The sequence below is a fragment of the Phalangium opilio genome, unplaced genomic scaffold (genome assembly GCF_054372755.1).
Source record: "Phalangium opilio isolate 3A_F unplaced genomic scaffold, DU_Popi_V2 ptg000225l_1, whole genome shotgun sequence".
In the NCBI taxonomy this organism is placed as follows: Eukaryota; Metazoa; Arthropoda; class Arachnida; order Opiliones; family Phalangiidae; genus Phalangium; species Phalangium opilio.
The window spans coordinates 1444909-1577085 of NW_028324219.1; the positions used below are offsets into that span (position 1 = coordinate 1444909).

Consider the following 132177-nt stretch of genomic DNA (forward strand, 5'->3'; position numbering starts at 1 on the left):
AAGTGTACATAAGAATTCTGGCGCGAGTTACAGTTTCTATGATATAAGCTGATACTCCATATGGTTTTCGTCGAGGCTGACGAGGAAGGCATATACCATTTAGCTCCAAAAATCGAGGAATTTTAAAATTGTCAGTTTCTTTGGCCCAGGTTTCCACAAGAAATATCATATCCGATTCCACTATCTTGAGATGCGAGGTTACATCTTGTAAATGACAATTTAAAGACTATACGTTATGTACATAAATAGAAATTTTTTGATCCAAAATAGGTACTGCATCAACGGGCAATCTTTTCGAAGTCGCTCCATCTCTAAGGCAACAGAGTCTTTACTTTTAACCACTGGGTTAGGCGCCGTGAACTTTCCCACGATGAATAAACCGTTTGAAGTTTTGGCTCTACTACAAGCGACGTATAACTGAGGCCTTTTCATCTTTCGCTTTTGATTAAGATGAACAACTACTTCGGAATAGGTGTCTCCTTGGCTCTTGTGTACAGTAATAACTTCGGCCATTACTAGAGGATACTGCTTTCTTGAAACGTAGATGTTTTTTGTCCTGAACGTCTAGTGAAACTTCTGACAACCTTCTCAACAGGCGTCCATAATTCATTAATATTATTGTCTATTATTAATCCTTGAGACTGGGCTCTAGTCTCTTTTCCAATCTTGTTATCGTTAAATTCAATCCAAACTCGAACGGGGACTTGTTCACCTTTTTGATTTTGACCATACTGTATTTTTCTTAACCTTCCAGTTGCACCATTTACTAGACCATCGGCGGTGTTCAAATTATTGGTGATCATGTACCTAATTCCAACCATTTGGGTTAATTCTCTTGGTAAACCGCTGGTTTCTTGGGGTTTCAAGGTTTATACGGCTTCAAGAATTCTTGTTTTGATTTCATTGCTAGCGTCACCCGTAGCCGAGTCAAATGCCACAGAGCATATCTTTTCAGCATTCCGTGAATATAACTTTGATTCATTGAACGCATTAGCTTCATCATTTGTTGCAAACAACTGAAGGGCTTCCAGAGGTAGAGGCCTTGAAATAGATATTTCCAGGCTTCGAAACAAGTCAACGTCGGCGGGTGTCATCTCTTCCATGGACATTCGATTTAAAGCCATAGCGAATATTTTGTCATCTTTCTGTCTCATAATTTCATCAAGCTCATACAACTTAAATTCTTCCCACAGTGGACTACCAATTAGGGGTTGTTCTTCTCTTTTAAGGGCATAAATGTGTAGTTATCCCCAACAGGATGTAACTGGTTGAAGTCTCCCACGAGAACAACTGAAATACCACCAAAATAATTTGGAGATCCAAAGATTTGTTGGGTTCTTACATTAATATAATTGAAGATTTTGGCTCTACACATAGATATTTCATCTATTATCAGAAGTTTCAGACCTAAAAGTGAACATCTTTTTCGGTTCAAAGTGTCGTTGTCCAAAGGTTTCATCTTGCAAGAAAACTGATTTGTTGGCAAATTAAAGGCAGAGTGAAGAGTGACACCATCAATATTAAAAGCTGCTTTCCCAGTGAATGCCGTTCATAGAACAGATAATCGTGATGGATCGGCACCGGGTTTATTCTTTTCATGCCTGGATACGGCTTCAAAAATGGCTTGAATCAAGAGACTTTTCCCAACACCAGCACCGCCTGTTATCAGAATCCTCAGAGGTTCTTCTTGAGATTTTTTGAAATGATTAAGTACGTAGTAGAAAATTTCTCGCTGCTTTAAATTTAGTTTTCGAAGCATGCTGTAATATTCTTCATTATTGACAAGAGTAATTGTTGGAGTGAAGTCGGCAGCGCTAGACTGTTGAATATCAGAAGTTACGTCACAAACGGCTTCTTGAAGAGAGTTGATAAAAAATTGCGGGTCATCCAATGTGAAACTTCTATCACGCTCGTTTTGATGTTCAATCTTAGGTTGAATATTTTGAACGTCATTTGAGTGTTGGTTTTCTCTTACTTCTTGAATCATTTGGTCCAGATCCAAGTCATCAACTTCACTTACAAATTCCCTTCTAGCTTCAGATATTTCCTGCTAATGGGCTTCGTAAATTTCTTCTACGTTAGCTTCTAGCAATTCGGTTTCGTCACAACGCCAAGGTAAAAATAACATAATTTCCACTCGACAGTAGTTTTTGAGATCTTTCATCATACTGTACTTTTTGAATCTGATTACTTTAGCCTGCATCCTTATCCTGACGTATCCTGAAGAATCTTTCAACTCAAAAGACGTTTCCACTGAAGTCGTTTCAATTTCCTGATCTTCATATTCGTTCAAATTTTGGGTTCTTCTATTGCGTTTGGATCGAGAAAACTCATACCATAAGGAGAAAGCAGCTAAACTGAGATTTTCCAATTCATCAGGTCTAACAATGTAGTGCTCGATGATTCCATCGGAAAAAACGTTAGTACTATCATCAGGCAATAATTCCAATTCAGATGGTCTTCTCAAAATGTGTACCCTTTCTTCAAGTGGTGAAGTGTTTATGAAAATATGACTGCTCCGGCAAATTGGAATGGAAAGTAGTATGTGACAGCATTCTTGGGCGCTAATTTCTTCACAATGAATAAACTTATTAGCAATAACTTTTAATCTCTCTTTTATGCCACTGCCTTTATTTTTCGCTTCCTTGATTGCCTCCCTCAAGAGCTGTGACATCCCCTTTTGGGCTTTGCCGATTGTTGAAAATAGTTAAAAAATAACAACGCCGAAGATAGTTTTTTTTATTATATAGAAAAAAAAAGCTTCACACTTATATTTTTTTAATGTCTGTATAAATAGCTTTTACTATGTTCAAACTTGTTCAGTCTGTTATCTTGTTTCGATCAATTATGTTAATTTAAATTCAATAAATTTTGTTAGTTGTCTTTCTACGCGACAGTTTCTTTTTTCCCTTGCTACACACCCATAACCCCAACAGGTTATGGGCGCAGCACGCTACCACTGCGCAATGTGTCGTTAGATAAGCCGTGTCGTCTAGTAAACGTGTCAACACACTGTAAACAAGTTGGGAAAACCAAAATATTACCTCTCCGAGTCAAGACGACTATTTACAAACTTATTTACCCAGATATGGAAATGTTTCTTATGTTAAAATTTATGAAATATTAAACCAGTATACAAAGCATAGCAAATATACTGTAAATCAGACGACATTTTACATCCAATAATGATATACTTGTACACATTAAAATCATCCGATGGGGGAAAAACGGGAAATGAAGAGATAAAACTTTGGAGGGATATTACCTTTACGTGCTTGTAAAGGCCCAATTTTCTACTCCTCAACTGTATGCCCTCTATGTTCAAAGCCATATTCACAACAGCGTTGCATATAAACACTATCCTCTCGTTTCACCTCAACGATTTTCTTAGTTTGTCAACATGACTGTTAACGTTACATAACACCAAAGCTTATTTGTGGCTACACACACTGAAAGTAAATGCGTACCATAAAAAGCATGAAAACACGAAGCTATTATCCGATTACGATCAGACCTTTCACTGGTCTGGGCTGCGTTCAGCAGAGCTCACCAAAAAAGACAGCGGATTTTGGAAATGTTTACCGGTGAGCTCTGTCGTCATAGCTTTTCTCCGGTCATGGGCGTTTTATAAATGACGCAAGGTACCAAGGCTTAACAAAAATTGTATGATAACATATTTATAGAGATAGATAACAACTTTTATAATTAAAATTAGAAACTATCATATCTCTTAAAACTCTCGCGTGATCAACCGGTTTCACGCCAATTAAATAGATATAGTCCCATAGAGCTATTTGTATTAATTCCTCCATGGTTTTTTCGCCAAGCTGAGAACTATGCGTTTTACGTCACGTTATCCAAAGAGCGGACTATTTTCTTTGAAGACCGCGCTAGCTCAGCGCTAAGCACCGTGACGTCAAAATTCAAAAACAAAATCCCGTTATGTAGGACACTGCTAACAGCGCTGGGCTCTGCTGAACGCGGCCCAGATTTCCACCATGATTATATAATCTAAGCCTAATTATTTAAAAGTGTATTTAACTTTCGGCCCACTCTGAACCGTTAATGTCTCTGCATTACAGAAACGAAAACCAAACCCAAGCGTTTACTTTTTGGTTCACTAGGCCTATTGACAAATCAAAGTTCATATGATCGAAATGGTAGCGTTCTTCTTGTTATCAATAACGAAAGGATTATGCTATAAACAGATGTAGTATAGCTTAAGTAATATATAAACATCCATTTCAAATAATAATATAAAAAAATATTCTTGGGATATCAAAATGAAATAGAGCTTTAAAGCTACAAAAGTACTAAATGCATCATAATTACGAAAATTATTTCCACATATTCACTTTATATTAAGGATAAAGGTAAAATTATGGTTCTGTAGGATTCCTTTACACATCAAAACAAAACGAACTTCTAACGCAGCGCACTACTGTAACAACGGACGGACACACACAGACAACAAGTTGGGAAAACCAAAATATTACCTCTCCGAGTCAAGACGACTACTTACAAACTTATTTACCCAGATATGAAAATGTTTCTTAAGTTAAAATTTATGAAATATTAAAGCAGTATACAAAGCATAGCAAATTTACTGTAAATCAGACGACATTTTACATCCAAAAATGATATACTTGTACACATTAAAATCATCCGATGGGGGAAAAACGGGTCATCGGCGTTTTATAAATGACGCTAGCCTAATAAAGCGTGCAAGGTACCAAGGCTTAACAAAAATTGTAGGGTAACATATTTATAGAGATAGATAACAACTTTTATAATTAAAATTAGAAACTAACATATCTATTAAAATTCTCGCGTGATCAACTGGTTTCACGCCAATTAAATAGCTATAGTCCCATAGAGCTATTTGTATTAATTCCTCCATAGTTTTTTCGCCAAGCTGAGAACTACGCGTTTTACGTCACGTTATCCAAAAAGCCGACTATTTTCTTTGAAGACCGCGCTAGCTCAGCGCTAAGCACCGTAACGTCAAAATTCAAAAACAAAATCCCTGGGCCGTGTTCAGCAACGCTGGGCTCTGCTGAACGCGGCCCAGATTTCCACCATGATAATAAAATTTAAGCCTAATTATTTAAAAGTGTATTTAACTTTCGGCTCAATCTGAACCGTTAATGTCTCTGCATACAGAAACGAAAACCAAACCCAAACGTTTACTTTTTGGTTCACTAGGCCTATTGACAAATAAGAGGTCATTTGACCAACATAGCAGCATTGTGCTTGTATTCACTGTGATTTTAGAAAGGATTATGCTATAAACAGATGTAGTATAGCTTAAGTAATATATAAACATCCATTTTAAATAATAATATTAAAAATAATCTTTGGAATATCAAAATGAAATAGAGCTTTAAAGCTACAAAAGTACTAAATGCATCATAATTACGAAAAATATTTCCACATATTCACTTTATATTAAGGATAAAGGGAATATTATGGTTTCTTTACACATCAAAACAAAACGAACTTCTAACGCAGCGCACTACTGTAACAACGGACGGACACATACAGACAAAAACATAGACTGCTTTTAACTCTTTCCGTATTAATTTTGAATTGAGAAACAAGATTATCTTAAATATTAAAATAAATATAATTAATATTTAATATTTTCTTCGTTAGTTATTCGCCTTATTGAACGTTACATCGTTTTGAAAAAGAACAATTAAACATTCTTGAGAGACTTGACTAATATTGGCGTTTGAAATGAAGCATACGCCGGTTGCTTCGCCTTCATCAAATAGGTAGTATATAAGGGTGTCGAATCGCAGCTATGGATAAGAACAGCGCAATTGCGTGAACCTTTGGTGGAAGCCCCACCATTGGGAGGCCGGACGTTTCTCGTAACCCTGGCCGATCGCCGCGTATGTCTTAACCTTAAGGAGTAGAAGCGAGGTGTACAGACTGGTGTCCATGTGGGATGGACAAAAACAAAGACCAGAAGATGGTGGTGTTAGAAGCCAGGTGTACAGACTGGTCTCCATGTGGGATGGACAAAACAAAGACCAGAAGATGGTGGTGTTAGAAGCCAGGTGTACAGACTGGTGTCCATGTGGGATGGACAAAAACAAAGACCAGAAGATGGTGGTGTTAGATGCCAGGTGTACAAACTGGTGTCCATGTGGGATGGACAAAAACAAAGACCGGAAAATGATGGTGATAGAAGCCAGTAAGTGCAGACTGGTGTCTACGTGGAATGGACAAAGACCACAAAATGGTGGTGTTTGAAGCCAATAAGTACAGATTGGTATTCATGTAGAATAGACAATTGACTAGTCAGATGAAGTAATAGTGGCCAGTTGATTTGTGGATAGATTCAAGTTTTGAAATTTCCGGGAACTGTGAATACGGTCCGGAAATAGCGAACACATTTGCTTCAATTCGGAAACTGCGAACACGGTCCCCTGGGGTGTAAGTCAATAACAACAGACAGACAGACAGACAGACAGACAGACACACACACAGACACGTCGAAATTAGAACCTCTCCGTGACATACGTCACTCGGAGAGGTAAAAACATAGACTGCTTTTTAACTCTTTCCGTATTAATTTTGAATTGAGAAACAAGATTATCTTAAATATTAAAATGAATATAATTAATATTTAATATTTTCTTCGTTAGTTATTCGCCTTATTGAACGTTACATCGTTTTAAAAAAGAACAATTAAACATTCTTGAGAGACTTGACTAATATTGGCGTTTGAAATGAAGCATACGCCGGTTGCTTCGCCTTACACAAATAGGTAGTATATAAGGGTGTCGAACTACAGTTAAAAGCAAGAACAACCGCAATTGCGAAAACCTATCGTGGACAACCCACCTTAGGGAGGCTAGACGTTTCTCGTAACCCTAGCTGATCGCCGCGAATGTCTTAAACCAAACGATGACGACGGAGTAGAAGCCAGGTGTGCAGACTGGTGTCCATGTGGGATGGACAAAAACAAAGACCAGAAGATGGTGGTGTAGAAGCCAGGTGTACAGACTGGTGTCCATGTGGTATGGACAAAAACAAAGACCAGAAGATGGTGGTGATAGAAGCCAGTGTGTACAAACTGGTGTCCAAGTGGGATGGACGAAGACCAGAAGATGGTGGTGATTAGAAGCCAGTATGTACAGACTGGTGTCCAAGTGGAATGGACGAAGACCAGAAGATGGTGGTGATTAGAAGCCAGTATGTACAGTTTGGTGTCCGTGTGGGATGGACAAAGACCAGAAGATGGTGGTGTGAGAACTCAAGTAGAGGAGCCATTTCCGTGACTGTGAATGCAGTTCGGAAATGGCGAACACGTTTGCTCCGATTTGGAAATTGCGAACGCGGTCACGTGGGTGTAACAACAGACACACACACAAACACACAAACACACACACAAACAGACACACACGATCGTTACAGAACCTCTCCGTGACATACGTCACTCGGAGAGGTAAAAATGAGCGTGCTTTTGGCATGGTAGCGACCGTTCAATTTTGAATAAACCTCTATTGACGCATTTAGATTTAACCAGAGATATTCAATTTTGAACGAGGAGTGTTTTACGCGTTCAAAACTAACCATAAGCATTCGTTTTTGAACAAACTACCGTCATATTGATTAGAACTTATCTATAGCATTCATTTTTGAAAACTTATGTATTACCATTCAAAAATTAATCTTTATCCCTTTCAATTTTGAATAACCACCTTGCGCTAATGAAGCGTTCAGTTATGGTAGTTATGGCGTTCTATATTTTATATAAGTATTAAAAGAAGAGCGTTTTAGACGTTCATATAACAAATTTTTGCGCATTCAGACGAGGATGTGTATGGCGTTCCAACGAGATTGTTTTTGACGCTCAAACGAGAGCGTTATGGGCGTTCAAACGAGTGTGATATAGGCGTTCAAACGAGTGTGATATAGGCGTTCAAACGAGTGTGATATAGGCGTTCAAACGAGTGTGATATAGGCGTTCAAACGAGAGCGTTATGGGCGTTCACACGAGAGTGTTTTTGGGGTTTAAACGAGTGTTTTTGGCTAGAAAACAACACTATAAGAAAAACAGCGTTCAATGGGTATTCAAAAGTAGGATTGTTCACGAGCTCGAGCCAGCTCGGGCTCGTGACGAGCGAGCCGAGTTCGAGCCGAGCCGAGCCGCCACTTTGGCGGCTCGTATAATTAACATAACATAAACATGAGATGGCATTTATAGTCGTTCTCAAGTTTGACGTTGGTAGTAGCAATTTTTTAAAAATGTATACATTAATCGAGCCAGCTTGGCTCGGCTAGATCATTTTCGAGCCGAGCCGAGCTAGAGCCGAGCCAAGACCCAGCTCGACTCGAGTCGAGCCGAGCCGCCGGTTTTTGACTCAAGCCGAGCCGAGCTTTTAAAAAGCTAGGTTTGCACCTTTGGAAAAAGTCCTTTGCGCAGGAACAGACGAACCTTGTATTGCCAAATAGTGTCTTGCCATTTTGCCAACATTTGGGTATTTCTGCTCATTAATCTGAAAACAAAGTGCAATTACAAAGTTTAGTGTCACATATAAAAGCTGTGCAGTACCGACGTAACGTCTTCCGTGATACTCGTAATCCTTGTCTATATATTCCTGGACATTACGTCCCAGACGTACCGTACCTAATATTTGTTCACCGGGAATTAGGGCGCTTAATATATATATGGTCTCTTATGTTTTGTCCCATCGCTTATACACTCATTAGATCATTCGCCCATGAATGAATAGTTTGAAGGCAGGAAACTAAACCTAATCTAACGTGGAATTGAACAAAAGAGATAAACAGGACTAGAAGGCTGACAGTAGGGCCTGGCCGAGCTTGACGGTTAGACACGCTGAAGGTTTTTCATGTTAACTAAGTTTCGCAACCGCTAATGTAAATAGACTGTAAATACGCCACTATATACCCATTCTCTATGGATGTGTTACAAATAACGCCCAGAGATAAAACAACAAGAGATCTATATAATATTTGTTGTTGTAACAGAAACTTACCTTCCACCATTCTAAGACGTCTGTGTTCGGCGGGGCCAATTCATCCTTCAAATATAAAAGAATTTCTGATCCCTTGGCCTGTTTTCTGGGACGCTTGGGATATAAGCCAAGCATTTGGTTTGTTAGCTCTGCACTGCAACTTCCGGATGAATAGGTTGGATAAGCCGAATGATTCGTGTTAATCTCATAATATTTATTAAAGACGTCTAGAGCGGCGGATTTGATGTTCTTTACTGTTGTTTTGTCATAATTTTCCTTGAAAAAATCCAATTTCAGAGTTGGATCCACAACTAATAAAACATAATTTCTATTAGTTATAGTGACGTATTTAGTTATGCCTGCAATTCAGCTTTGATATTAAATAGATATGCCGAGTCGACGAATAGGCTTTATCCGATGAAGTGCAATAGTATGCATTACAGTCGTTACTACGTTGTGGCTCTGATATAATTACTTGGCGAATTGAGATGTTAAACAAACACATAAATCTTGCCTATAGCCATCCACTGGGCTTCTACATTCGACTCTTCCGCGTATGCTTCCAGTTTGTTTCTGGCAAGGCAACATGCTTCTTTAAGAGGACCCTTGGCTGTGTCGATGACGATCTTAAGTTTATTCTGTAACCAGTGATATACAGGCATAACAATGGAAACGGTTGGATATTTAGACACCGAGACGCGTCGATTCGCTAATTCGAAATCCTTAAATATAGAATCGGATTATTCGCTCACACCGTAATAATGAATATACGTACAGGGTATTTTTGAAAGCTATGGACGAAATATAAAGCGCCCCATCGGGTTGTTACGAGTCCTTGGAAGTGGTATACTTAAAACAATGCAAATGATCTACATTGTGAAACAAGTTTTGTGACTCTGACCAAACAGTTTTCAAATTTATTCGTAAGTTCATAATCGAGAGATAGGAGAAAGTGTATTTTTGACAAGAAGGAAAAACTCAATCACCTGATCAGAAGGGTGCAACCACTAAGATCTCATGACAAGCTTAAACTGGTACAGTTCAAGTACTTCTGGCAAAAGGCGGACATAAACTTTATTTCCAATGGATACGCTTACATGTTGAACATAATCTTTACTAAACGAAACAAAATGTATCATAATTTAAGACCTTAACAGTTGTACACGTCTAAACAGATTTATGCGCTTTTGCTGGTTAAACAAATCCTTTTTCTCTTATATTTCGGTTTTAAGTTTATGCATAAAATTGAAATAAGTTCGGTCAAAGGCACAACGCTACTTGCAAACTTTCTTGGGCTCATAACAACTCGCGTATAACGTTTAGCTACAAGTTTGCTGGGCCATTTTTTACTCACTGTGACCCAAAAAACCGCGCCCCTTTCAGAAACATCCGGTAAATGTAAATATGGATAAACGGCTTGCTTTCAGGATATTCAAGAACTCTTTAATTAATTCCCATTCTGCGTCGGTTAAATTATATTTTTGCAAGTCCTTTTCACTCCTCATAAGTGATTGTATTGACTATAGTTAAAAGACATGCCCGTCCCCAATGTTCATGATAGAACACAAACGTACAATAGCATTCTCTTACCTGCTTCAATATCAGCGCTCTGCTAAGCATGTCATAAGTGGAGTTCCAGCGATGTTTGACGTCTAAGACCAGATTTAGGTCATCTACCCCAAACGTTTTGTTTAGCTGGTGCAGTTTTTCCTCCTTCAGAACAGATAAACGAATTTGTACAACAATCGATCTAATCTGAAAGAACCGTAATGTGACGCATAATTATAGTGTTAAATACTCCATAGATGTCAGTAAATAGGTTGGGTAATGTGTCATTGAATGATTGGCCAAGGTAAATATTTTCGAAGTCGTCAGTGTTACGTTCAACTATCATGCGAAGTTCGCCCACCCACAATTTTTATGAAACACACACATGGGAACACTTACTACTATGCAAGTGTCACCTACTGCCTACCCCTTAACAGTCATCCTCAATAATTAATGTTGTACCTTGGCCACAGCTTTTCCTATAGACACGTCTTCTGGTGAATTAACGAAACCGTCTTCGTCGCTACCATATTCCTCCTCTGTTTGGTATTTAGGATTTGATTTAAGCTGGTCTAGAATTACTTTAACCCCCAAATTTAAGACATGCGCAAAGCAACGAATCCGACATTGCGTAGTGTAACGATAACCAAGAACAGCACATCTTTCTTCGAGTTCTCTTGAAAAGGTATCGTTGTTGGACGCATTATCCTTAGTTAGGGCAAATACCTGAAATACGCAGTGTTTGTGCCTGCTCCACGGAATATTATTAAGCAGAAGTAAATTAGTGACTATTAAAATGCAACTAGTTAAATTGTAGGCCTATGAGTTTAGTGTGTTTCATTGCCATGCAGGTCCGTTGGTCTAGGGGTATGATACTCGCTTTGGGTGCGAGAGGTCCCGGGATCAAATCCCGGACGCCCCGATATTTTGCAGAAGTAATTTAGTGAATATTTAATTGCAACTAATTTCAGGGTAGGTCTTGGAGTTGAGCTTGTTTCAGCTGAATTCATGGTCCGTTTGTCTAGGGGTATGATACTCGCTTCGGGTGCGAGTGGTCCCGGGTTCGAATCCCGGACGGAGCCGAGTTTTGCAGAAGTAATTTAGTGACTATTAAAATGCAACTAGTTAAATTGTAGGCCTATGAGTTTAGCACGTTTCAGTGTCATGCAGGTCCGTTGGCCTAGGGGTATGTTACTCGCTTCGGGTGCGAGCGGTCCCGGTTCAATGCCCGGACGGACCCTAATTTTTGCAGAAGTAATTTAGTGAATAATTAAATGCAACTAATTACAGGGTAGACCTATGAGTTCAGCTTGTTTTAGGTACATATATGGACCGTTGGTTTAGGGCTATGATACTCGCTTAGGGTGCGAGGGGACCCGGGATCAAATCCCGGACGGACCCGATATTTTGCGGAAGTAATTTAGTGAAAAATTAATTGCAACTAATTACAGGGTAGACCAATGAGTTCAGCTTGTTTCAGAAACATATATGGATCGTTGGTTTAGGGCTATGATACTCTCTTACGGTGCGAGGGGTCCCGGGTTCAAATCCCGGACGGAGCCGAGTTTTGCAGAAGTAATTTAGTGACTATTAAAATGCAACTAGATAAATTGTAAGCTTATGAGTTTAGCATGTTTCAGTGTCATGCAGGTCCCTTGGTTTAGGGCTATGATACTCGCTTAGGGTGCGAGGGGTCCCGGAATCAAATCCCGGACGGACCCGATATTTTGCAGAAGTAATTTAGTGAATATTTAATTGCAACTAATTACAGGGTAGGTCTTGGAGTTGAGCTTGTTTCAGTTACATACATGGTCCATTGGTCTAGGGGTATCACACTCGCAAGTGATCCCGGGTTCAAATCCCGGACGGACCCGAGTTTTTGCAGAAGAAATTGACTATTTAAACACAAATGGTAAAATTGTAGGCCTATGAGTTTAGCAGGATTCAGTGTCATGCAGGTCCGTTGGTCTAGGGGTATGATACAAGCTTCGGTAGCGAGTGGTCCCGTGTTCAAATCCCGGACGGACCCGAGTTATGCAGAAGTAATTTATTGAATATTTAAATGCAACTAATCACAGGGTAGACCAATGAGTTCAGCTTGTTTCAGATACATATATGGATCGTTGGTTTAGGGCTATGATACTCGCTTACGGTGCGAGGGGTCCCGGGTTCAAATCCCGGACGGAGCCGAGTTTTGCAGAAGTAATTTAGTGACTATTAAAATGCAACTAGATAAATTGTAGGCTTATGAGTTTAGCATGTTACAGTGTCATGCAGGTCCCTTGGTTTAGGGCTATGATACTCGCTTAGGGTGCGACGGGGCTCGGGATCAAATCCCGGACGGACCCGATATTTTGCAAAAGTAATTTAGTGAATATTTAATTGCAACTAATTACAGGGTAGGTCTTGGAGTTGAGCTTGTTTCAGCTGAATTCATGGTCCGTTGGTCTAGGGGTGTGATACTCGCTTCGGGTGCGAGTGGTCCCGGGTTTAAATCCCGGCCGGACCCGAATTTTTGAAGAAGTAATTTAGTTGATATTTAAATGCAACTAATTACAGGGTAGACCAATGAGTTCAGTTTGTTTCAGATACATATATGGATCGTTGGTTTAGGGGTATGATACTCGCTTTGGGTGCGAGAGGTCTCGGGTTCAAATCCCGGACGCCCCGATATTTTGCAGAAGTAATTTAGTGAATATTTAATTGCAACTAATTTCAGGGTAGGTCTTGGAGTTGAGCTTGTTTCAGCTGAATTCATGGTCCGTTTGTCTAGGGGTATGATACTCGCTTCGGGTGCGAGTGGTCCCGGGTTCGAATCCCGGACGGAGCCGAGCTTTGCAGAAGTAATTTAGTGACTATTAAAATGCAACTAGTTAAATTGTAGGCCTATGAGTTTAGCACGTTTCAGTGTCATGCAGGTCCGTTGGCCTAGGGGTATGTTACTCGCTTCGGGTGCGAGCGGTCCCGGTTCAATGCCCGGACGGACCCTAATTTTTGCAGAAGTAATTTAGTGAATAATTAAATGCAACTAATTACAGGGTAGACCTATGAGTTCAGCTTGTTTTAGGTACATATATGGACCGTTGGTTTAGGGCTATGATACTCGCTTAGGGTGCGAGGGGACCCGGGATCAAATCCCGGACGGACCCGATATTTTGCGGAAGTAATTTAGTGAAAAATTAATTGCAACTAATTACAGGGTAGACCAATGAGTTCAGCTTGTTTCAGAAACATATATGGATCGTTGCTTTAGGGCTATGATACTCTCTTACGGTGCGAGGGGTCCCGGGTTCAAATCCCGGACGGAGCCGAGTTTTGCAGAAGTAATTTAGTGACTATTAAAATGCAACTAGATAAATTGTAAGCTTATGAGTTTAGCATGTTTCAGTGTCATGCAGGTCCCTTGGTTTAGGGCTATGATACTCGCTTAGGGTGCGAGGGGTCCCGGAATCAAATCCCGGACGGACCCGATATTTTGCAGAAGTAATTTAGTGAATATTTAATTGCAACTAATTACAGGGTAGGTCTTGGAGTTGAGCTTGTTTCAGTTACATACATGGTCCATTGGTCTAGGGGTATCACACTCGCAAGTGATCCCGGGTTCAAATCCTGGACGGACCCGAGTTTTTGCAGAAGAAATTGACTATTTAAACACAAATGGTAAAATTGTAGGCCTATGAGTTTAGCAGGATTCAGTGTCATGCAGGTCCGTTGGTCTAGGGGTATGATACAAGCTTCGGTAGCGAGTGGTCCCGTGTTCAAATCCCGGACGGACCCGAGTTATGCAGAAGTAATTTATTGAATATTTAAATGCAACTAATCACAGGGTAGACCAATGAGTTCAGCTTGTTTCAGATACATATATGGATCGTTGGTTTAGGGCTATGATACTCGCTTACGGTGCGAGGGGTCCCGGGTTCAAATCCCGGACGGAGCCGAGTTTTGCAGAAGTAATTTAGTGACTATTAAAATGCAACTAGATAAATTGTAGGCTTATGAGTTTAGCATGTTACAGTGTCATGCAGGTCCCTTGGTTTAGGGCTATGATACTCGCTTAGGGTGCGACGGGGCTCGGGATCAAATCCCGGACGGACCCGATATTTTGCAAAAGTAATTTAGTGAATATTTAATTGCAACTAATTACAGGGTAGGTCTTGGAGTTGAGCTTGTTTCAGCTGAATTCATGGTCCGTTGGTCTAGGGGTGTGATACTCGCTTCGGGTGCGAGTGGTCCCGGGTTTAAATCCCGGCCGGACCCGAATTTTTGAAGAAGTAATTTAGTTGATATTTAAATGCAACTAATTACAGGGTAGACCAATGAGTTCAGTTTGTTTCAGATACATATATGGATCGTTGGTTTAGGGGTATGATACTCGCTTACGGTGCGAGGGGTCTCGGGTTCAAATCCCGGACGGATCCGAGTTTTGCAGAAGTAATTTAGTGACTATTAAAATGCAACTAGATAAATTGTAGGCCTATGAGTTTAGCATGTTTCAGTGTCATGCAGGTCCCTTGGTTTAGGGCTATGATACTCGCTTCGGGTGCGAGTGGTCCCTGGTTCAAATCCCGGAACGACCCGAATTTTTGCAGAAGTAATTTAGTGAATATTGAAATGCAACTATTGACAGGGTAGTCTTACGAGTTGAGCTTGTTTCAGTTACATACATGGTCCATTGGTCTAGGGGTATCACACTCGCAAGTGATCCCGGGTTCAAATCCCGGACGGACCCGAGTTTTTGCAGAAGAAATTGACTATTTAAACACAAATGGTAAAATTGTGGCCTATAAGTTTAGCAGGATTCAGTGTCATGCAGGTCCGTTGGTTTAGGGCTATGATACTCGCTTAGGGTGCGAGGGGTCCCGGAATCAAATCCCGGACTTACCCGATATTTTGCAGAAGTAATTTAGTGAATATTTAATTGCAACTAATTACAGGGTAGGTCTTGGAGTTGAGCTTGTTTCAGTTACATACATGGTCCATTGGTCTAGGGGTATCACACTCGCAAGTGATCCCGGGTTCAAATCCCGGACGGACCCGAGTTTTTGCAGAAGAAATTGACTATTTAAACACAAATGGTAAAATTGTAGGCCTATGAGTTTAGCAGGATTCAGTGTCATGCAGGTCCGTTGGTCTAGGGGTATGATACAAGCTTCGGTAGCGAGTGGTCCCGTGTTCAAATCCCGGACGGACCCGAGTTATGCAGAAGTAATTTATTGAATATTTAAATGCAACTAATCACAGGGTAGACCAATGAGTTCAGCTTGTTTCAGATACATATATGGATCGTTGGTTTAGGGCTATGATACTCGCTTACGGTGCGAGGGGTCCCGGGTTCAAATCCCGGACGGAGCCGAGTTTTGCAGAAGTAATTTAGTGACTATTAAAATGCAACTAGATAAATTGTAGGCTTATGAGTTTAGCATGTTACAGTGTCATGCAGGTCCCTTGGTTTAGGGCTATGATACTCGCTTAGGGTGCGACGGGGCCCGGGATCAAATCCCGGACGGACCCGATATTTTGCAAAAGTAATTTAGTGAATATTTAATTGCAACTAATTACAGGGTAGGTCTTGGAGTTGAGCTTGTTTCAGCTGAATTCATGGTCCGTTGGTCTAGGGGTGTGATACTCGCTTCGGGTGCGAGTGGTCCCGGGTTTAAATCCCGGCCGGACCCGAATTTTTGAAGAAGTAATTTAGTTGATATTTAAATGCAACTAATTACAGGGTAGACCAATGAGTTCAGCTTGTTTCAGATACATATATGGATCGTTGGTTTAGGGGTATGATACTCGCTTAGGTTGCGAGGGGTCCCGGTTTCAAATCACGGACGGATCCGAATTTTTACCTCTCCGTGTGACGTAGTCCAGGAGAGGTTCTGTAACGGCCGTGTCTGTGTGTGTGTCTGTGTGTGTGTGTGTCTGTGTGTGTGTGTGTCTGTGTGTGTGTGTGTCTGTGTGTGTGTGTGTCTGTGTGTCTGTGTGTCTGTCCGTTGTTACACCCACGTGACCGCGTTCGCAGTTTGCGTATCGGAGCAAACGTGTTCCCAATTTCCGGACCGCATTGACAGGTCACAGAAATTTAGAAAATTGTATTTCTCTCCGTTGGCTACTCTATATTTGAGTTCTCACACCACCATGTTTGGTCTTCGTCCATCCCACATGGACACCAGTCTGTACATACTGGCTTCTAATCACCACCATCTTCTGGTCTTCGTCCATTACACTTGGACACCAGTCTGTACATATTGGCTTCTAATCACCACCATCTTCTGGTCTTCGTCCATTCCACTTGGACACCAGTCTGTACATACTGGCTTCTAATCACCAATATCTTCTGGTCTTTGTCCATCCCACTTGGACACCAGTCTGTACATACTGGCTCCTAAACACCACCATCCACTGGTCTTCCGTCTACTCCACATAGACACCAATCTGTATCATTGGCTTCCAACACCACCATCCACTGGTCTTCCGTCTATTCCACATAGACACCAATCTGTATCATTGGCTTCTACTCCATTATCATCGTTTGGTTTTAGGATATACGCGGCGATCAGCTAGGGTTACGAGAAACGTCTAGCCTCCCTAAGGTGGGATCGCCACCAAAGGTTTTCGCAATTGCGCTTTTTCCTTACTATTATAATGGAAACGAATCGTATATATACCCCAAAATTTGAAGAAAGTGGGCAAGAGGGGTACCCTTCACTTTAAACGTCAATATTAGCAAAGTTGAGATGATAATAGGTATAACTTTATTTTAAACGATTTAACTATTATTAATGTTAATTATTGAAGATTAAAATAATTAAAAATAATTATATTTATTTAAATATTAAAGATAAACCTCTCGTGCAAAGAGAGAGATTATCATCGCCTCCTATATCTGATAAGGCCCGTGCATGCGATATATTTCATTCATTGCCTCCTATCTATCAAGGCCCGTGCATTGCGATATATTTTTCAAAACAACAACCAAAATGGGAAGCTCCTCTCAGAAACATAATAATTTCTTTTCTCTGTATGTGAAATGAAAATATGGATAATATTGCGCTCCTTCTTTAATGGTATCAATCCTTGCCTGTCTATTAATATTTTACGTGGTAGTAATACGTTTTTAGCGAAGTCTAGAGAGGATAAACATAAGCGAGATTGTTTCGGAAAAAAATACTGCTTCCACTAATGGGTTTATACTCCTTGTTACTCTTGTTGTCTGTGTGTGTCCGTCCATTGTTACACTAGTGCGTCGCGTTAGCAGCTAGCCTTGTGTTGATGTGTTAAGAAATCATACAGAACCTTAATATTCCCTTTTTCCATAATATAAAGTGAATATGTGGAAGTATTTTTCGTAATTATGATGCATTTAGTACTTTTGTAGCTTTAAAGCTCTGTTTCATTTTGATATTCCAAAGATTTTTTTTAATATTGTTATTTGAAATGGCTGTTTATATATTGCTTAAGCTATACTACATCTGTATATAGAATAATCCTTGGTTTAGTGGTTTCATGAAGAAAACTAAGACTTAGACTCCGGCGCGTATAACAAGTATTATCCGCAATAGGCTTAGTGAAACAAAGAGTAAATAATTGAGGCCTGAGGTGAAGTAAACTCTTGGCTTTGATTTTCGTGTCTGGAATGAACAGACATCAACGGTTCAGAGTGAGCCGAAAGTTAAATACACTCTCAAATAATAATTATAAGGTGAGTAAAAGGGCTAATGGTAAACGGGTAGTAACTACAGACTTATTATTCTCTTTATGGTGCGCATTGACTATTAGTGCGTCTAGCTACAATTTAGCTTTGGTGTTATTTAACGTTAACATTCATGTTGGCAAACTAAGAATATTGTTGAGGTGAGACGAGACAATAATGTTTACACTGCAAACCAGTTGTGAATGTAGCTTTCAGAATATAGGGTAAACAGCTGAAGCGTAGACTTCATTTCCTGTTCTTTTCCCCATTGACTGATTTCCATGTGTCCAAGATTTCTCCTTATTGAATGTAAAATGTCGTCTGCTTTACTGAACATTCGCTATGTTTGGAATACTGCTTCAATATTTCGTAAATTTTTACTTCAAAAAAGTGAAATAATTCCATATCTAGGTAAATACGTTTGTAGTAGTAGACCTCTTCACACGGAGAGGTAATATTTTGGTTTTCCCAACTTGTTTGCAGAAGTAATTTAGTGAATATTTAAATGCAACTATTGACAGGGTAGTCTTACGAGTTGAGCTTGTTTAGGTTACATACATGGTCCGTTGGTCTAGGGGTATCATACTCGTCTTGGGTGCGATTGGTCCCGTGTTCAAATCCCGGACGGAGCCGAGTTTTTGCAGAAAAAATTGACTATTTAAACATAAATGGTAAAATTGTAGGCCTATGAGTTTAGCATGTTTCAGTGTCATACAGGTCCGTTGGTCTAGGGGTATGATACTCGCTTTGGGTGCAAGTGGTCCAGGGTTCAAATCCCGGACGGACCCGAGTTTTGCAGAAGTAATTTGGTGACTATTAAAATGCAAATAATTATAGGGTAGGCCTATGAGTTGAGCTTGTTTCAGGAACATATTTGGTCCGTTGGCCTAGGGGTATGTTACTCGCTTCGGGTGCGAGCGGTCCCGGTCCAAATCCCGGACGGACCCTAATTTTTGCAGAAGTAATTTAGTGAATAATTAATTGCAACTAATTACAGGGTAGACCTATGAGTTCAGGTTGTTTCATGTACATATATGGATCGTTGGTTTAGGGGTATGATACTCGCTTAGGGTGCGAGGGGTCCCGGGTTCAAATCCAAGACGGAGCCGAGTTTTGCAGAAGTAAATTAGTGACTATTAAAATGCAACTAGTTAAATTGTAGGCCTATGAGTTTAAAATGTTTCATTGTCATGCAGGTCCGTTGGTCTAGGGGTATGATACTCGCTTCGGGTGCGAGAGGTCCCGGGATCAAATCCAGGATGGACCCGAATTTTTGCAGAAGTAATTTAGTGAATATTTAAATGCAACTAATTACAGGGTAGACCTATGAGTTCATCTTGTTTTAGGTACATATATGGACCGTTGGTCTAGGGGTATATTACTCGTTTTGGGTGCGATTGGTCCCGTGTTCAAATCCCGGACGGAGCCGAGCTTTTGCAGAAGAAATTGACTATTTAAACATAAATGGTAAAATTTTTAGGCCTACGAGTTTAGCATGTTTCAGTGTCATACAGGTCCGTTGGTCTAGGGGTATGTTACTCGCTTCGGGTGCGAGTGGTCCCGGGTTCAAATCCCGGATGGCCCCGTATTTTTGCAGAAGTAATTTAGTGAATATTTAAATGCAACTAATTACAGGGTAGACCTATGAGTTCATCTTGTTTTAGGTACATATATGGACCGTTGGTTTAGGGCTATGATACTCGCTTAGGTTGCGAGGGGTCCCGGGATCAAATCCCGGACGGACCCGATATTTTGCGGAAGTAATTTTGTGAATATTTCATTGCAACTAATTACAGGGTAGGTCTTGGAGTTGAGCTTGTTTCAGCTGAATTCATGGTCCGTTGGTCTAGGGGTATGATACTCGCTTCGGGTGCGAGTGGTCCCGGGTTCAAATCCCGGACGGACCCGATATTTTGCAGAAGTAATTTCGTGAATATTTAATTGCAACTAATTACAGGGTAGTCTTACGAGTTGAGCTTGTTTCACTTACATACATGGTCTGTTGGTCTAGGGGTATCATACTCGCTTTGGGTGCGAGTGGTCCCGGGTTCAAATCCCGGACGGACCCGAGTTTTTGCAGAAGAAATTGACTATTTAAACACAAATGGTAAAATTGTAGGCATATGAGTTTATTATGTTTCAGTGTCATGCAGGTCCGTTGGTCTAGGGGTATGATACTCGCTTCGGGTGCGAGTGGTCCCGGGTTCTAATTCCGGACGGACCCGAATTTTCGCCGAAGTTATTTAGAGAATATTTAAATGCAACTAATAACAGGGTAGGCCTTGGAGTGGAGCTTGTTTCAGCAACATACATGGTCCGTTGGCCTAGGGGTATGTTACTCGCTTCGGGTGCGAGTGGTCCCGGGTTCAAATCCCGGATGGAGCCGTATTTTTGCAGAAGTAATTTAGTGAATATTTAAATGCAAATAATTACAGGGTAGACCTATGAGTTCATCTTGTTATAGGTACATATACGGACCGTTGGTTTAGGGCTATGATACTCGCTTAGGGTGCGAGGGGTCACGGGATCAAATCCCGGACGGACCCGATATTTTGCGGAAGTAATTTTGTGAATATTTCATTGCAACTAATTACAGGGTAGACCAATGAGTTCAGGTTGTTTCATGTACATATATGGATCGTTGGTTTAGGGCTATGATACTCGCTTAGGGTGCGAGGGGTCCCGGGTTCAAATCCCGGACGGAGCCGAGTTTTGCAGAAGTAAATTAGTGACTATTAAAATGCAACTAGTTAAATTATAGGCCTATGAGTTTAGCATGTTTCAGTGTCATGCAGGTCCGTTGGTCTAGGGGTATGATACTCGCTTCGGGTGCGAGGGGTCCCGGGATCAAATCCCGGACGCCCCCATATTTTGCAGAAGTAATTTAGTGAATATTTAATTGCAACTAATTACAGGGTAGGTCTTGGAGTTGAGCTTGTTTCAGCTGAATTCATGGTCCGTTGGTCTAGGGGTATGATAGTCGCTTCGGGTGCGAGTGGTCCCGGGTTCAAATCCCGGACGGACCCGAATTTTCGCAGAATTTATTTAGAGAACATTTAAATGCAACTAATTACAGGGTAGGCCTATGAGTTGAGCTTGTTTCAGCAACATACATGGTCCGTTGGTCTAGGGGTATGATACTAGCTTCGGGTGCGAGTGGTCCCGGGTTCAAATCCCGGACGGAGCCGGGTTTTGCAGAAGTAATTTAGTGACTATTATATTGCAACTAGTTAAATTGTAGGCCTATGAGTTTAGCATGTTTCAGTGTCACGCAGGTCCGTTGGTCTAGGGGTATCATAGTCGCTTTGGGTGCAAGTGATCCCGGGTTCAAATCCCGGACGGACCCGAGTTTTTGCAGAAGAAATTGACTATTTAAACACAAATGGTAAAATTGTAGGCCTATGAGTTTAGCATGATTCAGTGTCATGCAGGTCCGTTGGTCTAGGGGTATGATACTAGCTTCGGGTGCGAGTGGTCCCGGGTTCAAATCCCGGACGGACCCGAGTTATGCAGAAGTAATTTGGTGAATATTTAAATGCAACTAATCACAGGGTAGACCAATGAGTTCAGCTTGTTTCAGGTACATATATGGGTCGTTGGTTTAAGGCTATGATACTCGATTAGGGTGCGAGGAGTCCCGGGATCAAATCCCGGACGGACCCGATATTTTGCAGAAGAAATTTAGTGAATATTTAATTGCAACTAATTACAGGGTAGGTCTTGGAGTTGAGCTTGTTTCAGCTGAGTTCATGGTACGTTGGTCTAGGGGTATGATACTCGCTTCGGGTGCGAGTGGTCTCGGGTTCAAATCCCGGCCGGACCCGAATTTTTGAAGAAGTAATTTAGTGAATATTTAAATGCAACTAATTACAGGGTAGACCTATGAGTTCATCTTGTTTTAGGTACGTATATGGACCGTTGGTTTAGGGCTATGATACTCGCTTAGGGTGCGAGGGGTCCCGGGGTCAAATCCCGGACGGACCCGATATTTTGCGGAGGTAATTTTGTGAATATTTCATTGCAACTAATTACAGGGTAGACCAATGAGTTCAGGTTGTTTCATGTACATATATGGATCGTTGGTTTAGGGCTATGATACTCGCTTAGGGTGCGAGGGGTCCCGGGTTCAAATCCCGGACGGAGCCAAGTTTTGCAGAAGTAAATTAGTGACTATTAAAATGCAACTAGTTAAATTATAGGCCTATGAGTTTAGCATGTTTCAGTGTCATGCAGGTCCGTTGGTCTAGGGGTATGATACTCGCTTCGGGTGCGAGGGGTCCCGGGATCAAATCCCGGACGCCCCCATATTTTGCAGAAGTAATTTAGTGAATATTTAATTGCAACTAATTACAGGGTAGGTCTTGGAGTTGAGCTTGTTTCAGCTGAATTCATGGTCCGTTGGTCTAGGGGTATGATACTCGCTTCGGGTGCGAGTGGTCCCGGGTTCAAATCCCGGACGGACCCGATATTTTGCAGAAGTAATTTCGTGAATATTTAATTGCAACTAATTACAGGGAAGTCTTACGAGTTGAGCTTGTTTCACTTACATACATGGTCTGTTGGTCTAGGGGTATCATACTCGCTTTGGGTGCGAGTGGTCCCGGGTTCAAATCCCGGACGGACCCGAGTTTTTGCAGAAGAAATTGACTATTTAAACACAAATGGTAAAATTGTAGGCATATGAGTTTATTATGTTTCAGTGTCATGCAGGTCCGTTGGTCTAGGGGTATGATACTCGCTTCGGGTGCGAGTGGTCCCGGGTTCAAATCCCGGACGGACCCGAATTTTCGCAGAATTTATTTAGAGAATATTTAAATGCAACTAATTACAGGGTAGGCCTTGGAGTGGAGCTTGTTTCAGCTGCGTATATAGTCCGTTAGTCTAGGGGTGTGATGCTCGCTTCGGGTGCGAGTGGTCGCGTGTTAAAATCCCGGATGGGCCCGACTTTATGCAGAAGAAATTTAGTGAATATTTAAATGCAAATAATTATAGGGTAGGCCTATGAGTTGAGCTTGTTTCAGCAACATACATGGTCCGTTGGTCTAGGGGTATGATACTAGCTTCGGGTGCGAGTGGTCCCGGGTTCAAATCCCGGACGGAGCCGGGTTTTGCAGAAGTAATTTAGTGACTATTATATTGCAACTAGTTAAATTGTAGGCCTATGAGTTTAGCATGTTTCAGTGTCATGCAGGTCCGTTGGTCTAGGGGTATCATAGTCGCTTTGGGTGCAAGTGATCCCGGGTTCAAATCCCGGACAGACCCGAGTTTTTGCAGAAGAAATTGACTATTTAAACACAAATGGTAAAATTGTAGGCCTATGAGTTTAGCATGATTCAGTGTCATGCAGGTCCGTTGGTCTAGGGGTATGATACTAGCTTCGGGTGCGAGTGGTCCCGGGTTCAAATCCCGGACGGACCCGAGTTATGCAGAAGTAATTTGGTGAATATTTAAATGCAACTAATCACAGGGTAGACCAATGAGTTCAGCTTGTTTCAGGTACATATATGGGTCGTTGGTTTAAGGCTATGATACTCGATTAGGGTGCGAGGAGTCCCGGGATCAAATCCCGGACGGACCCGATATTTTGCAGAAGAAATTTAGTGAATATTTAATTGCAACTAATTACAGGGTAGGTCTTGGAGTTGAGCTTGTTTCAGCTGAATTCATGGTACGTTGGTCTAGGGGTATGATACTCGCTTCGGGTGCGAGTGGTCTCGGGTTCAAATTCCGGCCGGACCCGAATTTTTGAAGAAGTAATTTAGTGAATATTTAAATGCAACTAATTACAGGGTAGACCTATGAGTTCATCTTGTTTTAGGTACATATATGGACCGTTGGTTTAGGGCTATGATACTCGCTTAGGGTGCGAGGGGTCCCGGGATCAAATCCCGGACGGACCCGATATTTTGCGGAAGTAATTTTGTGAATATTTCATTGCAACTAATTACAGGGTAGACCAATGAGTTCAGGTTGTTTCATGTACATATATGGATCGTTGGTTTAGGGCTATGATACTCGCTTAGGGTGCGAGGGGTCCCGGGTTCAAGTCCCGGACGGAGCCAAGTTTTGCAGAAGTAAATTAGTGACTATTAAAATGCAACTAGTTAAATTATAGGCCTATGAGTTTAGCATGTTTCAGTGTCATGCAGGTCCGTTGGTCTAGGGGTATGATACTCGCTTCGGGTGCGAGGGGTCCCGGGATCAAATCCCGGACGCCCCCATATTTTGCAGAAGTAATTTAGTGAATATTTAATTGCAACTAATTACAGGGTAGGTCTTGGAGTTGAGCTTGTTTCAGCTGAATTCATGGTCCGTTGGTCTAGGGGTATGATACTCGCTTCGGGTGCGAGTGGTCCCGGGTTCAAATCCCGGACGGACCCGATATTTTGCAGAAGTAATTTCGTGAATATTTAATTGCAACTAATTACAGGGAAGTCTTACGAGTTGAGCTTGTTTCACTTACATACATGGTCTGTTGGTCTAGGGGTATCATACTCGCTTTGGGTGCGAGTGGTCCCGGGTTCAAATCCCGGACGGACCCGAGTTTTTGCAGAAGAAATTGACTATTTAAACACAAATGGTAAAATTGTAGGCATATGAGTTTATTATGTTTCAGTGTCATGCAGGTCCGTTGGTCTAGGGGTATGATACTCGCTTCGGGTGCGAGTGGTCCCGGGTTCAAATCCCGGACGGACCCGAATTTTCGCAGAAGTTATTTAGAGAATATTTAAATGCAACTAATTACAGGGTAGGCCTTGGAGTGGAGCTTGTTTCAGCTGCGTATATGGTCCGTTAGTCTAGTGGTGTGATGCTCGCTTCGGGTGCGAGTGGTCGCGTGTTAAAATCCCGGATGGGCCCGACTTTATGCAGAAGAAATTTAGTGAATATTTAATTGCAACTAATTACAGGGTAGGTCTTGGAGTTGAGCTTGTTTCAGCTGAATTCATGGTCCGTTGGTCTAGGGGTATGATACTCGCTTCGGGTGCAAGTGGTCCGGGGTTCAAATCCCGGACGGAGCCGGGTTTTGCAGAAGTAATTTAGTGACTATTATTTTGCAACTAGTTAAATTGTAGGCCTATGAGTTTAGCATGTTTCAGTGTCATGCAGGTCCGTTGGTCTAGGGGTATCATACTCGCTTTGGGTGCAAGTGATCCCGGGTTCAAATCCCGGACGGACCCGAGTTTTTGCAGAAGAAATTGACTATTTAAACACAAATGGTAAAATTGTAGGCCTATGAGTTTAGCATGATTCAGTGTCATGCAGGTCCGTTGGTCTAGGGGTATGATACTAGCTTCGGGTACGAGTGGTCCCGGGTTCAAATCCCGGACGGACCCGAGTTATGCAGAAGTAATTTGGTGAATATTTAAATGCAACTAATCACAGGGTAGACCAATGAGATCAGCTTGTTTCAGGTACATATATGGGTCGTTGGTTTAAGGCTATGATACTCGATTAGGGTGCGAGGAGTCCCGGGATCAAATCCCAGACGGACCCGATATTTTGCAGAAGAAATTTAGTGAATATTTAATTGCAACTAATTACAGGGTAGGTCTTGGAGTTGAGCTTGTTTCTGCTGAATTCATGGTACGTTGGTCTAGGGGTATGATACTCGCTTCGGGTGCGAGTGGTCTCGGGTTCAAATCCCGGCCGGACCCGAATTTTTGAAGAAGTTATTTAGAGAATATTTAAATGCAACTAATTACAGGGTAGGCCTTGGAGTGGAGCTTGTTTCAGCTGCGTATATGGTCCGTTAGTCTAGTGGTGTGATGCTCGCTTCGGGTGCGAGTGGTCGCGTGTTAAAATCCCGGATGGGCCCGACTTTATGCAGAAGAAATTTAGTGAATATTTAATTGCAACTAATTACAGGGTAGGTCTTGGAGTTGAGCTTGTTTCAGCTGAATTCATGGTCCGTTGGTCTAGGGGTATGATACTCGCTTCGGGTGCAAGTGGTCCGGGGTTCAAATCCCGGACGGAGCCGGGTTTTGCAGAAGTAATTTAGTGACTATTATATTGCAACTAGTTAAATTGTAGGCCTATGAGTTTAGCATGTTTCAGTGTCATGCAGGTCCGTTGGTCTAGGGGTATCATACTCGCTTTGGGTGCAAGTGATCCCGGGTTCAAATCCCGGACGGACCCGAGTTTTTGCAGAAGAAATTGACTATTTAAACACAAATGGTAAAATTGTAGGCCTATGAGTTTAGCATGATTCAGTGTCATGCAGGTCCGTTGGTCTAGGGGTATGATACTAGCTTCGGGTGCGAGTGGTCCCGGGTTCAAATCCCGGCCGGACCCGAATTTTTGAAGAAGTAATTTAGTGAATATTTAAATGCAACTAATTACAGGGTAGACCTATGAGTTCATCTTGTTTTAGGTACATATATGGACCGTTGGTTTAGGGCTATGATACTCGCTTAGGGTGCGAGGGGTCCCGGGATCAAATCCCGGACGGATCCGATATTTTGCGGAAGTAATTTTGTGAATATTTCATTGCAACTAATTACAGGGTAGACCAATGAGTTCAGGTTGTTTCATGTACATATATGGAACGTTGGTTTAGGGCTATGATACTCGCTTAGGGTGCGAGGGGTCCCGGGTTCAAATCCCGGACGGAGCCAAGTTTTGCAGAAGTAAATTAGTGACTATTAAAATGCAACTAGTTAAATTATAGGCCTATGAGTTTAGCATGTTTCAGTGTCATGCAGGTCCGTTGGTCTAGGGGTATGATACTCGCTTCGGGTGCGAAGGGTCCCGGGATCAAATACCGGACGCCCCCATATTTTGCAGAAGAAATTTAGTGAATATTTAATTGCAACTAATTACAGGGTAGGTCTTGGAGTTGAGCTTGTTTCTGCTGAATTCATGGTACGTTGGTCTAGGGGTATGATACTCGCTTCGGGTGCGAGTGGTCCCGGGTTCAAATCCCGGACGGACCCGAGTTTTTGCAGAAGAAATTGACTATTTAAACACAAATGGTAAAATTGTAGGCATATGAGTTTATTATGTTTCAGTGTCATGCAGATCCGTTGGTCTAGGGGTATGATACTCGCTTCGGGTGCGAGTGGTCCCGGGTTCAAATCCCGGACGGACCCGAATTTTCGCAGAAGTTATTTAGAGAATATTTAAATGCAACTAATTACAGGGTAGGCCTTGGAGTGGAGCTTGTTTCAGCTGCGTATATGGTCCGTTAGTCTAGTGGTGTGATGCTCGCTTCGGGTGCGAGTGGTCGCGTGTTAAAATCCCGGATGGGCCCGACTTTATGCAGAAGAAATTTAGTGAATATTTAATTGCAACTAATTACAGGGTAGGTCTTGGAGTTGAGCTTGTTTCAGCTGAATTCATGGTCCGTTGGTCTAGGGGTATGATACTCGCTTCGGGTGCAAGTGGTCCGGGGTTCAAATCCCGGACGGACCCTAGTTTTTGCAGAAGAAATTGACTATTTAAACACAAATGGTAAAATTGTAGGCCTATGAGTTTAGCATGATTCAGTGTCATGCAGGTCCGTTGGTCTAGGGGTATGATACTAGCTTCGGGTGCGAGTGGTCCCGGGTTCAAATCCCGGACGGACCCGAGTTTTTGCAGAAGAAATTGACTATTTAAACACAAATGGTAAAATTGTAGGCCTATGAGTTTAGCATGATTCAGTGTCATGCAGGTCCGTTGGTCTAGGGGTATGATACTAGCTTCGGGTGCGAGTGGTCCCGGGTTCAAATCCCGGACGGACCCGAGTTATGCAGAAGTAATTTGGTTAATTTTTAAATGCAACTAATCACAGGGTAGACCAATGAGTTCAGCTTGTTTCAGGTACATATATGGGTCGTTGGTTTAAGGCTATGATACTCGATTAGGGTGCGAGGAGTCCCGGGATCAAATCCCAGACGGACCCGATATTTTGCAGAAGAAATTTAGTGAATATTTAATTGCAACTAATTACAGGGTAGGTCTTGGAGTTGAGCTTGTTTCTGCTGAATTCATGGTCCGTTGGTCTAGGGGTATGATACTCGCTTCGGGTGCAAGTGGTCCGGGGTTCAAATCCCGGACGGAGCCGGGTTTTGCAGAAGTAATTTAGTGACTATTATATTGCAACTAGTTAAATTGTAGGCCTATGAGTTTAGCATGTTTCAGTGTCATGCAGGGCCGTTGGTCTAGGGGTATCATACTCGCTTTGGGTGCAAGTGATCCCGGGTTCAAATCCCGGACGGACCCGAGTTTTTGCAGAAGAAATTGACTATTTAAACACAAATGGTAAAATTGTAGGCCTATGAGTTTAGCATGATTCAGTGTCATGCAGGTCCGTTGGTCTAGGGGTATGATACTAGCTTCGGGTGCGAGTGGTCCCGGGTTCAAATCCCGGACGGACCCGAGTTATGCAGAAGTAATTTGGTGAATATTTAAATGCAACTAATCACAGGGTAGACCAATGAGTTCAGCTTGTTTCAGGTACATATATGGGTCGTTGGTTTAAGGCTATGATACTCGATTAGGGTGCGAGGAGTCCCGGGATCAAATCCCAGACGGACCCGATATTTTGCAGAAGAAATTTAGTGAATATTTAATTGCAACTAATTACAGGGTAGGTCTTGGAGTTGAGCTTGTTTCTGCTGAATTCATGGTACGTTGGTCTAGGGGTATGATACTCGCTTCGGGTGCGAGTGGTCTCGGGTTCAAATCCCGGCCGGACCCGAATTTTTGAAGAAGTTATTTAGTGAATATTTAAATGCAACTAATTATAGGGTAGACCAATGAGTTCAGCTTGTTTTAGGTACATATATGGGTCGTTGGTTTAGGGCTATGATACTCGCTTAGGTTGCGAGGGATCCCGGTTTCAAATCCCGGACGGATCCGAATTTTTTGCAGAAGTAATTTAGTGAATATTTAAATGCAACTATTGACAGGGTAGTCTTACGAGTTGAGCTTGTTTCAGTTACATACATGGTCCGTTGGTCTAGGGGTATGATAGTCGCTTCGGTTGCGAGGGGTCCCGGGATCAAATCCCGGACGCCCCGATATTTTGCAAAAGTAATTTTGTGAATATTTCATTGCAACTAATTACAGGGTAGACCAATGAGTTCAGGTTGTTTCATGTACATATATGGATCGTTGGTTTAGGGCTATGATACTCGCTTAGGGTGCGAGGGGTCCCGGGTTCAAATCCCGGACGGAGCCGAGTTTTGCAGAAGTAAATTAGTGACTATTAAAATGCAACTAGTTAAATTATAGGCCTATGAGTTTAGAATGTTTCAGTGTCATGCAGGTCCGTTGGTCTAGGGGTATGATACTCGCTTCGGGTGCGAGGGGTCCCGGGATCAAATCCCGGACGCCCCCATATTTTGCAGAAGTAATTTAGTGAATATTTAATTGCAACTAATTACAGGGTAGGTCTTACAGTTGAGCTTGTTTCAGCTGAATTCATGGTCCGTTGGTCTAGGGGTATGATTCTCGCTTCGGGTGCGAGTGGTCCCGGGTTCAAATCCCGGACGGACCCGAATTTTTGAAGAAGTAATTTAGTGAATATTTAAATGCAACTAATAATAGGGTAGACCAATGAGTTCAGCTTGTTTTAGGTACATATATGGGTCGTTGGTTTAGGGCTATGATACTCGCTTAGGTTGCGAGGGATCCCGGTTTCAAATCCCGGACGGATCCGAATTTTTTTCAGAAGTAATTTAGTGAATATTTAAATGCAACTAATTACAGGGTAGGTCTTGGAGTTGAGCTTGTTTCAGCTGAATTCATGGTCCGTTGGTCTAGGGGTATGATACTCGCTTCGTGTGCGAGTGGTCCCGGGTTCAAATCCCGGACGGACCCGATATTTTGCAGAAGTAATTTCGTGAATATTTAATTGCAACTAATTACAGGGAAGTCTTACGAGTTGAGCTTGTTTCACTTACATACATGGTCTGTTGGTCTAGCGGTATCATACTCGCTTTGGGTGCGAGTGGTCCCGGGTTCAAATCCCGGACGGACCCGAGTTTTTGCAGAAGAAATTGACTATTTAAACACAAATGGTAAAATTGTAGGCATATGAGTTTATTATGTTTCAGTGTCATGCAGGTCCGTTGGTCTAGGGGTATGATACTCGCTTCGGGTGCGAGTGGTCCCGGGTTCAAATCCCGGACGGACCCGAATTTTCGCAGAAGTTATTTAGAGAATATTTAAATGCAACTAATTACAGGGTAGGCCTTGGAGTGGATCTTGTTTCAGCTGCGTATATGGTCCGTTAGTCTAGTGGTGTGATGCTCGCTTCGGGTGCGAGTGGTCGCGTGTTAAAATCCCGGATGGGCCCGACTTTATGCAAAAGAAATTTAGTGAATATTTAATTGCAACTAATTACAGGGTAGGTCTTGGAGTTGAGCTTGTTTCAGCTGAATTCATGGTCCGTTGGTCTAGGGGTATGATACTCGCTTCGGGTGCAAGTGGTCCGGGGTTCAAATCCCGGACGGAGCTGGGTTTTGCAGAAGTAATTTAGTGACTATTATATTGCAACTAGTTAAATTGTAGGCCTATGAGTTTAGCATGTTTCAGTGTCATGCAGGTCCGTTGGTCTAGGGGTATCATACTCGCTTTGGGTGCAAGTGATCCCGGGTTCAAATCCCGGACGGACCCGAGTTTTTGCAGAAGAAATTGACTATTTAAACACAAATGGTAAAATTGTAGGCCTATGAGTTTAGCATGATTCAGTGTCATGCAGGTCCGTTGGTCTAGGGGTATGATACTAGCTTCGGGTGCGAGTGGTCCCGGGTTCAAATCCCGGACGGACCCGAGTTATGCAGAAGTAATTTGGTTAATATTTAAATGCAACTAATCACAGGGTAGACCAATGAGTTCAGCTTGTTTCAGGTACATATATGGGTCGTTGGTTTATGGCTATGATACTCGATTAGGGTGCGAGGAGTCCCGGGATCAAATCCCGGACGGACCCGATATTTTGCAGAAGAAATTTAGTGAATATTTAATTGCAACTAATTACAGGGTAGGTCTTGGAGTTGAGCTTGTTTCTGCTGAATTCATGGTACGTTGGTCTAGGGGTATGATACTCGCTTCGGGTGCGAGTGGTCTCGGGTTCAAATCCCGGCCGGACCCGAATTTTTGAAGAAGTAATTTAGTGAATATTTAAATGCAACTAATTATAGGGTAGACCAATGAGTTCAGCTTGTTTTAGGTACATATATGGGTCGTTGGTTTAGGGCTATGATACTCGCTTAGGTTGCGAGGGATCCCGGTTTCAAATCCCGGACGGATCCGAATTTTTTGCAGAAGTAATTTAGTGAATATTTAAATGCAACTATTGACAGGGTAGTCTTACGAGTTGAGCTTGTTTCAGTTACATACATGGTCCGTTGGTCTAGGGGTATGATAGTCGCTTCGGTTGCGAGGGGTCCCGGGATCAAATCCCGGACGCCCCGATATTTTGCAAAAGTAATTTTGTGAATATTTCATTGCAACTAATTACAGGGTAGACCAATGAGTTCAGGTTGTTTCATGTACATATATGGATCGTTGGTTTAGGGCTATGATACTCGCTTAGGGTGCGAGGGGTCCCGGGTTCAAATCCCGGACGGAGCCGAGTTTTGCAGAAGTAAATTAGTGACTATTAAAATGCAACTAGTTAAATTATAGGCCTATGAGTTTAGAATGTTTCAGTGTCATGCAGGTCCGTTGGTCTAGGGGTATGATACTCGCTTCGGGTGCGAGGGGTCCCGGGATCAAATCCCGGACGCCCCCATATTTTGCAGAAGTAATTTAGTGAATATTTAATTGCAACTAATTACAGGGTAGGTCTTACAGTTGAGCTTGTTTCAGCTGAATTCATGGTCCGTTGGTCTAGGGGTATGATTCTCGCTTCGGGTGCGAGTGGTCCCGGGTTCAAATCCCGGACGGACCCGAATTTTTGAAGAAGTAATTTAGTGAATATTTAAATGCAACTAATAATAGGGTAGACCAATGAGTTCAGCTTGTTTTAGGTACATATATGGGTCGTTGGTTTAGGGCTATGATACTCGCTTAGGTTGCGAGGGATCCCGGTTTCAAATCCCGGACGGATCCGAATTTTTTTCAGAAGTAATTTAGTGAATATTTAAATGCAACTAATTACAGGGTAGGTCTTGGAGTTGAGCTTGTTTCAGCTGAATTCATGGTCCGTTGGTCTAGGGGTATGATACTCGCTTCGTGTGCGAGTGGTCCCGGGTTCAAATCCCGGACGGACCCGATATTTTGCAGAAGTAATTTCGTGAATATTTAATTGCAACTAATTACAGGGAAGTCTTACGAGTTGAGCTTGTTTCACTTACATACATGGTCTGTTGGTCTAGCGGTATCATACTCGCTTTGGGTGCGAGTGGTCCCGGGTTCAAATCCCGGACGGACCCGAGTTTTTGCAGAAGAAATTGACTATTTAAACACAAATGGTAAAATTGTAGGCATATGAGTTTATTATGTTTCAGTGTCATGCAGGTCCGTTGGTCTAGGGGTATGATACTCGCTTCGGGTGCGAGTGGTCCCGGGTTCAAATCCCGGACGGACCCGAATTTTCGCAGAAGTTATTTAGAGAATATTTAAATGCAACTAATTACAGGGTAGGCCTTGGAGTGGATCTTGTTTCAGCTGCGTATATGGTCCGTTAGTCTAGTGGTGTGATGCTCGCTTCGGGTGCGAGTGGTCGCGTGTTAAAATCCCGGATGGGCCCGACTTTATGCAAAAGAAATTTAGTGAATATTTAATTGCAACTAATTACAGGGTAGGTCTTGGAGTTGAGCTTGTTTCAGCTGAATTCATGGTCCGTTGGTCTAGGGGTATGTTACTCGCTTCGGGTGCAAGTGGTCCGGGGTTCAAATCCCGGACGGAGCTGGGTTTTGCAGAAGTAATTTAGTGACTATTATATTGCAACTAGTTAAATTGTAGGCCTATGAGTTTAGCATGTTTCAGTGTCATGCAGGTCCGTTGGTCTAGGGGTATCATACTCGCTTTGGGTGCAAGTGATCCCGGGTTCAAATCCCGGACGGACCCGAGTTTTTGCAGAAGAAATTGACTATTTAAACACAAATGGTAAAATTGTAGGCCTATGAGTTTAGCATGATTCAGTGTCATGCAGGTCCGTTGGTCTAGGGGTATGATACTAGCTTCGGGTGCGAGTGGTCCCGGGTTCAAATCCCGGACGGACCCGAGTTATGCAGAAGTAATTTGGTTAATATTTAAATGCAACTAATCACAGGGTAGACCAATGAGTTCAGCTTGTTTCAGGTACATATATGGGTCGTTGGTTTATGGCTATGATACTCGATTAGGGTGCGAGGAGTCCCGGGATCAAATCCCGGACGGACCCGATATTTTGCAGAAGAAATTTAGTGAATATTTAATTGCAACTAATTACAGGGTAGGTCTTGGAGTTGAGCTTGTTTCTGCTGAATTCATGGTACGTTGGTCTAGGGGTATGATACTCGCTTCGGGTGCGAGTGGTCTCGGGTTCAAATCCCGGCCGGACCCGAATTTTTGAAGAAGTAATTTAGTGAATATTTAAATGCAACTAATTATAGGGTAGACCAATGAGTTCAGCTTGTTTTAGGTACATATATGGGTCGTTGGTTTAGGGCTATGATACTCGCTTAGGTTGCGAGGGATCCCGGTTTCAAATCCCGGACGGATCCGAATTTTTTGCAGAAGTAATTTAGTGAATATTTAAATGCAACTATTGACAGGGTAGTCTTACGAGTTGAGCTTGTTTCAGTTACATACATGGTCCGTTGGTCTAGGGGTATGATAGTCGCTTCGGGTGCGAGGGGTCCCGGGATCAAATCCCGGACGCCCCGATATTTTGCAGAAGTAATTTTGTGAATATTTCATTGCAACTAATTATAGGGTAGACCAATGAGTTCAGGTTGTTTCATGTACATATATGGATCGTTGGTTTAGGGCTATGATACTCGCTTAGGGTGCGAGGGGTCCCGGGTTCAAATCCCGGACGGAGCCGAGTTTTGCAGAAGTAAATTAGTGACTATTAAAATGCAACTAGTTAAATTATAGGCCTATGAGTTTAGCATGTTTCAGTGTCATGCAGGTCCGTTGGTCTAGGGGTATGATACTCGCTTCGGGTGCGAGGGGTCCCGGGATCAAATCCCGGACGCCCCCATATTTTGCAGAAGTAATTTAGTGAATATTTAATTGCAACTAATTACAGGGTAGGTCTTGGAGTTGAGCTTGTTTCAGCTGAATTCATGGTCCGTTGGTCTAGGGGTATGATACTCGCTTCGGGTGCGAGCGGTTCCGGGTTCAAATCCCGGACGGACCCGATATTTTGCAGAAGTAATTTCGTGAATATTTAATTGCAACTAATTACAGGGAAGTCTTACGAGTTTAGCTTGTTTCACTTACATACATGGTCTGTTGGTCTAGGGGTATCATACTCGCTTTGGGTGCGAGTGGTCCCGGGTTCAAATCCCGGACGGACCCGAGTTTTTGCAGAAGAAATTGACTATTTAAACACAAATGGTAAAATTGAAGGCATATGAGTTTATTATGTTTCAGTGTCATGCAGGTCCGTTGGTCTAGGGGTATGATACTCGCTTCGGGTGCGAGTGGTCCCGGGTTCAAATCCCGGACGGACCCGAATTTTCGCAGAAGTTATTTAGAGAATATTTAAATGCAACTAATTACAGGGTAGGCCTTGGAGTGGAGCTTGTTTCAGCTGCGTATATGGTCCGTTAGTCTAGTGGTGTGATGCTCGCTTCGGGTGCGAGTGGTCGCGTGTTAAAATCCCGGATGGGCCCGACTTTATGCAGAAGAAATTTAGTGAATATTTAATTGCAACTAATTACAGGGTAGGTCTTGGAGTTGAGCTTGTTTCAGCTGAATTTATGGTCCGTTAGTCTAGGGGTATGATACTCGCTTCGGGTGCAAGTGGTCCGGGGTTCAAATCCCGGACGGAGCTGGGTTTTGCAGAAGTAATTTAGTGACTATTATATTGCAACTAGTTAAATTGTAGGCCTATGAGTTTAGCATGTTTCAGTGTCATGCAGGTCCGTTGGTCTAGGGGTATCATACTCGCTTTGGGTGCAAGTGATCCCGGGTTCAAATCCCGGACGGACCCGAGTTTTTGCAGAAGAAATTGACTATTTAAACACAAATGGTAAAATTGTAGGCCTATGAGTTTAGCATGATTCAGTGTCATGCAGGTCCGTTGGTCTAGGGGTATGATACTAGCTTCGGGTGCGAGTGGTCCCGGGTTCAAATCCCGGACGGACCCGAGTTATGCAGAAGTAATTTGGTTAATATTTAAATGCAACTAATCACAGGGTAGACCAATGAGTTCAGCTTGTTTCAGGTACATATATGGGTCGTTGGTTTAAGGCTATGATACTCGCTTAGGTTGCGAGGGATCCCGGACGGATCCGAATTTTTTGCAGAAGTAATTTAGTGAATATTTAAATGCAACTATTGACAGGGTAGTCTTACGAGTTGAGCTTGTTTCAGTTACATACATGGTCCGTTGGTCTAGGGGTATGATAGTCGCTTCGGGTGCGAGGGGTCCCGGGATCAAATCCCGGACGCCCCGATATTTTGCAGAAGTAATTTTGTGAATATTTCATTGCAACTAATTATAGGGTAGACCAATGAGTTCAGGTTGTTTCATGTACATATATGGATCGTTGGTTTAGGGCTATGATACTCGCTTAGGCTGCGAGGGGTCCCGGGTTCAATTCCCGGACGGAGCCGAGTTTTGCAGAAGTAAATTAGTGACTATTAAAATGCAACTAGTTAAATTATAGGCCTATGAGTTTAGCATGTTTCAGTGTCATGCAGGTCCGTTGGTCTAGGGGTATGATAGTCGCTTCGGGTGCGAGGGGTCCCGGGATCAAATCCCGGACGCCCCGATATTTTGCAGAAGTAATTTAGTGAATATTTAATTGCAACTAATTACAGGGTAGGTCTTGGAGTTGAGCTTGTTTCAGCTGAATTCATGGTCCGTTGGTTTAGGGGTATGATACTCGCTTCGGGTGCGAGTGGTCCCGGGTTCAAATCCCGGACGGACCCGATATTTTGCAGAAGTAATTTCGTGAATATTTAATTGCAACTAATTACAGGGAAGTCTTACGAGTTGAGCTTGTTTCACTTACATACATGGTCTGTTGGTCTAGGGGTATCATACTCGCTTTGGGTGCGAGTGGTCCCGGGTTCAAATCCCGGACGGACCCGAGTTTTTGCAGAAGAAATTGACTATTTAAACACAAATGGTAAAATTGTAGGCATATGATTTTATTATGTTTCAGTGTCATGCAGGTCCGTTGGTCTAGGGGTATGATACTCGCTTCGGGTGCGAGTGGTCCCGGGTTCAAATCCCGGACGGACCCGAATTTTCGCAGAAGTTATTTAGAGAATATTTAAATGCAACTAATTACAGGGTAGGCCTTGGAGTGGAGCTTGTTTCAGCTGCGTATATGGTCCGTTAGTCTAGTGGTGTGATGCTCGCTTCGGGTGCGAGTGGTCGCGTGTTAAAATCCCGGATGGGCCCGACTTTATGCAGAAGAAATTTAGTGAATATTTAATTGCAACTAATTACAGGGTAGGTCTTGGAGTTGAGCTTGTTTCAGCTGAATTCATGGTCCGTTGGTCTAGGGGTATGATACACGCTTCGGGTGCAAGTGGTCCGGGGTTCAAATCCCGGACGGAGCCGGGTTTTGCAGAAGTAATTTAGTGACTATTATATTGCAACTAGTTAAATTGTAGGCCTATGAGTTTAGCATGTTTCAGTGTCATGCAGGTCCGTTGGTCTAGGGATATCATACTCGCTTTGGGTGCAAGTGATCCCGGGTTCAAATCCCGGACGGACCCGAGTTTTTGCAGAAGAAATTGACTATTTAAACACAAATGGTAAAATTGTAGGCCTATGAGTTTAGCATGATTCAGTGTCATGCAGGTCCGTTGGTCTAGAGGTATGATACTAGCTTCGGGTGCGAGTGGTCCCGGGTTCAAATCCCGGACGGACCCGAGTTATGCAGAAGTAATTTGGTTAATATTTAAATGCAACTAATCACAGGGTAGACCAATGAGTTCAGCTTGTTTCAGGTACATATATGGGTCGTTGGTTTAAGGCTATGATACTCGATTAGGGTGCGAGGAGTCCCGGGATCAAATCCCGGACGGACCCGATATTTTGCAGAAGAAATTTAGTGAATATTTAATTGCAACTAATTACAGGGTAGGTCTTGGAGTTGACCTTGTTTCTGCTGAATTCATGGTACGTTGGTCTAGGGGTATGATACTCGCTTCGGGTGCGAGTGGTCTCGGGTTCAAATCCCGGCCGGACCCGAATTTTTGAAGAAGTAATTTAGTGAATATTTAAATGCAACTAATTATAGGGTAGACCAATGAGTTCAGCTTGTTTCAGGTACATATATGGGTCGTTGGATTAAGGCTATGATACTCGATTAGGGTGCGAGGAGTCCCGGGATCAAATCCCGGACGGACCCGATATTTTGCAGAAGACATTTAGTGAATATTTAATTGCAACTAATTACAGGGTAGGTCTTGGAGTTGAGCTTGTTTCTGCTGAATTCATGGTACGTTGGTCTAGGGGTATGATACTCGCTTCGGGTGCTAGTGGTCTCGGGTTCAAATCCCGGCCGGACCCGAATTTTTGAAGAAGTAATTTAGTGAATATTTAAATGCAACTAATTATAGGGTAGACCAATGAGTTCAGCTTGTTTTAGGTACATATATGGGTCGTTGGTTTAGGGCTATGATACTCGCTTAGGTTGCGAGGGATCCCGGTTTCAAATCCCGGACGGATCCGAATTTTTTGCAGAAGTAATTTAGTGAATATTTAAATGCAACTATTGACAGGGTAGTCTTACGAGTTGAGCTTGTTTCAGTTACATACATGGTCCGTTGGTCTAGGGGTATGATAGTCGCTTCGGGTGCGAGGGGTCCCGGGATCAAATCCCGGACGCTCCGATATTTTGCAGAAGTAATTTAGTGAATATTTAATTGCAACTAATTACAGGGTAGGTCTTGGAGTTGAGCTTGTTTCAGCTTAATTCATGGTCCGTTGGTCTAGGGGTATGATACTCGCTTCGGGTGCGAGTGGTCCCGGGTTCAAATCCCGGACGGACCCGATATTTTGCAGAAGTAATTTCGTGAATATTTAATTGCAACTAATTACAGGGTAGTCTTACGAGTTGAGCTTGTTTCACTTACATACATGGTCTGTTGGTCTAGGGCTATGATACTCGCTTAGGCTGCGAGGGGTCCCGGGTTCAATTCCCGGACGGCGCCGAATTTTTTGCAGAAGTAATTTAGTGAATATTTAAATGCAACTATTGACAGGGTAGTCTTACGAGTTGAGCTTGTTTCAGTTACATACATGGTCCGTTGGTCTAGGGGTATGATAGTCGCTTCGGGTGCGAGGGGTTCCGGGATCAAATCCCGGACGCCCCGATATTTTGCAGAAGTAATTTAGTGAATATTTAATTGCAACTAATTACAGGGTAGGTCTTGGAGTTGACCTTGTTTCTGCTGAATTCATGGTACGTTGGTCTAGGGGTATGATAATCGCTTCGGGTGCGAGTGGTCTCGGGTTCAAATCCCGGCCGGACCCGAATTTTTGAAGAAGTAATTTAGTGAATATTTAAATGCAACTAATAATAGGGTAGACCAATGAGTTCAGCTTGTTTTAGGTACATATATGGGTCGTTGGTTTAGGGCTATGATACTCGCTTAGGTTGCGAGGGATCCCGGACGGATCCGAATTTTTTGCAGAAGTAATTTAGTGAATATTTAAATGCAACTATTGACAGGGTAGTCTTACGAGTTGAGCTTGTTTCAGTTACATACATGGTCCGTTGGTCTAGGGGTATGATAGTCGCTTCGGGTGCGAGGGGTCCCGGGATCAAATATCGGACGCCCCGATATTTTGCAGAAGTAATTTTGTGAATATTTCATTGCAACTAATTATAGGGTAGACCAATGAGTTCAGGTTGTTTCATGTACATATATGGATCGTTGGTTTAGGGCTATGATACTCGCTTAGGCTGCGAGGGGTCCCGGGTTCAATTCCCGGACGGAGCCGAGTTTTGCAGAAGTAAATTAGTGACTATTAAAATGCAACTAGTTAAATTATAGGCCTATGAGTTTAGCATGTTTCAGTGTCATGCAGGTCCGTTGGTCTAGGGGTATGATAGTCGCTTCGGGTGCGAGGGGTCCCGGGATCAAATCCCGGACGCCCCGATATTTTGCAGAAGTAATTTAGTGAATATTTAATTGCAACTAATTACAGGGTAGGTCTTGGAGTTGAGCTTGTTTCAGCTGAATTCATGGTCCGTTGGTCTAGGGGTATGATACTCGCTTCGGGTGCGAGTGGTCCCGGGTTCAAATCCCGGACGGACCCGATATTTTGCAGAAGTAATTTCGTGAATATTTAATTGCAACTAATTACAGGGAAGTCTTACGAGTTGAGCTTGTTTCACTTACATACATGGTCTGTTGGTCTAGGGGTATCATACTCGCTTTGGGTGCGAGTGGTCCCGGGTTCAAATCCCGGACGGACCCGAGTTTTTGCAGAAGAAATTGACTATTTAAACACAAATGGTAAAATTGTAGGCATATGATTTTATTATGTTTCAGTGTCATGCACGTCCGTTGGTCTAGGGGTATGATACTCGCTTCGGGTGCGAGTGGTCCCGGGTTCAAATCCCGGACGGACCCGAATTTTCGCAGAAGTTATTTAGAGAATATTTAAATGCAACTAATTACAGGGTAGGCCTTGGAGTGGAGCTTGTTTCAGCTGCGTATATGGTCCGTTAGTCTAGTGGTGTGATGCTCGCTTCGGGTGCGAGTGGTCGCGTGTTAAAATCCCGGATGGGCCCGACTTTATGCAGAAGAAATTTAGTGAATATTTAATTGCAACTAATTACAGGGTAGGTCTTGGAGTTGAGCTTGTTTCAGCTGAATTCATGGTCCGTTGGTCTAGGGGTATGATACTCGCTTCGGGTGCAAGTGGTCCGGGGTTCAAATCCCGGACGGAGCCGGGTTTTGCAGAAGTAATTTAGTGACTATTATATTGCAACTAGTTAAATTGTAGGCCTATGAGTTTAGCATGTTTCAGTGTCATGCAGGTCCGTTGGTCTAGGGATATCATACTCGCTTTGGGTGCAAGTGATCCCGGGTTCAAATCCCGGACGGACCCGAGTTTTTGCAGAAGAAATTGACTATTTAAACACAAATGGTAAAATTGTAGGCCTATGAGTTTAGCATGATTCAGTGTCATGCAGGTCCGTTGGTCTAGGGGTATGATACTAGCTTCGGGTGCGAGTGGTCCCGGGTTCAAATCCCGGACGGACCCGAGTTATGCAGAAGTAATTTGGTTAATATTTAAATGCAACTAATCACAGGGTAGACCAATGAGTTCAGCTTGTTTCAGGTACATATATGGGTCGTTGGTTTAAGGCTATGATACTCGATTAGGGTGCGAGGAGTCCCGGGATCAAATCCCGGACGGACCCGATATTTTGCAGAAGAAATTTAGTGAATATTTAATTGCAACTAATTACAGGGTAGGTCTTGGAGTTGAGCTTGTTTCTGCTGAATTCATGGTACGTTGGTCTAGGGGTATGATACTCGCTTCGGGTGCGAGTGGTCTCGGGTTCAAATCCCGGCCGGACCCGAATTTTTGAAGAAGTAATTTAGTGAATATTTAAATGCAACTAATTATAGGGTAGACCAATGAGTTCAGCTTGTTTTAGGTACATATATGGGTCGTTGGTTTAGGGCTATGATACTCGCTTAGGTTGCGAGGGATCCCGGTTTCAAATCCCGGACGGATCCGAATTTTTTGCAGAAGTAATTTAGTGAATATTTAAATGCAACTATTGACAGGGTAGTCTTACGAGTTGAGCTTGTTTCAGTTACATACATGGTCCGTTGGTCTAGGGGTATGATAGTCGCTTCGGGTGCGAGGGGTCCCGGGATCAAATCCCGGACGCCCCGATATTTTGCAGAAGTAATTTTGTGAATATTTCATTGCAACTAATTATAGGGTAGACCAATGAGTTCAGGTTGTTTCATGTACATATATGGATCGTTGGTTTAGGGCTATGATACTCGCTTAGGCTGCGAGGGGTCCCGGGTTCAATTCCCGGACGGAGCCGAGTTTTGCAGAAGTAAATTAGTGACTATTAAAATGCAACTAGTTAAATTATAGGCCTATGAGTTTAGCATGTTTCAGTGTCATGCAGGTCCGTTGGTCTAGGGGTATGATAGTCGCTTCGGGTGCGAGGGGTCCCGGGATCAAATCCCGGACGCCCCGATATTTTGCAGAAGTAATTTAGTGAATATTTAATTGCAACTAATTACAGGGTAGGTCTTGGAGTTGAGCTTGTTTCAGCTGAATTCATGGTCCGTTGGTCTAGGGGTATGATACTCACTTCGGGTGCGAGTGGTCCCGGGTTCAAATCCCGGACGGACCCGATATTTTGCAGAAGTAATTTCGTGAATATTTAATTGCAACTAATTACAGGGAAGTCTTACGAGTTGAGCTTGTTTCACTTACATACATGGTCTGTTGGTCTAGGGGTATCATACTCGCTTTGGGTGCGAGTGGTCCCGGGTTCAAATCCCGGACGGACCCGAGTTTTTGCAGAAGAAATTGACTATTTAAACACAAATGGTAAAATTGTAGGCATATGATTTTATTATGTTTCAGTGTCATGCACGTCCGTTGGTCTAGGGGTATGATACTCGCTTCGGGTGCGAGTGGTCCCGGGTTCAAATCCCGGACGGACCCGAATTTTCGCAGAAGTTATTTAGAGAATATTTAAATGCAACTAATTACAGGGTAGGCCTTGGAGTGGAGCTTGTTTCAGCTGCGTATATGGTCCGTTAGTCTAGTGGTGTGATGCTCGCTTCGGGTGCGAGTGGTCGCGTGTTAAAATCCCGGATGGGCCCGACTTTATGCAGAAGAAATTTAGTGAATATTTAATTGCAACTAATTACAGGGTAGGTCTTGGAGTTGAGCTTGTTTCAGCTGAATTCATGGTCCGTTGGTCTAGGGGTATGATACTCGCTTCGGGTGCAAGTGGTCCGGGGTTCAAATCCCGGACGGAGCCGGGTTTTGCAGAAGTAATTTAGTGACTATTATATTGCAACTAGTTAAATTGTAGGCCTATGAGTTTAGCATGTTTCAGTGTCATGCAGGTCCGTTGGTCTAGGGATATCATACTCGCTTTGGGTGCAAGTGATCCCGGGTTCAAATCCCGGACGGACCCGAGTTTTTGCAGAAGAAATTGACTATTTAAACACAAATGGTAAAATTTTAGGCCTATGAGTTTAGCATGATTCAGTGTCATGCAGGTCCGTTGGTCTAGGGGTATGATACTAGCTTCGGGTGCGAGTGGTCCCGGGTTCAAATCCCGGACGGACCCGAGTTATGCAGAAGTAATTTGGTTAATATTTAAATGCAACTAATCACAGGGTAGACCAATGAGTTCAGCTTGTTTCAGGTACATATATGGGTCGTTGGTTTAAGGCTATGATACTCGATTAGGGTGCGAGGAGTCCCGGGATCAAATCCCGGACGGACCCGATATTTTGCAGAAGAAATTTAGTGAATATTTAATTGCAACTAATTACAGGGTAGGTCTTGGAGTTGAGCTTGTTTCTGCTGAATTCATGGTACGTTGGTCTAGGGGTATGATACTCGCTTCGGGTGCGAGTGGTCTCGGGTTCAAATCCCGGCCGGACCCGAATTTTTGAAGAAGTAATTTAGTGAATATTTAAATGCAACTAATTATAGGGTAGACCAATGAGTTCAGCTTGTTTTAGGTACATATATGGGTCGTTGGTTTAGGGCTATGATACTCGCTTAGGTTGCGAGGGATCCCGGTTTCAAATCCCGGACGGATCCGAATTTTTTGCAGAAGTAATTTAGTGAATATTTAAATGCAATTATTGACAGGGTAGTCTTACGAGTTGAGCTTGTTTCAGTTACATACATGGTCCGTTGGTCTAGGGGTATGATAGTCGCTTCGGGTGCGAGGGGTCCCGGGATCAAATCCCGGACGCCCCGATATTTTGCAGAAGTAATTTTGTGAATATTTCATTGCAACTAATTATAGGGTAGACCAATGAGTTCAGGTTGTTTCATGTACATATATGGATCGTTGGTTTAGGGCTATGATACTCGCTTAGGCTGCGAGGGGTCCCGGGTTCAATTCCCGGACGGAGCCGAGTTTTGCAGAAGTAAATTAGTGACTATTAAAATGCAACTAGTTAAATTATAGGCCTATGAGTTTAGCATGTTTCAGTGTCATGCAGGTCCGTTGGTCTAGGGGTATGATAGTCGCTTCGGGTGCGAGGGGTCCCGGGATCAAATCCCGGACGCCCCGATATTTTGCAGAAGTAATTTAGTGAATATTTAATTGCAACTAATTACAGGGTAGGTCTTGGAGTTGAGCTTGTTTCAGCTGAATTCATGGTCCGTTGGTCTAGGGGTATGATACTCGCTTCGGGTGCGAGTGGTCCCGGGTTCAAATCCCGGACGGACCCGATATTTTGCAGAAGTAATTTCGTGAATATTTAATTGCAACTAATTACAGGGAAGTCTTACGAGTTGAGCTTGTTTCACTTACATACATGGTCTGTTGGTCTAGGGGTATCATACTCGCTTTGGGTGCGAGTGGTCCCGGGTTCAAATCCCGGACGGACCCGAGTTTTTGCAGAAGAAATTGACTATTTAAACACAAATGGTAAAATTGTAGGCATATGATTTTATTATGTTTCAGTGTCATGCACGTCCGTTGGTCTAGGGGTATGATACTCGCTTCGGGTGCGAGTGGTCCCGGGTTCAAATCCCGGACGGACCCGAATTTTCGCAGAAGTTATTTAGAGAATATTTAAATGCAACTAATTACAGGGTAGGCCTTGGAGTGGAGCTTGTTTCAGCTGCGTATATGGTCCGTTAGTCTAGTGGTGTGATGCTCGCTTCGGGTGCGAGTGGTCGCGTGTTAAAATCCCGGATGGGCCCGACTTTATGCAGAAGAAATTTAGTGAATATTTAATTGCAACTAATTACAGGGTAGGTCTTGGAGTTGAGCTTGTTTCAGCTGAATTCATGGTCCGTTGGTCTAGGGGTATGATACTCGCTTCGGGTGCAAGTGGTCCGGGGTTCAAATCCCGGACGGAGCCGGGTTTTGCAGAAGTAATTTAGTGACTATTATATTGCAACTAGTTAAATTGTAGGCCTATGAGTTTAGCATGTTTCAGTGTCATGCAGGTCCGTTGGTCTAGGGATATCATACTCGCTTTGGGTGCAAGTGATCCCGGGTTCAAATCCCGGACGGACCCGAGTTTTTGCAGAAGAAATTGACTATTTAAACACAAATGGTAAAATTGTAGGCCTATGAGTTTAGCATGATTCAGTGTCATGCAGGTCCGTTGGTCTAGAGGTATGATACTAGCTTCGGGTGCGAGTGGTCCCGGGTTCAAATCCCGGACGGACCCGAGTTATGCAGAAGTAATTTGGTTAATATTTAAATGCAACTAATCACAGGGTAGACCAATGAGTTCAGCTTGTTTCAGGTACATATATGGGTCGTTGGTTTAAGGCTATGATACTCGATTAGGGTGCGAGGAGTCCCGGGATCAAATCCCGGACGGACCCGATATTTTGCAGAAGACATTTAGTGAATATTTAATTGCAACTAATTACAGGGTAGGTCTTGGAGTTGAGCTTGTTTCTGCTGAATTCATGGTACGTTGGTCTAGGGGTATGATACTCGCTTCGGGTGCGAGTGGTCTCGGGTTCAAATCCCGGCCGGACCCGAATTTTTGAAGAAGTAATTTAGTGAATATTTAAATGCAACTAATTATAGGGTAGACCAATGAGTTCAGCTTGTTTTAGGTACATATATGGGTCGTTGGTTTAGGGCTATGATACTCGCTTAGGTTGCGAGGGATCCCGGTTTCAAATCCCGGACGGATCCGAATTTTTTGCAGAAGTAATTTAGTGAATATTTAAATGCAACTATTGACAGGGTAGTCTTACGAGTTGAGCTTGTTTCAGTTACATACATGGTCCGTTGGTCTAGGGGTATGATAGTCGCTTCGGGTGCGAGGGGTCCCGGGATCAAATCCCGGACGCCCCGATATTTTGCAGAAGTAATTTAGTGAATATTTAATTGCAACTAATTACAGGGTAGGTCTTGGAGTTGAGCTTGTTTCAGCTTAATTCATGGTCCGTTGGTCTAGGGGTATGATACTCGCTTCGGGTGCGAGTGGTCCCGGGTTCAAATCCCGGACGGACCCGAGTTATGCAGAAGTAATTTGGTTAATATTTAAATGCAACTAATCACAGGGTAGACCAATGAGTTCAGCTTGTTTCAGGTACATATATGGGTCGTTGGTTTAAGGCTATGATACTCGATTAGGGTGCGAGGAGTCCCGGGATCAAATCCCGGACGGACCCGATATTTTGCAGAAGACATTTAGTGAATATTTAATTGCAACTAATTACAGGGTAGGTCTTGGAGTTGAGCTTGTTTCTGCTGAATTCATGGTACGTTGGTCTAGGGGTATGATACTCGCTTCGGGTGCGAGTGAGACCATGGCAACATATTCCCTCAACCTGTTCAGGGCTTCAGTTTTCTTCTTGATCAGATATGTATGAGTTAACCGTGAAAAATCATCTATGAAAGTCAGCATGTAACTGTGTCCTCCAACGGTTTCTCGTTTCATAGGACCGCAGACGTCCGTATGTATGAGGTCTAAGGGCTGTCTCGTTGTAGATTCCGTTGTCTTCGGGAAAGGTTTCGATGCCATCTTGCCCTTGATACAACTTCCGCAGAGTAAATTACATTCGCACTGGCGTATGGTGACTCCATCTGCCATTTCTTGAAGTCTCTTGATTGCAATTGGATCCCGATGGCCTAACCGTCTATGCCATAGTTGTAAGCAGTCCTTGTGGTTGGTCCTTGTTGTGACAGCATTGGCTCTGTCTTTATACTTCAGTTTGTACAGCCATCCATCCATTACAGCGGTTGCGGCTACTCGATTTCCTTGATAGACTTGACATGTGTCGCCTTCAAAAACCATCTTGTGCCCGGTTCTCGCTAGTCTATGGACCGATAACAGACTGCCTCCTAGTTTCGGAACGTAGAGAACGTCTTGAACTTGGATGTCTCCTTTTGGACCGACACATCTTATCGTGTATGATATGTATGAGTAAACCGTGAAAAATCATCTATGAAAGTCAGCATGTAACTGTGTCCTCCAACGGTTTCTCGATTCATAGGACCGCAGACGTCCGTATGAATGAGGTCTAAGGGCTGTCTCGTTGTAGATTCCGATGTCTTCGGGAAACGTTTCGATGCCATCTTGCCCTTGATACAACTTCCGCAGAGTAAATTACATTCGCACTGGCGTATGGTGACTCCATCTGCCATTTCTTGAAGTTTCTTGATTGCAATTGGATCCCGATGGCCTAACCGTCTATGCCATAGTTGTAAGCAGTCCTTGTGGTTGGTCCTTGTTGTGACAGCATTGGCTCTGTCTTTACACTTCAGTTTGTACAGCCATCCATCCATTACAGCGGTTGCGGCTACTCGATTTCCTTGATAGACTTGACATGTGTCGCCTTCAAAAACCATCTTGTGCCCGGTTCTCGTCAGTCTATGGACCAATAACAGACTGCCTCCTAGTTTCGGAATGTAGAGAACGTCTTGAACTTGGATGTCTCCTTTTGGACCGACACATCTTATCGTGCCCTGGCCTACTCCTTCCGCTTCTATTACCGAATCGTCTGCCAAAAAGACCCTCTCTGCCGTCGGTGTGAGTGTGTTGAAGAAGGAGCGGTCGCTAGTCATGTGGCTGGTGGCCCCTGAGTCAACGTACCAAGTGCCTGGCGTTTGATCTTTCGATGCCTTGAAGGCGGCGAAGTCGGATTGTTGAGCTACGGGTTTCATAGCAGATGCACTCTTGCTTTGATGTTTGTAATATCGTTTCTTCGATTTCCATTGCGGCGGCTTCACCTTTTGGTAGTGTCCATACTTCCCGCAATTGTAGCATTCGGGTTTATCTTCCTGACTTCTGGATTTCTCTTGACTGTGCCAAGTCCTCAGTGCTGTTTCCGTTTGTTCCGGATCGTGCTTACCTGAACCCTCCTTTTTTCGGTTGAATTCGTCTAGAAGCTTAGCTTGAACATATTCCAACGTCAGATCAGCCTCGGGTCTGACTTCCAATGCAGTTACGAGATGGTCGTACGAATCCGGAAGGCTGCATAGTAGCATTCAAGCGATATAACTATCCTTCAGTACTTCTCCAATTCCTCGTAACCGTTCCACTCACTCCATCATGGCGGTGATATGCTGTTGCATCGTTTTTCCATTCTTGAATCGCATTTGATGCATTCTTCGAAGAAGAAACATCTTGTTTGTCATGGTGGACTGTTCGTGGAGTTTCTGGAGAGTGGTCCACATGTCCCTGGCAGTGGGCTGGCGGACTATGTGGATAAGTTGGTCACGTTTATCCCAGTCAGTTGGTACATTCTGCGTTGGTTTGTCCTCATCAACTACGGTCCATAAGTCATCTCTGGTTAGAAGCATTTTGAGTTTGAACTTCCATAGCTGGTAATTAGAGGCGTTCAGCTTCATAATGGTAAACTTGGAGTCTCCATTCATAGCCATCATGCAAGAACGTACACGGAAAAAATTAAACTACTTAAAACAGCGCGGTGTGCGAGGCCCATAGCCTGTTAGATTAAAGTGAGGCGACTAGTTTGAAGACAAATAGTTTTTTAAATCAGTTTAACATTGAGATAACATCGCATTATATATATAGGGTTAAAAAGTATTAAATAATAAAAATAACAATTTAGACGTTTCTTTAGTAAAGAACCAAAGGTCGCTCTCGGACGCCGTTGCTTATCTTAATATGTTTTCTATTTTGTAGTAAGGTGATCCAGCAGTTCCTCGTATTTTTGTCAAATTTACTCTGACATCTACGATTTGTCCACAATTCTACGTGTTTATAATTTTTTTCGGTGTACATTATTTTTCTAGTTAATTGGATTGCTTGTCTTCTTTCCCATGCCTAATGACTTGGTAGTGATTTGCTTATTTTCCTCATCAATAGGATTTTCAGAAATTTCGGTAATATAAGTTAATTGAACGCTTTCCCCAATATTGACTTTATTCGCCATATCTTCAAACTTCAGTTTTGCTTAGCGATGTTTTTTTGCCATTTCTTCAACACCACCCATTCCCGTTTGAAATAATTTTTCAGGGGCTTTTTCATTTATACTTTCTTCTGTTACATCACTTTCTTTCTTTTCTTTTTCGCTTGATTCGGAACTATCATTATTAGATTGCTGACCTTCCTAATAAAAAAGTTTCAAATTTTACAGAGTTTTCAAAATAATAGCATTATTACCAAAACTTTGCTTGAATGTGTTGTAGAAATCTAGACTTGACACTAGAAACTGTACACATTTCCAATTTTGAATTTTCCAGATAACAGAAGCGATGTATCTTAGTTCAAGAGTATCTTAGAGTTTCCAGTAAGACCTTCGCCGACGGCCGATCCATAACAATTTAGAACACCTTCTAGAATTTGTTTATCTTCATATTCTGTGTACTTTCTTCTTTTCAAATTTCTTTTCCAATTGTGAAAATCACCATAAAAATATAACTCAAAGTTGTTTTATATTACATGGTTATTACTTCTTTAATACGCTATGGGCACCTTTATCACTTTTCGTTTATCTTCAGCCTTTTTTTTCTTTATGGGCGTTTCTTCAATATCGTTAACACCTTCTGGAATCTTTTTATCTTCATAGTCTGCGTACTTTCTTATCACCATAAAAATATGACTATTAGTGCTTTCACATTATATTTTATTACGTCATTAATAAACTATGATAATCACATTCAATGTTGGTTTTTTTTCAGTGTTTTGTTTCTTCTTGCGTTTCTTTAATATCGTTAACGCTGTTCCAAGCAGATTCCGTTTTTTTCGTTAATTTAAAATAGGGCCCTAAAATTAATCCTGTTTTACAGATAACATAGTTTGTTTAGTCACCTTTGTGTAGTGATTGCCACAACGTAAAGACCACCAAGCTTACTATGTTATGTTAAAAATGTCACTTAGATTACCACCGCGGGCAATGTGACCTTATAATGTTCAGTCGAAGAGCCACAAATACGGAAGATACGACTATAGCGAAAATGAAAATTAAAGATATTGGGGGCAATTCTATAACTTTTTAAAGAAGTTGGAACTATCGTCTAAAGGGTTGGTGTCAACCTAGTACCATCTATGAGAGCGCGATATCTAAATAGGTGATTAGTCTTAGGTGTCATCAAACTTTGAACGAAAATCGGCGATTTCTTGCGAATTCCCCTCGTACTAATAAAAAACAAGTTGGCGAAGTTCAACTTTTACTTTTTTAATTTTCACGAGAGTGATAACTTATCGAAAGCGTTAAGCAGGTTGATAAGTTGTCGCTGCTTTATAACTATAGACAGTAGAAGGTAAAATTTAAACTTAACCACCTTGTTTTCTAGTTGCACGAGGGGAATTCGCGAGACATCCGCCGATTTTCGTTGAAGGTTGGATGACACCTATGCCTAATAGCCTATTTAGATATCGTGCACTCATAGAAAGCACGAGGTTGACATCAACCCTTTAGACGATTGCTATCACTCACGATAACTAGCTTAAAAAGCTAAAGAATTGCCACCATTTTGTTTTTTTTCTTGCTGTTTATCTAATAGACAGATGGTGGGAGAGCGTCTCGGTCATTTCTTGGAATATAGAAGGCAAAAAGTCGTTTCCAAATAGGAAGATATTGCTGGAAAATGTAATAAATACATCGTACATATTTGCTCTAGAAGATTTATCAACATCAACAAGGGTAAAAGTTTCTAACGACGCGGACGGCTTTCCGATAGAAATGGGCATGGCTCCATCATGATCCTTACTACGGTTCTTGTCACCGAACACCTTTTCCAAAAGAAACGGGTTGATTTTCCTAGCATCCATTTAAGGTGTTATGACTACAACAGAAGTAAAGCAATGAATGATGTAAAACGACTTTACCGAAATGTTTTCATACACAAATTTACATTCTAAAACCAAAGACAACTAAGGGAAAGTTTGGATATACTAATAGGTAGGCATCGTAAAACAGGGTGTAAACAAGTACATGTTTATTATATATATTTGTACATTGTAAGGATTATAATCATTGTTTTTAAAAAATAAACTAGAAACAGGAAACAATGATAGTTGAAAAAGGAAGGCATATTTAAGATACAATATGTGCAAAAAGAGAAATGAAAGGTTTATCAATCTAGTTTGGTCAATTTATTTTCCAACTTCCGTAGTTCTTTTTTTAACCGTTTCACCGACTTTCTTCTTTCTACAAGAATAGAATATACATTAGCTTATAGAAAATACTTTTCATTTATAATATTTAACCTTTGTCTTGATGTTCCACATTTTCGGAAGTATTCTTGGATGAAGGCACGGAAATAGAGGCTACGGCAGATTCCAACTCGATGTTGTCTGCAGCTGCGGGTTTTTCTCGGTGTTGTTTCTTGGAACGTTTTACCGACTTTCTTGTTTCTACAAATATAAAATATACATTAGCTCATAGTAAATACTTTTCCTTTTGAATATTAAACCTTTGTCTTGATGTTCCACTATTTCAGAGTCTTTCATGGATAAAGGCATGGAAATAGAGGCTACCGCGGATTGCAACTCGAGGTCGTGTGCTGTCATTTCTACATCTGCGGGTTTTTCTCTGAGATTTTTCATTATACCTAGTAAAAAGACAATAGAAATAATAAAACACAAAATTATCCTTGTTTCGAAACTTATCGAATATTTTGTTGAATCCTGAATGTATTGAATTTTCGTTTGGTACAGATACATCTTCATTGCTGTCAATTTCTACTTCACTCATTCCCTCGTTTGGTTGATTTTTTCGATTTAAATATTCGTTTTTTCCATCTTGATCTTCAATTTTCTGGTTTTCAAGCACTTCTCTATTTTCTGACATTTCAAAATCATGTATATTTTTCTTTCTATCTCTATTTTCTTGCTTTTGGAACTCTTCTCTATTTTTCATTTTTTGAAACTCTGTATTTTTTTAAACTCTTATCTATTTTTCTTTCTTTGACACTCATCTTCATCTATCATTTTTTCAGGTTGAACAGGGTTTTCTTTTCGTCCGGTTCAGATTCACTTTGATGGGAATTTTCCATTTCGTCATCATCTTGCGGAAAAATTTCATGAATGAATTCCGAATCGTTTGAATTTTCGTGACACTTACGGGATTCGTTAGAATTTTTCTCAACATCACGGGATTCGTTAGAATTTTCATCATCATTTCGGCATTCGTTCGAATTTTTGTCAGCATTACGGGATTTACTAGAATTTTCCTCATCATCTTTTTTGTTTTCGCTTCGGTATTTAGGACATTTTTGGGAAACAACTGTGTAGAAGTTAAATCAATAATTAATTGAGTTTTATACTGTGTTAAAGATCAGACCAACACCTAAATTTGTGGACGGCCCCCATTAAGGTAGCCTTATGACGTCAATACTGTAATTTACAATGTGTAAATAGCTACATGACATTTTAAAAAAACCAATATTTCAAAGGGTTTATCATAGTCATCTAAGGGCAATATTGGGGCCGTCAACAAAGACGTTATTGGTCTCTTCTTTACAAATAGTATTTTCTTCAAATTTGCATATTATGATTTATTCACCTTCAAAAAAAACTTATTTGCTCTTATTTCTTTGTTTTTTGTTCCTTGTCCTTTTGTACTACCTAAGATTGGACATTATGAAATAAACTAAAATTTATTTCTTTAACTTACTATCCAGTTGCGTTTCTAACTCGTTTAATAACTCTTCTTCACTTTTATTAAATTTAGAGCTTGTTAAAAATGTGCATGCTTTATTTTAATAAAATTCTTTAAATCTTAATTTTATAACTTAGCAAATTAAATTAAATATAAAATACCAAACTGTATAATTCAAACTGTATAACTTAAATTTCAAAAACCTAAAAACATTCTTCTAAATTTTCCTTTACTCGATGTAAACTTTAAAATTGAAAGAAAAAATATAAAACCCCCAAAAAAGGGATTAAAGTCTTTGTAAAGAAATCCAGGTTGCCTTTCGCGAAACATGGGGCATGTGTGGTAAAAATCACGCACCCCAAAAAACTTTCCATGTTTCCGAAAGGCGCCATGAAGTCTATTGACGTCATCCCTGGGTTTCTATAGAAATCATTGTAAAGAGAGGAACCACTTCTCTGCTCTTCGCTGCGCAAGCAAGATGGGTAAAAATTTTGAGAGTCGTCAATAAAATAAAATAAAACCCAAAGACTTGTCCTTTGAAAATAACCTTAGGATAATTAAACTAAATTAAAACGCGGTTAGCACCCAATTAAAACAAATCAAAAAGAACGCGGTATCGTTTTTCAGTCGGCGATATAGCGACAAAAATTCAAGCTCTCCCAGAACCAGCAAACCCTAGGAATTGGATAAAACAAAAGTCCAATTTTCTACATGGTACGCGAAACCCGGGACTAAACGCGTAATCGAAACGAAACAATGCCAAACGAAGACGAAATTACGGGTGAAAATATGGCAGGGTTGGCACGCTGGTATCCAGTCCGGTTTTATCCACCTGGATGAAACCGGTTTAAACCACGTTGAAAAATCCAGTGGATTTTTCAAAAAATATATAATAGAGTACTGTGCAGGCACCATAAAGCGAGATGGAAGGAAAGGTTTGACCCACATGTCTTTACCTCTTTATTTCATCGAAATGGTCGATTCCCATATATTGTGGGTTAGTTTGACGCACCCTCCTCCCACTGCCCCACCCAAAACTCGTGAGACTGAGTTGAATTTTTCACAACGCTAAATTGTTGGGTCGGACCGCTCATTTAGAAAAATCTTTATCAGACCCTGCCCTATTGAAGATCACAAAAAAGCCTACCCGGGCTCGACCTTGCCTTATTAAAGATAATAAAAATGTCTACCCGGGTAGATGGTATGATAACCCTACTTGACCCGACCAGAGAAACGTTTTAAGTAATTTTCTAACCCAACCCGACCTAGGATTTTTCGACCCGATATGGGTCGGGTTGGATTGAAAAATCCCGATTAAATCAGGGGCCCTACTCATCTCTATGGGAAATGTCTATAGTTTTATCAACTTTTATGTACAATAAAAATTATTCTCAATCAGACGGCCTAGCAGAAGACAACTAGCGCACTAAATGTAAAAAGTAGTGCTAAAATTAAGCACTAGAGAGTAGTATAAAAAAAGCCGGATAAATCCATTAAAATCCGGTTTAAACCAGCAAAAAACCATTCCAGTGGCTTTTTCAAGAAAAATCCGGATTTTTGCCAACCCTGAAATATGGACGGGGACAAAACAAACGACCCAAAATCCTCATCCTCAAAAACAAACAAAACTTCAAAAGCGCAACAAGCGCGTCTGGACAAATTAAATTTACAACGGGCTGCAAGAAAAAGCACTCGCGACGCAGTTAAAAGAACAATAAGTGAACTAGACGCGCTTCTCAAAAACACAACAATTTCATCTGTAATAGATGATATTGAAGACAATCTAAGCATTTTACTGCAAAAAGAAGAAGAGCTAGTAGAACTAGACGCCAAGGTAGAGTCTCTCATTGAAGACGAAGCCGAACTATTCAAAGAAAGAAACGAAGCCATCAACGAGAGGGACATCATCATTCTCTATAAATCGAAATCAACGAGGGCTATCAGAAGGGCAAACGGACAAGGAGGATCCAGCTACGGTGGATCAACCGTCATCGGGCAACTACCGCTACCCACGCCGCCAAATCAACAAAGCAGCGCTGGAAACAACGGAAATGCAGGCGTCAAACTTCCGCCAATTAACATCTTGAGGTTCAGAGGAGACCATAAGAAATGGCGGAGCTTCTGGGCAAGATACAAAATCACCATCCAGGATCAAACAAATATCTCAAAGGTAGAAAAAATGATTCACTTAATATCATATTTAGATGGCGAAGCCCTTCAGGCTGATGGATTTCCCGAAATTGATAGCTCTTATGATGAAATATTAGACTTGTTAAAGACAATTTGGGAAAACCAAAATATTACCTCTCCGAGTCAAGAGGTCTACTACTACAAAGTTATTTACCTAGATATGGAATTATTTCACTTTTTTGAAGTAAAAATTTACGAAATATTGAAGCAGTATTCCAAGCATAGCGAATATACAGTAAAGCAGACGACATTTTACATCCAATAAGGATAAATCTTGGACACATGGAAATCAGTCAATGGCAAAAAGAACAGGAAATGAAGTCTACGCTTCAGCTGACAGCTACATTCACAACTGGTTAGCAGTGTAAACACTACCGTCTCGTCTCACCTCAACAATATTCTTAGCTTGCCAACATGAGCGTTAACGTTAAATAATACCAAAGCTAATTTGTAGCTAGACGCACTGATAGTCTATGCGCACCATAAAGAGAATAACGTATTGCCACCATGATCTTTTCTTCTATTATAAAATCTTAACCTGATTATTTAAGAGTGTATTTAACTTTCGGCTCAATCTGAACCGTTGGTGTCTCTTCATTTCAGACACGAAAATCAAAACCCAAAGTTTACTTCACCTCAGGCCTCAATTATTTACTCTTTATTTCACTAAGCCTATTGCGGGTAATACTAGATATACCCGCCGGAGTTTAGATCTTAGCTTTCTTCATGAAATCACTAAACCAAGGATTATTCTATATACAGATGTAGTATAGCTTAAGTATATGTAAACAGCCATTTCAAATAATAATATTAAAAAGAATCTTTGGAATATCAAAATGAAACAGAGCTTTAAAGCTACAAAAGTACTAAATGCATCATAATTACGAAAAATATTTCCACATATTCACTTTATATTAAGGATAAAGGGAATATTATGGTTCTGTAGGATTTCTTTACACATCAAAACAAAACGAACTTCTAACGCAGCGCACTAGTGTAACAACGGACGGACACACACAGACAAAAACATAGACTACTTTTTAACTCTTTCCGTATTAATTTTGAATTGAGAAACAAGATTATCTTAAATATTAAAATAAATTTAATTAATATTTAATATTTTCTTCGTTAGTTATTCGCCTTATTGAACGTTACATCGTTTTAAAAAAGAATAATTAAACATTCTTGAGAGACTTGACTAATATTGGCGTTTGAAATGAAGCATACGCCGGTTGCTTCGCCCTACTCAAATAGGTAGTATATAAGGGTTTCGAAACGCAGCTATGTATAAGAACATCGCAATTGCGTGAACCTTGGCGGAAGACCCCGTCAATGGAAGGCTAGACGTTTCTCGTAACCCTAGCCGATCGCCGCGTATGTCTTAACCTTAAGGATGATGGTGGTGTTAGAAGCCAGGTGTACAGACTGGTGTCCATGTGGAATGGACAAAGACGAGAAGGTAGTGGTGTTTAGAAGCCAGTAAGTACAGACTGGTGTCCATGTGGAATGGGCGAAAGACTACAAGATGGTGGCGTTTAGAAGCTAGTAAGTTCAGACTGGTGTCCATGTGGGGTGGACAAATGAACAGAGTTGTTAGACAGGCAATGGAGTAATAGCCTGTAAGTGGAATACAATTTCCGGGACTGTAAATGCGGTCTGGAAATTGAATACACGTTTGCTCCGATTTGCAAACTGCGAACGCGGTCACGTGGGTGTAACAACGGACAGACAGACACACAGACAGACACACAGACACGTCGAAATTAGAACCTCTCCGTGACATACGTCACTCGGAGAGGTAAAAAGATACGATAAAACACATGTTGCTATTAATGAACATATTAGAAAGTTAGCAAGTATTGAACCAATTAACGAAGTCAATAATGTTAGGGCGTTACGTCGTCTATTAGACACGTGCGAAATAAACTTAAGATGTTTAAAATCATTAGGGGTAACCTCAGCCGCGGAAAAGGCTAGTTACGTATGTCCCGCATTATTGAGGTGTCTTCCAGTCGAAATACGAACGGAGTATTATCTTAAATATAAACCAGCAGATGGTAATTATTGGGACGCGGAAGAGTTAATTAGGTTTTTTAAGGAACAAGTTGAGTGCAGAGAGATGGCCCAGTTGTTGGCTGGAAAACCTGAACAAACTAAAAGTTTTAAACAAAACGATAAACTAAACGATAAACAAAATTTTAAATTTAAAACGGACCCTAGAAAAACTTCATCTGGCGGTTCCGCTTCTGCATTATCGGTACAAACAAAACCTCAATCGGATTTTTTTTGTATCTTTTGCGATGAAAAGGGACATAAAACAATAGAATGCCCAAATTTCACTATAGAGCAAAAGACGCAAATAATTGACGAGAGCAGTAGATGTACCAACTGTCTAAAATTTAGTCATAATGCCCAAAATTGCTTTTCAAAATTTAAAAACTGCAGAAAATGTCACAAAAGCACGCATATTTTTGCAGTTTGCGATCAAAACCAATCCCATTTAAAAGAAAAACCCCAATCAAAATTAAACATAGACAACATTAACCCAAAAGTAGTTTCCTCAGTGAAAGGAGGGGAAAAAATAGTGCTGCTGCAAACCGCTACGGCTATTGTGCGCAACAATACCTTCCCAGAAAAACAAGGAGTAGCTAGGGTATTATTGGTCGGGGGGAGTCAAATAAGTTTCGTGAGAGAGGATCTCTCGAGGTAGCTTAACCTTCCAATTGTAAGAAAAGAATATTTAGATGTATATAGCTTCGGTGAAGAAAGCCCCACCGAAAGGGAGGCAAATAGGGTAAAATTAGTCCTTGAAAATCGCTCAGACCCCAAACAAAAGGTTGAAATAGAAGCTGTAGAGGTACCCTTTATTTGTCACTCTGTACCAAGCATATATAGCTCGGAAATAGAAGAAATCATGAACCAAAAAGGCCTACAACCAGCCGATATCTCCAGTAAATCGGAAGAAAATAATTCCGACCTACAAATACTAATTGGAGGCGATTATTATTGGCGGGTAGTATCAGGAAAAAATGAAAGATTCAGTGATGACGTTGTAGCTATAGAAACCGTTCTAGGCTGGTCCATTCAAGGGCCTACCGGAACACCGAGAAATAGGTTCTCTTGTAGCGCTGTTAGTACTCTGCTCGTAAGCCTTGGACAAAAACAAATAAATGACAATTTAAATAGATTTTGGGATCTAGAATCCATCGGGATAAAAGAAGAAAAATCAAAAAACCCAGGGGATGACGCGACTGTGGCTAGATTTTTTGAAGAAGTAGAGTTTACGGGGGAAAGGTACAGCGTTAAGTTCCCTTGGATAGTTAGTAAGGAAACATTACCTGATAATTTCCAGATAGCAGAGAAAAGGCTACACAGCTTAATTAGAAAGTTCAAAAAAGATCCAAAATACTATATAGAATACAAAAAAATCATAGAAGAACAGCTAGAAACAGGTGTGACAGAAATAGTACCCGAAGAAGTTCTCAAAGAAAAAAGGGCAGGGACCTATTATGTACCACACCAGGGGGTAGTTAGGGAAAACGTTGCTACCACAAAACTACGCGTAGTATACGACGCCTCATCCCATTCAAAGGGTAAACCATCGCTGAACGAGTGCCTACACCTGGACCCAATCTTAACCCAGATTTACTGCTATTACTCTTAAAATTTAGAAAACATCCTGTAGTAGTAGTTAGCGACATTGAGAAAGATTTCCTCCAAGTGGAATTAGATGAGGGCGATAGGGACTCTGTCAGGTTGTTGTGGGTAAAAGAACAAAACGGAGAAATCTTAGATAACGAATATACCGTTATTAGAACTTGTCGCGTTCCCTTTGGCATCAGCCCATCCCCATTTTTATTGGGATGTACCATTAAGTTTCACTTGCAAAATATAAAAGAGGTCAATGACAGAGTTTTAGAAAGACTAAAAAATAACCTTTATGTGGATGATTTCATATCGGGGGGAAAAAACGTAGAAGAGGCGTATGAAATCTCAGTGGGGGCAGCTCGCGTACTAAAAGGAGCGGGCATGAATCTACGTAAATGGGTAACCAATTGTCCAAATCAAAGAAACCTTTGGAATAATCATTCTAACCCAGAGGAGCTTGATCTATTTGAAAAGGTAGATCAAGAAAAAGAAACAAAAATATTAGGATTAAACTGGGAACCAAATTTAGATAGCTTCAGATTCGACCTATGCAATTTAATCGCTGTAAGTGGAGTAAAAGGAGCAAAAAGACAAGTTTTAAGTCTAGTGGCGCAAATCTTTGACCCGATAGGCTTATTAGCTCCATTCACAATACGCGCAAAACTTCTTCTCCAAGAGATTTGGAAATTAGAAAAAATAGGGTGAGACTCCGAACTACCTGAAGAAATAAACAACCAATACGAGGCATGGTGTACTGAATTCCACAAACTAAATGAAATTAAAATAAACAGACACTACTTCCTCGGAGAAAAGGAAATCACCAACCTAGAGTTGCATTGCTTCTGCGATGCGAGTATTAAGGCTTACTCAACTGCAATCTTTGTCAGATATCAAACAAAATCAAACGAAATAAGAGTTTCCTTAATTACTGCAAAATCTAGGGTAGCTCCTCTAAGAGAAAAAAGCCTTACACTCCCTAGGCTTGAACTAATGGGATGCCTGTTGGGAGCGAGATTAACCAATTACGTCAAAGAAACGTTTGGAGATGAATTATCAGGAATTCATCTCTGGACGGATTCTACAATAGCCTTGTCATGGGTAACCGACAATCAAAAGACATGGCGACCTTTCGTATCTAATCGAGCTAAAGAGGTTCAAGAATTAACAAAAAACTACGAGTGGGCTCACTGTCCAGGGGTCGAAAACCCCGCCGACCTACCAACTCGTGGCATCAGCGCAAACAAATTAAAAGACAATGAGTTATGGTTTCACGGACCGCACTGGTTGAGAAAAACTAAAGACCACTGGCCAAAAACCATGCCTGAACCTAATTTAGAACTAATAGAGAATGAAAGGCGCAAAGTAATTATGTCGGTCAGAGTGATAAATATTGTAGGAATTCAAAAATAGTAGATTTAAATCTAAGCAATTCCCTAAACAAATTATTACGCGTAACATCATACGTGTTAAGATTCTTAAAAGCAGCTAAAGGGTTAGGTAAAACCACAGGACCCATAACCGCGGAGGAAATTAGATTAGCTGAATTAAAATTTGTAAAAGATATTCAAACAGAAGAATATAGAATCGAATTGAAAGCGTTAGAACAGGGAAAAAACGTTCAACCCTCTTCCAACATAGCTTCATTAAGTCCCATTTAAAGCAATGGAGGGTTAATTTGTTTGGGAGGTCGTTTAAAAGAATCCGAAGACCTTACATACAGTGAAAAGCACCCCATAGTTCTGAACAAAAATCATAGGTTTTCAAAATTACTCATGATTAGAAGTCATGAGGAAGTTAATCACAGCGGCATAGCAGACACTATTACCCAACTAAGAGAAAAGTATTGGTTAACGGCCGGTAGACAATTGGCAAGAACAATTGTAAAAGATTGTACAAAATGCAAAAAATTCAAAAGTCAAACTAGGCGAAGTGCCTACCGCCCCGTTACCCAAGGAACGCATTAGCGAAAACCCCGCCTTCTCCATAGTGGGATTGGATTTTTTCGGACCATTAATAATCAAAACACAAAATGATAAACAAATTTCCAATCAAAAATCCTGTTTTATTGGCAACTTGCGCCGTCTCACGAGCTGTCCATTTGGAACTCGTGCCATCACTCAGCACTCAAGAGTTCCTTTTAGCATTTAGGAGAATGATCGCGAGAAAGGGTATACCTAGTATAATTTACTCTGATAATGCTTTAACATTTAAAAGGGCCGATAGAGAATTAAAACTAATCTGGGAAAAACTCAATGATGCAGAAATTAAAGAATTTTTTGAAAAAAAAATGTATTCAATGGAAATATATTGTAGAGCGATCAGCATGGTATGGTGGTTGGTGGGAGCGTCTCGTACGCTCAGCAAAAACATCACTAAAGAAAACTTTAGGTAGAGCAATGCTTAATTACACTGAGATGGAAACAGTAATATCTGAGACCGAGGCTCTAATAAACTCTCGCCCGATCTCGTATAATTACAATGACCCTAACGAACCATCACCCATCTGCCCAGCCGATCTAGTCATTGGCCGAAGATTAACTTCGCTGCCACCCCTAGAATTTAAGGAAAATGTACCAACAAAACTAAATCAATTTAAAATAAGAGAAAAACATCGCGAACAAATTATGCAAAGAATCTGGCGAAAGTGGCGACAAAATTACTTAATGGAATTAAGGTCTGCGCACCATTCTGATCCAAATAAAAAGAATTCTGCATTATTTAAAGTAGGCGATGTAGTAATCATATATGACGATAAAATACCACGTCATATGTGGAAATTAGGAATAGTAAAACAATTGATTATTGGTAGAGATAACAAAATTCGTGCATGCATAATTAAAAATAACAAAGGAACGGAACTTAAACGCTCCGTGCAAAATTTAGCTAATTTAGAAATTACAGATTAAATAAATTCTTCCTGGTGATAATAGTAATTATCACCAAGGAGAGTGTTAAAAATGTGCATGCTTTATTTTAATAAAATTATTTAAATCTTAATTTTATAACTTAGCAAATTAAATTAAATATAAAATACCAAACAGTATAATTCAAACTGTATAACTTAAATTTCAAAAACCTAAAAACATTCTTGTAAATTTTCCTTTACTCGATGTAAACTTTAAAATTGAAAGAAAAATATAAAACCCCCAAAAAAGGGATTAAAGTCTTTGTAAAGAAATCCAGGTTGCCTTTCGTGAAACATGGGGCGTGTGTGGTAAAGATCACGCACCCCAAAAAACTTTCCATGTTTCCGAAAGGCGCCATGAAGTCTATTGACGTCATCCCTGGGTTTCTATAGAAATCATTGTAAAGAGAGGAACCACTTCTCTGCTCTTCGCTGCGCAAGCAAGATGGGTAAAAATTTTGAGAGTCGTCAATAAAATAAAATAAAACCCAAAGACTTGTCCTTTGAAAATAACCTTAGGATAATTAAACTAAATTAAAACGCGGTTAGCACCCAATTAAAACAAATCAAAAAGAACGCGGTATCGTTTTTCAGTCGGCGATATAGCGACAAAAATTCAAGCTCTCCCAGAACCAGCAAACCCTAGGAATTGGATAAAACAAAAGTCCAATTTTCTACATGGTACGCGAAACCCGGGACTAAACGCGTAATCGAAACGAAACAATGCCAAACGAAGACGAAATTACGGGTGAAAATATGGCAGGGTTGGCACGCTGGTATCCAGTCCGGTTTTATCCACCTGGATGAAACCGGTTTAAACCACGTTGAAAAATCCAGTGGATTTTTCAAAAAATATATAATAGAGTACTGTGCAGGCACCATAAAGCGAGATGGAAGGAAAGGTTTGACCCACATGTCTTTACCTCTTTATTTCATCGAAATGGTCGATTCCCATATATTGTGGGTTAGTTTGACGCACCCTCCTCCCACTGCCCCACCCAAAACTCGTGAGACTGAGTTGAATTTTTCACAACGCTAAATTGTTGGGTCGGACCGCTCATTTAGAAAAATCTTTATCAGACCCTGCCCTATTGAAGATCACAAAAAAGCCTACCCGGGCTCGACCTTGCCTTATTAAAGATAATAAAAATGTCTACCCGGGTAGATGGTATGATAACCCTACTTGACCCGACCAGAGAAACGTTTTAAGTAATTTTCTAACCCAACCCGACCTAGGATTTTTCGACCCGATATGGGTCGGGTTGGATTGAAAAATCCCGATTAAATCAGGGGCCCTACTCATCTCTATGGGAAATGTCTATAGTTTTATCAACTTTTATGTACAATAAAAATTATTCTCAATCAGACGGCCTAGCAGAAGACAACTAGCGCACTAAATGTAAAAAGTAGTGCTAAAATTAAGCACTAGAGAGTAGTATAAAAAAAGCCGGATAAATCCATTAAAATCCGGTTTAAACCAGCAAAAAACCATTCCAGTGGCTTTTTCAAGAAAAATCCGGATTTTTGCCAACCCTGAAATATGGACGGGGACAAAACAAACGACCCAAAATCCTCATCCTCAAAAACAAACAAAACTTCAAAAGCGCAACAAGCGCGTCTGGACAAATTAAATTTACAACGGGCTGCAAGAAAAAGCACTCGCGACGCAGTTAAAAGAACAATAAGTGAACTAGACGCGCTTCTCAAAAACACAACAATTTCATCTGTAATAGATGATATTGAAGACAATCTAAGCATTTTACTGCAAAAAGAAGAAGAGCTAGTAGAACTAGACGCCAAGGTAGAGTCTCTCATTGAAGACGAAGCCGAACTATTCAAAGAAAGAAACGAAGCCATCAACGAGAGGGACATCATCATTCTCTATAAATCGAAATCAACGAGGGCTATCAGAAGGGCAAACGGACAAGGAGGATCCAGCTACGGTGGATCAACCGTCATCGGGCAACTACCGCTACCCACGCCGCCAAATCAACAAAGCAGCGCTGGAAACAACGGAAATTCAGGCGTCAAACTTCCGCCAATTAACATCTTGAGGTTCAGAGGAGACCATAAGAAATGGCGGAGCTTCTGGGCAAGATACAAAATCACCATCCAGGATCAAACAAATATCTCAAAGGTAGAAAAAATGATTCACTTAATATCATATTTAGATGGCGAAGCCCTTCAGGCTGATGGATTTCCCGAAATTGATAGCTCTTATGATGAAATATTAGACTTGTTAAAGACAATTTGGGAAAACCAAAATATTACCTCTCCGAGTCAAGAGGTCTACTACTACAAAGTTATTTACCTAGATATGGAATTATTTCACTTTTTTGAAGTAAAAATTTACGAAATATTGAAGCAGTATTCCAAGCATAGCGAATATACAGTAAAGCAGACGACATTTTACATCCAATAAGGATAAATCTTGGACACATGGAAATCAGTCAATGGCAAAAAGAACAGGAAATGAAGTCTACGCTTCAGCTGACAGCTACATTCACAACTGGTTAGCAGTGTAAACACTACCGTCTCGTCTCACCTCAACAATATTCTTAGCTTGCCAACATGAGCGTTAACGTTAAATAATACCAAAGCTAATTTGTAGCTAGACGCACTGATAGTCTATGCGCACCATAAAGAGAATAACGTATTGCCACCATGATCTTTTCTTCTATTATAAAATCTTAACCTGATTATTTAAGAGTGTATTTAACTTTCGGCTCAATCTGAACCGTTGGTGTCTCTTCATTTCAGACACGAAAATCAAAACCCAAAGTTTACTTCACCTCAGGCCTCAATTATTTACTCTTTATTTCACTAAGCCTATTGCGGGTAATACTAGATATACCCGCCGGAGTTTAGATCTTAGCTTTCTTCATGAAATCACTAAACCAAGGATTATTCTATATACAGATGTAGTATAGCTTAAGTATATGTAAACAGCCATTTCAAATAATAATATTAAAAAGAATCTTTGGAATATCAAAATGAAACAGAGCTTTAAAGCTACAAAAGTACTAAATGCATCATAATTACGAAAAATATTTCCACATATTCACTTTATATTAAGGATAAAGGGAATATTATGGTTCTGTAGGATTTCTTTACACATCAAAACAAAACGAACTTCTAACGCAGCGCACTAGTGTAACAACGGACGGACACACACAGACAAAAACATAGACTACTTTTTAACTCTTTCCGTATTAATTTTGAATTGAGAAACAAGATTATCTTAAATATTAAAATAAATTTAATTAATATTTAATATTTTCTTCGTTAGTTATTCGCCTTATTGAACGTTACATCGTTTTAAAAAAGAATAATTAAACATTCTTGAGAGACTTGACTAATATTGGCGTTTGAAATGAAGCATACGCCGGTTGCTTCGCCCTACTCAAATAGGTAGTATATAAGGGTTTCGAAACGCAGCTATGTATAAGAACATCGCAATTGCGTAAACCTTGGCGGAAGACCCCGTCAATGGAAGGCTAGACGTTTCTCGTAACCCTAGCCGATCGCCGCGTATGTCTTAACCTTAAGGATGATGGTGGTGTTAGAAGCCAGGTGTACAGACTGGTGTCCATGTGGAATGGACAAAGACGAGAAGGTAGTGGTGTTTAGAAGCCAGTAAGTACAGACTGGTGTCCATGTGGAATGGGCGAAAGACTACAAGATGGTGGCGTTTAGAAGCTAGTAAGTTCAGACTGGTGTCCATGTGGGGTGGACAAATGAACAGAGTTGTTAGACAGGCAATGGAGTAATAGCCTGTAAGTGGAATACAATTTCCGGGACTGTAAATGCGGTCTGGAAATTGAATACACGTTTGCTCCGATTTGCAAACTGCGAACGCGGTCACGTGGGTGTAACAACGGACAGACAGACACACAGACAGACACACAGACACGTCGAAATTAGAACCTCTCCGTGACATACGTCACTCGGAGAGGTAAAAAGATACGATAAAACACATGTTGCTATTAATGAACATATTAGAAAGTTAGCAAGTATTGAACCAATTAACGAAGTCAATAATGTTAGGGCGTTACGTCGTCTATTAGACACGTGCGAAATAAACTTAAGATGTTTAAAATCATTAGGGGTAACCTCAGCCGCGGAAAAGGCTAGTTACGTATGTCCCGCATTATTGAGGTGTCTTCCAGTCGAAATACGAACGGAGTATTATCTTAAATATAAACCAGCAGATGGTAATTATTGGGACGCGGAAGAGTTAATTAGGTTTTTTAAGGAACAAGTTGAGTGCAGAGAGATGGCCCAGTTGTTGGCTGGAAAACCTGAACAAACTAAAAGTTTTAAACAAAACGATAAACTAAACGATAAACAAAATTTTAAATTTAAAACGGACCCTAGAAAAACTTCATCTGGCGGTTCCGCTTCTGCATTATCGGTACAAACAAAACCTCAATCGGATTTTTTTTGTATCTTTTGCGATGAAAAGGGACATAAAACAATAGAATGCCCAAATTTCACTATAGAGCAAAAGACGCAAATAATTGACGAGAGCAGTAGATGTACCAACTGTCTAAAATTTAGTCATAATGCCCAAAATTGCTTTTCAAAATTTAAAAACTGCAGAAAATGTCACAAAAGCACGCATATTTTTGCAGTTTGCGATCAAAACCAATCCCATTTAAAAGAAAAACCCCAATCAAAATTAAACATAGACAACATTAACCCAAAAGTAGTTTCCTCAGTGAAAGGAGGGGAAAAAATAGTGCTGCTGCAAACCGCTACGGCTATTGTGCGCAACAATACCTTCCCAGAAAAACAAGGAGTAGCTAGGGTATTATTGGACGGGGGGAGTCAAATAAGTTTCGTGAGAGAGGATCTCTCGAGGTAGCTTAACCTTCCAATTGTAAGAAAAGAATATTTAGATGTATATAGCTTCGGTGAAGAAAGCCCCACCGAAAGGGAGGCAAATAGGGTAAAATTAGTCCTTGAAAATCGCTCAGACCCCAAACAAAAGGTTGAAATAGAAGCTGTAGAGGTACCCTTTATTTGTCACTCTGTACCAAGCATATATAGCTCGGAAATAGAAGAAATCATGAACCAAAAAGGCCTACAACCAGCCGATATCTCCAGTAAATCGGAAGAAAATAATTCCGACCTACAAATACTAATTGGAGGCGATTATTATTGGCGGGTAGTATCAGGAAAAAATGAAAGATTCAGTGATGACGTTGTAGCTATAGAAACCGTTCTAGGCTGGTCCATTCAAGGGCCTACCGGAACACCGAGAAATAGGTTCTCTTGTAGCGCTGTTAGTACTCTGCTCGTAAGCCTTGGACAAAAACAAATAAATGACAATTTAAATAGATTTTGGGATCTAGAATCCATCGGGATAAAAGAAGAAAAATCAAAAAACCCAGGGGATGACGCGACTGTGGCTAGATTTTTTGAAGAAGTAGAGTTTACGGGGGAAAGGTACAGCGTTAAGTTCCCTTGGATAGTTAGTAAGGAAACATTACCTGATAATTTCCAGATAGCAGAGAAAAGGCTACACAGCTTAATTAGAAAGTTCAAAAAAGATCCAAAATACTATATAGAATACAAAAAAATCATAGAAGAACAGCTAGAAACAGGTGTGACAGAAATAGTACCCGAAGAAGTTCTCAAAGAAAAAAGGGCAGGGACCTATTATGTACCACACCAGGGGGTAGTTAGGGAAAACGTTGCTACCACAAAACTACGCGTAGTATACGACGCCTCATCCCATTCAAAGGGTAAACCATCGCTGAACGAGTGCCTACACCTGGACCCAATCTTAACCCAGATTTACTGCTATTACTCTTAAAATTTAGAAAACATCCTGTAGTAGTAGTTAGCGACATTGAGAAAGATTTCCTCCAAGTGGAATTAGATGAGGGCGATAGGGACTCTGTCAGGTTGTTGTGGGTAAAAGAACAAAACGGAGAAATCTTAGATAACGAATATACCGTTATTAGAACTTGTCGCGTTCCCTTTGGCATCAGCCCATCCCCATTTTTATTGGGATGTACCATTAAGTTTCACTTGCAAAATATAAAAGAGGTCAATGACAGAGTTTTAGAAAGAATAAAAAATAACCTTTATGTGGATGATTTCATATCGGGGGGAAAAAACGTAGAAGAGGCGTATGAAATCTCAGTGGGGGCAGCTCGCGTACTAAAAGGAGCGGGCATGAATCTACGTAAATGGGTAACCAATTGTCCAAATCAAAGAAACCTTTGGAATAATCATTCTAACCCAGAGGAGCTTGATCTATTTGAAAAGGTAGATCAAGAAAAAGAAACAAAAATATTAGGATTAAACTGGGAACCAAATTTAGATAGCTTCAGATTCGACCTATGCAATTTAATCGCTGTAAGTGGAGTAAAAGGAACAAAAAGACAAGTTTTAAGTCTAGTGGCGCAAATCTTTGACCCGATAGGCTTATTAGCTCCATTCACAATACGCGCAAAACTTCTTCTCCAAGAGATTTGGAAATTAGAAAAAATAGGGTGAGACTCCGAACTACCTGAAGAAATAAACAACCAATACGAGGCATGGTGTACTGAATTCCACAAACTAAATGAAATTAAAATAAACAGACACTACTTCCTCGGAGAAAAGGAAATCACCAACCTAGAGTTGCATTGCTTCTGCGATGCGAGTATTAAGGCTTACTCAACTGCAATCTTTGTCAGATATCAAACAAAATCAAACGAAATAAGAGTTTCCTTAATTACTGCAAAATCTAGGGTAGCTCCTCTAAGAGAAAAAAGCCTTACACTCCCTAGGCTTGAACTAATGGGATGCCTGTTGGGAGCGAGATTAACCAATTACGTCAAAGAAACGTTTGGAGATGAATTATCAGGAATTCATCTCTGGACGGATTCTACAATAGCCTTGTCATGGGTAACCGACAATCAAAAGACATGGCGACCTTTCGTATCTAATCGAGCTAAAGAGGTTCAAGAATTAACAAAAAACTACGAGTGGGCTCACTGTCCAGGGGTCGAAAACCCCGCCGACCTACCAACTCGTGGCATCAGCGCAAACAAATTAAAAGACAATGAGTTATGGTTTCACGGACCGCACTGGTTGAGAAAAACTAAAGACCACTGGCCAAAAACCATGCCTGAACCTAATTTAGAACTAGTAGAGAATGAAAGGCGCAAAGTAATTATGTCGGTCAGAGTGATAAATATTGTAGGAATTCAAAAATAGTAGATTTAAATCTAAGCAATTCCCTAAACAAATTATTACGCGTAACATCATACGTGTTAAGATTCTTAAAAGCAGCTAAAGGGTTAGGTAAAACCACAGGACCCATAACCGCGGAGGAAATTAGATTAGCTGAATTAAAATTTGTAAAAGATATTCAAACAGAAGAATATAGAATCGAATTGAAAGCGTTAGAACAGGGAAAAAACGTTCAACCCTCTTCCAACATAGCTTCATTAAGTCCCATTTAAAGCAATGGAGGGTTAATTTGTTTGGGAGGTCGTTTAAAAGAATCCGAAGACCTTACATACAGTGAAAAGCACCCCATAGTTCTGAACAAAAATCATAGGTTTTCAAAATTACTCATGATTAGAAGTCATGAGGAAGTTAATCACAGCGGCATAGCAGACACTATTACCCAACTAAGAGAAAAGTATTGGTTAACGGCCGGTAGACAATTGGCAAGAACAATTGTAAAAGATTGTACAAAATGCAAAAAATTCAAAAGTCAAACTAGGCGAAGTGCCTACCGCCCCGTTACCCAAGGAACGCATTAGCGAAAACCCCGCCTTCTCCATAGTGGGATTGGATTTTTTCGGACCATTAATAATCAAAACACAAAATGATAAACAAATTTCCCATCAAAAATCCTGTTTTATTGGCAACTTGCGCCGTCTCACGAGCTGTCCATTTGGAACTCGTGCCATCACTCAGCACTCAAGAGTTCCTTTTAGCATTTAGGAGAATGATCGCGAGAAAGGGTATACCTAGTATAATTTACTCTGATAATGCTTTAACATTTAAAAGGGCCGATAGAGAATTAAAACTAATCTGGGAAAAACTCAATGATGCAGAAATTAAAGAATTTTTTGAAAAAAAAATGTATTCAATGGAAATATATTGTAGAGCGATCAGCATGGTATGGTGGTTGGTGGGAGCGTCTCGTACGCTCAGCAAAAACATCACTAAAGAAAACTTTAGGTAGAGCAATGCTTAATTACACTGAGATGGAAACAGTAATATCTGAGACCGAGGCTCTAATAAACTCTCGCCCGATCTCGTATAATTACAATGACCCTAACGAACCATCACCCATCTGCCCAGCCGATCTAGTCATTGGCCGAAGATTAACTTCGCTGCCACCCCTAGAATTTAAGGAAAATGTACCAACAAAACTAAATCAATTTAAAATAAGAGAAAAACATCGCGAACAAATTATGCAAAGAATCTGGCGAAAGTGGCGACAAAATTACTTAATGGAATTAAGGTCTGCGCACCATTCTGATCCAAATAAAAAGAATTCTGCATTATTTAAAGTAGGCGATGTAGTAATCATATATGACGATAAAATACCACGTCATATGTGGAAATTAGGAATAGTAAAACAATTGATTATTGGTAGAGATAACAAAATTCGTGCATGCATAATTAAAAATAACAAAGGAACGGAACTTAAACGCTCCGTGCAAAATTTAGCTAATTTAGAAATTACAGATTAAATAAATTCTTCCTGGTGATAATAGTAATTATCACCAAGGAGAGTGTTAAAAATGTGCATGCTTTATTTTAATAAAATTATTTAAATCTTAATTTTATAACTTAGCAAATTAAATTAAATATAAAATACCAAACAGTATAATTCAAACTGTATAACTTAAATTTCAAAAACCTAAAAACATTCTTGTAAATTTTCCTTTACTCGATGTAAACTTTAAAATTGAAAGAAAAATATAAAACCCCCAAAAAAGGGATTAAAGTCTTTGTAAAGAAATCCAGGTTGCCTTTCGTGAAACATGGGGCGTGTGTGGTAAAGATCACGCACCCCAAAAAACTTTCCATGTTTCCGAAAGGCGCCATGAAGTCTATTGACGTCATCCCTGGGTTTCTATAGAAATCATTGTAAAGAGAGGAACCACTTCTCTGCTCTTCGCTGCGCAAGCAAGATGGGTAAAAATTTTGAGAGTCGTCAATAAAATAAAATAAAACCCAAAGACTTGTCCTTTGAAAATAACCTTAGGATAATTAAACTAAATTAAAACAAAACAAATCAAAAAGAACGCGGTATCGTTTTTCAGTCGGCGATATAGCGATAAAAATTCAAGCTCTCCCAGAACCAGCAAACCCTAGGAATTGGATAAAACAAAAGTCCAATTTTCTACAGTACTTCGAGTTTTTTCGATAGTTTTAGCATTTTTTGTATAGATGTTTCGTAAGTCTTTGCTGGGCAAAATATCCTCAAGGAGTTGACAACCCTTGCGTTTTCTTCTTCTTGTTTTTTCTTCTCTAATGCTGCTTTTGCCTAATGCTTAAGGTCTTTCAGTTTTACTTCTTCAGTTACAATTTGTCTTTTCAGGTTTTTAATAACTCTTTCTTGAACCTGTGTGTGAACAAGTTTAATAATATTACTAAGCAAACGTTTTGGTTTTTACTAACAATTATTTTATTTTCGAGGTATGCTACCAATTCCACAACACTCATCGATTTGACAACGCATGAAATGTTGCTGACTTCGTTTATCGTTTCCGCTTCGTCACTTGAATGTGCGGAATCGGTGTCACCTGAGAGAAAATATTTTATTATTTTAATTCCGATGTGCGTATTTCTATTTTTATATTACGCTCTTCAATTGTCTCTCCGTCAACACATCCACTGGACCTTGCTCCTTTCAACAAATTCGTGAATTCAGGAGGAAGGAGAAGGGTTTTTTAAATTTTGGAGACATATCTTTAATTATTTTATGACCGTTAAGAAACATTTCATCGAGGTGTTTTGATCTACGAACTTTCGATGGTTTGGTTTCGTGTTTTAGATCTAGGGAAAGTTCATGCAGATTTTTAAAGACTTACAAGCACCACTACCGTGACGCGAAAGATTGCTCAATGCTTAGCAGTTTAGGCTAACTTCACACCAACAGACTTGTCGTTGGGAAACACGAATGAAAAATCAGAAACAAAAATTGATTTTGAAATTTCTTTGGGATAATAAAACGTCATCCCACAGTGCGTTTAAGTGCGTATATTATATATAAAATTGAAAAACAGTACGTTCTTCCGACTTAACACCCGGCGGTACCAACGACCAAAGTGGCGTAGTGTGTGTCTTACCGAAAAGTTTCACCATAAAAGATGAAACTACATCTCCATAGGAGATAGAGCCAGGCGCTATTTCCATCAAAAAACACTTTCGTAGGCTAGCCGCATAATTTCGAGGAAAATCTTTATTGTCACTAGAACAACATTTATTTTTAAATACTTTATATCATCTTTATATATCATCTACGGTTTTAAACTTACAAAAATGTTTGTTAAAACACTTAGATGACATAAACCTACCATCCATGTTCTTTTATAGCTAATCCAGCGACGAACCTCCATCCTTTATCGGGACTGTCCTTCCCTTTCGATAAGAGCTGTGTCCATTCTGATGCTGGAAATTTCGCAGCATATTGGACAAGGGCTTTCAGAATAGTAGAAAATTTAATTTTTTCAAAACTCGGGGTGGACTTGTTTTTCCTTTTCACGTCGTGCTGCAAGTAAAGGCACTCCACTAGTTTTTCATAATCCCTTAGTTGCAGAACAAGATCTGATTCCTCACTCTCACTTTCAAGCTCCATATTCTTTAAAGTTTTAATACTAAATGATAAAATGTTATGACCGTCAGCTCCTTTTATTTATAACAATAAGAATGTGGTGCGCCATTTTTTGTAGGTGGCGAATAATTAATATTATTATCATTTAGCGCGAGTTAATGTATATATAGTTAGTCAATAAGACATCACTTAGCCAATGTCATGTTATGCACCTGTAGCGAGAGTTCATGTAAAGTTCGCCAATTAGATATCACATACCGACGATCTAATGCAGGTCTAAGACATACTATTGACCAAGCAATTGAATTGAAAACAGTGGCGCTAAGATGTCATTGTAACACATGGCTATGTCATGCTATGTACTCTTCTATGCTGGATTGCAGCGCGAGTTAATGAATAGTTGGTCAATTAGACTTCACTTAGCTACGATGTAATGCATGCCTACGTCATACTATGTAACACGCAATTTAATTAACAACGACCTCTTTATTACGTACTCTGCAATTTAACTGACGAAATTAAATAAATCAATTAGCCATCAATTAGAGATCGTCTAACGCATGTCTATATTACATACTCTGCAATTTTATTGACGAAATTCTATAAATCAAGTAGCTATCAATTAGCGAGAGTCTAACGCATGTCTATATCATGTTTTGTAGCATGGAATTGATATTACAACAGAGTTGGTGAAGATATAATTTTACCTTACTAGATTGAAGCGCGAGTCAAAGTATATATAGCTGGTCAATTAGACATCACTAAGCCAATGTCAGGTAATGAACCCTATGTGTAGTATCAAGAATCCATACGGCTAATTGAACTCATTCGAGAGCCATTTTCTATTAGTATTTAGGCGGGCTTCGAGGGAGGGGCTAGGCTAATTTTGCGTATCTCCGCCGGCTTTGAACCTTATAAGCCCGGCTCACAAAACCCGCATGGAAATTAACGTGGAAGATACGGGATCACAATGATTCCTATTAGGTCTATGGATTCCTAATAGTAAAAAATCAAGCACTTTCTGTTACTGGTACAAGGTGCGTAACAAGATGAATATTATACCAAACGATTAGGAAAAAACACTTATTTTTACAGACTAATTAGTTAAAATGGATAAGGCACTGATCGCGTTCTTTGTTTTGAAATGATTATGACGCACTATCGCGATTCGCGACAAAACTAAATTGTTTACACGTATATTACTACGCATTAAGACTGACGTTGTTATGTCCGGAAACTTTTTCAGAACGTAAACAAACCCAAAAGGGCACCTCACTTTTTTATGGTAAGAACCTAAATTTTTCCAGGGTCCGGAAAGCAAAGCGCGGGAAGTTTGAATTAAAAGTAGCCGACCATAATCAAATCAGCATAATAGTACCGGACATGATGTTAACATAGCCAAATCAGAAAAATTAGAACTAGCGGACCTGATGTTAACATAACCAAATCAGAATAATTAGAAGTACCGGACCTGAGGTAAAAATGTAATGTATACACTAACAAATAATCAATAAGACATCAATTAGTAGTGAAGTAATTTTACGTGAAACTAAATGGCGATAATTAAATTTAATTAACTTTAATACAATTAAATTAAGTTTAATCAAAGCTCTGAAACTGCCATTAGAGTGAAGTAATTTTATTTGAAACTAAATGGCGGTAATTAAATTTAATTAACTTAAATAAAATTTAATTAAGTTTAATCAAAGCTCTGAAAATGCTAGTAGAGTGAAGTAATTTTACGTCAAACTAAATGGCGATAATTAAATTTAATTAAACTTAATTAAATTTAATTAAGTTTAATCAAAGCTCTGAACTTTCCAGTAGAGTGAAGTAATTTTACGTGAAACTAAATGGCGATAATTAACTTTAATTAACCATAATTAAATTTAATTAAGTTTAATCAAAGCTCTGAAATTGCCAGTAGAGTGAAGTAATTTTACGTGAAACTAAATGGCGATAAATAACTTTAATTAAATTTAATTAATATCAAATAAATCTCTGAAATTTCTAGTAGAATAAAGTAATTCTAATGTAACATCATATTGTACAGTACCGTAACATAAAATATATTATTAATATTTGTCAATTAGAAATCAATTAGCGACCATCTAATACATGTCTATGTCATGTAAGACGCATTTAGTTTACAACAGTAGCGAATGTCATTATACACTCTAAGAAATGGAAGTGTTAAAAAGGTGTTAAAACGGTGTTAAACACCGTAAAAACACCCAAAAGAGAGTTTTATTACCTTGAGTTTTTAGAGGCCAATTTAAATTGTAAATTCGGTGTAAGATAACACTATTAAAACACCGTTCGAAATTAAACATGAAAAATTATAATACTGCTGGTTTCTTAAATAAGGTCTTTCATTTATTTTTCATTAATGTTTTAAAATTAAAGTCAATACAAACAGTAAAAAATATTGAAAAACGTACTTGTTAAACCTTTTTTTAAAGAAGATATTCATGAAAGAAAACAGTTTTATCCTTTAAATAAAATTAACAAAGAAATTGGTAATCTGGCGGTGTTGTACCTTCATAAAACTATGCTAAACGTGTTAAGCGACACTCTTACAGGTGTTAAGCGATACTCTTAAAAAACGAGACTAGGTTAGATACTGGCCTCGCAGTAGGGCCAGCTTGAGAAGCCAAAGTGGGGCACTTGCTTTTGTGACATGTTTTATCATTATTTTGAGAAAAATTAGAGCACTAAATGGATTTTTTTTTTGTAAAATCTGTAGTGCAAATTAGATTAAACGCGTTTCTGGTGCTCGAAAAACTCTTAGTGAAAAGAGATTATTAAATTTAACAAGAACGTCTATATCTACTGCTTGAATATTATAGCCTCCAAAACTAATTTAATACCCTATGCATTTGTACGAATTAAAAATTTCTGCCTTTTTCAGAAGTTTATAAACTCGTAAAAATGACTTTATGTGCAACAACCCTCGCTTAAAGAGGTATAGTTCTGCATGTGGGAACTTTCCTCCCTATAGGTGATGAAGTTCTCTCAAGATGGAACCCTGCTATGAATATAGCATTGATTGCTAATAATACTGCGGAATGGCGGATAATCAAAATATAATTAAACAGGAAAACCATACTCGATATTTGAGTTATGCCTCATGAGTGGTCAAAATGTAGCTATTATAGTGTTCTTTACGTCATCGGTTTTGCTCTTAAGTCTAGGAAAAGTACTTGAATTTCTACTACTATCCTACCAAATAATCTCCCACTCTTAAAGGTGTTACGCGACACTCTTAAAGGTGTGAAGCGACACTCTGAAAGGTGCTATGCCGCACCCTTTAAGGAGTTGCACAACACTAATATGAGAGTAAAAATTCACTTTCGGTGCGATAAAAGAGTTAAAAAGGTGTTAAACTGCACCCCTGTTGCACAATTTTATACTTATCTTTGCCACCAATTGCTCAAATAAGTGTTATTAAACCCTTTCAGGGGTGTAAATGAACACCTGTAACGGTGTCAAATTTGGACCCATATAAACTACTTTTAAAGGTGTTAAAGTACACCCCATTTTCTTAGAGTGTAAGGGTGATTAAATCCCTTCAGGGGTGTAAATGTACACCTGTAACGGTGTCAAATTTGGACCCATATAAAGTACTTATAAAGGTGTTAAATCACACTCCAATTTCTTAGAGTGTAGCATGCTAGATTGAAGCGCGAGTTAGTGTATGCATTTTCAAATGATCAATAAGGCATCAACAAGCGAAAATCGAATGCATGTCTATGTCATACTATGTAAGATGAAATTGTTGGATAAGATCTCATTTCACCTTGATAGATTGTGGCTTAGCCAAAATCTAATGCATGTCTAAACAATGCTATTTAACACGCAATTTAATTTAGAACAGTCGAGCATGCGACGTCTTTATAATACATGCCTATTATGTTACGTACTCTGGAATTTAACTGACGAAATTAAATAAATCAATTAGCCATCATTTAGAGTTCGTCTAACGCATGTCTACGTCATGTTATGTAGCCTACAATTTAAATCACGACAGTGGGGGATTATCGAAGATAGCGCCACCTATTTACCAGCATTTGAAAGCTATGCGTGAAATATTAAAGATGTTGATCAAACGTTCATTCTACTTCCTTCTGGATACTCGTGCTTTACAAGTTAAATCTTGGCGGGAATTCTGTTCCACAGCTAGTAAAGATAGCCCCTTTAATCTCCCATATAAGATCGCATTGGATAAAGTTATAACACCAACCGCATTACGATGCGTCAGGAAATCCGATGGTGTGCTAACCTCTTCTTTTACTGAAACAGTAGAAACCCTATTAGACACCTTTTTTCCCAGTGATAGATTGGAGACGGACTTCCCAGGTAGCAAAAACCCGTCATTTACACGTCTAAAAGCGGTGTACGGTAAACCTAATTATGAACGTGTAAAAAACCAGGGTTGGCAAAAATCCGGATTTTTCTTGAAAAAGCCACTGGAATGGTTTTTTGCTGGTTTAAACCGGATTTTAATGGATTTATCCGGCTTTTTTTATACTACTCTCTAGTGCTTAATTTTAGCACTACTTTTTACATTTAGTGCGCTAGTTGTCTTCTGCTAGGCCGTCTGATTGAGAATAATTTTTATTGTACATAAAAGTTGATAAAACTATAGACATTTCCCATAGAGATGAGTAGGGCCCCTGATTTAATCGGGATTTTTCAATCCAACCCGACCCATATCGGGTCGAAAAATCCTAGGTCGGGTTGGGTTAGAAAATTACTTAAAACGTTTCTCTGGTCGGGTCAAGTAGGGTTATCATACCATCTACCCGGGTAGACATTTTTATTATCTTTAATAAGGCAAGGTCGAGCCCGGGTAGGCTTTTTTGTGATCTTCAATAGGGCAGGGTCTGATAAAGATTTTTCTAAATGAGCGGTCCGACCCAACAATTTAGCGTTGTGAAAAATTCAACTCAGTCTCACGAGTTTTGGGTGGGGCAGTGGGAGGAGGGTGCGTCAAACTAACCCACAATATATGGGAATCGACCATTTCGATGAAATAAAGAGGTAAAGACATGTGGGTCAAACCTTTCCTTCCATCTCGCTTTATGGTGCCTGCACAGTACTCTATTATATATTTTTTGAAAAATCCACTGGATTTTTCAACGTGGTTTAAACCGGTTTCATCCAGGTGGATAAAACCGGACTGGATACCAGCGTGCCAACCCTGTAAAAAACCCATACCATGTCACCTCTAAACACTGTCTTAATCACGTTAACAAATAGTGAAAATCACGTTGTTTTTATTAAATATGTAAACAATATTTGCACTCAAAATTCACGTGAAGTTAATGTAAGGTAATTAAATGTTCGTAACGTGCAATTAACGTGGGTAGCACGTGTACCCAACGTTTCTCGGGTACCCAAAACCCGTGATTTACCCGTCTAAAAGCGGTGTACGGTAAACGTAATTATGAACGTGTAAAATACCCATACCATGTCACCTCTAAGCACCGTCTTATTCACGTTAACCAACAGTGAAGATCACGTTGTTGTTACTAATAAATATCATAAGATAAACTTTAAATGGGTGAAAATGAATGGCACATGATCATTTAACTTGATGTTATATGTTGAAGTCCAAAATATGTCCAGGTTAAATTTTAAACGCTAAGCTGGAAACTAACCTCCAGCTAGCCGACCGAAAACCAAATGGATAAAACATTCCGATAGATAAGGAGGTCTAATATTTTTTAGACCTCGGTTTAAAATGAAAGATTTAAAAAAGTGAACGGCCGAACACCCTACCTATTTTTAGGAGCACTATACTGAAGGAGACGTAGCTGTATTTTAAAGCACTTATAAGGCAACGTTTATTTTTAATCCTATAATATTACTCCAGGGAAAATGTCAATAGAAAACGGTACTAGATGGTAGGTGTCATATGGAGAAAGAAAATGTGGGCTTCAACAATTTGCTGTGAATGACGGTCGGTCTTAACTACGATGAAGTCTATACAATAATCACTTATTTATTTGTACCCATACATATCACCTGTGCTTGCCTTTCTAAAAATTATATTAAAACAATTGTATGCACTGTTAAAAAAATGGAACTGTTTGAAACCTTTAGAGGTGTTTCCTAATGCATCCCCAGGAGCACCTCTATTGGTGTTTAAAAGCACCATTCGAGAGGATGTCAATACGCACCTTTCACAACGGTGCGAAATAATACCTTCTCTGAAGGTGCTTTTTATATCCTGGGAGGTGTTTTAATCGCTTTGAATAGAGGTGTATATTAATACCAGAAAAAGTGTTTATAAACCCTTAAAGTGTTAGAGTCACCAAAAATCGCTATTTTTAAAACTAAAAGGTTTTATTCCTATCTGAAAGATCAAATCTTTCTGATTCAGAATATCTATTTATATAATGCGTTATAATTTTTCAAATATTATTAAAACCCCGGCTTTCGGAACCTACTCGCAGAATTTTTTCAAACTATTTTGACAGTTGAATACTCCATATACCCCTGGTGACGTCACGATTCGAGCGCGCGTGAGCCGCGGAGTTGAACCGCGACTCCGCGAGGCAGGGTTATATCCAGAATTTGACGCGCGCGATGTTTAAAAATTAGGCTTAGCTCTCGTAATGAAATCTGTCTCGCGCTGGTCAACCTCTTATGACGTCACCAGGGGTATATTTATAATTTATTCCGTCTTAATGAGGTATGTGAAATATCAATTTTCTTTTTCATATTACAAAATGAATAAATTTCTATAAGACTTTTTCCTTTGGATCTACTGTTATTATAACCCAATTGATGTTTTAAAACGAAAATTGCCCACTTTTCAAAAAACGTGGCACTAACACTTTAAAAAAGGTCTTTTTGAGACTAATTTGGTGTTTTTAAATTCCTGTTAGGTTTAAAACAAAATCCTTAATAGAGGTTTATAATTATACCAGAAAGGTGTCTATAGACTCTGTAAAAGGTGTTTTTTGAAATTTATTTTTTCAAAACACATGAGTTACCATAGATTAGTCGCTCAAAATCTGCTGGATCAGTGGATTAAGGGTAAACGTTTTTTCTGCTGTAAGCCTTATTCAACTGTGTAAGAATTGATATGCGTGTGAAATGATTACATTTAACCTTTACTGTATATCCTCAATAGTTCTATTTAAGGACCTGATTCAAATGTGTATTTAATTTTCGGCTCACTGTGAACCGTCGAGACCTTCTCAAAGACACAAGAATTCAAGGAACCAATCCGAACAACGCTTACCAAAATATTTAAAAGTAATATTCAGTGTAACTAGGAAAGTTTAATTTCATGTTTACACTGTATATTAATGTAGTAAGCTGAATTAAAAAGTAAACACCAAATTTGATATATTAATATAAAAGATCTTCTTGGAATATTGAAATGAAACAGAGCTTTATAGCTACAAAACAACATAAAGAATCGTAATGCCGAAACATACTTAACAAATTTTCATTTAATATTCTACAATAAGAAAATGTTATGGTTTCGTAAGAGATAATTTTATCCTACTCGCTTTATATTAACTTTGATATGCGTGTAGTGTTTCGACTCAGATGCAATCTTCATAACTCGTTCTATATAAACTTTCACTCGTGTTGTTCCGAAGAAAGAAAATTATCTTAAGTATTTAAAAAAATATAAATGATATTAATTGTTTTAATCGTCAGTATTTTACCTTAATTCTAGTTAAGTGGTTTTAAGAACCGTTATTTTTAAACTGATTTTAAACATATCTATTATTGACGTTTGACTTTTAGCGTAAACTGTTTTCACAATTTGTGGAAAGTAAGGGTAAATAAGGCGATTGATTCAAAAATGGTAGGAATAACCGCTATCGCGTGAACCTTTGGTCTAAGCCCTGAAATTGGGAGGCTAGTCGTTTCTCGTAACTTAGCCCGATCGCGCGTACATCTTAATCCCAACGATGATAATGGAGTAGAAGCCAACGTTTCAGATTGGCGTGTATGTGGTATACACAGAAGACTACATGATGGTGTTGTCAGAAGACAATTAGTACTGATTAGCGTGTATGTGGTATATACCATTAGAAATACAAGTGCGGCGATAGCGTAATGAAGTAGATTTTTTACCTCTCCGAGTGACGATGACGTCACGGAGAGGTTTTGTACTGGACGTGTCTGTGTGTCTGTCTGTCACCGCGTTCGCAGTTGGCAAATCTAACCAACGTGTTCGTAATTTCCGAACAGCTTTCGCAGTATACAGAAACTCGGAAAATGTTTCTTCGTTGCTATATCCATCTTATTTAAAGGGTATGGGAATTTACAATTTCATATCATATTTTAGCACGAAAGTGGTATTATATTACACTTTCAAGTCTCTACTTTCAAAATATAAAGTTTTTAATATAATTGAACCAAAGTTTCTATTTTTAAAATCCATTGGAAAATCACGAAAACTCAGCTTCGATATATAAATTATTTTGTCTTGTCAGCTTGTTCGGTTGGTTTATGACATCACACGGGCAAACCTATACAAGCGAGCGCGAGCGCGAGCTATACCAGTCTCGTGCTCTGTCTATGCTTTGATAGCGGAGAGAGTGGCACCATCTCGCGTGCGTGACGTCAAAAACAAGAAAACGTTGTAGCCTTTCTTAAAAACTTTTAAAAAGTGGATTTAAAATAATTTCATATGAAGCATTTTCAAATGCATATTGCCAAATAACTAGAACTCGGAGAATTAAAAGCTTGATATTTCTGAATTCACAGTAATTAATTCTATCTTTTGCTATATAAATCAGAGGTTTTTCAAACGAAGCTTCTCATACCCTTTAACGTCAATTATTAACTATCCGTTACACCTTCATCTGCTGTCTAACAACCAATTGTTTCACCCAATGCCAACCGGTATTTAATGGCTTCTAACAACAACGCCATGCACTAGTCTTTGGTGTACACCACATATGCCACACGTGAGACATGAGAAACGTCTAGCCTCCTAATGGCAGAGCTTCCACCAAAGGTTCACGCAATTGCGCATTTCTTATCTCTTAGTGTGAATCAATCACCTTATATACCCAAAATTTACAATAGTTCTGATATAGGTGTTTCCTAGAAGTATAACTTTATAGATAGCTTTGTTTAAAATTATTTTAGGAATTAAGTTTCTTAAACCGACCTAACTATAATTATCGAAAAATACTGACAATTAAAATAATTCATATTTATTTAATTATTTAAGACTCCTGTTTCAGATAAACTTCTTTCTTTTGAATGACAAAATTGAGAGTTTATATAGAACGAGTAATGAAGATTGCATCTGAATCGAGACACAACACGCATATCAAAGTTAATATAAAGCGAGTAGGATGATAAGATCTCTAACAAAACGATTACATTTTCTTTTTGCAGAATATTAAATGGAAATATTTTAAATATTTTTCGGCATTACGATTCTTTTAGTAGTTGTGTAGCTATAAAGCTTTGTTTCATCTTAGACACACAGATACGTCCAGTGTAATTTCTCTCCGTGACGTCATCGTCACTCTGAGAGATAAAAACCTGTGTCAAGGGGAAATTCAAGTGATTTTTTACGAATTACTCTAATTCCAAGACATTCCAGCATATTTAACTCTTCGAAAATTATTTTGCAATGATTGAAAAATCAAAATAAGTATAAATTCCCTCAAATATTAGAATAAGCTAGTCCTAAGAAATATAAAATAATTTTGATTTTTAAAATATTTGGGATATTTTTAGGATGCTTCACTATGCAGGTAGAATTAGTAGATTATTTCCATGGATTAACTAACGCTAGGGATAGTTCGTTCCCCCAAAAATATAACGCATGCATGTTCCAAACGACCCCTAGCAGCAGCTACTGTCCCTAACAGGAAGTTATAAGAAAATTGGACCAAATATCACGTGGTCTATTGAAATACTGCCTAAATTGGGCAAGAACGATTTATTTTGCCGAGAGATGGCGCCATATCTACATCCGTTTTGGTCCAATAAATTGGGGGAATGAAGAGGGGAATCAAGGAATAATTCGGAACATGTAGTTGGCGATAGCATTACATGGAAAACGCAGTTAGTGAACAATCCCTAGCGATAGTTAATCCATGTTATTTCAATAACCTTTCACTTAAAAAACACCATATCAGCTAAAAATGTGTAAAGTAAAGCCCAAAGGTGTTTATTCGCACCATTCGAACAGATTTATATTAATAACACTATTTCCGTTTAAAAAAATATTAACTAAGGGTCAATTAACACCTAAAGGTGTGTCTACGTGCCTGTGAATCACCATTTCCTTAAAAAATACCTTAAAAGAGTCAACTAGCACCTTTTTTCGGAGGAAACACCATCTCAGTTATAAAACACTCAAAAAAGAGTTTATAAACACCTCAAGGTATTTGAGAACACCCATGAAACACCTTTTTTTCTAACAGTGTGTTGAAATTTGATTTACTATAAGTTTAAATTTAAATACATTGTGAAACTATAAATTAACAAATAATTTCATATATTAGAAATAGTATATATTTCAACTACTTTGTTAGAATCAACTCCAACCAAGTACAAATATCTTGTTCTTTTCAACCTCATTGTCACGTGATTTAGGCATATTGAGTAACTGTTAAATTCAACTTCATGTTCACGTGTATTACACGGCCTAAATCACCACCAAACTTAGTGTGATATTTTCCACGTGTATTAAACGCTTTAAATCCCCACCAAATTAACGTGATGAGTTCAACCAAAACTCCACGTGTTTTAATTGCGTGATACTTTCAACCTTTACTCCACGTGTTGTACACGCTTTAAATCGCTACCTATTTAACGTGATGTGTTCAACCAAAACTCCACAGTGTTTTACACGTCTAAATATACACCAAAACTAACGTGATAGTTTCAACCTATTCCCCACGTGTTTTACACGCTCTAAATCATCACCAACAATTGCGTGATATTTTCAACCTTTACTCCACGTGTTGTACACACTTTACATCGCCACCAAATTAACGTGATGTGTTCAACCAAAACTCCACATGCTTTACACGTCTAAATATACTCCACAATTGACGTGTTAGTTTCAACCTATTCCCCACGTGTTTTGCACTCCCTAAATCAACAACACAAATAACGTGATATTATCCACCTATAACTCCACTTGTTTTACACGTCCTAAATCATCAGCTCTATTAACGTGATATTTTCAACCTATACTCCACGTGTTATACACGCTTTACATCGCCACCAAATTAACGTGATGTGTTCAACCAAAACTCCACGTGTTTTACACGTCTAAATATACTCCACAATTAACGTGATAGTTTCAACCTACTCCCCACGAGTTTTACACTCCCTAAATCAACACCATAATTAACGTGATATTATCCACCTATACTCCACGTGTTTTACACGCCCTAAATCATCAGCTTTATTAACGTGATATATTCAACGTATACTCCACGTGTTTTACACTTATGAAAAACCCAAACACGTTATATACACTAAGAACACTCAAAATACACGTAATTTACATGGTGAATTGCTACCTGGGTTACCAATACACACCCAGATAAGGAATGATGTTATTAATCCCCCCAACACAGTTAACGATATTTCGTTTACTCTATACGAGGTCCAGGAAGTTATAAATAGTTTCTCTAAGGGGAAATCCCGGGCTTCGATGGGATAACAATAGAGGTCTTTCAGAGAGTGTATACTGCAATTCCCGATCTGGTACTGTCTATTTATAACTCGTGTCTTGAGCTATTGGTCTTTCCATCCGCGTGGAAGACTGCCCAACTAGTTCTTCTCTCTAAGAAGGGTAAAAACCCGGAAGATCCTAAGTCATATAGATCCATTTGTCTTCTTTCAATCGTGGGAAAGTTGTTTGATAAACTTTTAACAGAAAGAGTGTACTACCATTTACATAAGGCTAAACTTCTTGGACAGGAGCAATACGGTTTTCGTCATGGTAAATCAATCACGGAGGCCATTTCTCGTATTCTGGGTTTAGTGGAGGAGAAGCGTTCTCAGGGGAACCATGTTGCTCTTTTGTCCGTAGATATCCAGGGGGCATTCGATAATGTCCGGTGGCCCTCAGTATTCTTGCGACTTAAGGAAGTTAATTGCCCCAAGAATATTTATCAGGTTCTTCCAAGCTACTTTACAAATCGCAGGATTATTTATTCAAGCCCCTCTACCCGTATTGAAAGGGAAGTATTTAGGGGATGTCCCCAGGGCTCGTGTAGTGGGGCTCCGTCAACTTAGCCCCACCAAATTCCTAACCGAAAATTTACATCCCCCCTAAATTTGCCCCCCTTCTGCTCTTTAATGCTCCACATTTCATCCATTTCGCTTCCCCACCGTTAAGTAGTTATTTTCATTTTAATTGGCGGGGCCTGGTTAACAATCGGCCCCCCAATAGCCCCCAAATCTCGGTTTATTGACTCATCTGATGCGCCATGTTTTGCTCTCCTAAGCTCCACATAAACCCATTTTCCATACTCTTCGCTAACTGAAATAATTAAATTTTAATTCTGGGGGCCTAGTTAACGTTTGCCCCACCCCCCAGTCCACCAAACTCCACTAAATTTAAAATTGCCTTTCTAGCTTTAATGCTCTAGCTAGTACGCTCAATAAACTTAATTGCTCCATCCCTGTAAGTGAGTTAATTACTATTTAATTCGGGGGTCAAGTTTACAATTAGCCCCCCACTGGCCCCGATTAGCCCCAAAAACGATATACATTAAGCCCCTATAATGCTCCGTCGAATACACTCTTCAAACCATTTTGCTCCATAATTATTCCAAAGATAATTAACTTTTAATTGGCGGGGCCGAAATAACGTTTCGTTCGCCCCCCCCCAAACTCCGACTGAGCGATAATGTGAAATACCCAATCAATGAGCCTCATTTTGCTCTACAAGAATTAAGGGGAATTTTAATTTGTTCCATACTTTATCAAGTGCAAATTAACTTTTATTTGGCGGGGCCGAAATTATGTTTCGCCCCCCCCCAAACTCCGACTGAGCGATAATGTGAAATACCCAATCAATGAGCCTCATTTTGCTCTACAAGAAATAAGAGCAATTTTAATTTGCTCCATATTTTATCAAGTGCAAATTAACTTTTAATTGGCGGGGCCGAAATTACGTTTCGCCCCCCCCCCCAAACTCCGACTGAGCGATAATGTGAAATACCCAATCAATGAGCCTCATAAAATATGTTTAGATAAAATCGGTTCAAAACTCTCAGAGATATAATTTTTTTAAATAGGCCAAATTAAAAACATTGGTTCATCCATGAACCGATTTTGATTTCTTAACTTGCATCAATTATTATATTTTCCGCATCTACGCACTATGAAATAGCATAAGTGTGATACTTTGGAATTTAAGTATGAACTAAACTTACAATATATTTGTATGATCATGTCATTCTCTCATTAAGTAAAAACTATAGTTTAACAACAAAATAAAATAATAAAAACTACAGCTAGGAACAGACTGACAACAGAGCTACTTCTAAAGTAAAATCGTCCCCGAAGAAATACAGGTGTGAAAAACGGAAAATTTCCCGGGATTTCTTAAGAGCGCGCATGTAACAGTAAACACCTTTTCAAAAGCGCTTTTGCCCAAACGCGCTTTTACTCCGCCTTTCCTTAAACCGGCTTTCAAGCTTCCATATGACCAGGCACTGTGGGCTTAACCCAATGGCTGTTTTGTACACTTTCTTCATGGGTGTTGACAAGCGGGATTTCTTGTTTTACATGACGGGAGGAATTTGATTCAGCAAGGGAGGGATGCTACTTTTATTCTCAGAAATGCGTGCTATTTGTTATTTAGGCCTAGTTGAAACTGTTTCCCATTATAGAGCCATTTTAAAACGGACGATGGTATACTAAAGCCGCATTTTCATAGAAGCTAGAAATTGCGTTCTCGCTTCCCGCTTGGCGAGTAGCGTGTTGCTGTAGCGGTTTCAAACTCTCGCGCTAGAAAAACACAGCGCGTTCTCGCAATTCATTTCTCGCTGACGCGTTTTCATTGAAGACTGTAAACTTGAAGTTTTTAACCTTTGCGCCCTCTACCGTCAAAAACTAAAAGTAGTTAATACTACAATTGATTTTAACACTCCTCTAAAGTTACAACGTTTCAAGGCAAAAACAACGACAACAGTAGGCCAACATGAAATTTATAAGTCTGATTATTTTGGTAAGCAACTTCCTCCCACAACGTTTCGTTGATCTCCCTATTTCTATAATCTTTCGATTTTCTGTCCATAAACCATCTCTAATTATTATGCAACTAATAATTGTCTCCTCAAATCTTTTTATTTATTTCTCTTTCGTGTTAAACCTTTTCTTTCAAAGGGATGATGAAGTGGAAAATCATGTGATTTTTATCTATTCCTCTCTTAATGATAAGACCAATCTGCATAGAGAAACATCCATGAAATAACACTGAATTATTTTAAAATTACAATTAGGCCTAGATTGAAATTTAATTTCAAATCGTAGCACGCTCCACTTCTCGCGCCACAATTTTTACACCGGGCGCAAATTTTATCAAATTTCGCGATAAATAACATTTGACATGGAGCGTGCCACGAGAATTTTGTTAATAAAAAGGCAGGGCGTTACGCAATTGGTACAAAGTACTTATTTAAAATTATAAATGATATTTTAAACTTATTTGAATTTTTAAATCATTCGGTGTTATTTATTGGATGTTTCACTATGCTGATAGGTCTTATAATTAGTAGAATAATCGATAAAAAATTCACTTGATTTTCGATTTCACCCTCCATTTAACTCTTTCTTACTCGCCATCATGCCGACATAGAACTCTTGCTTCCAAATGCAGAAGAAACCACGTAATGAAACACCACTTTGTTTATGTCCTTATGATTCGTTAAAAATGCATCACGTGGAAGCAACATCTCGCTTCTCGCTAAGCGGGACGCTAGAAATATCTGTCTCAGACAGATCGGAGCTAGCGTCACTTTCTCGCTCTAGTTTGTCATTTTCTGGCTTCTAGTATATTCTTCCAGCGTAAATGAAAATACCAAAGCTAGAAGCGAGATTGAGTTCTAGCGACATTTTCTCGCTCTCGCGCGTTTTTTTCACGCTTCTAGCTTCTATGAAAATGCGGCTTAAGGTGTGAAAAAAATTTATCTTATGTGACAAACAAATTTTCTATAATATGGTTGGGAAAAAGCGTGCGAGCGAGAAAGAAATTAATATTGTAATTAAGGCGCTCTCCGAGCACAAGAATGAAATTTTTCATGTCGGTAGTGGAAAAGTGACTGGAAAATCATCACCAATCAGGCTAAAAATCTCTAATGAATTGCATCAACTAAAAACGGGTCTCACGCTATATTCAATTGTGTCTAAAAACTATTACGATTGTTGGAAAAGGCTTGGTTTTCAAGAAAAAGTCGCGGAAGAGGTCGATGAGGTTTCGTCGGATCCATCTGACCAAGAAAGCTCAAGCGATGATGCTGATTTCATCCAAAATGAATCATTTCCCCAATCAAGTTGTCTGCAATTCACATTGACACTAACTAACCAAGAGTACGCAAGAATGGCTCCTCAAAAACCATTTATAGATGTGGAGATGTGGAGCGAAGTAATTCTCAGCGAGAGTACCTGGTTTTCTCAAAAGGTAAGTTAATTGTCAACAAAACTACAAGTGCCACGAGTCATTTAGTATTAGCTCAAAGCGCCGAACCTTGTAAAATGGTCAGAACTCATAAATATTTGAGATATCCTTTATAAGTATAGAGGCAAAGATCCTCCTTTTTGAGATACACTGTGAAAAAGTGAGGTTCATCTTTGAATGCTTAGGCGTGCATAGCCCCGACACTTTGGTGGTACGCTTTAACGTTCAAATTTGAATAATTTCGTTGCGTTAAAATTTGAACAGAGCACTATTGTTCAAAGTTAAACACTCACCCATTCATATTTGAACGGCGTGTAAGAGGTTAGTATATCGTGGAAATTTAAGCAGAAAACTGCTCAAATTTAATTGGAAAATTAAACGTTTAATAGTGAATTTTTATGCATTCATTTTTGAGCAACATCGGAGAGTTTGATCAAGCGTTCATATTCAATTGCTTACGTTCAAAATTGAGCAATTCACCATTTAATAATACATGGTGGACAAGCGTTTGATGAAGTATTGAAATTTGACAGTTATAGCGTTGAATTTTGAATAGGGAAATTTGATTTCAAATTTCATCGCTGAATGCGTTATGGTAAGGCATACTATATTAAATATACGCACTGATAAAGAAGATATCTAATGTGCTTAATGCTTGTAGATCTTCTGAGGGCAGATAAATTTGAAACACATAAACCATAACCGTTGTGTTAAATAATAATTCAGTTATATGAAGAAAGTCTGAACTTAAGGAAAGTGTTCATTATCAAGTTCTTTCCGATTATAACCTTGTAGCAATAAATTACATTATCAAATTATTTGAAGGCCTTTGTAAGTATAAGGGAAAGGTGAAATACGCAATAATCCGTAACATTTCCTTTGATATTATAGTATAATTATGATTATACAGACAAATATATATTAAATTCACAGTAAATAAGCAAGTTATAGTAAATTGTTGAGAAGTTATTGTATTTTTAATGAAAGCTTTGTTTGTAGTACAAATTTACAGCAGCGGAAACAACTAATTTTAGGGCAGAATTAATTTTATTTTGCACACCTTTTGCGATTGAACAATTTCGTTCATATTTGAATACCCATTAAACCCTTTTTTCTTAGAGTGTTGTTTTAAAGCCAAAAACAAATCCACTTGAACGCCCATATCGCTGTTGTTTGAACGTCCATATCGCGTTCTTTTCAATGCCCATATCGCGTTCTTTTCAATGCCCATGTCGCATTCGTTTGAACGCCCATAACGCACTCGATTGAAAGTCAAAAAGTTTTTTTTGAACGCCTAAAACGCTCTTGTTTTAATACTAATACTAATACAATTCTATTAGAAGGCCAAAACTACCATATCTGAACACTTCATTAGCGCAAGGCGGTTATTCAAAATTGAATGGAATAAGGATTCATTTTTGAATGGTAATATATAAGCTGTTCAAAATGAATGCTAGAGTTAAGTTTTGATTCAAAAATGAATGCTCATGGTTGGGTTTGAACGCCTAAAACACTCCTTGTTCAAAATTGAATGCCTCTGGTTAAATGTGAACGCTTCAATACAGGCTTGTTCAAAATTGAACGGTCCCTATCATTTTTGAATGCCAAAAGCACGCTTATTTTTTACAGTGTAAGGCACGTGCAGAAATTTGCACGTGAGCTTCAACTTTGATAATGTATTTTCGATCGTGCGCGTTACTGACAATGTTGCGGATATCATTTTCCACAAACGTTTGCATAAATGAGCGTTGTTTAGTAAAAATGTACGTCAATATAATTTTCACTCGGCACTGTTTTTAAATAATAAAGGCCTAAAAATCGGTTGAAGAATTAAGTGGTTGTTAACCTCTTGAATTCTAAAGAATGTTATAAAACCATCGGTATAGCAAAGTGGCGTTATCCTCGGGCTTTGCCAAACATCAACAATGTCCCGTTAAACATTGGCATTTTAAGGTGGTTAAATGTGATTCGAGAAAGCGTTGTAATGAGAAAGCGCCGTGTTGAGAAAGCGTTGTTGTAAGAAACCGCTGTATTGATGACAAACGCTGATTATGAAAAAAGGCTATTTTGGCTAGCGCTATATGAGAGGTATTATATTGACAATCGCTTTTATGAAAACCGGCTGTTTTGACACCCGCTGAAATGGGAATCGCTGTTTTAATAACCGCTGACCTACCCACAAACCAGCTCAAAAAGGTCCAATCTGGATATGGAAGCTTCCCCGATTTTAGAAATAATTTTGACACTATTATCTCCCAATATTTTCATAACACCATTCTTTCACAAAGAATGGGAAAATATTGTATTTTTAAGTGAGGGAAGGCAGGGGTATTCCGTCGCTGAAGTCAACTCTTTTTCTTCTATTCTTAAAGGAAAAAGCCACAATAATATTAATCAAAAATGTCTTGATTAGAATCAAGACCTAAAAAGTATCGATAAGACTGAGGTTATCACTTGTCTGAAGTATCAGATATTAATTTTTCTTTTTAATTGAAACTTAAATGCATGCTTAAGAAAAAACAACGTTCCATTACCGTTTTCCGTTGAAATAAATTATTTTACTGGTAATCAATTTCAAAAATTTACTTATCTCAACTTTTCGACCACAATTCCATTCCCCGAAAACATTTTATCATTACACTAATAACTTTTGGGAGAGTACGTGTATGATTTTGCGTTTTAAAAGGTTCCTAAAGACGTTACATCCCCATTCGTCACCGGCAAGCTTCGCAGTGGAAAATTTTAATTATTCTAAAACCAATGGCGCCAAATTCAATAGGGACACTAAGATTTTTACTCGCGGTTTTGCAAAATGATGTAATATCAAGTGTACTTTAGTCAACCGTCGTATTGTTCTTTCTCATAGTTCAGGGCATGATCAGTGTAACTGCCCAATTTCTCTCTCTAGTTTCTAGATTATTTGATATGGCACGGCACAACGTTATATACATTTGTACATTCTAAGTAGCACAAAAGGAAAAAGAATCCATTTTTTTATATTTTGGTTTGAAATAAATTAACTCATGATAGTAGTTATAACGAACAGAAAGTCAAGGGAATGGCACCGGTAATGAGCAGCAAAAAGAGAGGCAAGTTTGCTTCAAGTTAGCAGAGGGACATAGTAGTGAAAATGGTAATCTAGAATTTTGTTCGTTCAAACCTTAATATATCATGAAAAATTCAAGTGAGGAGGAATTATGTTCTACACACACTGGGACTATGGGAGAGTTTCAAGGCCGAGGTCGCACATGATGAAATTTCAACTCCAGATTACATCAATTCTCACTGGTCTAGTAGCAGGATAAGCTATAGTTTGCTCAGGTGCTGTTAGTCTCGAAAGGGAAATATAGTGCTTGAAACTTTTAAAAGGTTTTTGTCATGGCTAAACAGACCGCTATTACAGTTTTTTTTATTGTTTTATAGGTTATTTTGACACGTTATCTTCCAAAAGTAATTAATGTAATGATAAAATGTTTTCGGGGAATGGAATTGTGGTCGAAAAGCCGAGATAAGTAAATTTTTGAACTTGATTACCAGTAAAATAATTTATTTCAACGGAAAACGGTAATGGAACGTTGTTTTTTCTTAAGCATGCATTTAAGTTTCAATTAAAAAGAAAAATTAATATCTGATCCTTCAGACAAGTGATAACCTCAGTCTTATCGATACTTTTTAGGTCTTGATTCTAATCAAGACATTTTTGATTAATATCTGTTCCTTCAGTCTTTATTTTAATTAAGAATGTTAAGAAACTGTTTTACATTTTCAAAATTTGCACTAAGCAGAAACATATATAAAGAGGACCATAAATTTAGCTCAATCAGACATTTATTTATAATGATACTTAAAAAAAACGTAAATCAATAAAAGTTTGTATTCTTATTGTAATTAACATAATACAATTTTTTACCCCAGAAATAGGACCAAATTGACAATTTTACAAGATTTTTAAAAATGCTGATTTATGTCCGTTTAACATTTAGCTCAAAATTGTCATAAGGCCAATATGAAATTCGGATATCCTTAAAACTTCACAAAGACGATCCGAGATTGTCAATTTCAAACATTTATGTAACAAAAACTAACGTCTGTTTGATATTAAGCTAAAAACCTTAAACAAAATATAGTCAGGGCTACCCTACAAGCACCTACAAGTACCCGGGAAAAGTACCTACAAGCACCCGGAGCAAGTACCTACAAGCACCCGGAGCAAGTACCTACAAGCACCCGGAGCAAGTACCTACAAGCACCCGGAGCAAGTACCTACAAGCACCCGGAGCAAGTACCTACAAGCACCCGGAGCAAGTACCTACAAGCACCCGGAGCAAGTACCTACAAGCACCCGGAGCAAGTACCTACAAGCACCCGGAGCAAGTACCTACAAGCACCCGGAGCAAGTACCTACAAGCACCCGGAGCAAGTACCTACAAGCACCCGGAGCAAGTACCTACAAGCACCCGGAGCAAGTACCTACAAGCACCCGGAGCAAGTACCTACAAGCACCCACAAGTACCTACAAGCACCCACAAGTACCCACAAGCACCCACAAGTACCCACAAGCACCCACCAAGTACCTACAAGCACCCACCAAGTACCTACAAGCACCCGCAAGTACCTACAAGCACCCGCAAGTACCTACAAGCACCCGCAAGTACCTACAAGCAACCGCAAGTACCTACAAGCACCCGCAAGTACCTACAAGCACCCGCAAGTACCTACAAGCACCCGCAAGTACCTACAAGCACCCGCAAGTACCTACAAGCACCCGGAGCAAGTACCTACAAGCACCCGGAGCAAGTACCTACAAGCACCCGGAGCAAGTACCTACAAGCACCCGGAGCAAGTACCTACAAGTACCCACAAGCACCCACAAGTACCCACAAGCACCCACCAAGTACCTACAAGCACCCACCAAGTACCTACAAGCACCCACCAAGTACCTACAAGCACCCGCAAGTACCTACAAGCACCCGCAAGTACCTACAAGCAACCGCAAGTACCTACAAGCACCCGCAAGCACCTACAAGCACCCGCAAGTACCTACAAGCACCCGCAAGTACCTACAAGCACCCGCAAGTACCTACAAGCACCCGCAAGTACCTACAAGCACCCGCAAGCACCCACAAGTACCCGCAAGCACTCACAAGTACCCGCAAGCACCCACAAGTACCCGCAAGTACTTACAAGCACCCGCAAGTACCCGCAAGTACCTACAAGCACCCACAAGCACCCGCAAGTACCTACAAGCACCCGCAAGTACCTACAAGCACCCGCAAGTACCCGCAAGTACCTACAAGCATCCGCAAGTACCTGCAAGCATCCACAAGTACCTGCAAGCACCCACAAGTACCTACAAGTACCCACAAGTACCTACAAGTACCCACAAGTACCTACAAGTACCCACAAGTACCAAAGGCAGTTGGTTTCATAATTTATTAGTGGGAGGGGGACCTTTTCCAACTTAACTTGTTAGCTCACACAAAGCTAGGTCCCCTTGTTTTTCAACCACCACGAAATATGAACCAACTAGCTTTAAAAGGGCTAACATCATAAACTGTTTCTTTACACTGCTTAAATATAGCAGATTGGAATGGTTTTGAAAATTTAAATTTAAACATACTTAGACTTAATTATAGTCAATGAAAATTGCTTAGCGGAATGTTAGGTGTTGTACCTTCCATTTAAAACCGTTTTCAAGTCTAACAAACGTATAGTTTTTCTAACATCGGAGCCACCGGATCGTTTTTTTCAGAAAATTTCCCATGTTATTTCTATGGGAAAAATTCCTGTTTTTCAACAAAAGGTGTGATGAATTTTATGAAAATGAAAACCACCCTTAGCAACTTTATTTTTTATAAAATTAACTAATTTATGGATCTCTTTGAAATTTTAACCACATATTGTGGGCCAGAAATGTAGTTCTGTGGAATTTTTTCAAAACAGTTAATGCAATACAACAAAAACTACATCCAAACAAAAAACCCTCCTTATACATTAAGAGCAGTATGAAGTCATATCTAAGAGAGCTACCGCTCTCTCAGAATTTTCTTGGTTTAAAATGGTTCCTTACGCTTATATATATACAAAAAAATTATAAATGGAGATTAGCTCTTATTAATTAATATTTAAGCTCAAATTAGCTGGGCACTAGAAGGAAATTTGACGCCGCCATTTCTGAGATTTAAAAATTCCGCAGTGCTTGTAACTGGCTCGATTTTCTAGAGGGGGTAACTTTTGATTGGCCGGCTTTCCATAGCAATGGACCAACAAGAAACTGCCCTCTGCTGCCTTGTTATCGTCTGCTTGTTTAATCCCTCGCTGGCTCCCTTGAACTCTATTAGCGATGCCTCGTATTAATCCCTTTGAAGTAGAAGAAGAATTAAGGGAACGACAATTACAGCGAGAGAATGAGTTAGAAATGGCGAATCAAGAAGTTATCATTAACCTAGAGAAAATAAAAAACAACTGTACTTGTGGCCACTGCATTCCCGATTGGTTAGGCCTTAGCAATGACGAAGAAAAAATTGTAAACATGAAAAAATATCTAAATTGGAAGGATTTAAGGGCAGGATTTATTTGTTGTAAACAAATAGAAGATGTCGTTGAATTTTTAAACGATACAGATGATCCACAAGGTGTTGCGCCATGTGTCACTTCTGATATTGACTACAAATCTATGTGCCAAAGAAAGCGAGCTTTAATCGCAACAGGGGTTATTTGCAATTATGTAAAATTTGTAAAATTTCGTTCATATTTCTCGTCATCCTGAAGATTTTTTATTACGGCTAATACCTTGACAATGACCACACATTGCCAAGCAAGCTAATCCAGATCGTCTACATTCATAGTTCTTCATACAAGATGTTCTGCAGACTGAAGGTACAAATAATAAGCGTTACAAAATAATCTGATGCCGGAAGGAGAATGGTGTAAATGGGATTAAATCGTTTCCTAGCTATTGTTGGACGCTCGGAAAAAATGTAGTTTTGCGGTGTCGGTTGTTGGATTAAGCTTAGCGAGATCAAATGAGGACTTGACAGTATATGTGACAACGGTTCCATTATACGTGCAATATCTACATAGTTGAAGCGGGACGTGTCAATTATCACCCTAAAAAAAGCGAAAAGAAATCTCTCTTCGGCAGCAGCTATTGCTTCCCTAGATGCAATATGGTCATTAAAAAAGCGCAACAAATTTGTAAGATGTTGATTATCTGTCATTACTTTAAACCACGCCCAGTTACAGCACGTAAATGAAAGAAATGTTCTCATAACCTTTTTAATTCAAAGGACTTATCGTGGCGGAGTAATTTTTTATTTCAATTAATTTATAGGAAATAAATCCATTACCAGTAAAATCAGGAGATTGAATTAAATTCTAAAGAGTAGTAAAATACGGAGAGTCTTTAAAATTATATAGAAAAATAAAATATCCGAGCTTCAGTCAACTGGAAAAAACTCTTATCGTTTTGTTTTTTAGCCTGAAATGCGAAATTTTTCACTTCTAGGACGAGGTTAAAAATGGCTCTACACTTCTACTAATTCTTATAAGATACGGCTCACATTTCGTTTTAGAACCCGAGCTTTATGGTCAACTTCAAAACCAACATCCTGCCACGATTTTTAAACTATCAAAGCCGTATCTTTACGATTGCAATTATCCATGACATTGCGTTCACTGCCCTTGTACGTTTACAGTGAGTCGCACCGTGGCCAGTTATTTTAATTAAAATACCTAGGCCACAGGTCCAGTTTTAAAAAAATCCTTCTTTCCAACACTGATCCATCTATCCTTCAAGCTTTTACCATTGAATTCAGAACATATATCCTTCTAGAGTTCTATTTGAATATCGGATTTTCGCGCTCGCGCGACCATCGTTTTTGAAATTAGGGGACAGACAGACAACTTTATCATTAGTTGGTGGCGCCATCTATTTCACTTAAAAACACATATTTGTTACTATGGCGTCTGCTATAATTTCTTAATATAGATAGGAAATGTTTAGAAACCGCTATGATAATGAAAGTAAACAGAGAAGGAACTGCATTAACAGATAGTATATGTATTTTTGAGCTTTCGTGATAGTCAACTTGACAAAAATGATCACCGCGAATGTCTTTTTTTGGAGTCCATTCAATTCCATTAATGGCCTGACACCATTGTTTTGGTAATTCCGAATTTTTTGTACGGAATCTCAATCGTACAGTTCAAAAAGGGTTGAACTATCTAATATTTATTAATTTTCCATACGTATATACTTATGTCACAAAACATTTATATTTCTACCAGTGTTGACACACTTTTCTACTGAGCATTTTCGACCCATTTTAAAATTTAATACATTTTCACATTATGTTTTACTTTAATAACTAATAACATATAATTCCCAAGTAAAACACGCATTTAATAAGAAATTGATAAATATTCCATTTATTAAATATCAAATTTTATTTATTAGGCTCCACTTACTGTTTTTCAATTACCTAACTTTCATATTTCGCGCTTTACTTCTTCAAACTCAAGCTGCAGCGATTTTGCCCGGCGCTTTCCCGCAAAATCGTGGGAAATTCTTTTAAGCTTCCCACGTAAGGCGACAGAAGGCGCTAACGACTAATGATAAAGTAATGAAATTCGACGAATCCGTGTACGCGAGGTGAAAATTCAACAAAAACTCTAGAAATACATATATTAGAACTCAATGGCTCTTACAATCACCCATTGCAAAGACTCACTCAATAGTCTGCCTAAGCATGGATTTATAATAGAAGCTTACGCTTCCTTGATATTTCACTCACTTTAAAACGCGCACAACATTTATTCCTCGTCTGAAATAGTACCAGCCTGGCAAGCGCGTTTGTGACGTAGAATTTGAGGCAAATTAAGAGGGGGGTTGAAGTTTATCACGTGATCGAGTGGTAATTTTTAATAGCGCGCGCGAAATTATTTTTAGAAAAGCGCGCGCGCACGCGCGTCGAAAGAAAAAGTTTGCCTCAATTTCTACGTCATCAGGCCCCCCAGCCCCCACCCGCGCGAATTTTTATGACATAAATGTGTTTAAAATCAAAATGCCATACTGAAGGCTACAGTGAAATATCCATGAAGCGTAAGATTCTATTATAAATCCATGGCCTAAGTATGGCAACTTAAGCCTTGGTCGAAACTAACATCTAAAATATAAATTAACAAGTTGGGAAAACCAAAATATTACCTCTCCGAGTCAAGAGGTCTACTACTACAAAGTTTTTTACATAGATATGGAATTATTTCTCTTTTTTGAAGTAAAAATTTACGAAATATTGAAGCAGTATTCCAAGCATAGCGAATATACAGTAAAGCAGACGACATTTTACTTCCAATAAGGATAAATCTTGGACACATAGAAATCAGTTAATGGTAAAAAAAAAAACAGGAAATGAAGTCTACGCTTCAGCTGTTTACCCTATATTCTGATAGCTACATTCACAACTGGTTAGCAGTGTAAACACCATCGTCTCGTCTCACCTCAACAATATTCTTAGTTTGCCAACATGAGTGTTAACGTTAAATAATACCAAAGCTAAATTGTAGCTAGACGCACTGATAGTCAATGCGCATCATAAAGAGAATAAAACTCTGTAGCTTAGCCCTACTAATCTAATTGCCACCATCATCTTTTCTTCTATTATAAAATCTTAACCTGATTAATTAAGAGTGTATTTAACTTTCGGCTCACTCTGAACCGTTGATGTCTCTTCATTTCAGACACGAAAATCAAAACCCAAAGCTTACTTCACCTCAGGCCTCAATTATTTACTCTATATTTCACTAAGCTTATTGCAAGTAATACTAGATATGACCGCCGGAGTCTAGATCTTAGCTTTATTCATGAAATTACTAAACCAAGGATTATTCTATATACAGATGTAGTATAGCTTAAGTAATATATAAACAGCCATTTCAAATAATAATATTAAAAAAACTCTTTGGAATATCAAAGTGAAACAGAGCTTTAAAGCTACAAAAGCACTAAATGCATCATAATTACGAAAAATATTTCATCATATTCACTTTATATTAAGGATAAAGGGAATATTATGGTTCTGTAGGATTTCTTTACACATCAAAGCAAAACGAACTTCTAACGCAGCGCACTGCGGCACTAGTGTAATAACGGACGGACACACACAGACAATAACATAGACTGCTTTTTAACTCTTTCCGTATTAATTTTGAATTGAGAAACAAGATTATCTTAAATATTAAAATAAATATAATTAATATTTAATATTTTCTTCGTTAGTTATTCGCCTTATTGAACGTTACATCGCTTTAAAAAAGAACAATTAAACATTCTTGAGAGACTTGACTAATATTGGCGTTTGAAATGAGGCATACGCCGGTTGCTTCGCCTTACTAAAATAGGTAGTATATAAAGGATTCGAACCGCAGCTGTAGATAAGAACATCGCAATTGCGTGAACCTTGGAGGAAGACCCCTCCATTGGAAGGCTAGACGTTTCTCGTAACCCTAGCCGATCGCCGCGTATGTCTTAACCTTAAGGATGATGGTGGTGTTAGAAGCCAGGTGTACAGACTGGTGTCCATGTGGGACGGACAAAAACAAAGACCAGAAGATGGTGGTGTTAGAAGCCAGGTGTACAGACTGGTGTCCATGTGGGATGGACAAAAACAAAGACCAGAAGATGGTGGTGTTAGAAGCCAGGTGTACAGACTGGTGTCCATGTGGAATGGACAAAGACGAGAAGGTGGTGGTGTTTAGAAGCCAGTAAGTAGAAACTGGTGTTCATGTGGAATGGGCGAAAGACTAGAAGATGGTGGTGTTTAGAAGCTAGTAAGTTCAGACTGGTGTCCATGGGGTGGACAAATGAACAGAGTTGTTAGATAGGCAATGGAGTAATAACCTGTAAGTGGAATACAATTTCCGGGACTGTAAATGCGGTCTGGAAATTGAATACACGTTTGCTCCGATTTGCAAACTGCGAACGCGGTCACGTGGGTGTAACAACGGACAGACGGACAGACAGACGGACAGACAGACAGACAGACAGACAGACAGACAGACAGACAGACAGACACGTCGAAATTAGAACCTCTCCGTGACATACGTCACTCGGAGAGGTAAAAAGGTATCTTAAGTATAGAATTTCAACCGAGACACATAATTAAACGAAAATTAGACCCGCCAGAGAAATTTTTAATAAATATAGTGTTATATTTATTGAAAAATATCAAGTTAAAGTTTCAAGGCGGTGAAATGGCAAATTAGCGTCGTCTACTGTAGAGTAGTGAAGAACTAGCGTCGTCTGCTGTAGAATAATCTTTTGAGGTACTTACATTTTTAATTAAATTAACATACTTAGACTTAATTAATTTTGATGAAACTTGAAAAAGGCACACCTTGAATAGTTACTTGTTAATTTGAAAGTATTCCGAAACGTAACTTCGCTTAAGTTTTTAAATGATTCGACGTGCAGGAGCACCAAAACCCCATGTTATTCCTATGGGAAAATCGGCGAAAATCTGTGAATTTTCATTTAACATTACGGGAGGGTGTGGGATCTTATCTAGAAGGGCCTACCGGCCCTCTAGAATATCGATGGCGGTTTCCGAATCAGTCGTCTTCTCGTATATTAACGGCAGACACACGCGTTGACGAACATACCAGGCGAGGTTTTAGTCCACCCGGATCTCGATTAACTCTTTTTCTAGCCGTAATTAACATTGAAATTAATTAAACATTAGTAATTAATCCTAGTTTGACCCGGGTGGTAAATATAACTAAACCATCTTTCGTGGTATTCGAAATACCCCGGCAGCTTAGTCCAGAGTCTTTACGGTTCCAAAATCGGCGCTATAAATATAAATATAAATAAAAAATTGTAATTAATTACGCTAGACTTAATTATAATTCTATTAACTTACGGATAATAGAGAAAGCCAAGGATTAAGCCACACCCTCCTTTGTCCAGCTTTTTGAAAAAACGTGCAAGCGCGGTGACGTCATAAAAGTCAACGGAAATTTTGAAATTTTGAAAACAATACTGCGCCATGAATAAAAAAACCCATTGGAATTTATTAATAAAACACTTTTTCGTTTTAAAAATAAAATACGAAAAGCGCTTAGGTTTTATAGTTGTATCTTCGTTATCGTAATTAAACATTCAAGTTTAATTAGTATTAGTAATTAGTTTAGTACAATATGTTAGCCCGCTTCTAATCGACCCCCAAGCTACTGGAATAAGCCTGGCTATTCAAAAACTTATTTCACTTAGAAAGATTAATTACTTAAACAATATAAGAGATAGGCGGAAGCCCATTCAGTAAAATACTATCCTATTAGTCCTCTAATTAAAGTAACTAAAAAACCCTCGGCTACGACGATTAAGGCTGGAAAAATTAAGCGAAACGTATCTTTAACTTTACAATCCGTAGGATTTCTCCTTCAGGACTAAAATTATTATGAAATAAAAACCGAGAAAAAACAAAAAACTTGCAATGGAAACTTGGGTTTTTTCTTTAATAAATCTTCCGTATTGGCAATTAATAAACAAAAATATAAGATGTTTTATTTTAATTTTTTTTGACATTAATAACAATATCTTAGGATTCTTTAAAGGAACTATGCCTTATGACAAACAATATGAAAATAGGAACTTGAAATGAAAATTTTAGAACCATTCAAAGAACGCGCTTGGCGTAATGTTTTTTGATGTATATTTTTGTACTTTTTTGTTTGAAATAAAATTTGATAATTCTTAATGTCTTTGTGAAAAATAGTTTTGAGATAACACTTAATATTATTGAAATTGATAATACTTTAGTTTTAAATCGATGTATCTGAAACATTTTTTTTAAATATCAAAATTGTTATTAAAAATATCAAAATATCAATATTTTTCTTAAATATCAAACTATTTTAAAAATAACAAACAATTTTTTTAAATATATTGTAACCCTCAGTAGAATAAACTTAATTCAAGGGAATAAATTCCCGAGGGCCATAAAAATAAATTAGGACAACTTACAGTTTTAATCCAAATTCAATAATTTTATTTCATAAACAGAACTGATTGACAAAAACTAAAATTATCCTAGATAACATCTGTAGAAGAGGGAGTGGCTTGTAACATGGAGGCTAGATATGCCCTGCCAGAACCAAGGAGTGGAAGCTCCAAGAGTTCTGGGAGCTATGTTACAACCCCCCTCTTTAGGAACTTTTATTTATACAAAATTATAGATAATTTTCAAACATGTTGTTTCAAGTTAAAGGGTTACCCCGAGGAACCCAGAAAAATCTTTTGCAGGGGTTTCAAGTATTATCACAAAATTTTAAAAAGTTTTATTTTTCTTTGGCTCTTCCGTTTGATGACGGCATTTTAGTTCTACTTCGGCCACGGAACATTATACGATTTAATAATTCTTTTAGGGGCTTGGGTGATAAACTCCCACGGGAAAACTGAGATAGGTTCTCGAGCAAACGAGAAATGTTCCCTGGTTAGGTTCGGGATCTTATTATTTTGGAGGTAAACTTGGACCTCGTAAGGTGACCTTAATCTTTTATTGTCTGGAGGACGGTAATAGATATCGACCTCGTTTCCTCCCGGCCTAACCGTTGCCCGCTTACACACTTCTCTACGCCATCCCAATCGAAAAGGCTCTATATAGGCATCGGGTAAGGTAGCCCTGTTTAATCGTGGGGTCCTCATCGACTCAGATAATGTGGCCGATGAACTTTCGGACTCACGTAGCGATTGGTAATGCGACTGAGAAATCTGTTCAGGTCAAAATCTCTTCCGAAAAGCCGGAAGAAGGTGATTGGTGTGGCTCCGGTTCCGCGACTGACTTTGCAGGAATTTGCTCAGGCGTTGGAATCTCTTCTGTAAAACTAGAAGTTGAGTTGGGTAGCTCAGGTTCTTCGACAGATTTTTCATGCTCAGGTGTTAAAATTTCTTCCGTGAAACTAGAAGTTGATGTATGTAGCTTCGTTTCCACGACTGATTTTTCATGATCAGACGGGGAAGCCTCCCCTGCCGCAGAAGGCGGACTATCATTAGTGGGATGAATGAGCTGGAAGGCTCTCATATCGTGGTTAGTACGGAGTAGGAGAGGAGGGTCTTCAAATAGGGCCATGCCCGGTTCACTGTCAGAATCATCTGGTATTGCAGGAGGGATCTGTTGATCTGAGTCTTGATCGTCCTGAGGAGGTGATGTTGAGGTAGAAGAGGATGATGATGAGGAAGTCTCCGTGGGTTGGGGTGCATGACCATCTTCCGTAGGAGAGCTTGGCTCAGGATAATCGGCGACTTCTGACTGTGAAGCGGGTGCATCGTCGAAGACTGCTACATTTGTCCAATAGAGTTTCAAATGTTCAAGGTTAACTTTCCCTACATTCTGTCCTGAGATAGCGTTCTCCAACTCATAGACAACGGGGGAATGTTTAGCAACTATTTTGAAGGGACCTGCCCATTTAGGACTAAGTTTTCTCATAACTTGGCCTGTCGTACTTGACAAAGGATGGGTTTCCATCCATTCTAAAGTTCCTACCTCAAATTCTAGAGGGTCATGGCGGAGGTCATAGTATTTCTTTTGATTCGCCTTAGCTAATTTAGATAATTCGTTACTGAATTCTATTTGTTCCCTAAGAATTTTTAAAGCTTTAGTACGATCGGGGTCATCAGGGTCCTGAATGGGTTCTTCAATTTCTAAATCCCAAGGGAGACGTGGCTCCCGCCCTAAATTTAAAAAGAAAGGGGATCTGCCCGTGGTTTCGTGGGGTGCAGAATTGATAGCAAATTGAAGAAGGTCAAGGGATTCATCCCATCTATCATGGTCATTCCCTACATAAAATGATATAAGTTCGCCTATTACACGATTAACTTGTTCGGTGGGATTTCCCTTAGGTGTGTAGGGGGTAGTAAACTTGGGATTTATTCTTAAAGATCTGGAAGTTTGCAGCCAAAGTTTCGAAGTAAATTGTACCCCTCTATCACTAAGAATAGCTTTAGGAGCTCCCCACCTAGTAGCCCAGGACTTTTAGGCTTTGACCTAGAACATTTGAACATAAAGATGACAATTGGTACATGGGTTGTTTTTGACCCAACAAAAAATATACTAAAAGTCCCCTGCTGTAGAGCGCGAGCCTTCGCCGCCATTTTGGAAAATGGCCGCCGGGAATGCCAGCTACGATGTATTCCACGTTCTTCTTCAAAAATTATGAAAATTGGTACACATTATGACTGGAACCACATGAACATCATGGCAAAATTTTAAAGCTCTGTGTTCAATAGTTTGGTCGCCATATTGGAAAATGGCCGCCGTGAATTCTAGGTACAGTTTATTTCACCATGTTGTTCGAAAATTATGAAAAATGACAGGTATTATAATCAGAGCTGTGTGAACCTCATAGTAAAATATTGAAGATATTAATTAGATAGTTTGGCCGCCATGTTGGAAAATGGCCGCCATTAATGTCATTTTGATACAGTATATGGTTCAAAAATTATGAAAATTGGTAATAATAGGGTGAAGATCGTCTAAACATCATACTTGAATATTGAAGATGTGCTACTGATAGTTTGGGCGTCATCATCGAAAATGACTGCTGGAAATGCTAAATATATTTAAAATATATAAATCTTTTCGAAATTCTTAATTTGAATAGATGATTTTCATTAACGTAATTAACAACAAAAATAGCCATCTCGAAGTTGAAATTCTCGACGCCATCTTTAAAAATGGCCACACGAAAGTTATTGCCTTAAAATCTGAAAGAAAGAAAAGTTATTCAAAGCTGTTATTCTCAACATGTTGATTAGAGAATATAATTTAATATGGGGTTTATACATTCTAGTGTTGTTTAAGATTAGATTCTAGACAAGTCTCTAACATTTCATTCATATTCATCGTCATCCTGAAGATTTTTTCATAATAATTGCATGTAAGAGGCCTGGATTAGGCGCCAGACCTAGCTGGGGGCCTTATCAGCGCCCCTCCCCATCATATTCCAAATTGAAATTGCGGAACCGCCGTTATGGCACACGGTATCCGCCAGCGGGCCCGACAAACGCCATTTGAGCAGGTGACAGAAGCTGGACACCATCAGCGGCAAGCCCAGTCAGGAGGTGGTCGGTGACAGGGAAGGATTAAGGCAGCAGAAGGCTCGAGTGGACGGAAGAGTTCCCTCCAAGCACAACAGTGCCATACGGTCCAAACAAATAGTGCACCCGCGACCCCTAGAGGGTTGCCAATAGCGGGGGCGAGCCAAGGCAACACCTGGGCGGGACGAAGCGGCCCAGCAAAACCTTCACGGAACGAGGCAAGGAACGGTCCGAACCAAGGGCGAACCCAAGGAACTTCCTAACCGTGAACTCAGGCACCCTCCACCACGACAGGTCCTTTGAGTTAAAAAATTTTAAAGAACACTTCTTTCATTTACGTGCTGTAACTGGTTGTGGTTATGATAAGGTTTAAAGTAATGACAGATAAACAACATCGTACAAATTCGTTGCGATTTTTTAATGACCATATTGCATCTAAGAAAGCCATAGCTGCTACCGTAGAGAGATTTCTTGTCGCTTTTTAGGGTGATAATGGACACGACACGCTTCAACTATGTTGATTTTACACGTATAATGGAACCGTTGCCACACTTACTGTCAAGTCCTCATTTGATCTCGCTAAGCTTCATCCAACAACCGACGCCGCTAAACTACATTTTTTCCGAGCTTATCTTCAAGTCCCACAATAGCTACGAAACGATTTAATGCCGACCAGTGGGGATTGGTTCGCGATCGCGAAAGTCGAAGACCCATTCACACCATTGTCCTACCGGCATCAGATGAACTTATAACGCTCATTATTTGTACCTGCAGTCTACAGAACATTTTGTATAAAGAACAGTGAATGTAGACGATCGATGTTTTAGACTCTTAAATAGTTATTTTTATGGCGTTAAAATCATCTACTCAATAAAGATATATCGAAAAAAATATATCTGTAATATATTTTCCAAGATGGCGCCTAAACTATCAGTAGCACGTCTTGAATATTCAAGTATGATGTTTAGACGGTCTTCAACAATATTTTTACCAATTTTTATAATTTTTGCAGAATATACTGTATCTAAATGATATTCCCGGTGGCCATTTTCCAACATGGCGGCCAAACTTCCTCATGAATGACTTCAATATTTTACTATGAGGTTCACACAGCTCTGATTATAATGCCTATCAATTTCCATAGTTTTCCAAGAACATGGTGAGATATACTGTACCTAGCATTCACGGCGGCCATTTTCCAATATGGCGACCAAACTATTAAACACAGAGCTGTAAAATTTTGCCATGATGTTCATGTGGTTCCAATCATAATGTGTACCAATTTTCATAATTTTTGAAGAAGAATGTGGGATACATTGTAGCTGGCATTCCCGGCGGCCATTTTCCAAGATGGCGGCGAAAGCTCGCGCTCTGCAGCAGGGGACTTTTAGTATAGTTTTTGTAGGGTCAAAAACAACACATGTACTAATTTTCATCTTTATGTTCAAATGTTCTAGGTCAAGCCCTTTTTTGGCCTATCTGTCCTGGCCTATAGTAATAATAGACTTAAAGGCTTGAATACAAGTTTTAGCTGTAATAGTCTTAAGTGGAATCATCTCCACGAACTTTGTCATATAATCGACGAAGACTATTAAATACTTGTAATGGTGTCTACTTTGAGGGAAAGGCCCCATTATGTCGACGCTAATTTGGTCCCAAGGACTTGTCAATTCGGAGGGTTGCATTAGCCCTGGCTTCTTTCTATTCCTAGCCTTAAACTGTTGGCAAAATGTACAACCTCTAACGTAATCCTGGACATCTTTTACTATAGTAGGCCACCAATATCTAAATATTACTTTGCTCAGGGTTTTATCTTTGCCCCTATGAGCAGATAAAGGGTGATCATGCAATAATCGCATGGCTTCTAACCTTAACCGAGGAGGTAAATATATTTTTTCAGGTTGATTTCCATAAGGTCTTCTATAAAGAAGATTATTTTTCAGTTCAAATAATTTATGTCTAATCGGGTTTGGTTCTTGTAAGGAATTTAGTATATTGGAAGCAAAAGGGTCTTCCCTTTGGGATTTTCTTACATCTTCCAAGGTAAACACTGAATATAACGATCTAGGACCTGGGGGACGTATCTGACCTTCAACAGAGTCGCTAGAGGAGGTTGAGGACCTATTACTGGTAGAATTAGAACTTGTATTACTACAAGTTGGATCCTGTAGACTAGTAGATGAGGAAGGGGAAGAGCTAAAATTAATGCTTAAGACGTTTATCGGTGCTCTCGATAAAGCGTCAGCTACCACATTCTCTACTCCTTTCTTGTGTTTAATGTTAAAGTCAAACGTTTGAAGGTACATGGCCCATTTAACTAGGCGAGAATTTGGTTCCCTAATATTGAACAGCCATTGCAAAGCTTAATGGTCAGTGAGAACTGTGAACTTACGACCTTCTAAAAAGGGTCTAAATTTTTTAACTGCCCAACAAATAGCTAAACATTCTTTCTCGCTAGTCTAGTATCTAGTTTCAGCATCCTTAAGTCCAGTACTAGCATAAGCTATAGGGACTTCAATATCATCCTGAATTTGGGATAGAAGGGCACCTAAGCCTGCGTCACTAGCATCTGTAGTCAGGAAGCACGGGGAATCCCTTCTAAAGGAAGCCAAAGGCGGAGCCTTACATATTTCTTCCTTAATTTTATCGAATGCCATCTGCTGTTCAGTACCCCAATTAAATTTCTGACCTTTTCTTTTAAGCTTATTAATTGGAGCTACTATCTGGGAATAGTGATTAATAAACCGGTTATGCCATCCTGCCATCCCTAAAAATCTTTGCACTTCCTTAATATTTTTAGGAGGAGGGAACTTCTTAATGGCTTCTATCTTAGAAGGGTCAATATGCACTCCTTGTTCATTAACTATGTGACCGAAAATAACTTCTTCTTTTTGAGCAAACCGACATTTCTTTAACCGAAGGGTGAGACACGATTTCTTTAATCTATTTAGGACGTACTCCAAACACGTTAAGTGCTGATCCCAATCCTCACTAAGAGAGATTAAATCGTCTAAATAGTCAATTAATTGAAAGTAATCGGCGTCTCTAAAAATCTCGTCGATTAAACGTTGGAAAGAACTAGGGGCGTTACAAAGCCCAAATGGGAGTACGTTAAACTCGTACTTTCCCATATGAGTCACGAAAGCAGTTTTTGGTCTACTCTTAGGGTGCATATCTACTTGCCAATACCCGGATTTTAAGTCAAGGGTAGTGATAAATTTAGGTCTTCCCACTCCAGCTAGCATATCCTCTATATTGGGCAGGGGATACGGGTCTTTTATAGTAACACTATTTAGTTTTCTATAATCAATACAAAACCGATAGGGTTTTCCCCGTTTTGTTTGATCAACTAAAACAACGGGCGAAGCCCAGGGAGATACTGAGGGTCTAATGATCCCGTCATCTAACATTTCCCTAACCTGTTGTTCGATTATTTTTCTCTTCTGATCATCTACACGATAAGGCTGAGATTTTGTGGGCGGACTATTTCCCGTATGAATCTCATGGAAGACTAGTCCTGTTCTTCCTACTTTATCCGATAATAATTCAGGGAATTTTAACAAAAGGGATTCTAGTTGTAGACGTTGGTCATTAGAAATAGGAGCAGCAGAAACCGCTTCCCTGATGTTATCTAATATCTCCTGGTTTACTGGATCCTTTTCTGATGGAATTGAAAAAGGGATCTTCAATTTACCCACTAAACAATGTGAAGATTCAAAATCTAATTTGACCCTGTAGTACAGGGAAATTAGCCGAAAATACGACCAAACCTAGAACAAATTAGTAACAAGCTAATTCCAACGGTATTTTTAAGTAATAGTGGTGCTTATTAAGGGAAAAAAATTCCCCGGATTTCCGGTTGGTGAAAGATCACCAAAAATGGCCGCCATCTTCGAAAAATTGGTTTTTTGCGATGTACGGCCGAACGGTAGGTCCAACATAAAAACGTTCAATTTATGAAAGAAAGTTCTTCCAATTATCTATCAATTGGTTTTTGAATCAACTCGTTGCGACTTACCGTTCGAACGTTACGATTATTTTCTTGAGATACAAATTCGATTCTACCATATATTTATGTGACAGAAGCCATTTTCCTAATAACAGTTAGGCCTAAGTAATTTTGAAGGTTTATAATCTTTGTGCACGTGCATATACACAAATGTTTTGCATGGTGTAGGGGGCACGAAATTGCTTTAAAGCCATGTTCACACTTGCACAGGGTAAACCGGTTCGAAGTGATTCAAGCCGCTTTCGCTTTCAAATCGTATTGTGCCGTTCACATGTCACTTTGAAAGCGTTTTGAAGTGCTTCGAATCGGTTTCTTGTGTAAGTGTGAACATGGCTTTAGGAGAGTAGCTAGCTTTTAGAACCTGCGAAATCAGAGTCAGCCGTGGCCCGCGTTGGAAAAAAAGTCAAAGACATAAAGTTTAGAAGGTTGAATCGCGTTAAGACCCTTAACATAACCAACAACAAATCGACTAAGATAAAAAATGACATGGTTTCAATAAACTCGGTACAACTATTCAACAGAATAATATGCACTAACAAATCGCCGGAGGTAGTACAGAGAAATTAGGATTTGACGTAGAACAAATTAGTAACAAGCTAATTCCAACGGTATTTGGAAGTAATAGTGGTGCTTATAAAGGGAAAAAAATTCCCCGGATTTCCGGTTGGTGGAAGACCTCCAAAAATGGCCGCCATCCTGGAAAATTTGGTTTTTTGCGATTTACGGCCGAACGGTAGATCCAACATAAAAACGTTCAGTATATGAAAGAAAGTTCGTCCAATTATCTATCTATTGGTTTTTGAATCAACTCTTACGGTTCAAAAGTTACGATTATTTTCTTGAGATACAAATTCTATTTTATTCACTTTGTATATAAAATCTACCATATATTTATGTGACAGAAGCCATTTTCCTAATAACAGTTACGCCTAAGTAATTTTGAAGGTTTATAATCTTTGTGCACGTGCATATATACAAATGTTTTGCATGGGGGGCACGAAATTGCTTTAAAGCCATGTTCACACTTGCACAGGGAAAACCGGTTCGAAGTGATTCAAGCCGCTTTCGCTTTCAAATCGTATTGTGCCGTTCACATGTCACTTTGAAAGCGTTTTGAAATGCTTCGAATCGGTTTCTTGTGTAAGTGTGAACATGGCTTTAGAACCTGACGAAATCAGAGTCAGCCGTTGCCAGCGTGAGTTTGAATCAAAACCGTTCAAAAGTTCTATCCATTGATAATATCCGATGTGTTGGGAATTTAGCATTTTGCGGCTGAAAATACGAAATGTTTTCCTAATTTCAAATAAAATAAGAGTGGGCATTTAAATTTTTTATTTGTTTATGAATCATCAAAAATATCGCTTATATCATCCTCTGATAATGAATCTTTGTAATTATTCAACCAAGAAATACCATGACATTCACCGCACATAGCAGAGCATTTCATTCCATATTTGCGACATGTGCATGCCGCGCCGCAGATTGTTGCCTTACATCCACAATAGATTAGTTTCAAAATATGTTCGGGAGCTGGTGGAAGCTTGCAAAAAACTGGTTCCAATTTGGATTTTTGTATGTCAAAACCCCATTCCTCTGGGTGTAACTTGTTTCCCAACCAATCTTGATTTTGCAAGTACGATCTTTATATATGCTGTTGAGCAGCTGCTAATGTTGGTGGTAGAGATGCAAGTTCAAAACCGCTTTTCAAGATTTGTTTTGCCACCATTTTGCTCTACAGCAAATATCTATGTTTGTTCAAGGTTTTGATTCTTCTTCCTGTTTGTAAAGTATAAGGAAAACTTCTCTTACTAGCGTTTTCAACATTGAACACGCGGCATTTTTCCAACAAATCGGGGTGATCCCTGAAGAGCTTTAGCACCGCGAGTTTCCCTTTTTTATAAATGGAAGAAGTCGTATCACAACCAGAAAAGGCATGAATGAACGGCAAGATATCAGCTAGTCTTCCTAGTTGGATTTTCATTTTGTAAATATCTGTTACTTTATCGGCCTTAGATGTCTTTCCAGGTCTCAACATAAAGATGTTTTTATCTGAAGCATGGCATATGAGAAGTACCATTACATCAGTATCATCTGCCACTATGACCACACAGTTGCTCTCAGTCTTGCAATCCAGGGCGGTTGATACAATCACGGTGTCTGCATCCGACTTAGTTTGAACTACTTTAATTTTGGCAAGTTTTAGCTTATCGGACAGTTTCAAAATGAATAATTTTTTGTTAGCAACGTTAGTAAAGAAATCAGCTTGGTTGATAGAATTCATCGTGTCATCTTGAAGAATTATGTTTGGTACATATTTAGATACCTTGGCGCTTCTTTTTGCTTGCTCTTGATATTTTGTCGTAAGCTGGTTCTCAACGTAGCCGTCAAAAACAACGTTACTGTATACGCCGTAGTGAAATTTGACGTAGTTGACATATTGCTCGTATATTTCACCGAAAGTAGAATGTCGCTGCCATACAACTCTATGTAGTAAGTGACCACCATCTATGAAGAATACTTTCTCGCCATCTGACATTGCATCTTTCGGCCGTTCTATCTTGTCCAATTCCTTTAAAAGATTAGCTTTATTGCTTTTCCGCAACAAGCCATCTACAAACAGAGATGGTGGATGTGATGATAGTTCAAATTGAAAATATTTTTCCCAATATAAAGTCACTAGTGAGGAAAGGAACAATGTAGAATTGAAATTTAAAATATTTTTCATTCCCAATATCTTTAAGAGAGAAGTCAAGTTCGTGGGAACCTTTAGTAAACGTATAACGGCCGTCGCCCCAAACTACACAATCTAAATGTTCATCTTCAGGTAGCTCTGAAGAATTTCTAAATTTGCAAATCTTTTGCCATTGATCTAAGCTAATAAAAGAAGCATCTGCCCCGCCATCTAATTTTGCGTGTACTGTCGCGTGTTCAAATATAACGGGAATAGTAACCCTTTTATGAATAGAACCTTTCTTTACGGATTCAATCCTCAAAGGGAACGCGACACGCTTCTTGATAGGGATTTTTATTGGGCATCGGGAGAGGGACCCTGAGGGATCTCTCCCGCTTTGGCTTCCCCCGACTTGCTGGGTTGATTATCAGGGCAGTCGGTAGCGTAATGTCCAGTCTTCTGACATATGTAACAAGTAGGCGGGTTGAATTGTCTAGCTGGGGACTAGTAGTATAACCCCACATTTCGTACCTCCGTAGGTGTAGAATGTAGGTCAAGGTCACTATGTCAATGACCTATGACGTAATTATGCCACGCCCCCAACAGCACCCCCTCGCGGGAACACTCGCGCGCCCCCTAGCGGGAAACTTGCGAAACACTGCGCGGGAAAACACCTGTCAGTCTCTTCTACAACTGTATCTGTGACGTCATTGATAAGAGACGAAGATGGATAAGCTTTAAACGTACATTGACAAGGTTTAAATCTTCTACAACTGTATCTGTGACGTCATTGATAAGAGACGAGGATGGATAGCTTTAAACGTACATTGACAAGGGTTAAATCTTCTACAACTGTATCTGTGACGTCATTGATAAGAGTCGAGGATGAATGGATAGCTTTAAACGTACATTGACAAGGGTTAAATCTTCTACAACTGTATCTGTGACGTCATTGATAAGAGACGAGGATGAATGGATAGCTTTAAACGTACATTGACAAAGGTTAAATAGAAAATCTTTCACTGAGAAAGTGTAATTATGGAAAATAAATTAAGCCGAGTGTATTATAACAGTGAAACTCCTCTCAGTTACGGTAGTTTAATGAAATTGAAACAAGGAGTGAAAAATATTTCGAAGAAAAAAAATTAAGACATGGCTTCAGTCTCAGCCAACATATACCATTCACAAATCAAGGAGGATATACTTTCCAAGAAATCGTACTTACGTTACAACAGCCAATGAAGTATTTCAGTGCGACTTGATCGATCTACGAAATCTTAAAAAATATAATAAAGGGTTTCAATATATTCTAACTATTATTGATATCCTCTCAAAATATGCTTGGAGTCTTCCTTTGAAAAATAAAGCTAGTAAAGAGGTTTTGAAAGCTTTGCGGAGAATTATTAAAGAAAGAAAGCCGTTACGAATTAATGTTGATCAAGGTAGTGAATTTTTATCAAAATTGTTTAAAGATTATTTAAGAAAAGAGGGAATAAGTCTTTATACTAGTGTAGGTGCGATTAAATGCGCAGTAATTGAAAGGTTTAATAGAATTTTAAAGGATAAAATCTTCAAGTTATTAACTAGAACGAAGAAACTAAATTACATTGATGCCTTACCAAAAATAATGAAAGCCTACAATTCAACTGTACATTCAAGTACTGGTTTCGCTCCTGTTGATGTCAATATGCAAAATGAGCATTTAGTGTGGAAACGTCTGTATGGTAAACAATCTAGTGCAAAACCACCAATGTTAAAGACCGGTGACCTTGTTAGGCTATCAAAAAGCAAACCTTTGTTCGAAAAGGGTTACAAAGGGTACTGGACCAAGGAAATATTTATCATTTCAAAAATTCTGTACAGAAACCCCGTTTGTTATATTGTAAAGGACTTTGATGATGAAGAAATAAGGGGAGCCTTTTACGAATACGAACTTCAAAAAGTTATCTTGTAAAGTATATAGAATAGTAATTGAAAAATATAAAACATTTAAAGTTAACGAGTCATGTCGAACGATTCATTTTACGTAACTCTCGTGAGTACGGCTTCTATGAACATGTTTCCGGGAAACACGCAATCTCATTTTAAAGTTCAATTACCAGCTCCATCGAATTTGAATTGAAACTGGCATGTGGGTTTAGCCGAAGCATTTTTACCTAAAGCTTGGGATAATGTGTCTGCAGACGATCTATATTTTAGGGCCGGAGTCTACGATTATACGGATAATATTTGGGATCAATCAAAGGTGCAATTTACCGGCGGAACTTTACAAGGAGATGGCTACGACGCGTACAAAAATTTATTAAAAACTATGAACAATGCCATACCATCGGAAATACGATCTTCGGTATACATGTTTGTAATAAGGTTTCCCACAGTTCAGTTTAAACAGTTCAGTTTTCGGTTCCGTTCAGTTATTTTCGGTTTCAGTTTAGGGACTAAACTGATTTGATTGCTTCAGTTCAGTTTCAGTTTGCAAATCTCCAAACTGATCAGTTTTCAGTTCGGTTCGGTTTATTTCTTAAACTGAACTGATAAATACTGAACTGAAGAGATAATTAAGTACTCTTTCGATCTATCTGGAGAAACTATATCAATACCTTCCCGAACTTCCGCAAACATTAGTAGAACAATAGAAAACTGGCATCGTTTAGTATTGCATGCTGTATGATATTTTGGGGAATGTGTCACGTAAAGTTACCTTATTAGTGTCGCATAGAGTTAAATTATTAGTGTCGCGTATATTTCATCATTTATGTCGCGTATATTTAATTATGCATAGAAATAAGCTATTAATTAAGTCCCGTGATTAGCCTGGACCCTCTGCAGAGAGACACAGGCTAAAAGAATACCAATAATTAGTAACTAAAAAGGTTATCATAATTATTTAATTAGTCAAAGTTAAATTGTTCAATGTTAATAATTAGTAGTAAGTGAAATAAACATGACTCTTAAGGTATGGCACTTCACGATTCCAAAGTACTTGGTAGTATTAGAAAATGTTAGCGGTTAATCGTTACAATCTGGGTATTTTGGGTCTCTGACACCGTATTTTTCTTCTTGATAATCTCTGAAGGGGTTTTCGGTTCAGTTCAGTTATAACTGAAAACTGAACTGATCAGTTCGGTTTCCTGGCTGAACCGAACTGATAATTTCAGTTCAGTTTCAGTTCTTGAAAATCTTAACTGAAAGGTTTCAGTAAATATCAAATGTGTAAATGATTATTATCTACTGTTCACGAAAGAAAAGTCGGGTCTTGGAAGATTGTTAGGGTTTCACGAGGATCAAATGGACTCTCCTCTTAGAAATTCAATTAGTAAGAGTATAGCGGATATTGACAAGGGAACTGCAAGTTTATATATTTTTACAAATTTAATAATGCCTCAAGTAGTTGGTGATGTCTATGCTCCGTTACTAAGGGTTGTACCTATAGTCAATGATAAATCAACAACGTTAGCCGTCCATCGGTTTCAAAACATTGACTATTACCCATTAAGATGTCCGTCATTTGAAATGATAGAAATAGACATGAGAACTGATTACGGAGAGAATATTATGTTTAAGTTAAACAAATCAGTCATAAAACTTCATTTCATACTCAAACATGACACGAAGTAACATACACCTAAATTACTACTTGAACCAAACCGGAAGTGGTCTTACCGGAAGTGGTCTTAGTCACTTCCGGGGACCAGTATTTCAGAGAGGAAATGGTCTCGGAAGCACTTTTAAAAGCTTAATAAGATTTATAACACCAGTTTTTAAGCCCGTTGGAAAAGCATTAGGAAGAGAAGCCCTAAGAACTGGGTCCAAAATAGCTGGTGATTACATTGCGGATAGAAACCTAAAAGAGTCTCTGAAATCTAATTTGAGTGAAGCTGGAGCAAATTTATTACAAAAAGCGAGTCAACACTCGTCACAACCGCAAACTGGTTCGGGTCGCCGTAGAAAGCTGAAGACTAGAAATCGAAGCATAAAGAAAAAACGAACCAAGACTAACTTTTTGGACTAAAAAACAATAAACATGGTTGAGGGTATGATGTCAGAACTGGATTTATTCGCGGTACCACCGGCGAATTACAATGTAGAAAATAGTGACTACGTAATTTGCAAACCTTTGGCATCAATTTCGGATCAAGGCCCTATTGAGTTCTTTGTTCCAGGATCTAATGATCTCTATACGGACTTGGCTAAAACATTGCTACAAGTTAGAGTAAAATTACTCAAAGATGATGGTTCTGCTTTAACTGCTCTAGAAACGGATGTGGGTCCTGTGAATTTGTTACACGCCGCTCTGTTTAATCAAGTAGATGTGTTTTTCGGAGATACTCAAGTTAATACTTCGACAAACGCTTATCCGTATTTGGCATTCTTTGAAACGCATCTAAATTACGGTGACAGTGCAAAAAATTCCTATCTATCTGCAAAAATGTACTACAAAGATGCCGCAAAAATGTTTTTAGCTGCGAGTTAAAATGATAACAATGGTATGTTGAAAAGGAAAAATCGCGTAGCCCTCTCAAACCCCGTTGATATGATCGGTGAATTACATCTTGATGTGTGTCGAATGGACAAGTTTCTTTTAAATAACGTAGATGTTAGGTTTCGATTCATAAAGTCAGTAAACGAATTTGCTATTATCTCAACAATAGCAAATCAAAAATTTAAATTTAAAATATTAGACGTAACTTTACTAATAAAAAAGGTTAGGGTAAATGCGGAAATAATGTTAGCTCACGCTATGGTTCATGAAAAACATAACGTTATTTACCCTATTAACCGGACCGTGTTAAAATACTTTTCTATTAGCAGTGGCTTAACGGATATTACACGCGAAAATGTATTTATGAATAAAATGCCAGCAAGGGTAATTATTGGTTTAGTTAGAACGGCAGCCTTTAACGGTGATCTGAGTTTAAATGGTTTCGAATTTGCTCATTTCAATTTAAACTACTTGGCCTTAACAATAGGGAACCAAACATTTCCCAACCCTCCGTTTACGCCAAACTATAACGTTAACGAGTATTTCCCCAGAGTATCTTTCAAATTATACGGCTTTGGACTTGTTTAAAAGAAATAAAGGAAACTGTGTTTCTTACGAAGAATATAAAGAAGGTAACGTTCTCTACGGATTTGATTTAACCCCGGAAGAACAAGCTAGTGCTGACCATCTATCACGGAATAAACAAGGAAACTTGAGAATGTCAATGAAATTTAAGTCTCCGTTGATTCATAATGTAACGGCTGTTGTTTACGCGGAATTTGAATCGGAAATAATAATGTCAAAAGATCGTACCGTGATTTACAATCCCTCCGGAGAATGAACACCGTAGAAATAAACGAATTTTTAAAGTGTGAATCCGTCACAAAACCATTTCTTCTCGGTGTTTTTGCCTTTGACCAAAAACCATTACCACCCAGACAGAAAAAATATTGTTTTTGTTAGAATACGGAACCAAAATCAAGCCGAGGTGTTCACTGGTTAGCAAACTACGTAGATAATGGAATAGGTACCTTTTTTGATTCTTACGGAAATGATCCTTTTTACTACAATCTTGTAGACCTTAACCTTTACGCTAGTAAATGGTATTTTAACCACGTACCTATACAATATCCTTTGTCCGAAACGTGTGGACTACATTGTATTTTCTATTTATTTAACATGTGTAACGGCTATACCCTAGATATGATTATTCACGACTTATATAATCCTCATGATTTAATGTATAAAGAAGCAATGGTACTTTTGTTTATGTGCAATCATTTATTAAATCATAAAGACATGTATTGTAATCAATAAAATTTATTCGTATAAATCGATCCATTTATTTTCCCTCTTTCGTTTTTTGTTTTGTCGTCTTACGGTTATGTTTGATTCTTCTTCTCTTGGTTTGGATTTTGTTTTAGTTTTCTTTCTTAGTTCAAGCGGAGAGTACAATTTTTTCAGTTCTTGATATTCGTGAATTACTTGGGCCATACTGTTTTTCCTATTCTTTTTAAGCCTTTCAGGATTTGGTAATGCAGGAGCAGTAAATGTAAATGTCGGAGCTGCTGCTGCTGTTGCTGCTGGTGACATCACATTTGTAGGTGTTGATGGAATTATATTTGGAGGCATTGTAGGTGTTGATGGAATTATATTTGGAGGCATTGTAGGTGTCGATGTGGGGACCATTGGAACTGGCAATGGTTGTACAATAGAGGGTTCCTGGTTTTTCAAGAATTTCACTCATTTCTTTGTCTAAATCAGATAATTCTCTGTTTACGGCCGACACTACTGTCGAAGCCGGAACTAGTATCATTTTTTCATCGTGCAGCGTTAATCGCCGAAATTACACTAGGTACCAATGTCCCTAGTAGTAAAGGCCAGAATCCTCCTGTTTGATTCGTCATCAAACGACGTTTCTTTTTTAATGACAAAGATTTCAGAGCTAATCTTCTTACAACCCTTCTATGACTCCTAAGTTTTGCCTTTTGAGCCGTGGAGATTGGCAAGCCTCCAGTTGTAATATTATGACAAATATTGCAAATAGCTTTTATCTGCGCATTGCTACTATTTTTAAGAATTGTTTTTCTTTGTTTACTATGTTTTAAAACGTGTAAGAAGGGATAGTGTGGACGAAGTGATCGGGGTACCATCGTTATGGTAAATAATTTATTTTGACGAGTTCACGTTAATTTAATCCTCAACAAAAACTATCATATAACCATCAGAAGGAAGGACATTGCTCCTTAAACTTAGTTTATCATCTTGGTCCTGTTTACAATCAATTAATATATAACTATGCGGTTTCTCCGTAGCCATTTCATAGGCTTTAGATAAAAAATGTTTCTTTTTGGGAAACGTTTGCCGTCCTAGGTATTCAACAGCGGACGAATCTCTTGGAGACTTATAGATAATTATATAAGAACAATTAAGACTTATGGTCTTGGCCTCTTTCCCCTTAGCGAAGAGGTTCTGCGTAATTAAAATCAATGAGGTATTGAGATGATGAGACCCCTTGACAAACCAATCAGAAATTTGACTACTACTATTACACTCGGATGATAGGTCGTCGAAAATCAACAGATTATTCTTAGTCCTATCGAAGAATTCTTCGTCATTAGGTGGTAAACCTTTTATAAAATCAATATTTCCAATTTTTCTTTTTAATTCGTCAAATTTTGCTTGATACGTAGAATAACAAAAAACTATACGATCTGGAGGTGGCTCAATCATTAATCGACTATTTTCCAACAATCTAAATACACATGTCGATTTTCCCGACATAGTTGGTCCGGAGCAAACCATTTGACACGGATGAATAAATTTTAATCTGCATGCCATAATTTATAATAAGTGAATAAAACCTTCTTTTAGAAAAACGCTAATATATACATACGAGCAAGTTTGGTGCAAAGGTCGTACAGACCGTCCTATGGACCTTTATCCCGCGAATTACGTTGAAGAAGTTAAGAAGTAATTGTCAAAAATTGTGGTTAATTGAAAAACAGCAGCGCGTCTGTGCATCTAGGGACTAGAGTACGTTACTTGAAATAAACCTCAGAAACAGATGAAATCGTTTCTTCGGTCCCTGCCCCATCATTTTATTAAAAAATAAAAGGAACGAAAAAAGAAATATCAAAAACAAATAAATAACAACAATATCTCTTCATTTTAAAAAACAAACTCTTAATGAAACATCTCTTGGGTTTGAGTTCAGGATAGGTATAGGGTTTGAGGTTGGTTAGGGTTAGGGTTTGGGTTACGGGTGGGGTTTGAGTTCGAGTTACGGGGTGGGGTTTGAGTTCGAGTTACGGGTTGGGATTTGAAGTTAGATTAGGAGTATAATTTGAGGTTGAGTGTTTCAAAAGGGTTAATATCCCTCGCGAATTACGTTGAAGAAGTTAAGAAGTAATTGTCAAAAATTGTGGTTAATTGAAAAACAGCAGCGCGTCTGTGCATCTAGGGACTAGAGTACATTACTTGAAATAAACCTCAGAAACAGATGAAATCGTTTCTTCGGTCCCTGCCCCCTCATTTTATTAAAAAATAAAAAGAACGAAAAAAGAAATATCAAAGACAAATAAATAACAACAATAGCACTTCATTTTAAAAAAACAAACTCTTAATGAAATATCTCTTGTCAATTAATTGTAAAGAAAAACAGAAAATAAATGTTACCATTAAACATTGTGGTGAACCTTTTTATTATTAATCTTAATTTTCTTAACCGATCAATTAAGTTATTAGGATATTATTTCTGTATTTTTCATAATAACGCTGAACTGCCTATCTGAACGAGGTTGAATGCAGGGTTCGTACAAACCTATGAAAACTAAGGCAAATAAATAGTTGACAAAAAATTTATGGTAAAATTCAGTTGGAGCGGCGCCTGTATGTAATTAACTGTTAGAACGCATCTTCTTTTGTAGGTCTTGGAACAGTGTTACGGTTAATGTCTTCCCCGATAAAACCGTGTTCGAAGGGATAATTATTTGACGGACTATGCCAATCAGTAGTTTGTTTGCAATCGTCAGCATCTTTTAATGAGAATAATGGTTGTAAAATGCAGTTGGAGCACCAACTTTTGTTATAGTTCCAGATATAATAGCGTAGCGCGTCTTTACTATTAACCTGATAGTGATCAGTTAACTGTTCATATTTAGCGTTTAAACAATCGTTTAAACTATGATGAAAATAGCAAGCGGGACATATTCGTCTATAATTTTGCGGGCTACCACAATAGCAAATTTTTACAACATATTGGTAATGTAAATGATTTTGTTCATTTGTTAAGATAAATGGTGGCGTTTCTATCCGATTGCGATGCACTAGTTCAAATTCTTCAAACGTTAAGGGAATGAATTCGTCGAACACTATTTCTCTCTCTATAGACGATTTTGATTTACTTATATCCAAATCTTCGAAAGTTCTAGGTGGTCGATGTTTCTCTACTTCGGCGGATTTAAAAAAGACTGATTCTATTTGTCCCCAAAAAGTTTTCGGTATAAAATTTTTTACATCGTTAAAATTAAAATATCTTTCATTATGAAACTTATATTTAAAAACATGCATGAAATTTTTATAGCGATATCTTGTAAAGACGTTACTTTAAAGTCTTCTATTTTTTGTTTTTTTCTCGGAGATTCTATTACATTTTCTTCTTCCATTTCGGTCACAAGAGCGTCTCTTACTTTGATTCGCTGTATAAAATAACTATTTGCCTTTTACTAAATTTCCTAGTCCATTTGAAAAGTATAAAGTACTCACCTTTTTATAGAAATATGTTATCGCAAGTTGTTAGTAAAGTATTTTTTCGGTCCGAATGATACTCGTCCTTTAAGGTATTCTGAACCGAGGTTCATAGATTTTTGTAGAACGAAGTCTATAACCTTGACGTCATACGTCTATTTCGAATTATCTTTGACGCCAAACAACCTTGTCTTTGCTTTATAAAAACAACTGTTAGTTATAACGGAGAAAAATATATTATAACCTTGACGTCATACGTATATTTCGAATTATATTTAACGTCAACCAACCTTGTCTTTGCTTTATAAAAACAAGGAGCAAAATATATTTTTCAACTAGGTATAGGCGCTATATTATTCACCTTGAGGTATAACGAATCCTCGGGTCCTAGCTAGCTTTATAGTATTTTATGGAACGAAGTCTATAACCACAACTGTTAGTTATAACAGAGCAAAATATATTTTTAACACGGTATAGGCGCTATATTATTCACCTTGAGGTATAGCGAATCCTCGGGTCCTAGCTAGCATAATAGTATTTTATGGAACGAAGTCTATAACCAACAACTGTTAGTTATAACAGAGCAAAATACATTTTTAACACGGTATAGGCAATATATTATTCACCTTGAGGTATAGCGAACCAACCTATTCGTTATACGTATATTTCAAATTATCTTTGACATCAACCAACCTTGCCTTAGCTTTATAAAAACAACTGTTAGTTATAAGAGATAGAAATATATCCTTTACAAAAGTAACGTTGGTTCGCTTGTTAAGGACTCAGGAGAAGGGGATTCGAACTCGTGATACATAGAACAACGAGTTTTAAAGGCAGATACGTTAAAGAGCGAACCAATGTTACTTGAGGGTATATTCGGTTGATGACTATAGTACCGTGGATTTATTAATATAATATGATTCTTTCCCCCGTTACGAAAAGTATATCTGCTGGATAACCAAGTTCACTACTAGCAATAAGTTGCTGTATTCAGATCTACAAACTATTAAATTCTCCCCGCCATAACAATAGTCATGTCTTTATCGAATATACCTTCCCTGTATAACTTGGCTTAAGTAGCGTCGCGCGAAGCTTTTAATATACTATACGAGTATGAACTCGCTTCTCGGCATGATCTTTATTCGGGTTGTTTACCCAGTCATATCGCTACTGAACTTGAAGAATCACTCGCTACCGCCGGTCAGTATCTCGATTCAAACATTTTAAACTATCTTTCGGCACAAGATGTTTTCGACATTCAAGTTAAAGCACATTATAAACTTTCATTTCTACAGTACAATTATGTTATGACGCGCCCCTCACAATTACCGCACAATATTCCCGATTGTTGTAACGGTAATCACGTTGTAAAAGACTATTTTAAATTAGAAAATGTTTTTGCATGCCCCAACAAAAACCCACATTGTTTAAGGTGTCACGAAAACGATTCAAAACGTATATTAAAACTTTGTTCCACGTGTTATTATGATATCGATATGAATATTGAGAAAGACTTTAATCAAGTGGCCCGTGTGAAATATCATTCAATTATAGACAGGGACGATATTTACGACAATATCGTTCTGGATAAGGGTAACAATTGCTGTAACAATTGTTACACTACCCCTTATTCACTATTTTTACGGAAACCATTTGTAAAGAAACATTTAAAAATATTTACCACGCCGTTAAACGTCCCCTAATATTCGATGAAACAGACGTTGAATTCAAAATCTTAAAATACCCTCGCTTGTAATATTACTTTTAACGTATAAATTTAAACTTTACCTCCCAATTTCCCGTAGAATTTAAAAATCCTTTTTTGTAAATATTCCCTATATCACGTAATGCATAGTGTACATGTGTATTTTCACAAAGTTTCTGTAAGACTCAATATCATATTGATCATAATAATACGTGGAACAAAGTATTTAGTTTATTATTAGTTTATTTAGTTTATTATTATTTCATTTATATATTGTGCATTTACAACATTAAAGTAAAACGAAATAAATTTCCTTACCTACATTCCCAATATTATTATGATATTTTCGTTTGAACCAACTTACCATAGCATTTTTACGAACATCTGTCACGATAAAACAGTAGGTGTATGAATTAATCATTTTTGGAACGTTTTTCTCCCAATGTTAGTTCAATATAAACCTCTTTTTTCTACCTTTGTCTGCATAGTGATATGTAATTTATCTTTGTGTCTGAATTTACGATTGTAGGTCTGTTGTTTGTACATTTTTTTTCTACCTTTGTCTGCATAGTGATATGTAATTTATCTTTGTATATGAATTTACGATTGTAGGTCTGTTGTTTGTACATTTTTTATTTAAATGAGCAATTATACAGATCATACACATATAACATTGAGATTAATTGAATATCAAGTATAGATTAACTTAGTTTTGAAGAAGTCAATATCGTTTATGATACAATTAAAAAGAAATGGCTCATCAATTGGTTGGTTAGAACCAAAATCATTTCTATAATTTTCCAAAACTTTTTCATAATCAATTTTTTTCAAGGCTTTAATGAGGTGTTTTTGCACTCTTTCATTCCAATCACTTTCTTCTAATTCACATTGTACGTCGTGAGCAATCTGGTTTTGACAGGCCTCGTTTTGACAATATTTGGTTACTTCCAATTATATTTCAGTCAGATTCTTAAGAACAGCTTCTCTCATGGATTCCATGGCTCTCGTTTTCTCCACAAACTCATTGTCAAGCAGTCCTCTTATTTTCTTTAAGTGTTCCCAAGCAGTATGATTGAGGGAAATTCCCTCGCCAGTAGCATTCATGACGTTATATTTTTCACATTTTCCTCTAGTGTATTTTCTTATGTCCAATATACGTTTCTTTCCACGGGTAAAACATTCCAATTTCAAATTTCAAGTAGTAGGATATAACCAAACGGAAAAACGCGGCGAATTACCCTTGAAGAACGTATCAATCTCGTTGGCATACTCAAAGATATTACACCATAGTTCCTTTTGTAAGCATAACTCTACACCCGTATCAGTCCTTTTCCAGTAAACCTCCTGGGATAAGACATTACCGATCCAAACCTCTACTTTATCCGCTACGCTATGAACTTGACACATCTTCATTTAAAAATGATAAAACTTTACCGCAACCCCTTAATAAACGTCAGGCAATACAAAAATTCTTCGAATGACGTCACAATTGTAGAAGATTTAACCCTTGTCAATGTACGTTCAAAGCTATCCAATCATCTATTATCAATGACGTCACAGATACAGTTGTAGAAGATTTAACCCTTGTCAATGTACGTTTAAGCTAGACAATTATCTCTTATCAATGACGTCACAGATACAGTTGTAGAAGAGACTGACAGGAATTTCCCAATAGGCGGCGCACGGTGTTTTCCCGCCAATGACGTCACAGATACAGTTGTAGAAGAGACTGACAGGACTGCCAGATTCCCGCGCAGTGTTTTCCCGCGAGGGGGCGCTGTTGGGGGCGTGGCATAACTCAGGTCATTGACCCTGTGACCTTGAACTACATTCTACATCTACATTCTACACCTACATTCTACACCTACGGAGGTACGAAGTGTGGGGTTATACTACTGGGATTTGGTTCTATACCTAGACCTTGAATCTGGTCAAGAAATATTTCCTTTACATTTGGGATCATTGACCTATTTTGGTTTCCCATATTTTGATTAGGATATTCCGAAGGTAGGGCATTCTGATTATAATACATAGGTTGAGGGATCCAATTCATGGCATAAGGCTGTGGAGCAAAGGCCCCATTATTTCGGGAATCCCTAGCCCTATTCGACTGTTTAGGAGGAGATTTTTTCTTCTCAGTAGGCTTATCTTCCTTGTGCAGGTCTCTTTCTACTGTTTTTAAAGCTGTCCTTAACTGATCAAGAGTTGTATATGGCATAAAAAGGAGAGGAGCGATGCACCTCCATGCAAACCATTTCATTAAAGTACATTTTGTCCATGACTTGTATGGTGTTAACCATTTCCTTGTAGGTGAAATATACACATACATGGCGGAATGACAATTAATCGTATCCACTTTTGATGGTGCCTCATTCAGCCAAGGTGGTGGTGGTGGTAGCGGCGGTGAGGGTGGTGGACTTGTTGGATTTTCTTCTCTACAATTTATATTTTTAAATGGTTCGAGATCTTCTAAATCATAGGGGTGATGGTGAAAAAGTGGTATCTAATCCGTGTAATAAACAGCTATACAGAGAGAGATTTTATTTCGAAAAAATAATATAAAGAAATAAAAATAAAATAATTTGACTTATTAATTGTAATTACGAGCCTTTCTTCTTTGGAAGCGGGGTTGACTTTTTTTAGCGTCATTCTGATTTGGGTTCTCAGTAGCAAACGATGTTTTACTATAAGCCTTATAGCGCTTTTATAATATTTCAAAGATGGGGAGTGTCATAAGTTCGTGTTAAGGGGAACCCTTTAACTACCTTTAGAGAAGTAGTTTAGGGCCCCACTATTTACCACGGTAGAGGTATAATTAGGAGCGTGGAAACTAAAATTAGCATATTTCAATGGTTTGAACTGTTCGCTGCCGCCGCCGCAGAGAATCATCGCGAGTTCCCCGCGCGCGCCGCGAGTTCCTTCCCCCATTTTAACTCCGCGCGAGGTGCTAGTTTCGTACTATTCAATTCCAGGAATAATTCTATTGTTCAATTCTTACTATTTACATAGGTGATTAATGCTTTTAGCATATATCCTATAGACCCATACTTATGGAGAGTATCATAGACTTATGGTGATAACTTATAGCGTATGAATACAATTGTATTGTTATAGAGAAATCAATTTGAAATAAAAGGAATAGGGTAATAGAATTTAAGCTTAGCAATAACAATAGAATCAAAATTAAGCCGAGTATACTACGATTCTGAAAACCCTCTTAGTTACGGAAGCACAAATAAATTGAAACAAGGAGTAAAAAGTATCGCTGTCTCGGTGATACTCCGTTACTCCTGCCGCTTCGTGAATCGTGCGTGCTTACAGTGCCTCGGCGACGGTAATTATCAAATTTTTTTCTTGTTTTTAATCTACTGACAGTTTCCAGTGTTTTATTTTTAACCACCCAATATTCAAGGAAAAATAACAATACAAAGAATAGGGTTTGCCTAACAAAGTTACCGTTACACTAGGGAAGTCTATGATAGATAAATTTCTCATAAGGGAATCCGCGCCTAGAATGATCTCACAGAACAGGGACCCTATTCTGTAAGCGTTTTTGGCCGTAAAGTTTTCGTGAACCGTAAAGATTACGGTCGGCTAAAACCGTTTTGAGAAAAAGTCTATTCTGTAACTTTTTAGACGAAAACTTAACGGAAAACGTTAACTTTTCGTGAGCTCAAAGGCATCCGTTTGGGCCTTTACGGATTAAAAACGAGTAGTTAAGCCTATTTCAAAAACGCTACTAAACTGATATATACTTAATTCTTACAAATGTATTCATTTCTGGTCATAATTTCAATTAAGTTTCGAGAGTGATATTTAAAATGACCTACGGATTTATGAAATTGGGAATTCTTCACTTTGCTGAAGAAGAAAAAAGATAATGTTTTGCGTATCAAGGCATTTTTCGCGATAAATGAAAGTGAATTAAAAGTTGACAATTTATAAACAATTAAAGAAAAACCAAGTGAGCTATCTGTCAATAACTCTACTTAAGCCTAACGAAAACGCTATGGTGAAATTTTACCGCGAATTGAAAAATCAACGGGAAAAAAGTATTTACTTAACGGAAAAGTTATAGAATAGCATTTTTCTGGAATTTTCAGATAACCGTTATGCGAAAAACGGAAAACTGGAAACTTTAACGGAATCGTAAGGTTTACGGTTGGGATCGAGAAAATTACAGAATAGGGTCCAGGACCAGGGACAATGTGGAAATAGTGTGTGAATGAAGTAAATAAATAGTGAATTCTAATTCTACACTACTAGTAGTAAATAAGTACTGCCCATTTGGCAAAAAGATGCAATCTTCGGTATTTTGTGTATATGTGTCAGGGTCTGTGTCATTAAGGTCCATAAGTATGTCCGAGTATGCCTTAGTTGATATAAAACTAGTATCAGAACCCTGATCGTCTCTAGCCAGAATAATTCTAGTATGGGGAAATTTTAAAGGCAAGGCAAACGATAGGAATTAGGAGGGGTTTTAAAATTGCAGGAAAGGAACCCTCTTCTGTCCTTCTTGCTATCTAGTTTCCCTTCTTCTTCTTACTAGTTTGCGATGCCTTGGATTTAGGAGAAACAGGCTTATTTCTCTTTGAATGCGGACAATTAAATCTAATATGTCCCGCCTTCAAACATTTATGGCATACTAGCTTAGTAGAGCCACTAGAATTAGACGTGGCTTGGGTAACCTGACTAACTGCGGTCATACTTCGAGAACTAACACTTCTGGAAGAACTAGAGGTTACTCTAGTTTGACAAGCCCTAAGTCGTGATTCTACTGTCTGAGCATGTAAGCTTAAATCAGAAATAGTGTTGTAACCCTCAATAGAAATTAACTAAAAAGGGAGATTCTCCCGAGGGCCATAAAAATGAATTAAAGACAACTTACAGTTTAAATCCAAAAAATTGAAGACGAATCTTCTAGACTTTATTGAAGTAAGTATCAAAGGGGTAATCCCGAATATACCCGCACACTTTACGGTTCTTTTCTAACAAAATACCAAACAGTTTTCATTGAGAGACGACTGACGACTGCGTTTTCGATCGCAGTGATATCAGTGAAGTAAAGTAGGGAGGAGTATGTAACATGGAGGCATATATACCCTGCCAGATCCAAGGAGTAGAAACTCCAATGAATCTGGCAGCCATGGTACATCCCCCTCTTTAGGAACTATTTTTATTATAACAATTTTTATCGTAACACAAGTTGGGAAAACCAAAATATTACCTCTCCGTGTCGAGAAGACTATCACTACCCCCTTAAACAACCTAAATATGCATCTATCGCTTTTTATTGCTTTGCAACCGCAGGAAGTTTATTTTAAAATAGTAAATTGTTCAAACGTTTTCAATATCTCTAACTTGCATGTGGAAACTACTCTCTCGCTATACTCCAACAATTTTCTTGATTTGCCAGTATGATTGGTAACATTTCTCCATATCAAAGCCATAGATATAGTAAAACTATAAAGGGTCTAGATCCACTTCCCTGGGTTAGGCTTAACGAAAAAACGCGGAAGTGACAATTAACGAGCAGACAACCACGATTTTCTGGGGGTAGCCGTATAAAACGCCATATGTCGAGTGAAACTTGAGGTGAAAATTATTTACTCTCACTTGAAATTTCAATTTGGCCTCACGCGATATTAGAATTAGGCGTAACAGCTATGTTCGAGTATCGCTGAAGGTTATTTAGTCCACGGCTAGGAGTGTTACTAAAAGTAACTACTTGAGTCCGATAAATTTCCAGGTGTGTTATTTTTACATACTGACAACACAAAAGGCAAGCCAAGCGGCAGAGAAACTACTATTGGAATGGAAAGAAAACTATTCCAGTTAAGCAGCTATGGTTGTCTACACGACAATACTTTATTTCCTTTCTTAAGACGTCTTAAAACTTTCCTCGAATAATTTAAGGTTATTTAACATAAGGGTTACATTTTTATATAGACATACTGCTCAGTGTTTACCTCAGTAATTAAGACGTCCATTTTCAACTCATAAACATTTTATTTAAGCGCTGACTTCCCTAAACCTAACAATAACATCGTGAATCATATCCCCTGTGATATCACTATATGTTGGCATTTTAACGAAATTTCTAGGATTCACCAAACTTGGTAATCCAACTTTATCCGTGAAGTGCTCGCATCTGTGTATCACAGCTGGATTCTGAAACATCAAACTTAGCGACGAAGTATTTAATATTTTCCAATGTAGAGTATCACATTCCGTGTGATATCACCCTATATAGGTAATTCCACGGAAGTTCTATGATTCACCAACCTTGGAAATCCAACTTTATCCGTTAAAAACCCACATCTGTGAATCACACCTAATATAGAGTATCATATCCCGTATGATAACACCACTTGTAGGTTATTCCCACGGAATTTCTAGGATTCACCAACCTTGGAAATCCAACTTTATCCGTGAAAAGCCTGCATCAGTGTCTCACACCTGGGATATGAACCCCTGAACTCTACATAACATTTGTCATTTCTTTTATACAGTATATCATATTTAAATGTTGCCTTTCTCTAACTTACATTACAACGAACAACAAGTAAATCTGCTTAAAAGTTAATTTGAATCAAATAAACCCACTTATACGTGGGAAAAAAGATTCTGGGAAAAGCCAAATGGGAAAAAAACCACTAACATATATCAACATTTAACATTATCATAATTGTTTTCAATACACAACGTCGTATTAAAAGATTGCGATGCTTTTTCGAAATGAAAGGCTCAGTAGACTAACGATTGTCCAGAGAATGAAAGACGTCTCCAGAATTTCACGTATGTGGAGAGATTGATAAACGTAATGCTTCATTAGGCTTTCAAACGTTTAGAACAAACCTTGTAAAGAATGGAGTTTATTAATTGAGAAACAGGTTTTCAATGACACCATTTACCCGTTCTAAGAATGGATGCAATAACGTACATCTTCACCAACTCGGGAGTTTTGTCTACAATTAAAGGTTTAGATATTTTTCATCAATTTCTAGCTTGAAAAACAAAATGGAAATAAAGATAGACATTAAGCGAAAAACAATTCACCTACATGGTTAAGCATAATTGAAATTTACCTTGAAAACCAAAATCGTAATCGATTTGGTTAGCTATGTCATTGTACGATTAACTACGAGAGAGGGGATGACTAACGACCATTCAGTAGGATCAGTACATTTCCTATATGCTCCCGTCGCTAGAACGAATCAGGATTACACATATTGGAAGTAGAAGCGAAATCTGAACATCCGTGAAAGGTAAGCGAACTGTAGATAATGCAATTAGTGAAAAGCCATGATACGTTATGTAATCTTACCCCAACAATTTTCAAATACGTGCCAATCATTAATTACGGTAAGATTCCTTGCGTCACAGAGATCTAAAATGTAATTCATCATTTCGATCCTTTTCTACAATTGTAATAAATCCTGTAAACTCTGTCAAATGTGATACAACTTTACTTACCAATTGCCTCTCTCTCTACAATAGTGATAGATCTTATAAACTGCATGGTTCAAACGTGATTTTACCTAATACTTACCAATTGTCTATTAAAGGGAACACTACCTACTCTCTCACACTCCCTCTCTCTCTGCTTCATTTACCATTTTGAGAAACCCTTCCGGGTCATAAGTTTTTCTCTCTTAATGGTGCATATACCATTTTGAGAAACCCTTTCGGATCATAAGTTTTTCGCTCTTAATGGTGCAAATACCATTTTGAGCAACCCTTTCGGGTCATAAGTTTTCAATTTCAAAGTTTTGAATTTCATACGTTTTCAATTTCATACGTTTTCAATTTGGTACATTTTCACTTTCTTTCATTATGGGACGCCACAATTTCTGATAATCACGCATATCAGAAAACCACACTTACAACATTACAAAGCTCCTAGAGCCAACTTTACAAAGCTCCTAGAGCTAGGATATCTATCAACCAATCATTACGGCTGATAATACAAGGCCTCTAGGACCAGGACTTCCTATCCTTTCGGGTAATTATACAAGGTCTCTAGGACCAGGACTTCCTACCCTTTCGTGTAATTATACAAGGTCTCTGGGACCAGGACATTTTCACTTTCTTCCATTATAGGACTTCCGCCGACAATTTAGGCTTAATATAAAACGCCACAATTTCTGATAATGACACATATCAGAAAAAACACTTACAACTTTACAAAGCTCCTAGAGCTAGGATATCTATCAACCAATCATTACGGCTGATAATACAAGGCCTCTAGGACCAGGACTTCCTACCCTTTCGGGTAATTATACAAGGCCTCTAGGACCAGGACTTCCTACCCTTTCGGGTAATTATACAAGGTCTCTAGGACCAGGACATTTTCACTTTCTTTCATTATAGGTCTTCCGCCGACAATTTAGGCTTAATATAAGACGCCACCATTTCTGATAATGACACATATCAGCAGGGTTGGCCAAAATACTAATTGACAATTACAAATTACAATTGTAATTTGTAATTCAATTACATTTTTTCTGAACTTAATTGTAATTGGTAATTGTAATTTAACAAATATTGTAATTTTTAATTGGTAATTTGTAATTGTCGTTTTTAAAACATTGTAAAAGTAATTCAATTACATTTGTCAATTACAATTACAAAATATGGAAACAAATGCGGAAATAGTATGAATCATATTCTCTGACTGAAATGTATCATGTTAAGTGGGTATGAATTTTGTACAGCCTAAGGCTAGGTTGAATAGCTTCTTTGCAGTGTAAGCTACATTTAACAAAATGGACAGTAAAATATTTTCTCACGGTAGCACTTGGCGTTGGAGGATAGGGTAAGTTACCCTATAAAAAAACCTTGGTTTTTCAATTTCCTTCGTGAGTTTCATTTCTGTGATATGACTGATTTCGTAATTTAATTACGGATCTCTTGTTTATGGTACGGATTTCGTGATTTTTCATTTTATCAATGATTTCGTATGAGTTTGTAGTTGACTAATTTCTAGTGGTAGTTGTCAAAAATGTGATTTGGGACCATCCATAAACTACGTCACACTCTTATGGGGCGGAGGGGGTTTGTAAATTTGTGACGGTCCGTGACGAGGGGGAAGGGAGGGGTCCTTCGATGCGTGACGTCACATTTAAAATTTATTTTATTACGAAGTCAGTAAGAAGAAACACGTTTCAAAGACCACCGTGAGAACGACCTCTACAATAATATAACAAATGTTTTATTCCATCATCGCTTAAATAGCAGAAACTGAGAGCAATGATCACATACTTACTCGTTACGTTTAGCCAATTAAAACAGCGCAATTAAAATAAAGAGACCGGTTCACTGCAGAACTAGCTACACGTACGCATTAGGTCTGCTAAATGTAGTGTCAGCTTAAACTCTCAAGTGTCACTGTTTATTCGCCACTAGCATTAGCAAGGATGAATCGGATCCCCTATCCGATTTAAATGGTTTCGTTTCTTTTGCAAATTTTTAAAATCTGAATCCCAAGCTCGATTAGCCTAAGTTTTCAAGTGACAATGTCGAAAACTATTAAGTGTGCCCTTTTAACTAAGCTTTATGGAATTATTTTGGAAGGTTATGAAAAAGCACATCCAGACAATAAAGTTCTAAAACTCAGAGGCAAACGATATTTGTGAAAGCTTAAAACGGAAATGAACTTTGACTTTCAAGTCGAGCAAAAAAATTTCTGAGTGGAAAAGAAGAAAGAATCTTTTTTAAAATTAATGAAAGTAAATTGCTATATTAAGACAAATCGTGGTCCGTTGGGGGGGAAGTGTGACGTGGTTTTCAGGGGAGGGGTCTTAGAAAACGTGACAAAGCGTGATATGGGGGACGGGGGGTCAGAAAATGCCATTTTTTGCGTGACGTAGTTTATGGACGGTCCCTTTCGCTAGAAGCGTACGGCATATGCATATCGTTGAAATTGATAAGGGATGAAATTAATGCATTCCTTCGATCTAAAATCACTACGCTACATAATTTCCCCCATGTCAAGCAATCATTTCTAAAGTATAACACTTTGTAATTGTAATTTATAATTGAATGATTCGAAATCTGTAATTGTAATTTATAATTGAATGATTCCGAAATTGTAATTGTAATTTGTAATTGAAGGTTCATGTAATTTGGCCAACACTGAATAGTACGTCTCTCTGTAACATGCTTTGTATCTCTCACGAAAAAGCTTGTTTCCGAACGCTAAATCTAACTGGCAATGATAGTCAGTTGATACTTTCTCTTCAAGACCAGGCATAAGAATCATATCAAACGAATCAAAGAACATTTTCAATGCGGTTTTGCTTTTTAAAAAATTTATGTTAAAATCTCCCACAACAACTGTCGGAATAGAGGCATCATATCTAATATCGAATAAAGGGTTAAAATCCTCAAAAACTGATCTCAAACTCGCTCCAGGCGATTTGTACAACAAAACAACAGTCATCGGTTCATTTTCAATGGAAACATCCAACCAGAAACGTTCCACATGCGAATTTCTGAAAGGTCTATCGGTTCGTAAAACCCTATTATTCAAATCGTTACCTACTTTTTCGGGTGTATCTTTTAAATAAATGGAAGAATTAAATGCAATTCTACGTGCCGTTCTTGGCAGATAAATACCACCCACTTCCCTAAAGGATGGCACATGAAACTCATCATTTTCTTTCTTCCACGTTTCAACAAAGCATAATAACTGGGCATTTCTTATTACGGCGTCTGCTAAAATATCTTCCAATTGTGCGTTTAAGGACTGCACATTGTGAACATAAATATAAACCGGTTCGTTCAAGAACGGTAACGCAATACTCTTCGTATCTCGTAATCTTTTAATTTCCAATTCAACTTGATTGTTTTTAGGCGCATTTGGAACTTGAAATTTACCCTCAATATACAAACCAGAGGCGTTTCTTGCTCTACTACAAGCAACGTATAAATGAGCTCTCTCTAATTTCTTTCTTTGATTACAATGCACTACTACAGACGAATACGTATCACCTTGACTCTTGTGTATCGTAATAGCCTCCGAAATGACCAAAGGAAACTGTTTCCTAGAGACCGAAACATTATTTTGCCTCCATTTTCTACTGAATGCTTTAGTAACTTTCTCGACAGGAGTCCAAATCCTGATAAAGTTATTCTGCACGTATAACCCATGACTCTTTTGTCTCAACAACTTTCCAACATTAGCATCAG

The 132177-nt window shown here is 38.9% G+C and overlaps 2 protein-coding genes and 41 non-coding genes across 43 annotated transcripts; all 43 read left to right on the forward strand.

The window, feature by feature from the left end:
• The first annotated feature begins 11554 nt into the window (after nucleotides 1-11554).
• On the forward strand, nucleotides 11555-11627 carry TRNAP-CGG (transfer RNA proline (anticodon CGG)). The gene has a single exon. It is a non-coding gene; the product is annotated as a tRNA-Pro (tRNA).
• Nucleotides 11628-13302: 1675 nt separating this feature from the next.
• On the forward strand, nucleotides 13303-13375 carry TRNAP-CGG (transfer RNA proline (anticodon CGG)). The gene has a single exon. It is a non-coding gene; the product is annotated as a tRNA-Pro (tRNA).
• A 6691-nt stretch (nucleotides 13376-20066) lies between these two features.
• Nucleotides 20067-20138, forward strand: TRNAP-CGG (transfer RNA proline (anticodon CGG)). The gene has a single exon. It is a non-coding gene; the product is annotated as a tRNA-Pro (tRNA).
• Nucleotides 20139-20544: 406 nt separating this feature from the next.
• Nucleotides 20545-20617, forward strand: TRNAP-CGG (transfer RNA proline (anticodon CGG)). The gene has a single exon. It is a non-coding gene; the product is annotated as a tRNA-Pro (tRNA).
• Nucleotides 20618-21185: 568 nt separating this feature from the next.
• Nucleotides 21186-21257, forward strand: TRNAP-CGG (transfer RNA proline (anticodon CGG)). The gene has a single exon. It is a non-coding gene; the product is annotated as a tRNA-Pro (tRNA).
• Nucleotides 21258-21661: 404 nt separating this feature from the next.
• On the forward strand, nucleotides 21662-21733 carry TRNAP-CGG (transfer RNA proline (anticodon CGG)). Its single transcript has one exon. It is a non-coding gene; the product is annotated as a tRNA-Pro (tRNA).
• An 890-nt stretch (nucleotides 21734-22623) lies between these two features.
• TRNAP-CGG (transfer RNA proline (anticodon CGG)) lies at nucleotides 22624-22695 on the forward strand. The gene has a single exon. It is a non-coding gene; the product is annotated as a tRNA-Pro (tRNA).
• A 245-nt stretch (nucleotides 22696-22940) lies between these two features.
• On the forward strand, nucleotides 22941-23012 carry TRNAP-CGG (transfer RNA proline (anticodon CGG)). The gene has a single exon. It is a non-coding gene; the product is annotated as a tRNA-Pro (tRNA).
• Nucleotides 23013-23577: 565 nt separating this feature from the next.
• Nucleotides 23578-23649, forward strand: TRNAP-CGG (transfer RNA proline (anticodon CGG)). The gene has a single exon. It is a non-coding gene; the product is annotated as a tRNA-Pro (tRNA).
• An 890-nt stretch (nucleotides 23650-24539) lies between these two features.
• Nucleotides 24540-24611, forward strand: TRNAP-CGG (transfer RNA proline (anticodon CGG)). The gene has a single exon. It is a non-coding gene; the product is annotated as a tRNA-Pro (tRNA).
• Nucleotides 24612-24856: 245 nt separating this feature from the next.
• TRNAP-CGG (transfer RNA proline (anticodon CGG)) lies at nucleotides 24857-24928 on the forward strand. Its single transcript has one exon. It is a non-coding gene; the product is annotated as a tRNA-Pro (tRNA).
• A 2164-nt stretch (nucleotides 24929-27092) lies between these two features.
• TRNAP-CGG (transfer RNA proline (anticodon CGG)) lies at nucleotides 27093-27164 on the forward strand. The gene has a single exon. It is a non-coding gene; the product is annotated as a tRNA-Pro (tRNA).
• Nucleotides 27165-27248: 84 nt separating this feature from the next.
• Nucleotides 27249-27321, forward strand: TRNAP-CGG (transfer RNA proline (anticodon CGG)). Its single transcript has one exon. It is a non-coding gene; the product is annotated as a tRNA-Pro (tRNA).
• A 405-nt stretch (nucleotides 27322-27726) lies between these two features.
• TRNAP-CGG (transfer RNA proline (anticodon CGG)) lies at nucleotides 27727-27798 on the forward strand. Its single transcript has one exon. It is a non-coding gene; the product is annotated as a tRNA-Pro (tRNA).
• An 84-nt stretch (nucleotides 27799-27882) lies between these two features.
• On the forward strand, nucleotides 27883-27954 carry TRNAP-CGG (transfer RNA proline (anticodon CGG)). Its single transcript has one exon. It is a non-coding gene; the product is annotated as a tRNA-Pro (tRNA).
• Nucleotides 27955-28518: 564 nt separating this feature from the next.
• Nucleotides 28519-28590, forward strand: TRNAP-CGG (transfer RNA proline (anticodon CGG)). Its single transcript has one exon. It is a non-coding gene; the product is annotated as a tRNA-Pro (tRNA).
• Nucleotides 28591-29641: 1051 nt separating this feature from the next.
• On the forward strand, nucleotides 29642-29713 carry TRNAP-CGG (transfer RNA proline (anticodon CGG)). The gene has a single exon. It is a non-coding gene; the product is annotated as a tRNA-Pro (tRNA).
• Nucleotides 29714-29964: 251 nt separating this feature from the next.
• On the forward strand, nucleotides 29965-30036 carry TRNAT-CGU (transfer RNA threonine (anticodon CGU)). The gene has a single exon. It is a non-coding gene; the product is annotated as a tRNA-Thr (tRNA).
• A 245-nt stretch (nucleotides 30037-30281) lies between these two features.
• Nucleotides 30282-30353, forward strand: TRNAP-CGG (transfer RNA proline (anticodon CGG)). The gene has a single exon. It is a non-coding gene; the product is annotated as a tRNA-Pro (tRNA).
• Nucleotides 30354-30918: 565 nt separating this feature from the next.
• TRNAP-CGG (transfer RNA proline (anticodon CGG)) lies at nucleotides 30919-30990 on the forward strand. Its single transcript has one exon. It is a non-coding gene; the product is annotated as a tRNA-Pro (tRNA).
• Nucleotides 30991-32041: 1051 nt separating this feature from the next.
• Nucleotides 32042-32113, forward strand: TRNAP-CGG (transfer RNA proline (anticodon CGG)). Its single transcript has one exon. It is a non-coding gene; the product is annotated as a tRNA-Pro (tRNA).
• A 251-nt stretch (nucleotides 32114-32364) lies between these two features.
• Nucleotides 32365-32436, forward strand: TRNAT-CGU (transfer RNA threonine (anticodon CGU)). Its single transcript has one exon. It is a non-coding gene; the product is annotated as a tRNA-Thr (tRNA).
• Nucleotides 32437-32681: 245 nt separating this feature from the next.
• TRNAP-CGG (transfer RNA proline (anticodon CGG)) lies at nucleotides 32682-32753 on the forward strand. Its single transcript has one exon. It is a non-coding gene; the product is annotated as a tRNA-Pro (tRNA).
• Nucleotides 32754-33318: 565 nt separating this feature from the next.
• On the forward strand, nucleotides 33319-33390 carry TRNAP-CGG (transfer RNA proline (anticodon CGG)). Its single transcript has one exon. It is a non-coding gene; the product is annotated as a tRNA-Pro (tRNA).
• A 1051-nt stretch (nucleotides 33391-34441) lies between these two features.
• Nucleotides 34442-34513, forward strand: TRNAP-CGG (transfer RNA proline (anticodon CGG)). Its single transcript has one exon. It is a non-coding gene; the product is annotated as a tRNA-Pro (tRNA).
• A 245-nt stretch (nucleotides 34514-34758) lies between these two features.
• Nucleotides 34759-34830, forward strand: TRNAP-CGG (transfer RNA proline (anticodon CGG)). Its single transcript has one exon. It is a non-coding gene; the product is annotated as a tRNA-Pro (tRNA).
• A 565-nt stretch (nucleotides 34831-35395) lies between these two features.
• Nucleotides 35396-35467, forward strand: TRNAP-CGG (transfer RNA proline (anticodon CGG)). The gene has a single exon. It is a non-coding gene; the product is annotated as a tRNA-Pro (tRNA).
• A 716-nt stretch (nucleotides 35468-36183) lies between these two features.
• TRNAP-CGG (transfer RNA proline (anticodon CGG)) lies at nucleotides 36184-36255 on the forward strand. The gene has a single exon. It is a non-coding gene; the product is annotated as a tRNA-Pro (tRNA).
• Nucleotides 36256-36500: 245 nt separating this feature from the next.
• Nucleotides 36501-36572, forward strand: TRNAP-CGG (transfer RNA proline (anticodon CGG)). The gene has a single exon. It is a non-coding gene; the product is annotated as a tRNA-Pro (tRNA).
• Nucleotides 36573-37137: 565 nt separating this feature from the next.
• TRNAP-CGG (transfer RNA proline (anticodon CGG)) lies at nucleotides 37138-37209 on the forward strand. Its single transcript has one exon. It is a non-coding gene; the product is annotated as a tRNA-Pro (tRNA).
• Nucleotides 37210-38263: 1054 nt separating this feature from the next.
• Nucleotides 38264-38335, forward strand: TRNAP-CGG (transfer RNA proline (anticodon CGG)). The gene has a single exon. It is a non-coding gene; the product is annotated as a tRNA-Pro (tRNA).
• A 1200-nt stretch (nucleotides 38336-39535) lies between these two features.
• TRNAP-CGG (transfer RNA proline (anticodon CGG)) lies at nucleotides 39536-39607 on the forward strand. Its single transcript has one exon. It is a non-coding gene; the product is annotated as a tRNA-Pro (tRNA).
• Nucleotides 39608-39852: 245 nt separating this feature from the next.
• TRNAP-CGG (transfer RNA proline (anticodon CGG)) lies at nucleotides 39853-39926 on the forward strand. The gene has a single exon. It is a non-coding gene; the product is annotated as a tRNA-Pro (tRNA).
• Nucleotides 39927-40489: 563 nt separating this feature from the next.
• TRNAP-CGG (transfer RNA proline (anticodon CGG)) lies at nucleotides 40490-40561 on the forward strand. Its single transcript has one exon. It is a non-coding gene; the product is annotated as a tRNA-Pro (tRNA).
• Nucleotides 40562-41612: 1051 nt separating this feature from the next.
• TRNAP-CGG (transfer RNA proline (anticodon CGG)) lies at nucleotides 41613-41684 on the forward strand. Its single transcript has one exon. It is a non-coding gene; the product is annotated as a tRNA-Pro (tRNA).
• Nucleotides 41685-41929: 245 nt separating this feature from the next.
• Nucleotides 41930-42003, forward strand: TRNAP-CGG (transfer RNA proline (anticodon CGG)). The gene has a single exon. It is a non-coding gene; the product is annotated as a tRNA-Pro (tRNA).
• Nucleotides 42004-42566: 563 nt separating this feature from the next.
• TRNAP-CGG (transfer RNA proline (anticodon CGG)) lies at nucleotides 42567-42638 on the forward strand. Its single transcript has one exon. It is a non-coding gene; the product is annotated as a tRNA-Pro (tRNA).
• Nucleotides 42639-43689: 1051 nt separating this feature from the next.
• Nucleotides 43690-43761, forward strand: TRNAP-CGG (transfer RNA proline (anticodon CGG)). Its single transcript has one exon. It is a non-coding gene; the product is annotated as a tRNA-Pro (tRNA).
• A 245-nt stretch (nucleotides 43762-44006) lies between these two features.
• Nucleotides 44007-44080, forward strand: TRNAP-CGG (transfer RNA proline (anticodon CGG)). The gene has a single exon. It is a non-coding gene; the product is annotated as a tRNA-Pro (tRNA).
• A 563-nt stretch (nucleotides 44081-44643) lies between these two features.
• TRNAP-CGG (transfer RNA proline (anticodon CGG)) lies at nucleotides 44644-44715 on the forward strand. Its single transcript has one exon. It is a non-coding gene; the product is annotated as a tRNA-Pro (tRNA).
• A 732-nt stretch (nucleotides 44716-45447) lies between these two features.
• On the forward strand, nucleotides 45448-45519 carry TRNAP-CGG (transfer RNA proline (anticodon CGG)). The gene has a single exon. It is a non-coding gene; the product is annotated as a tRNA-Pro (tRNA).
• An 8135-nt stretch (nucleotides 45520-53654) lies between these two features.
• Nucleotides 53655-59577, forward strand: LOC149615294 (uncharacterized). The gene is made up of 6 exons (XM_089857851.1): nucleotides 53655-54352; nucleotides 56117-56977; nucleotides 57026-57883; nucleotides 57943-58620; nucleotides 58861-59289; nucleotides 59391-59577. The coding sequence occupies exons 1-6, from the start codon at nucleotides 53655-53657 to the stop codon at nucleotides 59575-59577; spliced, it is 3711 nt and encodes a 1236-aa protein (XP_089713977.1).
• A 371-nt stretch (nucleotides 59578-59948) lies between these two features.
• LOC149615295 (uncharacterized) lies at nucleotides 59949-68287 on the forward strand. Its single transcript, XM_089857852.1, has 7 exons — nucleotides 59949-60087; nucleotides 62558-63062; nucleotides 64827-65687; nucleotides 65736-66593; nucleotides 66653-67330; nucleotides 67571-67999; nucleotides 68101-68287. The coding sequence occupies exons 1-7, from the start codon at nucleotides 59949-59951 to the stop codon at nucleotides 68285-68287; spliced, it is 3657 nt and encodes a 1218-aa protein (XP_089713978.1).
• The last annotated feature ends 63890 nt before the right edge of the window (nucleotides 68288-132177 follow it).

What these genes read in the sequence shown, in the direction of transcription:
- LOC149615294 (XM_089857851.1), top strand. Translation starts at nt 53,655, where the DNA reads ATGGACGGGGACAAAACAAACGACCCAAAATCCTCATCCTCAAAAACA. An exon ending in GTGAGAGAGGATCTCTCGAG is followed by an intron (nt 56,978 to 57,025) that starts GTAGCTTAACCT and finishes AGATGTATATAG; the next exon opens with CTTCGGTGAAGAAAGCCCCA. An exon ending in TGGAAATTAGAAAAAATAGG is followed by an intron (nt 58,621 to 58,860) that starts GTGAGACTCCGA and finishes TGCAAAATCTAG; the next exon opens with GGTAGCTCCTCTAAGAGAAA.
- LOC149615295 (XM_089857852.1), top strand. Translation starts at nt 59,949, where the DNA reads ATGATAAACAAATTTCCAATCAAAAATCCTGTTTTATTGGCAACTTGC. An exon ending in GAGAATGATCGCGAGAAAGG is followed by an intron (nt 60,088 to 62,557) that starts GTATACCTAGTA and finishes CATCTGTAATAG; the next exon opens with ATGATATTGAAGACAATCTA. An exon ending in GGTAAACCATCGCTGAACGA is followed by an intron (nt 66,594 to 66,652) that starts GTGCCTACACCT and finishes CTTAAAATTTAG; the next exon opens with AAAACATCCTGTAGTAGTAG.